The 144,179-nt window shown below is 35.5% G+C and overlaps 1 long non-coding RNA gene across 3 annotated transcripts; it reads right to left on the bottom strand.

Annotated features, from left to right (window-relative positions):
- Positions 1-30,615: 30,615 nt before the first annotated feature.
- LOC141577558 (uncharacterized) lies at positions 30,616-121,970 on the bottom strand. Of its 3 annotated transcripts, none has more exons than XR_012506811.1 (5): positions 109,591-121,970; positions 108,118-108,248; positions 64,193-64,373; positions 54,124-60,701; positions 30,616-38,974 (listed from the first exon to the last, which is right to left on the bottom strand). It is a non-coding gene; the product is annotated as an uncharacterized LOC141577558 (long non-coding RNA). The 3 variants fall into 3 exon arrangements; XR_012506812.1 differs by lacking the exon at positions 30,616-38,974 and adding an exon at positions 70,044-70,100 and having other exon boundaries at positions 51,250-60,701; positions 109,591-121,871; XR_012506810.1 differs by lacking the exon at positions 30,616-38,974 and having other exon boundaries at positions 51,251-60,701; positions 109,591-121,868.
- Between the last annotated feature and the right edge of the window lie 22,209 nt (positions 121,971-144,179).

Raw genomic sequence — 144,179 nt, 5'->3', positions numbered from 1 at the left:
TTAAATTTATGTTTACAGTTGGGTTTCTTAATGTTGCCTCCATTCTTCATGGCAGAGTGTTTCAATATATCACCTGAAGGAGGTAATTACCCAGCCATCTAAAGTGCTGAGCGCTTAATGGAAAAGGCTTATGGTTCATGCCAGCCAAGCTCCAGTAATCAAGAACACAGACCTCAGTCCCCAATGAGAGGTAGCATGGAGACTCAGGGGAGGGGAGGACGATGTCTTCCCTCTTGTGTGTGTTCAGCCTGCACGGATGGAAAATGGAGCTTAGGGCAGGAAGACAGAAACCATTTGTACCATCGCCATAGACAAAGCTTTTCTTTGGAAAAAAGAAAGAGGAATGGGTGAGGGTGTGGGTCAGAAGTGTTCATTCATGGACGACGTGGGAACAGCTGTGTGTTTGTATATTTACTCTCTCCTAGGACAAGAGAGGAAAGACAGGCTTTCAACCCCCTCTGCTACTCTGTGTTGGCTGCTTAAAAGAAAACTCAGAAGTGTGGCATCACCAAAAATGGTGCAGTAGGGCACCCCAAGGCCTGTCCCTTTGTGAAAGGAACTGGTGGCAAAAACCAAGAGTTAGCTTTTACTCTGCAATTGGCCAAAAACGGAAGCTCACCAGGGAAAGACTAGGTGAAAACAGAAGCTGCTGCTTTGTGATGCTGCCGTCCCCAGCCCTCCTCTTGGCCACAGCCACCAGCATGGCAGCCCACACTACTCCTGGTGCCTCTGGTGCCCGTGGCTGGTGCCGCAGCTAGCAACCCAGACTCTACTCCCAAGGTCATGTGCTTGTTCATGTTGACCTGTCTAGTGGCCACGCAAGGGACAGGAGCCAGGGCTGGCCTCTGTTCAGCCCATCTCACAGTGTTCTCAGAGCTGTGTGGCTTTCTGGAGGTTATTTCCCAAAATCACTGGAGGTGCAAGAACTGGCCACAGCAGACAAGGACAAAAGCAAGATGAGCGCTAGACAGAATATAAAAAGAATTCTGAAGCAAGTTCAGTAAAGGGATAAAACTGGGCAAAAAAAGAGCCTTAGTGGACGTACTTTGTGATCAGAATCTATAGATTAGTGTACCCTAATTAGTTGTAATTACAAATGGGACAGCCGCCCAGTAAGGCATTATCTGAATGACTAATGCACGGTTCCATGCAAGGCTGGCTGGGTAGATGGGTGGAATAAAAATGGTCAATACTCATTATTGCTTATAATTAGATTTTTATTTATCTTTTGTCCATATTTCTGTTTTTAATACATAGCTCCATAACAGAACCATAAGACCGTCTTCTACTACCTTTAGGATAGCCAAGCAGTCAATATGTTGTGTTTTATACATATCACTATGTAATACTTGTATAGAGATAGAAAACTTATTAAAATTATGATTTTGTACTGGTTTTTCTTTTTCTAAGTAATAGTTTTAAGTCATGAAAATATACAGTGGAATATTTACCATTATAAGATATGGGCTAGTAATCATAAATATGTCTTTATTAAATCTTCACAATGATCTATGATGTATATATTCCTGGCTACAGATGAGGAAGCTAAAGTTCAGAACGTACAAGAAGAAATCAAAAACAAAACAACCAGGATCATAAAGTAACTCTACCTCAATTTAAAAGTAGCTTTATCAGAATTTAAAACCAGGTCTATCTTTTTTTTTTTTTTTTTGGTCAGGATATTTTTATACACTATCTCCATACAGAAAATAATAATTAAGAAGCTGATGAGCTAATATAGTACCAGCATTAATTGGCGTTGCTTGAAGTTTATATCAAATGCTTTTTTTATTGTATTATGTTTTCATGCCAGTTTCACTCATGTCCAAAATTCATAAATTAAATAAAATTAGAGAAACACTTGGGACAAAAATACTACTACATCTAGGAAGTTTAAATCTCTCTGTAACAAAGTAAAGTGCTTGAAAGTGAAAAATAAAGATGAAACTCAATGCTATAGATATTCAAACGCATAAATGATAAATTATCAAAGTCCAGAAAATATAAACTGAGAGGCCAAGACGACACTCAAATTCAGAACTAACACTTCCAAGCCAGAGTTTTGTCTTTTAATGATAGATCCTAAATCTGCTCCAAGTGCCAAGTAAGGTGATTTTTTTTTACCATGTATTAATGGCAATTAATTTAAAGTGAATTCAGTGTTGCTCTTAAATATAAAGAAAAATTAACCAAAAGAGGAAGAGTGTTAAAAGATGATGTCCTATAATTTTTAAATAGAGTAAATTATATTTTCCAGTGGAAAGCAGGGCATTTCTTTTCACTTGGATTGTATCACTATCTGCTTGAGAGTGCAGATTTGGTTTTGCAAGTACGCCAGTTTATTCACATGTCATTGTTTACTCCCAAACAGCGAGCATGTGCTTGCACCCGAAGTATGGGATACAACCAAGGGGGGAAGGGCAGGCTAATGACATCCACCATGAACGAGTTGGGTCCTACACATGTTGTCTGATTTTATCCTCATTCTAACCCTATGAGGTAGATATTTTAAATTATATTTAACTGAGAAATATTTATAACTGAGAAATAGAGAAGTTATATATCTGGTGGTTTACATCACATTTTTAGTAGATGATGCACTACACACACACACACACACACACACACACACATGAAATGTACTGTAAAGCATCACAAGTTCTCTTTCCATCACCAGTCTCTGCCTAACCTATAGTCCCTAATGCCATCAGGGCCAGAAGGATTTGGGGGCTATGTTGCCTGATGGAGCTGTCGACATTGCATGTCAAGAGTTAGCAAGATGAAGGTAAGAATGTGAATTACACCGATCCCCATGCCCTGGGAAGAAACCATAGTAAACACTTCCACTGGCTTCTGTATTCATTTTGACAAGCAATCTTTGCAATAACAAAAACAAAATGACCATAACTCAATTAAAAAATGTTCAAAAATAAACAATTTTAATAAATAATATTTGTTAAAAATAACCATTTCAAAATAATCTGTACGATAATATTGGAAAATACATGTTGTCAGGGGCTCATCTGTAAAATTTTTGTGAATGATTTTAAGGAAAGCTTGAAGGCATCCTTATCTCTGTCCCTGAACAATTTCATGAGGAAGATAAAATCTCTCAAGTCGCTGCTACCTGGATTACTACTTGTCCTCATTATGTTACTCCAAGGCTCTACAGAGATTTGAGCAGAAAAATTTATTATATGGTAAAATGTTTTATCTTATGAATCATAAATCATCACATTGAACTCAATCTGCATGTTTCCATGTCTGACACTGACACCACTTTCTAGATTTTAAGTTCCTTAAAAGCAGGAGACCTTTCTTTTTCTTTGTTTCACAGCGTGTAATCCCGTTCTTGTTACACAGAACTTACTCAAGTAAGAGTTTATTGACCTAAACTACACAGAGCTCCTTAGCGAGAAAATAACTTTGTCATAGAAATAATGAACCAATTTTCTTTTAAACCACTTTGGTGCTTTAATATTCCCTCAGGAGGCTGATTTACAGATGAGGAATAATTCTGAATACACAGAGGACTAACACTGACACACTCCCTGTGATGGAGGTCAACCATTTGACTTTCCCTAAATAGAACTCAATTTCTTTCTTGCTGAGGGGAGCTAGTCTGCTTATCATTAGAACCATGGGAAATCCAGGAGGTGGTAATAATTTTACAAAGTGGCAAGTTTAAATTTAAGCATACATGGAAAGTAGCAGGGTCTTACTTGAGATGCTTATTTTGAATCACTAAGAAAATTTTACTGTGACCAGTAGATTCAGAGACACAAACAGAGCCTCTGCTTTCAGAGATTAGAAGTATTTTCTTTCAGCAAGGGCATTACCACATAGACATGTTGCCTTGTTAGAATGAATGTATTAGTATTTTAAAATAAGTTAATCAAATTAGGCAAGTAGGTAAGGTTTAGCAAGTTAATAAATGATTTATTAGATATAAGTATCCACAGCCAATCTAAATTCTAACATATTTTAAAAGGTGAATGATTTAAGTAGTATCACAAATTATAATTGATAGTTTCCTATAAAATAGGAAAAGAATGTCCATTTTGATGGAGAAAGGCATTCTGGGAAAGACCAACTCTATACTCAAATACTGTAATTCCATACTTGAAGAAATAATTATTAGAGACTGATGTTTATCAGTAATGCTTCTTTGCATTTGGTGACTTGCTGTAGATTTTTAAAAAATGTGTACCTGGTTTCTAGAATGAAAAGAATTAATAAACTCTGCTCTACGTACAGAAACATAGAAAACCAAGAAAAGTTGGGAGTTTTCACTTGCTGTTTTCAAAGGCTTCCTTCTCAACACTTACTCAACTCACCTTGGATCAGATAATTGGGTGAATTTAGGATAAGGATTTATTTAGTCATCAAATGTTTATTAAGCACTTTTTATGTATGTAGCTCTGTCCCAGAAGCTGGGAAAGAGACGTGAAAAAAATCAGGACCTACTATTATGGAATTTAAACTGCAAGTGGTGGGAGGAGGAAAGATAATTTAGAAATTAGATCAATGAATTGTTAATATAATTTCCTCTGGTGATACATTCTATGAGAAAATGAAGGCTAGTGGGACAGCGCAGAGTAACAAGTTTACACAAGGTGACTAGGAAACACCTATGTATGGAGGTGACATTTGAGGACACCAATGGCTACAGACCTGTGGGAACACTTGTGACAACAGAACCCACAACAGCAAAGACATTAAGACAAGAACTAGCTGGCAGGCTTCAGAATAGCAAGAAGGCCAACGTGGCTACAGCAGAATGAGCACAAAGGACGAGATTAGGGCATGACATCCGCACATAGCTAGGCATGGCTGTTCCCCCAGGTTGTGGTAAGGGTCTTCCAGCTTCAGCAAGGAAACAGGATCATCAGACTCACTTTGACATTCTCTGTCTAGATGGATGGGGGTAAAAGGCAGAATGAACGTAGAAGTGGAGGCTGGGAAATCAACCAGGAAGACATTGCAGTGTTACAGGAAATTGATGATGATGATGACGTGAAGTAGGCTTATAGCCACTGTCTTTGAGAAATTTCCTGTAGGTAGTGAAAGCATGACCTACTGATGAGGTAGATGTGAGTTGGGGAAAAAAGAAAAAGACTGAGGATGATTCTATGAGATGTACAAGTACAGGCGCTTAAAAGGCACTCACATGGATTTGGAGCTCATTTGAGAAGAAAGCACCCCAGGTCTAAATTTTGCAATTTTTCAAAATCCCATCCTTGATGAAATCATCTAATGAATGATGTAGATAGAGAAGAGGGCAGAGGAATGTTCCCACCAATATCCCAAATGTTTTGGACAAGAAAGTCCAGAAAAAGAGATTAAGAAGGAGTGGCCTTGAGGTAAGATAAAAACATAAAGAGTGTGGGAACCCGAAATCCAAAGGAAAAGATTTAAGAGGGAGATTCTGCTAAAAAAAAATAAGATTTAAAAAAAAATGAGATTGACTTTTGAAGTTGTCAAGTGGGAGGTTTTTGATAACTTTGGTCATATTAGTTTCAGTGACAAAAATGATAGCTTATTAGATTGAGCCAGAGAGACTGAAATGTGGGAAGCAGACACATTTAGTGTAGACACTATTTGGGGGGAACTGTCATGTGAAGTTGGCAGAGAATTAAGCAGTAGCTAGAGGAGAACGTGAAGGCAAGACAATTCTTAGCTTTATTGTGGGAGACAATGCATTTTTATTGTGATGGTAATTAACCACGAGAGAGTAAATATTTCTGATACAGGTCAAAAAGAAGGTAATTGCAGAGGCAAAGTACACATAGTAAAAAGAGAGAGGCTCTGCACAGATGGGAGACTTGGGCTGGGAACTGTTACTTCCCTGGAGAAAGATTTTCTACATCTGTTTACAACACCCTGAAGGAGGAGATAATGGTCAGGAAGTGAGATGTTTAAAAATCAAGGCTTCATATGTGGAGTTGGTGTTTGTGAGAAGTTGTTTAAAGCTATAAAAGCAGGGGATTAAATGGGAGGGAGGGTTCTTGGCTGTGAGGTGGTCAAGGTCAATAGACGAGGCATGCATAGTATATGGTGTTATGAGAGCCACCAGCAGGGGTATCAGGAAGAGGAAGACAGTACTTAAAGAGTTAAAGTATTCAAACGAGAGGGCATGTAACTGTGAGGTCAGTAACTATTGCAACAAAGATGGGCAGCAAATACAGAAATCTAATGTATCCATTAAAAATAGGGTTTCTGAAAGAGAAACCATGACCTATGACTTAGAAGCCAACACAAGGAGCAAAGCAGACATCTTCAAGCTCCATTGCATGAAGGCCGTGAGGGCAGAAACTCACACGCTTTGAGAAGACTGCAAGGAAATTCTCATTGGGAAAAAAAACTTTTCAAATCCTCTTTTCTGAAAAAGAAAAAGCTAAATAAAGTTCATATAAGAATGACTTCATCTTGAACTCTTCTATTCACAAGTGTCATAATGATATGCATGTAAAAATGTTTGCTAAATGAATGAGTCAATTTCCTGTCCCTCAGCCATGTGACAATAGCTGATCTGCTTCTTTTGAACATATTTGAAAGATGATGAATGGGTGACACCAATCTACAAAACACTGCAAGCTTTATTTCTCATTTTCATAAGGTTTCCTACTAGCCCCTCATCGGTAGTATATGTAGGAAATACAGTAGTTATGCTATTAATATCATGTTGACTTGTTGGAAGAATGGAAAGGCATTCTAAATTTCTAAGCCGAGATGAATGTTTCAATATGATGAATGTGGAGCTCAAGATGACAAACTTGATCTGCTCTCTGAAAATGCAAAAGCTGATAAGAAAAGGAAAATCCTTATAAGTTAAATCAATAACCAGTCTCAAATCTGTGGGCCTTAAGACAACTATTAATGCAGCCCCCAAAGGCCCTGATCTAACCATAAATCAAAAACAAGAAATATATATACATAATATATATTATTATATTTTATATATATGTATTGTGTGTGTGTGTGTGTGTTTCTTTTAGTCTCTCCACCAATCTTTTGATTTTGGTCAAGCATCCTGAATGCCTCTCCTTAGACTGAGAGTAAGGCTTGATCTTCTGAAGTATTAGATGTGTAGCTCAAGAAAAAATATGAATTACACCCTGGAGCTTGAAGATCAGCTTATATACAGCCAAGGAAGTTGAAAGAATTCAACATTAGTTCTAATTAGGCCCCCACAGGCTGTTGAATTCTGATTTCTGAACAACACCCAAAAAAATGTTGAGTATGTTCTAGCTCCTAGAATTAAGATAAAATAAAAAATGGCAATATGAGACTTATTTTACTCAAAATTCTCTCTGCTGAGTAGGGAATATAATAAATAGATAAATACAAATGGGTTTCAGGGAGTAAATTCTGCTTGACTCACTATTTCACTTTCTATTTTCTGTACAAAGTATTGATAAAAAGAACTACTAAATGGTTCACGATTCTGTTTTTTTTCTTACATTAAAATTTTAACATTAGATTGCAAATGAAGCAATGGGGAAAGGAGAGCTCCAAGTACCGGGGGTCAAGTTGGTCCCTCCAGAGCTGTTTAATTTCATGTGAGGAGATACATGACTTTGCAACTGGGTTTCCTATTAAATATTTGACTTTATTCAGAGTAATACAATGCAAGGAGGTTTGTTCCATGAATGTCAATGTTCAGCTGGAATCTACGGTGTTTTACAAACCCATGTAATATAAAAAACTGAAGTAATCTGAATTGAAGTCAAAGAACATGTGATGACTCAAAACATGAAAGAAAAGTTACGTCAGTCCACTATTAGAGTTCAGATTTGGCCAGATTCATCACAAGAGAGTTGAACACTTTTTCAGCCTAAAATATGTCAAAGGAAGTGCTCCAGTAGGCAACGTTTTCAACAACAAAGGAATTACTTTAATTTTGATTACCATAATTTCTTTATCTGATATTTGAAGAACTTACAAAATGCTTTCCTCTCCCAAACCTAAAATAATATTCTCCTTAGACAAAATATTTAGAATTTGGTAGGTCTTATCTGATGTACGTATTCATGCTTCTTATGGGAATTAGTGTTTGCTTCCAAAGTCTTAGTTTCTAGTGGTCTTGAATATTATAAACTGCTTCTTTTTATTGACATGGTTAACAAAAATTTAAAAAAAACACAGGCCAAGGTGTAAAGTCAAATAACTCACACCCACCTCTAGCCCCATCTAACCTATTCCCATCTCCTGTCCATGGGGAACTATTGTATGCATTTTGGAAGATTCCACAATTTATATATGCAAACACATATAGAAACAAATATAATTTCCATGGTACAAACCCTCCCCCCATGGCTCAGATCAAGCTACCAGCCTAGCATCATAAATGGAATTGAGAAGAGACAAGCAGTTGTAGACCATAATACAGAGTATTTCCACTTCACAAAAACAAGAGAATCAACATAAATAATTTAAGAGCATAGATTATAGTAAGCTGTAGGGGAGTAATTGGGAAATTGTGAATTTTGAGTGCTTGCTTTTGTTTTAAATATAATTTAAGTCTAAGTTTATGTTATTTATTTTTTAAAAAATGAGTTGGTTTATCAGCTGCCTCACAAAATTCCTGCAAATGCAAGACTTTGGCTTTTGTGAGCTGGTATTCCTGACTCCACTGGTCATAGCCTTACTCCTTAGGGTGAGGTAAAGAGGTTATTGTCATAACCTATGACCATTTCAGTTTGATAGATATTGACAAACTGTCTCAAAAAGTTTATTCAGGTAAAATTTCCCTCAGTGGAATCTGTTTATCACTGCCATCTATAAATTTAATAAACGGTAAGTACTCAAATTTCTTGGTCTTACATGAATGATAACTCATTGTTGAATTTTCTGTTGTGTTATTAATTGATACTAATTGTGAATGTTCGTTAGTCATTGAAGCTTCTTTGAGATATCAGGTTAGAATCTTTTAAATGTTTTTCTTAGGAACTGCTTTATTTTTACATGAAATGCATAAGTCATAAATATGTTCTGTTTTTTTAATTAATCTGTGGTGAAGCATTTGGTAATATGATAAAATTAACATTTATCTTTAAGGCTTCTTGGTTTCATGCCAAGTAGAGAGACAGCCTTACCTGTCCACTAGATTCTAGTCATTCTCTGCTGTATAATTTCATATTATTTTATTTTCAGTAATCTACCATATTGACATCAATATGTGTATACTATCAAAATGGATATAATTTTATTTCCTTCTAAAGTGATTGTTTTAGTATTTTTGTTCTTATTTTCTACTTCTTGACTATTTGTCAATATTTCTAATATTGACTAATCAATATTACTTTCTGTTAAGAAAGTGGGTACTTTCTAGAGTAATTTTGAACGTATTTATTTTGACCACAGTTAATGGTGTTCATGTCATAATTTAGAAAACACTAGATTATTCAATACATTGTGTTAAGGCTTTGACAGTTTACCCTAGAAAGGACAAAAAATGTAGGGATATTTACACTGATTTTTTTTCTGAGGGTGAGGAAATTAGTGATGAATAAAAGCTAAGACTTGCTTGGTCATGACAAGGGACAATTAAATACTAGAATCACCCACCAGGTGTTTGTGCATTTCATGGGGGTAACTAGGGGGGTGCCTGATACACAGGTAAGTGGGTAAATATAACAAAAGATAGTTTAAGCAAACGTGATTGTGGAAACTTTCACCCAATTCAAACTGATAATACAAAACTTATTTTGCACTGAAGGGTTTATTGTACTGATCATAATATTTTGATTTTCTAATGAAACATCTTCTTGATGATAAGATGATGAAAAGTTCTTCTAGAGAACTGAGGTACCCCTACTGTGGACAGAGGGTTTGAGATGACCCCACTCACATGCACAGGTCTGGATGGTGGCTGTTAGCTAGTGTCTCTCTCTGCAGGTAGTGTCTCCCTGTTGCAGTCACACCATGGGTCTTTACACTGTTACAGGAAGAGTTCAGGTGAAGAAATCCCAAAGCTCAGGAGCTTATTAAATTTTTCTTGTGTCATCTTTTCTGATGGCTCATTGGCCAAAGCAAAGATGCAGAGCGAAGAGCAGAGATGTGTAATGGGAACCCCCCTAGGAGCCTGGATACTGGATCCTGTGAGTCATTGGGGCCATTAAAGGAACCATTGACGGCACTGGTCTTCATAGGTCATGTCATGACAACAGTGAATACAGAGGAAGTAAAAATGATTTAGCTATTCTTCTGAGTGATTTTTTTTCCATTTTTGAAACTAATTTCATTACTAGTTATTAGTAAATGTTGTCAATTCATTGTATAAACACAGTCTTTTATGGAAGAGATAGTTTAAGTGTATCTTTTGCCTGATTTGAGGTAACTTCTGTTATCTAAGGCTGTAAGGAAGGCTGGGACTAAGCTCAAATATTTTACACCAAGTGGGTTTCCATGGATATTTATTACATTACCCATTTGAAGATCTCAGTGGTTATTAAGGCTCAAACCATTCTAACAGCATACAGTAGGTCAAAAAATCATTACCTGCAAAATTAATTCAAGTCTTTCAATCTAAAAGTGAATAGATAACAAATTTCACAGATTTTGTGATTTAAAAAAATAGCTCAAATACTTCTGCAGTGTTGCAGAGATACTGCTAGGAATAATTGATAAAGACAAAAAGAACTAAAACAAGCATGCAGTTTTTCATCTGTGCAGCCACATTTGGAATCATGAGAATGAACCTCACCCCTGCTGACTATGTAGTTAAGACACCCGCTCTACTACTCAACAGAAGTTAATGATATGTGATGTGTAATGGTCCAGAGAGTCACAGGGCTAAGATCAAGGTGGGCAGAACTGGTGCCTTCCGGAGGTTCCAGGGGAAAAGCTGTTTCTTTCTTCTTCCAGCTTCTAGTGACTGCCAGCTTCCTTTGGCTTGATCCACATCACTCCTGTCTCTGGTCCACACTGTCTTCTCTTCTAAAATCCAATCTTCCTCTGCCTCCCTCTTACGAGGACATTTGTGATTACAATCAGGAGCCACCCAGAGAGCCAGTATAATCCCCCTGCCTCAAGATGAACTTCATTACATTTGACAAGTTTCTTTTGTCACATGCACAGGGTGTGGACATTAGAATCTGGAGATATTTGGGAACCTTATTTCGACTACTGTCACTCCAGAGTCATATCAAAACACAGTCAAAATAATACAAACACTGTCCAGATCACAGATCCAACCAAACATCCCCCTAAGCTGAGTAATATGACTGCTGCTTCTCACCAATGGTATCTTTAGCCTCACTCATATTTTTCTACCCTCCTTCTAGATAAGGTTTATGGAGTTACCCAGTCACAGAGTTAACTGTACTTCCCAACCAAATCCATCCAAAGCAACACTCACTTCCTTAAACTCTCTCCAAATCACCTAACAAAAGCCCAAATCCTGGAGTAAGACTTTTCTATCACTCTCCTTCCAACATATCCCTGGTTCCTATGCTAGGGACTGTCCTTCACTTCAGCGAGCAATGATTAAGCAAAAGTTATTTAACTATTGTTGTCTTCCTGGTGGTCCCTCGCTGCAGGGTTTTGACAAATCAAAAGCCACAACATATCAGAATATATTTGAAATCCATATAATTGGAAAATAGTAGAATTAGAATACTGGATATATATATTTTTTAGTGCTACAATAGTAAGAAAGTGAAAAACAACCTAATATCAACATTGACAAAGAACCTACACTTCCCACAAGAAAAAAAAAAAGCTGTAATGGTGAAAATAATATAAAGAGATATTTGACTCCATTAGCAACTAAGAAAATATAAATTAAGACCATCAAAACAAGTTGCAGATTACCCCCCACTAGACTAGTGAAATTAATGAAATATGAGAGCATCAAAATTTGAAATTTATATAAATTAAAAGAAACTCGTATATTGTTAGGGGGAATGTAAATTGGTTAATCATATCACATCACAATAGAAACAGATGAAAATTATCTTGTAAAATTGAACAGCAATGTTCATGATAAAATGTTTTAAAAAGAATAAAACCTTGAATGCCTTTAGAGTAGAAAAAAGTGTTTTTTAATTTTCAGTCTTTCCATCTCATGCCATACTACTGTAGTGAAAATGAATTGACAATAGCCACAATGTGGATGAGTATGAATAAAGGAAATGCAATCATCAGAAAACTAGGTCGAATAATCCCATTTTTATAAAGCTCAAAACAGCATAATTAACAATACAGTGTTTTGAATGCCTAATAAGTGGGTTAAATATAGACAAAAGGTTTGGAAAACTACAGAGTATATGATTACTTTTTTCTAAACTCCCAACAGCAAAATTGGCATGTGTTATTTTAAATTATTCTTACATGTGATAAAGTACACATACAAAAAAAAAAAAAAAGGAAATGATAAGAAAAAGAAAGGAAATGATAAATAAAATTCACAGTGAGGAGGAACACATGAATATTTTCAGTGGGTTTCATTATATTCTGTTCTACAGTGGGAGTGGGGTTTGCTTACCTAATTATGTTTCACTGTATACATGCACATATATATGTACGTATATGCATATATGACAAATGCTCAATCGTATGGGTTATTATACAATCTTAAAAAATTACTCTAATTTGGAGCCAGACTCCTCCTTGGCTAATATTCTCAGTCATGTCAGTGTTGAGAAGCCTTTCTGTAACTCCCAATTCTATCCTCTTCAAAATTTCAAACCACTGACATCAGTTCAGTAATGCATTGTCCTGATCCGGGCGTTTCTACTGGCAGACGTCTCCCCGAATTTCCCCTTCAGGCTGATTCCCTGGTGCGAGTGCCACATCATTTGTCTAGCTGCTCTTATATTTGCTTTAAACCTCCTCTCCTCCTTGACCTACTTGACTGAGGAATTATGACCTCAAACACAAGCGATGTGATTAAGATAATTTGCCAGATATTCTAACCCACGGGCTTGTGAATTATTTTACTCTCATGGGAGCTGTCCTAGTTCCTGGCTCACATTTTCCTTTAGATGTTCTTTCTGTTCTTTCTTTCCCACATTACCAAGGGTCTGTGTTTTAGAATGAGTACTTTGATACTTAAAAAAAAAAAGCCTCCTGGCCTTACATAGTTTAATTTTGATGCTCTCATTCTGAATTACAGTCTTTTGCACTGACTGGTACCTTCTACTTGGATACCATCTCTTTGCTAACACGTGTACCCTTAAGGCATGGCCCTTGGGTTATCAATAAACAATTAACGTTGATGCATCTTATCAGCATGGAATAACAATACGGTTTATTCAGCCAAAATCATTTTAGTTTTGACATTAACATCTGTCTAAGTTAAGAAAATGACTGACCTGATTTTAAAGCTACTAAGATTTAAATGAAGTCACTATATAAGACCAGGATAATTCTGAACATAAATGAAGATGTTAAATATTTCTGAAATATATTGAATTCTGAAATATATTTCCACACAAGTTCTATTAGGCATTTAGATAAGTGGGGACACCAGGTGGGCAGGTGGAGGAGAGGGAGGGTGTTCGGGAAGGTGGTGTCATGCCCACCTCCAGCATAAAGGGGCTTTGCTTCTTCTAAATGAGTGCCAGAAAAAAAGAAAAAAGAAAAAAAAAAACAAAAACCTGGTTAAAACCTGACATCCACGACTGCATGGTAGCATAAGGGACTTAACCAGACATGGCCACTGCTCACTGTATTATAATTAACATTGCGGTTTAGCTCCCTGCCTCCCCATGGGTTTTTCTGTGGACGCCATGGGTAAGGACATGCGCAGAAGGGGCCAAACACGACTAAGCGTTCCAGGGACAAGAGCTGTGAATCAATAAAAACACCACCTTTAAGCGATCAGCCCACCTCCCATTCCTGGCGGTGTACTTTTCCTTTCCTTTTGAGCAAATCTGTTTAAATCTTTCATTACACAACGCCGTCTCCTGACTGCAAACTTGTCTTTTGGGTATGACAAGAACTGGGGTCTTTACCTTTTGGAGGAACAGCTTTATTTGAAAATATGAAACATACATTGTCCAAGGGAAGAGTAAATAAAAATAAAAAAACCCAAATAGCAGACTTCATTTACATTACCCTTCCAGCACATAACAGCTGATGTATGTGTATTAGAATAATGACTTTCAAACTTTCATAATAAAAAGACCTAGTAACCTTATCGTTATTTGTTTGACAATTGAATCATTTTAGTGAGAAGAAAATGAACAGACTTAATAAGCTTAATGGGATGCTATATTAATCCTCAGTAATTATAACACCCAATTCAGAAGTTCAGTTTCCAAAGGTCTAGGTAGATGCACAAAGGGAAAAACGAGCATAGAAAAACCTAAGAGCAAAGAAACTGAGGAGGAAATGGCCAAAAATACACACATAATTCAATTTTTGCAGTTTTACCTTTCCCCAAACTGCTTTAGAGATGACCGTATTTTGTTCTGACACGGCGCTATTTCAAAATGAAGAGATAAGCAAAAAAAAAAAAAAAAAAAAAGATAAAAATGCACCAAGTGTTTAAAAAAAATTTATACAGGGAACTCACCTACGATTCTAGGAATTTTCAGGTTAAGCAACAGAAATCAGGACCCCAAACACAGGAATCCAGTCTGAAAACAAGAAGCCGTGTGCCCCGATGTTCCTTCAGCGCCCACCAAAACCACCCTATGTCATCAGCCGCAGGTGCTCTCCCTTCCGGACGACTTGAGCTGTTTCATGGTTCTACTTTGTATTTTAATTTATCGACTATCTATTCTTTCTTAGATAATTAAATGATATTTCTGAGAAATGGTATTCCCTTTTTCTCCTATAATTGGTTATGAATAAAACATGTGACTGAAATAAGGACAAAACTTGAAATAACTCTGCAATTTAAAAGTAAATAACACCAAATGAAATTGTGCTCAGTTGGCATTTTGGGACACCCTTCTTCCCTCTCAACATTCTCCCTGGGTAGTTTTATTCATTCCACGTGGGCAATTACATCTGCATATGGATGAACCTCAAATCTTTATCATATCTCTCAGACCCATGTATGAGTGGCTACTGGAATTTTTCACGTGGGCTCCTAATAAGGATCATACTTTCAAATCTGTCCAAAATCAAGTTAGTCATTTTTCTCCACATACCTGATAATTTTTGATGATGCTCTCGGCGTTCACTAAGGCCAGTCAGTATGGTGCTGAATCCGTTAACCAGGGCACAACTCTAACACCTCCCTGTCCGCACCTCCCAGCCTTTGCAGGAGACTCTTCCATTCTGGATATTGAAACGCACCGTCCAGTTTGCTCTCTAGGACTGAAGGATCTAGCATCTAATAGAGCAGCCAGCTGACAGTCACTGACTGGCAATGCTGTTCCGGGATCGCTCCAGGCTGAAGCGCTCTCCCAAGCTCACCCTTTCCCGGAGCAGCCGGCGTCCAGCGGCTACTCCACGCAGAGATACAAAGTCCGGGCTCTCTCGCTCCAGCTCAGGACAGCTTTGAATGCCCAACTCGGTTACAGCTAAATCATTTCTTGATGCTGCCCTGCAGTCTAACTTCACCCTGTGCTCAATCTGGAGTCTTTCTCTTACCCCACAGGTGTTGTTTATTCTCAGAGCACTCCCTAATCACGTTCCTGAATGTTCCTTGCCGTCTCAGAGTCAGCCTCCCGAAAGAGCCAATCCGCAACACCTTCCAATTCAAGGTCTCAACCAAGTTTCAGGTGTGAGCAAATAACTCCAAAACCGCCTTCATCACCCAAGTACATCGCAGTCATCTCTCAAATGGGTCTCTTCCTTGCCATCACTTCCCACCTGCCTCCAATCAGTGCTCCTTTCTTCAGACAAAAAAGACCTTCAAAATGCTGGCTCTATTAAATATGCTTTTAGCTTCTCATTGCATTTTTTTATTCTTGCCCATTTTATTTATTTGATTTTTTAAATTGAAGTATAGTTGGTTTACAATGTGTTAATTTCAGCATAAAGATTGAGTTATATATATATATATATATATATATATATATATATATATATATATATATATATTCCTTTTCATATTCTTTTTCATTATAGGCTATTACAAGGTATTGAATATAGTTCCCTGCGCTATACAGTGGAAACTTGCTATTTATCTGTTTTTTATATAGTAGTATGTATTTGGAAATCCCAAACTCCCAATTTATCAAACCACACCCACCTTTCTCCACTGGTAACCACAAGTTTGTTTTCTATGTCTACCAGTCTGTTTCTGTTTTGTAAATAAGTTCATTTGCTTCATTATTTTATATTCCACGTATAAGTAATATCATATGGTATTTTTCTTTCTCTTTCTGGCTTACTTCACTAAAAATGATTTTCTCCTGGTCCACCCATATTGCTGAAAATGACATTATTTTACTCTTTTTTTATGGCTGAGTATAATCCCATTGTGTGGGGTAAATTCTTTATCCAACCATCTGTCAATAGACATTTAGGTTGTTTCCATGTCCTGGCTATTGTAAATAGTGCTGCTATGAACATTGGGATGCAGGTGTCTTTTCAAGTTAGAATCTTCTCTGGATATACGCCCAGGAGTGGAATTGCTGGATCTATCGCAGATAACATAAATACTACATATAGAAAAGCGTAAAGACTCGACTCCACACAAAAACTACTACAGCTGATCAACGAATTGCCATCATTAAAAAGTTACAAAGAATAAATGCTAGAGAGGGTGTGGAGAAAAGGGAGCTCTCCTGCACTGCTGGTGGGAGTGCAGTTTGGTGCAGCCACTGTGGAAAACAGTATGGAGATTCCACTGCATTGAACATAATGTCCAGTCTCTCTCAGGTGGCTTTTCATGATCTAGTCCCCATTACCTTTCAAGGCTATTCTGAGTCTTCTCCTTGTCCCATACACCCTCATCCCCTCCTTGCATCTCCTTCTTTGTTACAGACATTATAAACATTTTTTTTCTCTTTTATGAAGCAATATAAGATAGAAACATAATACACTGTAGTGCAATGTTTAAGAACCTTGACTCACGAGGCTGTCAGATCTGGGGTTCACACCTAACTTAAGCTGTGTGATTTCCAGCAAGTTATTGACCTCCCTATATTGCACTATCTGCATTTCTAAAATGACTGCATGATAAAAATTACTTCAAAGAGTTGTTGATGATTAGATCTAACTAGAAAGATTAATCAGAAAGCACAAAGGTTAGACCCAATGCCATTTAAGTGCTCGGCAAATGGCTCTGTATAAATTCCATAAAAATCTGTGTTCCCTTCATCATCGCCATCTCCCGACAGTGACTTGCCAACTCAGAGAGACTCACACCCTTTGAGTGCTCAGGCCCATGTGCTGATCTCTCGGAACACTTTCATGGCCCACTTAGGTTAATTGTAGGTAATAAGTCATCACAATTCACATTATTGTTTCCTTATGTTAATACTTAAAGTTGCTCATTAAATAATCTCAATTAGATAATAATCCATGTTTGTTTTTGCTTTGTATGTAAGGTCTAGCATAATACCAGCTAGATAGTTGACACTGGACAAATATTTCTTTTAGTGACTCCCTGAGACAATGTGTTATTCCAGACACATTTTCTTTTCAAAGGCCTTTCTGAATTAGATTCCAATAACATCTTGAATATTTTGCAATGAATATCATCTAATGATGTAATTCCCTAGCACAAAATAATAGAAAAACAATAATATTCAAAATACATAACAAATGGCATTTGTTATAAAATCACAAGGCTAATTTTTAAATTGAAAATAAAATGCAGATTAAAGAATCACAGGAACAAAGAACACCTATCTATTGCACAAGATAAGCAGATAAATGCTTGTAATCCAGACCACTAAGGGAGTGGTTCTCAGCTCAGGGGAGTGGGGGTTGCCCAGCCAGAGGACACTTACAAAGTCCGGAGGCAACTTTGATTGTCATAACTTGGGGGAGGGGGAAGGTGCTAATGGCATCTAGAGAGTAGAGACCAGGACAGCCCCTTATCTGGCCCAAAACACCAGTAGCACAAAGGCTGAGTAATTGCACTAGGGTAGAGACAACAGCATTCTAAGACAGGGTAAAAATTCAGAATGTCCAGAGTATGTTGTAAAGGGACAGAACTTTTAATGAGATATTTTTAAGAACAGAGATAGTGACTCTCCTTCAGAGTGGCTGAAGTAAAGACCTTGTACCTTGATTAAGGACATCACTTACTGACATTGAAAAAGGCCTCCCGACATCAAATTTTAAAATTAAACGTGAAAGTTAATGTGTTTGCATATATTTCAAAGAAAAAAAAAGAAAGAGATTGAATAAAATGTTTAAGTTATAATAGCTAATAAGGCAAACGAGTAAATGTGGTCATATTACATAGTAACACATTACTGCTTTCACAAGATGCCCCCCTATGAACCATGAATTATCCAGGCTTATACTTGAAGATTAAATCAAATTGTTGCCCCCCCCTCCATTTCAGAGAAGGTCCTGCAAATTGATACAATTGCAGGACACGTTTCCAAGTGGAGTGATTACAAAGGAAATTTTAAAATGTAAAGAGGTGAGCTAGTTTTAGCTTTTAGAAAGCTCATTAATAAAAATGGCTGTAGCCAGATTGAACAAATGCCTGTGGAGGTGGCCAGCTGACACGAAGTCCTGTCTGAGGTAGCAGAAGCCCTGTTTCTGGGGTGAACACTTCCCCACTCATCCCAATGAATAATTCACACAGAGCTCTGTTCTGATCCTCGACAGCTAACATGGCTTACCGATGTCCAAGTGCAATGCAGAGTTAATGAAAAGACTGAGACATGTACAAACTGAGCTAAGCCAGACTTTCACTATTGAACCTAAATAGTGAAGCTTCACTATTGAAGGAAATTTGAGGCAATTATGAGAAATATTTATATATAGATATACTATATATATATGTTCATATATACTGTTTATTTGGTACCAAATTATTACATACATTTTTTTCAGTTTCACATTACCTAAGGTCTTTGAATAATTTGTTCTCTCAAGTATGAAATATGGATATTAATATGTTTTATGACCACTGGTATTTTTTTCTTTTAACATGTGTAAAAACTCAGTGCTTCCTAATGCTGCAAATGTCCAATCAAAGTTGAAACTTAGTTATAGGACCTAGTGGAACATTCTCAAACGCATAAAATTAAAGGTTGGCACTTAAGTTAGCCTGTTTTATGTAACCAGGATGCTTTTATGAATTATAAACAATTCTCCCCAGTCAATCAGGAGAAAAATCTAAGCACTTAGTTTAGAGAACAGGAAATGGATCATTTTAAGTGAGACACATGGAGGATTGTTGCCACATCCGTTAGCAGAACTATCCTGTCTTATGCACTTATTTTTTACACTCCTGAAACATCTGAGGGCTTTTGTATGTTGTCTAAGTCCATGTGAGATGCTAAAACAACATATAACAGGTGGGGTGGTTTACAAACAAGCAGAAGTTTATTCCTCATAGTTCTGGGTTCGGGAAGTCCAAGCTCAGATACCAGCAGGCTCCATATCTGATGAGGGCTAACCTTCTGGTTCACAGACGGTGTCATCTCACTGTGGCCTTACAGGAGGAGAGGGGGCCAGAGATCTCTTGGGACTTCCTTTTTAAGGGCACTGATCCCATGACTGACGTCCCCACCCTCACGGCTCACGACAGCTCCACCTCCTAACACCATCATCTTTGCAGTCAGGATTTCAGCACACGATTTTGGAGGCAGGGGACACAAGCATTCACACCATAGCACATGTGCATAATCTAAATAGAATCCATAATACAAAAATAACAATAACAGGGTCATTGTATTCATTGTACTTTAGAGAGATTCGCCTGAGAAAGGGAACTGACTGTGAGAAAACAGTCAGAATCAATATATTGCGGAAACGACGACCCAGGAAATTTCGATAGTCTGATGACGCCTAGTCAAGGAGACCAGAGACTCTTCAGTGTGGCTGCTGTACGTTCTCCTCACTCTAATTTCCTGCTTCAGTTGACCTCTGCTTTTCAGGTTGTCACACAGCCCTGCACTCCCTAGGGACCACCACCACTGCTGCTGGAAACCTCTGTGCCTCTCCCTGGATCTGGCAGCCCTTGGAGGACAGCCTGAACTGAGGAGACACAGTAATGTACTTAGCAAATGTATTTGCATCCTTCAAGAACTGCCAGACTCAGTGAAAGACACGGTACTTTTACTGTGTCTGCTCAGTTCAGCTCATCCGTTTGTCTGCTGTTTATTCTCAGTAATGTTACTTCCTCAAGCAACACCATCACCCCCCCCAGTTCCCTCCACCAAACATCTTTTCTGCTGCCCTGCTGCTTGTCCTTGGCCTCTGTCTATGACCTCCTGCCAACCCTGCTGTCCTGTGGCTGTGCTGTGTGCGACAGCAAGGTGGTTGAATACCTTTGTCTCCCCATCCCACTGTTGTAAGTTTGTTTTACTTCCCATGAGGGAGAAACATAACAGAAATTCCCTGTAACCAACATTAGTGAGACTATATTTCCTCAGTTAACAAAGAAATCCTTCTAAACCTTGAGTTGCTTCTCAAGGCATAGAGACGGGTTTATTGGAAGGTAAGCAAGAGGCAGATCAGTGTTGGATGTTCAGAAGTGACCCAGTTCACGTAGTAACAAGCAGCAGGCATTGGAAGGCAAAGCGTGGCTCTGTTGCCTGCCCATCGGGGACTGTTGGTCAGGCAGGGCCTTTCACTGAATTGTTCTTCCCTATGTCTTCAGAAATGAAATCTATGAACCTTCTCATTTTAGGAAAATACCCTACTTGTCTTTTCAAACTTCGCAGAAGCTGGTACAAGACAGATAATAGAATGTTACCTTGAGTCTGAAATTTTCAATCTTCAAATCCCCAAACCACACTAAACTTACCTTCTGGGCTGGATCATGTGATTGAGTCCTGTTGTCCTATCAGCTCCCAGAAAAAGGAGGAACCAGAAAAAATCCTGCCTAGGTATTTTAATATTCATAATTCTGTCTCTCTACTAATATATTGACAGTGGGAGGAATGAAACAGACATCTAGGCTTTGGAGATTTCACAGCTCACCTTTTAGGGTTCCCAGGAATTAGGCAGGTTCCCAAAGTTAGATGTGCTTTATATTTTCAATTGCCCGAGTAAAAGTTCTTAGTTCTCTTTTAGAAGCACAGTTTAATTATTGGATCAGACTTATCAATTAACTCTTCCTTTGGGAAGCATTTTCTGCCAGTTTTTTCAGGGCATTTTTACTTCCAAGTTTGGTGTCAATCTCTGAGATCTACTGAAGCTGGAATCTTTTTTGACATTATGCCCATTAGACTAAAGATGACTATTTGCTCTAGTTCTGTTTTTGCTTCCCTACCTATATGATAGAAAAGAAATATAAATGAAAGCCATGAGTGAATTTGATTCAGAGCTTTTCAAATTGACCAAGAAGATGGAATTCGTAAGGGCGGCTTACCTCCTTAGCAAACCAACTTAGATCACAGAAGACCTGAAATGTCGGTTCAACTGGGATATGTGACAGAGAACTATAATTGTGGGGAGATTAGCTATATCTTCAGATAGAAGAACTAAGCTGCAAGATATTATATTACTGTTCTTATTTAAAATTGATAGCAACCTAGGGAAACTTATGCATTTTAAAACTGACCTTAATTGGGTTATTTCAACCCAGGAAGTCAATGTTTGTTAAACTATTTTAAAAAAAGACATCATATAATAATACAGGTCAAGTTCCTTCATAAAATGTCTTTACAATGAGAAGTTCACTGCAATATGTATAATTTGAAATGAATGAACTATAATGCTTTGTGGTCTTAAAATAATAAAATCAAGAAACTGGTAATTGAGTATAACAAATACTCTTCTTTTTTAACAGACTGCTAAAAATTCTCATCATATCTCATTTTCATCCTCTCTGTTATTAACCTTTGTTCAAATGTTAAAGCATGGTGTGGGAAACAGACCTTAAGTGGAACACCCTAACCTTTCTGAAAAATTACACTAATCACATTCTCTTATTGTTCAAGTAAGTAAATCATCTTTTCTGACAGCAGTATAATGACATTATCACCTCTTTAATATCCCAGAAACAAAACCCACAGCTGAAACACGTCCTTCCAACAAAAGAATATCAGTCTGATCCCCAATATGTCTATTCCAGCGCCTCTCTAATACTCTATAAACACGCTTTCAAAAGATTAAATAGGAATTGGAGATATTAAGTATACTAAAAGTTAAGTCACTTTAAATCAAACTAAGAATTTTTATTTGAAGTCTGTGTGTAACTTTGAAATGGCATATATTTTATGTGCTTGCGTGCATTTGAAATTTTTGATGGAGAGAATTCTTAGCTTTAATCAAATTATCAAAGCAGTCTAGTAAAACAAAATGCTTAAGAATAATTTTCTCAGTCATTTCAGGATCGAGGCATGGCAATGCTCACTTTGATCAAACATCAGCCGCGGTGTTGAACCTTATATTAAAAATCATGACGTAAGACGATTCAAGGAGCATCAGGTTTGCTCAACTCAGCATTGATGATACCTGCACAGTGATGATCTCAGGACTCCTGGGTGCAGTTTCTGGCATCCCAGCCCCTCCACACTCAGGACAATGGTCATGGGAGATGAGACTGAGTGAGCAAGGACCGCCTCAGCTCAGAAGAGCCCGGAGCTCAGGGGTTCGCAGGAAGACATGACTAGCACCCATTCTCTGCTGCCATGTCACAACCATCCTGGCTACTCTACACTGGATAAATGATCCCCACAATGAGGCAAGGCTGCCTGGCTCAGTACATGGTCCTCAGCCAGATTCTCATTTATCTTGAAGTCCATGTACTGTTGTAAACTTTGTGAGATATAACTGCGAGGAGAATTCACCTAATTACTGACCCACTGGTCAGGAGAGGAGATGGAAACAGATTTTGAAAGGTTTATTTATGTTGCAAAGCCAATATGATATTGCCTAAGAGAGATACTACAGAAAAAAGATATCAGAGAGAATTCAAATAGATATTTGTTTTGAATTTCTTGCCATTCCTTTTAAACAATTAAATTTTATTTTCTACAACAATTTTAGGTTAATAGGAAGATGGTGAAAGTAGTGAAGGGAACTCCCATATACCCAACATTCAGTTTCCCCCATTATTATCACTTTCTATTACTAGCCTAGCTTTGTTATAATAAATCAGCTGATATTGAGACATCATTATACTATTCTTCATATTGTCTTATTAGTTTTTCCCTGATGTCTTTTTATCTTCCAGGATTCCAAGTTCCGCATTCTATCTAGTTGTCATGTCTCTTTTAGGCTCCTCCTTACTATTTGTTCCTCTTGCTTTCCTTGTTTTTGATGATCTGGACGGTTTTGAGGAGTACTTGTGGGATATTTTGAAGAATGTCTTCCTTTTGGGATTTTTCCAGTGTTTTTCCTCACTATTAGAAGAGGATTGTAGGATTTGGAAAGGAAGACCACAGAGGAGAAGTACCATTCTCATCACATCATATCAAGATATATAAAACTATGACTTATCACTGTTGATATTAACCTTGACCACCTGACTGGGGCAGAGTCCGTCAGAGTCCGTCATTGTAAAGTAACGATACCCCCATCCCCTTTTCTACACTGCATTCTTTGGAAGTCACTAGGTACAATCCACACTTAAGGATTGGTGAGGGGGGCGATACTCCACCTCATCATGGGCGGAGTGTCTCCATAAATCATTTAAAGTTTTTCTGCATGGAAATTTTGTCTCTCCTCAGCATTTGCTTATTTATTCATTCATATATTTTTATCAGCACAGACTCACTGATATTCATTTTATACTTTTGACTACAGTCTAGCACCGCTTTATTTTGTGGTTTTTGTTGCTCGAATTGTCGCTGCTTGGCCGTTGGGCGCTCTTTCAGTTGGCTCCTGGGCCCACTGGCACATCCTCGCCGCTGCGTCTTCGCCTAGTTCTGAGGGCTTTCTTGCGTCCTAGGCTGTACAGTCATACACACTCATTTGTATATGTCCTGTCTCAGTCTTAGAATCAGCCATTTACCCAAGGAAACCCAATCCGTTTCACTGGAAAATGATATCAGAAACCAAGATCTGGGTGCTAAGTGTGCTCATAGCTACTGGGGTGTCCTTGTTAGGTCTTTCCAGCTGACGGGACAAAGAAATAGATGCATGTGTATGAACCTGTGTACATCTATAAATATAACCATCAGTATTATCTTAATCTAAACTTGAGTTTATATAGAAAACCAAAAAGCCTATGGAATACGAAAACTGGAGAGTTGTGTGTAAATCAATGAAGTTAGAACACTTCCTCATATCATACACAAAAATAAACTCAAAATGGCTTAAAGACATTAAACTTAAGAGAAGACATTATAAACCTCTAGAAGAAAACAGAGGCAAAATATTTTCTGACATAAATCTGTAATGTTCTCCTAGGGCAGTCTACGCAGACAATAAAAATAAAAGCAAAAATAAATAAATGGGGCCTAATTAAACTTAAAAGTAATCATGAGCAAAACAAAAAGACAACCTACGGAATGGAAGAAAATACTTGCAAATAATGTGACTGACAAGGGCTTAATTTCCAAAAATACATAAACAGCTCATACAACTTAACAACAACAACAAAACAACAATCCAATCCAAACATGGGCAGAAGACCTAAACAAGCAATTCTCCAGTGAAGACATACAAATGGCCAATAGGCACATGACAAGATACTCAGTACCGCTAATTATCAGAGAAATGCAAGTCAAAACTACAGTGAGGTATCACCTCACACCAGTTAGAAAGGCCATCATTTGAAAGTCCACAAACAATAAATCCTGGAGAGGATGTGGAGAAAAGGGAACCCTCCTACACTGCTGGTGGGAATGTAGTTTGGTATAGCCATTAACGGAAAACAGTATGGATATTACTTAAAAGAATAAAAATAGACTTACCATATGATCCAGCAATCCCACTCCTGGGCATATATCCAGAGGGAACTTTAATTCAAAAAGATACATGTACCTCAGTATTCATAGCAGCATTATTTATAATATCCAAGACATAGAAACCACCTAAACGCCCATCAACAGACAACTGGATAAAGAAGTTGTGGTATATTTACACAATGGAATACTACTCAGCCTTAAAAAATAATTAAAATAATGCCATTTGTAGCAACATGGATGGACCTGGAGATTATAATACTGAGTGAAGTAAGCCAGAAGGAAAAAGAAAAATACCATATGATATCACTTATATGTGGAATCTAAAAATATGAGACAAATGAACTTATTTACAAAACAAACAGACTCACAGACACAGAAAACAGAATTCTGGTTAGCAGTGGGGAAAAGGGATATGGAGGGATAAATTGAGAGTTTGTGATTTGCAAATATTAATTTTCATTTCCAAAATTTTAAGGTCAACACCTTTCCCTCCAGTCTGTTTCATATACTTGTAATACTGTTAGATTGTTTTGCCATGGCATGTGCTAAATTCTGTAGTTCCCACGAGCTTTTAAATTATTTTATAAATTTTGCATACGATAAGATTTACTCCTTGTGATGTAAAGTTCAATAGGTTCGAACAAATGACTAGTGCCTTGTACCTAAAATTATGCTATCATACAGAATAGTTTCATCACCCTAAAAATTTCCCATTGGTTTGCCTAGTCAACCCTTGATTTGCCCACCTGAACCCTTGGCAACCTCTGATACTTTTACTGCCTCCCTAATTTTATCTTTCCAGAATGTCATACATTGGTAAAATGCACTCTTCAGACTGCCCTGTTTCACTTAGCATTATGCATTTATGATTCATCTATGCATTTTCATCATTCAATAACTATTTTATTTCTGACTGAGGTTCAATTTTATTGACTTACCAAAATGTGTTTATTCCTTCACCTATTGAAACTTATTTGGTTGCTTCTTGTTTTTGAGTGATTATGAATAAAGCTATTAAAAACATTCATGGGTTTATTTTTGTGTAAATATAGTTTGCAAATGAATTGCATATATATTCAGAAACACGGTTGTCTTATTGTACTGAAAGACCACATTTAACTTTATAAGAAACTGCCATACCGTCTTCCAAAGTGGCTGTACCACTGTGCATTCCCACCAGCTTTGAATGAGAGTTCCTGTTGTTCCACATTCTCACAAAAAAATTTACATTGTTATACTTTTTAAAATTTTAGCCAATCTAACATTTATAGTGGTATCTATTTGTTTTAATTTTCTAATCTCTAATGAACAAAAATGCTTAATATATTTTCATACACTTATTTGTCATCTATGCATCTTCTTTGGTGACATGCCTGTTCAGATATTTTGCTATTTTTCTGATTGGGTTGCTTGTTTTCTTAATGCTTAGATTTTAAGATGTCTTTGAATATTTTGGATTTTGCCAAACTTTTTGTACAATCTTAACTCTGAATCCTATGGGAAGCATTTTCTTACAAATTTTAATTTCCAGCAAAATTAAGTTACTGAGAATTCCATTACACAGAAAGACTGTATGTAGTGTTTTCTCTTACCAGAAATGTCACAAGAAGAAAAATTAATAAACTTCTGAAACAGAATGATTTTAACTTAAAAGCATGTTATATGCACTACAGAAGCTGGTGAAACAAAGGAGCACCTTAATTTAATGACCCACATAGTTCCCACCAAGTGAATGGAAATGTAACTGATATTAGTGAAATTCAGTTCACACCATCTCTTCTTCTCCCTATATTTCCCCCTCAAAATCCCCTTCTCTTTCCACAGAATTAAGAAAAATTTCTGATAACTGCAATTGCAATATTTTAAAAACTCTTCCATATTCCCTCTTGTTGTGTTATATGCCTGATTTCCTACTGTCTGTTTCATTATTGCAGATTTTTCCACATACATATCAGTGGAAATAACAGAGTCTTAAATTCCACAGAGCTCTTCTGATTACCATAAATCCTCAGAAGCTTCCTTGGTTTGATTTTATGATTAAGTATTCAAGTCAGAAGTACCAATAAAAATCAACTGCTGCTTGGAATAGAGGTCAAGCAAGCAAGACACTGAAAAATGTAAAATATTTGTAATGGGTTTAAATATTATTTTTTGAGACAAGTAAAAGGAACTGAATTTATTATATGATTGGATTTCAAAACTAGTAGTTATTTCTACAAAATAGTTTGAACTATCAAAGACCTTTGTGATGGACGTAGAAATGATTGAAAATGTATACTTGGATCTAAGCCCAAATGAAAATAAAATCCACCAGTTATTATGCAAAGTTTTGCTTAGTAAGTTAAAGATCCTCATACCAAAAAACTAAGAGTATTAGCTTATTAAGAGGCATTGTATATAGTCCACAAATGTGTCAGTTTATTATCAAGTTAGAAATAACAATAATATTAAATAAGTAGATTTATGATGATACTGAAATAAATCATAATTTAATACCTGTGTTGAGGCTTATGTACAAAGTGAACTATGACTTTAAAAATAAATTTCAAAAATTGCTATAATGCTAAAAATTCAAAAATTGCTAAAACTGACATCACTGAATCAGTAAGTAGTTACATAAAGCTTATTATTCTCACAATGACAACCAAAGAACAAGTAAACATGTTTTACAAAAACATTTCATTGACTCAGAGATTTACACAGCATTAAAAATTCCTGCCATTGAGTATTGATTTAACTATGTTAAAAATAGAAAGTACTACTTTTAAGGAAGGTAAAATGATTGAATATCTTTTGTTATATTAGGTGTTGAAAATTAATTAAGAATACTTCTACTACTACTGAGTCCTTTTAAAATGTAAAGTAGACTTCTGCTTCTAAGAACACAGAGTAGATACACTTTTTCCTATTCTTCCTAATAAATAAAACTAAAAACCCTAGATAGTAAAAAGAAGACATTCATATGTAGACTCAAGCTTGGAGAGAAAAAGGCAGACTGGCTAGGGACCTTGGAACCCAAGAAACAACCCAGCACTGAGTTTTCTAGGTGTTCTTTTTTGCCTCACATATCTCAGACTTGGTGCAGAAAAACAGTAACCTGGAAACAACAAAAGGCACAGTCAAAAGAACCTTAACAAATTTTTCTCCTTCTAGCAAAAGGACTAGGAAAAAGACTGTGTAGTTTTAGGAGAGAAAAGTTTTAGACAATAACTGCTTGATTCTCACCAAGCTAAAGAAAAAACTATGGTTCCAACCCACCATGGTCAGCAAAGACTTAGTGGGACTTCCATGATTGGCAGGTTGTCTCTGGACATCGCAACCTCAACCTTCTCTACCAAGATGGTCAGAGAAGGCCAAGGAGGGAGTCAGACCTGAGGGTTGATCAGTTAGTAACAAGTCCTGTTCCATCTGTTGTGTCAATGGAGACAGCATGGGGAACCCAAACTTCCAGCCCCAGCTGGCAGTAAGGAGGTCACAGATTATGCATATTGATGTAAAATATAAAATGATAAAAATTTTACAAAAAGGGCCATCAGAGAAATTCATTGGGACCTCAGAGTAGGCAAAGGTTTTCTAGACTTGACACCAAAAGCATGATCGATAAAATAAGGAAGTATAAACTGTATTTCATGAAAATTAAAAACTTCTGCTCTGAGAGGTGCTCTGTTGAGGAGAAAAGACAAGCTAAACACTGGGAGAAAAATATTTGTAAACTACAGGTCTGAACAAAACTAACAAAAAACAATCCAATTAGAAAAATGGCAAAAGATATTTCACAGAAGTCAGCCAGGTGTCAAATATCCAACAGAGGACATGTCCAAAAGTATTTGTTGTTAAGGATATGTGAATTAAAATTAAAATAAAATATCAGTACACATCTACCAGAATGTCTAAAATTACAAAAACAGGGACAAAACTAAATGCTGGCAATGATACGGAGAAACTAGATCACTCATGCCTTCTGGGTGGAAATGTTAAATGGTGCAGTCACTCTGAATAAGAGCACAGAACCAAGGAAGTGAAAGACTTATATGTGGAGAACTACAAAACACTGACTAAGGAAATTAAAGATGATTTAAAGAAACGGAAAGATATCCCATGCTCTTGGATTAGAAGAATTAATATTATTAAAATAGCCATACTACCCAAAGCAATCTACAGGTTTAATGCAATCCCTATCAAATTATCCAGGACATTTTTCACAGAACTAGAACCAATAATCCTAAGATTTATATGGAATCACAAAAGACCAAGAATTGCCAAAGCAAAAACTGAAAAGAAAGAATGAACCTGGAGGATTAACTCTAATGTAAAAAGGCACATGCACCCAATGTTCATAGCAGCACTATTTACAATAGCCAAGACATGGAAACAACCTAAATATCCACTGACAGATGATTGGATAAAGAAGTTGTGGTATATATACACGATGGAATACTATTCAGCCAAGAAAATAATAAAATAATGCCAATGACAACTGTAGATCCCCAGGGAATAATGATTAATGGAAAAAGTGAATCTCAAAAGATTACATACAGTAGGATTCAATTTAAATAGCTATTTTGAGAAGACAAAATTACAGAGTGAATAATAAATTGGTGATTGACAGGGTTTAAGAATTTAGAAGGGGAGTTCCAGTTCCAGTTAGCAACCTAGGAGGATCCCAAACTCACCTCCTCCTGCAGTCACACTGAATCTGCAGCTACATATGGAACACCTTCTTCTGAAAACCTGACTGAGTGCCTCCAATGTATCAGGTGAAGGATAGAAGCCCACATCAAAGCAGGTAGGAGAGCTGGGACACAATCTGGTCATTAACTGCACTCCTTGTGTAGAGACCCACAATCGGGAGGAAACTCAAAACCCAGAGCTCTCCCCCAAGAGTGAAGGGTTTGATTCCCACATTGGGCACCCCAACTTTTAAGATCTGAATCATGAGCCCTGGAGATGAACCCTGAAAACATTTAGGTTTGAAAACCAACATGGCTGACACCCATGAGACCCATAAGATTATATGCAACTAAGAAACAGTTCTTAAAGGGCTCAAGCAGGGACTCGCCCATCCCAGGGCTCAGCACAGAGGCAGCAGACAGAGAGGTGACCATTCTTTATTTGAAGGGAGTTCATTTGCTGGTCTCGAAGTTTTGGACCCAGGGGCAGGCATCAGGTTTGGCTTGCATTTAGAAGCCACTGTCTCCATGCTTTCCCTCTGACTTGTTCCAGCCTGTGGGTACCATCTTTAAATTTTTTTTTAACTCTAGGCCTTTGGGGTTTTGTTTTGTTTTTCTCTTTCTTTTGGTAGGCACCATATCTGTATCTTCCCTCTGGCTCACTCACAAGAGCACCAGCATCCTTGGAGGGGCGCTGTTACACACACCTGTTGCCCCTGTTTTTTATGTCTGATGCCCTGTGTTTGAGGTTGCCATCCAGAATTCACTCCTTGACTACCTGGCTCTGGAGGCTTGAATGTTGTCCTGTAATTTTTAACTATTTAGCAATAGGTTAAATTAATTAAACTTGATTGTGTAGCTGGGAACAGATTATGCAGAGTTATTTACTTTTAAGCATCTATTTCTATGAATAGCGTTTCTCAACTATAAAATGCTAGGCAGACATGAACACATGGTTTTAATTCCATTTTCATCCTTTAATCAGCTGATGAAAAGCCTCCATGTGGAACAGAAAAGAAATATACGTGACACAAAAGTTAATTTCAAAAATGGTTGCATTTTTATTATACCTATGGCTTCATTTAGAAATATGGAACTCACACATGAGACTTTATGAATACATTATCAACTTAATTTTTTTCTTTTAATAAACACAGAGCTGTTCATGAAAAGAAAATACATTCATTATTTTATAGAAGCCAGAAGGAAGTGACTATTACAAAGGAGTAGAGAAAGCTATCTTTCATCAGCCCCATAAAACAGGGGCCCTTCATCTTCATCTCTTGTGATAGGTTTCCCAGAATGATGAATCAATAGGAAAGTGTTCATTATTCTCCCAATTCATTTGAACCAAGCCTGTGAGTTGACTATGAAGTCAAGAAACAATTGAGTGAAATCAAATGGTCCTGTGAGCAGTAGATTCCAGTACTATTCAAAGCAGAACCTGTGGACCTATCAATCCTAAATTGAACAAACAAAAACAAGCCCCATGATAATCTCAGAAATGCACATATTTAAATTATGGTCCTTTTTAATTGTGATGTAAAATATCACAGATGGAATGGATTCAAAATTCTAATGGAGAGCCCATGTAAATACATCAAAAATTAATCTGTTAATTCTTTTGCCTATTATAAATTTCACGGGAATTTATAAAACTTGGAAGAGTGACAATGAGGAGCTGAATTTAAAAACATCATTTGTAAGCATGTTGATAGATTGAAACATCATTTAAAGTGAGGAATTATATTTTTTTCTAAAAAAAATTTTACATCTGTGTATAATTTTTCTACTGTAGAAAAAATATCCTTCAAACAGGATGTTCTTTATTCTCTCCTTCATCTCCAATTGGCCTATTAATTACAACAGTCTACACTTTTGTATTTGGTTTCCCTAGAAATCCATGTATGAAGTCAATAGTTTCTAAGTCTGTCTGCCCATCAGTGTCCCAAACACCCAACTGTAATTTCTGAGTCAAAATCATAGAAATGTAACTTGGAAATCTGAATTCAAAATATATATATTGTATATATATGTATCCATCCATCCCCAGGTTACATAGCAAATGTGGAACTACAGAGCAAAGAGTAAATTTTCAAAAGGAGGCATTTCTGTTCATTGCTAGCCTCCCTGTGGAAAGAAGAAATGGGAGGGGAAGATGAGTATCACCAGGGCTCAACTTCCCAGTCTCCATGGAAACTCATTTTTATATCCCTTTATGTGGATTTATTAAGTGTGTGGTAATGGAGGTTTTCTTTTTCCTGAGAACTACTCTCTTTCACTGTTTTTTCCTCAAGAATTTCTTTTAGGAAATAAAAAAGGATCATAGAAAAAAAGAGCCTGCGTACATGCGGTGAGAGCTCTGGGCACTTTGAGATGGGAGTGCTCATGAAAGTTCGATCCCAGCATATGGATTAGAATTTGCTAAATAGTGAATTTTTTTATTTTCCCTTACTTAAGTTGGCTGGGTATTTAGCCCTAACTGTCACTTAGTTTCACGTCCACTCCAAAGGCACCAGTACATATTAACAAGTTTTTATAGACATGCATACAGGTCTCCTTCTCTAAGGACCTGTCTCCTCCTGGGCACAGAGTTTGAGCAGTTTCAGATATTAACCATCAATAGAAATGTCAGCTTTTGGTCTACCTTGTGTATCTCCAAAGAATCCATCCAATGCCCATTTACCTCCTGACAGAGAGGCACTCGTGCACACCTCTGTAATCCCCAAACACAGAAGATCCATGCTCTCCTGCATGTCAGGCAACCTAGTCCACTCCATTTGATGGACCTCAAACCTAAAATGTCCAAATATTTTCTCAGGCTGGTGTCCTTTGCCAACCTCTCCCACCCCCAACTCAGAAAATTCTCCTCAATCTTTTTGAAACCCACGGTCACACACCCAGACACACAGTACTTATTATATCTTGTGAGGCTGATGAGTGTGGAAAATGAAAACAATTAGGTGGAAAAGGATATGTGCTCAGTTTTCCCTTGTAAATCCACAGCAGAGGGATCACAAGTAGAAATGGATATGTGTACAGAGCAATAGTTTCTCAATAGCGTATTTCTGTATTCCATTAAACAAATATATGCTAGTTGAATATCTTTGTACTGATCAAGGACAAGAAACCTAAGACCTAATTATCATAACCCACAGAAATGAGAGGATAACATGACAGAGCTGTAGCAAGCTATGAACCGGGCTGTTTACTGTTCTGTCAGCATCAACTCCTACCCTCACACTCCCTCAAAGACAAGTGGCACGTTTGTGTTCCCTCCCCCCTCCACCTTGGTGCCTGTTTCTGCTGCTTCTCTGTCTGCTATTAGCTTACTTCCTTCTGGGAGGAGAGGGACCACCGTTACTGTTGCAGAACAAACACATTTTGAATGGCCACACTTGAAGAACATGTGCAGTATGGAAGGAAAACAAACCAGACAACTTTTTAGGCAATGCACTCGCCCCAGCCTCTCCTTACAGCAGTTTCCTCTTTGAGTGTGAGTGTGCTGTCCTGTGTATCTGCTCCATAACTAGCTTCATATCCCAACACAACATGTCCACCTTTCTTGCGCTCATGAAATTATAGGCACCCATCAAACTTTGCCATGATGTGGTACGTGCACAGGCCACTGTTAAAGCAACAGCTATCAGGTGTCCAATGAGCACAAATACTGGTACTGACATTGATGGTGATTGAACAGATGAGACATGTCAGTTACATCAAGATTTACAAGTGATGGAAGACTCAACCCAAAATGACCTACATCAAATTGAACTTATTTATTCAAATGACAGATTTATTTGGGTATCTACCTTCATGTTTAGTTTATTCCAATTTATGTAGTTAGGAATTAGTTTTGCTCCATTTTTCACTCCTCACCACTGGCTTTATTCGAGGATTCAGTGGATCATTTTCTACAATGATAAGCATTGAACTTGGCCAAAAAGACAAGAAGCCTCTCTTTTAAAAGACCCAGCCAAATGAGTCAGACAGAGAAAGACAATTATCACATGATATCACTTATATGTGGAACCTAAAGAAAAGTGATACAAATTCTACTTACAAACCAAAAACAGACTCATGGTCATAGAAAACAAACTATGGTTACAAAGGGGAAAGGCAGGGAGAATGGGGATTAACATAAGCACACTACTGCATATAAAGTAGATAAACAAGAACCTACTGTATAGCACAGGGAACTCAATCCAATTTTTTATAATAACATACCATGGAAAAGAATCTGAAAAGAAAATATAATATGTATGTATATGTACAACTGAATCACTTTGCTGTATACCTGAAACTAACATTATAAATCAACTATACTTCAATAAAAAATAAAAATAAAAATAAAAGACCTAGCCAAAATCTAAGTAGGTCTTACTGGCATCAGGTAAGGTCAAATGTTCATTCCTGAATCCAATTTTTAGGGCCAGAGGAAATCACTTTTTGTTTGTCTTATCAACTCCATGATCCTTATCTATTTCTGGAGTTTGGAAGTAGAGTCAGCTCTACTTAAAACTCAAGAATTAAATTTTAAGGATGAATTGGTAGCCACAAAATAATCTGCATACTGTTTACCAGGGCAAGAGTGTTTGAGTGTTGAACAGCCATGTGAAGAGATCTATTACATCTGCAGTGGCAAAAACTGGCATCCAGGCTACTACTAGCCCACATCCATCCATGGCAGACATTTTTATTAATCTTGGACCCATCTCCTGCACTCACAATCTATTTCAACTTACTCTCCAGGAAATAGCTTGCAGTTCATCAGAGAAAATTTATATTATACCCTTTGTTATGCCATACATGATAATATTCTTAATGACTGTGGATAAAGCCTGGAGGATGTGTTGATAACTCATTTTTAATCTTTCACCTTCAAATGTACCTAAAACCTTCTTGAGTCTACTTATATTTTTGACTTTTCCACCTCTCAGGATAATTAATTATCTTCATACCTCTATTTCTAGAGGCATAGCAAGCAGTCCGGTCTACTCTCTATTACACCTGCCTTAACATCTTCAATTTAAGATTGAATTTTCAGTTAAAGAATAGAAGCATTCAGATGTTAAAGACCCAAGTGTCAGAAAGACTCAGGAAAAATTGGAAACAATTTTTTATCTCCAATGATATGTGACTAAACAAAGAAACAGAGCTGCACATATAAAGGAAGAAAAAATTATCTCATGTGATAGAAAATTATTTATGGATAATATTTGAATTGCTGCACAACTTGTAAAACTGCATAAAGACTTGTATTACCATGCACATCCATACAGTTTAACTTTCTGATTTTAACATGTTAAAATGTCATTCACTGCTAGTGAATGTAACGAAAAAGAAGCAGACTCAAGGAAAGACAGAGCAAACTAGTGGTTACCAGAGGGCAGGTGGAAAAGCAATGTAGGAGTGGAGGAGTAGGAGGCGAAACTCCTGTGTGTGAGATAAGCTACAAGGATGTATTGTACAATCTGGGGAATACAGCCCATACCTTGTAATACCTGTACATGGAAAATAACCCTTAAAAATTGCATGAAAATAAAAGTATTTAGAATTTTTCAAAAGTTCACTAAAGACATTTTTAATAAGAAAGAATTAGACTTAGAAGAATATATTTGAAAATTGAAATGCTTCAGCTTCATTGCAACTTCAACACCTAAGAAGATAACAATGAAGAAGGAATGACGTTTCTCTCCTACCATTTAAAGTACCATTATTTCACTAAACATATTTGCCCTAAATCAACAAAACTTGAGTTGTTAGAATACATTCCAAATAAAATGCAAATCAAAGAAATTCTGATATGAATAACAAAAAAAAAATCATAGAATGACTCCCTTTACAAACTTCAGATTTTTTTTTCAAATACAGACACACAGATATAAGAAATCCAGGTATTAAGATTCTCTCTTGGGTGCTCTGTGTGTGTGTATTTATATACACCCTCTGCATATATATGCACACATAAGATAGATAGATAGATTGATCGATCAGTAGATAGATGCACTGGATATACACACATACAGAGCATGCAAGAGAGAAACCTAAGAGTTGGATTTTTTATTTCGTTCTGTAAACGACACATGAAGATGGTAACAGTGTTGTAAAGGTGACAAGAATTGTCTCATGGCAACGTTTGGCATTACAGTGCTACTAGGAACAGCTATAAATATAGTGTGAATCTCTAATAAAATGTTATGACAGTTAGTTTCTTTTCCATGTATCCTTAAACAGAAGCTTGTTAATATTATCTAATTAGTTGACTATGCTTAAGTACTTATAGGATCACGTACCTCCATAATATCACTTGTTTTTTAAAAGTACATCATTTCCAAGGTCATGACCCACTGCTATGACAGTTAGAATAGCTCGACATTCTGTGTTAGTAAATAAAGAAGACACTATTCTATTTCCGTGAGGCAACTGGCAATTATTCTTTTTAATCAATTTGGCAAAAGTGGTAAATATCCAAATGACTAATATATGAAGGATCTGAATTCTATGTACAGAGGCCAGTTCTTTTCTGATGCCCTCAGACAGAATCAATAACTCTAACATCTGCATTCCTTTAACAGTTTATACAGGGATTAAATATGACACTAACTAGGTTGTTTAGCAAATATACACATTAGCATATGTTTTCACCCAATATTGGGAGTATTTTAGGGTTTAGAGACACTTTTTTCCTTTTCTGTATTCTCAGCACATTCAGCACATACTTGGTGTTCAGATGACATTTTTTAGATTTAATATGAAACAAAAAAGAAGGATAGGTGTTTTGCATACATTTGATAATAAATAGGGTGATAAAAAATATTGCAAATTAAACTGACCATTTAAAGGCAGAGTTTATCCTCTAAAGTCTAAATTTTAGTACATGACATCATGATGTTAGTTCTCCAGGCACAAAATCTTAGCGTTAGTTTTCCTATGTCATCCTCTTCATCCATTCCCAACATGTCACTAAATTCCTTTGTACTTTGTTTTATGATATTTGTCCAATTTGGCTTTTCCAAGCTCCTGATTTTAGTTTTAGGCTCCCTGATTAAATATCAATGCTACCACATTAGCCAGGCTTCACCTAAATGTCACGTACAAATTTATGAACCCACAGCACTATTACTAAATGCTTAATTGATCAACCATTTTGTATACATATATTTATTTATAAAATACAAGTGTGTGCTAATTAAGTAATAGTTAACACATTCCAAATAAAGGTAATTACTAACAGTACGAGAATAAAATGTAGATAAAGTAAATTCTGAACCTAATGAATTGAAATATGCACCTGTGGGAATGTAATGTAGTGTAAAAGACAACAGATCTAAATGATTGATTTCTTATTTTTAACTTCCCCTGGTCTCCTACACATCCAGCACTAGGTACCTTCTGAAAATACTACTTCCTGCAGGCTAGTGTCCTGAACAGAAATCTACAATGTTTAAGCTTAGAGTCCTCAAGTGGCCATTTAAGTATTTCTACACGGAGGTCCTTTTTTGCTAATCCAAGCTTATTCCTTGCTCCATACTCCTCAGCAACACACACACGTGAACACCAATTCTTCTGTGTTATTCAAATAATGCCTGTTTTTGCTATTATATTTCTCGTGTAGTGTGCTCATTCTCTTCTCTCTCCTGTCACCTGCACCACTCCTCTTGCCTGCATCTTGATGCTCACAGCAGCCCTACCCCGAGCCTGCACCACGTACCCTTCTGATCCAATGTACCCATGCCCAAAGCCTAGTTTTAGAAGACCTGCTCAGTGAAGTTCTCCTCAAGTATGATGACACAATTCAATCATGCCTTTAAAACAACGGTAGCTTAGGGATCTATTTCATCACAGAGAGATTCTTTTTTTTAATTTTTTACTTAAGTATAGTTGATTTACAATGTTGTGTTAGTTTCAGCTGTACAGCAAAATGATTCAGTTATACAGACACACAAACACACACACACACACATATATATTCCTTTTCAGATTCTTTTCCATTATAGGTTATTAAAATATATTGAATATAGTTCCTCATGCCATACAGTAGGTCCTTATTGTTTACTTTATATATAGTAGTTTGTACCTGCAAATCCCAAACTCCTAATTAATCCCTCTCCTCCACCCTTTCCCCCTTCAATAACCACAATTTGTTTTCTATGTTTGTGCATCTATTTCTGGTTTTTAAATAAGTTTATTGTATCTTTTTTTGAGATTCCACATATAAATATCATATAATTGTCTTTCTCTGACAGAGCGATATAATCTTGATTCTTTTTCATGAATATATCTACCAGAGTCAAACACCTTTCTAGTATTACACACACACACACACACACACACACACACAATTATCTTATAAGCATCAGAGAGTAGTGGTGTCAGAGCAGGTGTATATTTGTTATAATTAGATCCTAAACCAATAAAACTACACACAGTGGATTTTCCATAAATGCTATTATTACTGATAATAATTAACTTCATTATAACTCTAGTAGGATCTTAAACAAGCACTCACAAACTAATATAGGTATTCTCAGTAATATTTAAGGCCAGTGAAATTTCCCACTGTAGAACAAAGAAAAATAAACTGTGTATATGACCATTTGTATGCAGCCAAACTTTGGGAACATTTCAGTGCTTTATAGGGACCCCAGCCTTTCTGAAATACTCCTCAATACATTTTTTATCTGAAGGAATCCCACTATTTATTTTTGTGGTGTTTTGTGGACACATAGACTTAACCAGAATCATCTTCTGAATACCAGTGACAATTATCAAAGGCCAAATCTCTCTGGTATTAAAACACAGTAATCCTATTCTGGAATTGAATGAATAATTTTATATCAAGTTGGAACAGATGGGTAAAAACAGCAAACAGATGCCTCTGGCTAACAAGTACATGTAAAAAGGTAAACTTTTCTCCATTTCTTCGATTTTTCTTTTTACTGAGACAATCATGCCCTTTGGCATGACATAATGGATTTTATTTTTAATAGGAGAGTTGTTGACAAATGTAATTATTAGGATGTCTGTTTTCAAAGATGTAAGAAGAAATAACTCTTTAGAAATTCCTAAAACATTTTTAAATAATTCTTTTGGAAAATCTCACCAATCTACCCAATTATGTGCCAACACATGAGAGCTTTTTCCTCCATTTGGCACTTTTGGAAGATTTTCCAGAATCATTGCCTCTTAGCAAAGCTCCTGCACACACCTGGTCAAAATCGACATCATTCTGGTCGCTGCTCTGACGTCCGACTCCTTGAGTCACACCCCGATTTGGCCTCTTTGACTGAAACGAGCACTGGCTTCCAGCTGGAATCACAGATTTGGCCTTGTCACTGGATGTGTCATTTCTGGATTTCTTGTGTAAATCAAGCTGCTTGCAAAGAAGATGCATGAGTCCTGGAGGATGAAGGGGACTATTATTTATTTAAAATTATGGGGGAAAAAAAACCCTGTCATTTTGTGTATATTGATTCTTATGTGAATAATGCACTAAACATTCTGTGAAAATTTGCCTGGGTCATTTATTTTTCAAAAAAAAATTCAGCAAGTAAGAATAGAAAATATTACTGTAAATTTTTTAAGTAAAAATGCATATATATACGACATTGCTACCATTAAATATGATTAATGTGGAAGGGAAAATGAAAGCAGTCACGGGAGTTGTGTAGAAAAACCAAGTAGATTCTGAAGCCTTGGCTAACATTGAACTTGGAACTATTTTAAAAGAAAGGCAATTCTGGAAGGATTTTCATCAAACCTAGAACTTAATGCTTTGGACTGAATATATACTTTGGAATTAGATGGTTTGAGGTGAAACTCTCAGCTCAGTTATGTTTAAAGATGGACAAAAAATCCATTACTTACTAGGGTTTTTTTTTCTTCTTTCCTTCCTTACTTCTTTTTTTCAACCCTCCTCTCTCTTTTATGCTACCCTGAGGTTGCAGCATTGAACTAATCATAATCTTTTCTGCATCAAATACGTGGCTCATGCATAGACCTGTTTTCTTTTTCTTCTTGCCTGCCTACCTTCCTTCCTTCTTCCCTCCCCCTGTATTTCCTCTAATTATGTAATGTTACACTCCTTAACCCTTCTTACCTTCATCTTCTTGATTGGTTAAAATCAAAATACTAGCATCTGCCTTACTGAACTGCTATGAACAGGGCACTGGCTGAGTGAAAGTTTGCCCCCTGCCTTGTTGTGAGCTGGCTGGTGTGACAGGAACAAGGGTCAGAGCTGGGGGGTTGGGTGCTGTGAAAGAGACCCCCATCCCCCTCAGCCAGCTTTGCTGTGGGTCACTGGGCACTCACCGAGCAAGCCTTAATAGCCTATTTAATTCTTGCCAACTCAGTTGCAAAACACTTACTTTGAAAAAGAGGAGACCTAAACAAAATCTGGACAAGGAATTTGTATTTTTTTGGCCAGCTAGACATCTGTTTCCTGTTAGGCAGTGACATCCATGATATAAAGCAGTTCCTTGATACAATTCTCTACACTATTATGAAATTCAACCTATCATGGCATGTGTTCCTCTTATTACAACTGTATACACTATCTATGTGTATAAAGGGGAAATCATCATAAAGCTACAAAGAATATTGCACACTTTGCAATGGGGATTTATCATAGACAGAAGAACCTTTTGATTACTTCTTTGTTCTTGAAAAATAACTAAATACAGATTTTCTTCAGCTTATTTAATGTTTTGAGAAGACAAATATATTAACCTCAGTGTTTATGAGCGTGTAGGTCACAATTGAATGTGACTAGTCATTTCCATCCCATGCCCTGGCCGCGGCTCTGCCTGCTGGTGTATGAGCATCATTACCAGGCTCTCAGAGTGCCAACAGTATGTCTCTTTCCTACTCACTGTGCCAGCAGCCGGATATGCAATCAGTGGAGCTGAGAACACAGACCCTCACCCTTAAACCCCATGGAGATCTGCACAGGATAGGATACCCTTGCTGAGCAGAGATGCCTTTATGCCTCCTCCTATTTAACTGGTTATTTTTCACTTACTTGTATATGATTAACAATGAAATTGGAAATGTAAAACACATAGACAAGGTTTACTTGTTTATATATTCATTTAGTAATTCTTTATCAACATCTATTAATTAAGAGCTCATTTAAAAGACTTCTTGTTTAAATCTATTTGGAGTTAAATGACAAAGTGATGATACCACCTATTGCAATTTTATTTCTTTTTTGCCACCATCCTTAAAGTATCCCTTGTGTTTTCCTAATTTAATTTTAAAAATGGACTCTAAGTCTGTCTGAACAACTTTTGTCAGGAATTAATTCTGTCACTCCTTTTCTAAGCATAAACCTTACTTTCTGTACTTTTGAAAAAAAATCCCAGACAGTAGATATGATATAAATGCCCTGTATTTCCTTATTGCTATTCATTTATATTTTGAATTCCCATTTCTAATTTCTAAAAAAGACCATGTGTTTTGGAGTGTCTGTCTATTCAGCATTGTAAATGAAAGTTCTATCCAGTAAAGAAATAAATGAACAAATAAAAAACTAAATGAGAAATTACAGGCATACCATTTGCAAAGGAAGATATAAGTCTATCTTTAAACACTTAAGACATGATCCTGTATTTAGAAAATCTGAAGAAGTTCACACACGTGAACACAGATGCACATGCACACACACGACTGCTAGAACAAACAAGCGAGAGTCTCAAGGTTGCAGGAAGAAATTCATGTACAAAAAATAAACTTTCATCCTAAATACAAGGAGCGAACATTTGAAAATTCAAAATCACATTTAAATAATCAATCACTTAAGAATAAATTTAACAAAAGGAGTACAAGCCTTCTATATTGAAAACTACAAAATATGCTGAGAGAAACTGAAGATGATTTAGTTCATAGAAGCACTATATACAATAGCCAAGACATGGAAACAACCTAAATGTCCATTGACAGATGACTGGATAAAGAAGCTGTGATATATGTACACTATGGAATACTACTCAGCCATAAAAAGTGATAAAATAATGTCATCTGCAGCAACATGGATGGACCTGGAGATCATCATTCTAAGTGAAGTAAGCCAGAAAGAGAAAGAAAAATATCATATGATATCACTTATACATGGAATATGAGACTGGACAAAACAAAAACAGACTCAGACATAGTGAACAAATCTATAGTTACCGGGGGAAAAGGGGGTGGGAAGGGATAAATCAGGAGTTCGAGAATTGATAATATTAACTACTATACATAAATTAGATTAAAATTTTTTTTCTGTATAGCACAGAGAACTATACTCAATATCTTGTAGTAACCTATAATGAAAAAGAATATGAAAACAAATGTATGTATATATATGTATGACTAAAACATGCTGTACACCAGAAATTGACTCATTATAACTGACTATACTTCAATTAAAAAAAAAAGAAATTGAATTTAAATTAATGGAGGGATTTCTTTTTTCATGCTCTCAGAACTTTATTAGCTGGAGTTTTGGCAAAAGAGAAAACCCCTGAAACAGTCACCCACCAGGTTCAGGACGACCAGAATAGAGGAGCCTTTGCTTGGAGATGTGCTCTCCTTGAGATGAAAACATATCTGTGATTTTTGAAAAGGGGGAGATGACTGGCTGAATATCTCTGAGCACAAATTCAGAGTATTTTAAAAATTGTCTGCCAGAAGAAAGGGTGGAAGACTCAGTGTTATTATGTCAACAACTCTCCTACGTTGGTCACTACGTTCAGCACAGTGTATCTCAAAACCACAGCAGGGCTTTTGTTGTCGTTGCTGTTACTGAGGTTGACAAGCTGGACCAAAGTTTATATGGTTTAAAACACCAACGTGATATTACTACTCGGCAGCTAATAATGACCAACATGTACAACATTAACAGTATCAAGTGCCGGTGAGGACATGGAGCAACAGGAACTCTCATTCATCGCTGGCGGAAATGCAAAATGATGACAGCTGCTTTGGTAGGCAGTTTGGTGGCTTCTTGCAAGACAAACCATACCCTCACTGTACACTGGCACAGTCATGCTTCTTGGTGTTTACTCAAAGGAGTTGAAAATGTATGTCTACACAAATCCCTGTACACAGATGACTATAGTAGCTTTATTAATTACTGCCAAAATTTGGAAGCAACCAAGATGTCTTTAGTTAGTTAATGCATAAACTGTGAGTACATCCAGACAACAGACCATTATTCAGCACTAAAAAGAAATGAGCTATCAGACCATGAAAAGACATGGTGGAACCTTAAACATATATTACCAAGTGGAAGAAGCTAGTCTGAAAAGACTACATAGCACATGATTCCAAATTGATGAGATTCTGGGAAAGGCAAAACTATGAAGACGATAAAAAGGTCAGAGGTTGCCAGGGCTTAACAGCACAGGGAGAGGTGAATAGGCAGAGCACACAGGATTTCCATGGCAAGGAAACTACTCTGTATGACACAGTAACACAGATACATGTCATTATCCATTTTTCCAACCCACCAGGATACATAACACCAAAACTGAACCTCACTATATACTCTGGACTCCAGGTCAGAATGATGTGTCAGTGTAAGTTCATCAGTTATAACATACGTTCCTCTCTGGCGGGGGACATTGATAATGGACAGGACTATAAATGTATTGGGGCAGGACTTACATGGGGAACCTCTGTACTATCTGGTCAGATTTATTGTGAACCTAAAACTGCTCTTAAAAAAAATCTAATAAAAACTTATATGAGAAGGCAAAGGACCTGGAATAACCAAAATACTTTTGGACCAAACAAACAAATACCACATATTTCCAACTTACTGGCATAAAAATAATCATATAAATCAATGGAACAAAATTGAGAGTTCAGAAGTAAGACTTTATATTTAAAGTCAGCTGAACTTTAACAAAGGTGGCAATGCAAATCAGTGAGAAAGGAAGGTCTTTTCAATAAATGGAACTGGGACAACTAAACATCTATATACAAAAAATGAACTCAGAGCATACGCAAAATATTAACTCATACTGGATCACACCACTTAATTGTAAGAGCTAAAACTATGATTTTTTAAGAAGAAAACGTAAGAGGAAATCTTTTGATGCTGGATAAGGCAGAGTCTTTAACATGATTCAAAAACATAAACCAAAAAGAAAAATAAATGACAGATCCATAAAAGTTTGGACCTCGTTTTGAAAACACTTTAAATTCCCTTCAAAGGAAACACTGATAAAAATGAAAAGATAAATCAAATACCAGCAGAATATTCTCAACGAACATATTGGATAAAGAACTATATATAGATTATATAAAGAACAGTTATTACTCAATAATAAACTGACAATTCAATATAAAATAGGCAAGTACATGAAAAAATATTTCATTGATATATTAATTGACAATAAAAACATGGACATATTCCCAACATCACTAATCATTAGAAAAAATAATAATTAAGCCACAATGAGATAACATGCCAAACCCAGTAGAATGGCTATAATCAAATGACAGGTGACACCAAGGGTCTACAAAAATGTGGTGAAACAGCAATCCTCTCACACTGCTTGGTAATGTAAATAGTACTTTCATTTGGGAAATAACTTGGGCAGTTTCTTTAAAAGCTAAACAGAAACTTACCCTAGGACATAGCAATTCCACTTAAGGAATCTACCTAAGAAAAACAGAAACCTATGTCCACACAAAGAAATTTTCATAGCAGCATTTTTTCAGTATAACTACAAGCTGAAAACAATCGAGTTGTTACTGGAGATGGGGGAAAATGTTTGTATACATAAAATGAAATGCTATTCAGTGCTATAAATGAATGAAATATTGTTACATGCTACTGAATGGGTATAAGTGAAGGATTCTACATCCAATGTAGATGAAATGTCCAGTAATGGCAAATCTGTGAGAGAGATCAGATCTGTAATTGCCTGTGACTGGGGGTGGAGAAAGAAACTGTCTGTAAATGGGTACAAGGGAACTTTGGGGGGCAAAGGAAGTGTTCTAAAACTTGCTGTGGTGATGACTGCATAGCTCAGTACATTTACTAAAAATAACTAAATCATGCACTTCCAATGGGTGAATTTAGAGGCTTATAAATTATATCTCAAAAAATTGGCTAAAAATGACTGAAGGACTCAAACAAAAACAAATACAAATGAATAAAACAAATGGTACCATAAACATGAATTTTAAAAAATAGCATCATAGGAAAATATTTAAAACATGTGAGAAAACAATGGTATCCCTAAAATGTAAAGTCAACAAAACTTGTCATAGCCAAAATATAAATCAAGTGCCGAGGTAATAGCAAAACAGAGTCATCCTTGAACTCCAAGGGGGTAGCAACCTTTCACACTGTTTTCTACTTTCACCTTCCCCACCTCTCCATTTCTCTGCCAGGAAACCCAATGGGACCTGAAGTTACCCAGCTATGTTTGTGAAATTCTCTTATGCATCAGACCTCATTCTAGATACTTAAGAGCAGAATATAAAGAGGCCATACCCTGAAGTGTTTATATTCATGTTTCATTTATTGTGAACAGAGACAATAAATAGATGAATAAAGAAAACAATGTGAAGCATTAACTAATGCTGTGGATGTGAAGTAGAATGATATTATGCAGAATCACTGGATGGGCAGTCATGAGAGACCTCGGTGGGGGTGCTGTTAGAAGTGAGGGACGGCTTTAAAAGAGGAGGGACAAGACTTCCAAACACAAGAAAAGCGAATGCACAGTTCCTTCAGAAAGGGCCGAGTTTGGTGTGTATCAAGTGTCTCAGGTTAGCGAGTAGGGGAGAGAATGAAAGGGAATGATTAGGGGCCAGCAAATCAAGGGCAGCACGTGCTTTGTAGATAATGAGACTGTGAAACAGCTTTTATTCTGTTCTCTCTTAGGAAGCTAAAGAAAATTATCAAAACATTGATGGACTTTTTCACTCCATAATTGCTTCCTTCCTTTCTTTATTAATGGAGATGCCATTATTTAAATTAATATCAGGAAAAAATTTTTAAGGTACTGTCTAGCTCCTTGTCATCAGTAAGTATTGAGTGGAAGAAATTTAGGGTTTTGGATGTTGGTTTTGTTGTGCAAGATATATAAATATAAATAAAATATAAATATGTAGGAAAATATATATTATATATATGTATTTAATATATATATTCATGATTTATATGCAAGATTAATACACACATGCACAAGATAGATAGACAGATAGATAGATAGATAACCTCACACATACAGAGGATAGTCCTTTTTATAGAAGGAAATACAGCTTCTGGATCAGATCTTATAAGACTCTTGACAAACCAATCTTCATTTACTTTTTAGCTCACAGATCCCCTGTCTGCTCCTGGCACTTCATATGAAAGTAATAATGGATTTAAATTAATTTCTATTATGCACACACTCCTCTATTAGGGACCTGTGTGGGCCTTTATCTTCCTATGCTGTCCTAAGCAGACTGGACCTCCCACCTCTGTGCTTCCAGCACACTTAGCCATCCTCTACAATTCAACTCAGACATTGCCTCCTACAAGGTGCTTCCCTCCACATCCTCACCAAGGCAAACACTCCTCTCGGAGCTCCTGAGATGCCGTGCAGAGTTCTCCATCACTATACTTTCCACATCAAACGCTTCTGGTTATCATTGGTTATCATTCCGTCTTAAAAAGGGCAACTGGCTTGCATTTCCAGTCCCAGCCCTGATTCCTGGCACAAAGGAGCTGCCTCCTTAATGTTCGAAAGAAGAGCAAGTGAATGAATGAAAAAGTGAATAAATGATTCCAGAGTATGGTTAGATCAATAGGCAGTGAGAAATCACATTTCTGTACGGTGGGAGGAAAGTGATTTGCAGTCTCAAGTAGAAACCAGAATGTATACTCTTAGTTGAGCTCAGTTCCCAAGACAGACATTTACATTTCCTGCTGTGAAGGTAAGAAATTTAGCAAACGGACCCTGATGGAGAATTTCGTGCTGTGACAACGCACCCTAACTTATTTACAGTTTTTTTTTTCTTTCTCACTTATTTGCTAGATTTATTTCCTATGAGTGTACCGACAATAAACACAAATATCTTTGGAGACTCAAGCATTTGCAGGTTTTTTCTCTCCTGTTAAGTCCAGCAAAACTAAATAATTCAAGTATCAGTCAAGAGGAAAAATGTATCTGTGATTACCAACTATTTTATTTAATATAGCCTCTTATACCCAAGACCACTAACACTCAATGATTAAGAGAAAAAAGAAACAAAATGAAATAATAAAAGAAAAAACAAACCCTGATATAATATTTCCTAATTGGAATCTCAAGCTATTAAATCAGATTTTCTGGGAATTCTTCAATAATACAATTAAAAATATCAGTAAAATTGTAAATAATAGAAAGAATAGTAATATAATGATCTACTTACTTTATTGTACAACTATTATAATTTTCACCTCAGCTATAGGGAAATCATTATTATACTGTTTTCTGAGGGGTATAAAGGCAACACCCCCTTTTTATTTAATCAATAAATGTTTCCATTATATTTAATATTTGAAGCAGTTATTCATAGACTATTAACCATGGAATGCAATCATTAAACATGTTTCTTAAAACTGAACATTTTCATCTTTTAGGCTTAATGCTGCATTCTGCATTAAATGCTAAAATTACAATCCCACTATTACTTAAAAAATAGATTATAAGTTTATGCATACATGTAACTACATTATTTTTATACAGTTTGTGATTTTTCTCTTTATCTCATTAAGCCCTTCAATTTTTTTTCCATACTCAAGACTTAATATGCCACATCAAATTCTTAATACGTTAAATGGAAATTAAAATGTTAATGGAAACTAAATGAATTTAGAGAACCTGCACTTCTCACACAAAGCATCTATTTCAAAACTCTTTTCTGGTTATGGGCTAAGTCCTTTTCTTAGCCTGCAATGCCAGACAAAAACAGTCCTGAAATATTTGAGATTCAAAACAGATCAAAACCAAATTTTTTGTATTCGGAACTAGTTACATTTCCTATTTTGATAAGACTTATGGCTTCTTATTTTTTGAATGTAAAAGGCTGAAAGAAATGTGATTTAAGTAAGAAATAGAAACATATCTGTTTCATATCCCTAAAATCCACATTATTCTTAAATCAATGTCATTGATTAAATAATCAATATTGGTGGTTTTAGAGGGACATATTGCAAAACTGCAGAAAAAAATATGACTTGATAAAAGAAAGCAACTATTTGAACAGATATTTGGGATTCAGTCTTGAATAATTTATTATTTTTTTCCCTCCACCTACCAGAAACACAAGGAGATTTTTCTGTAATATTCACTGTGAGAACTAAGTCCAGCTCTTAGAGGTAAAAACTCACAAAAATGAGAAGAACCACCCCCAAGACTAGGTTCCCTGGGGTTTTTAACTCTCAGAGACATCCATCATGAACCTCTGGCAATTTCTCAGTTACAGTCCAGACTTCCTCATCCCGGCACTGTTTCCCGCAGAGGGTTCTCCTCATGGGTCACCACCCCTGGAAGTTGGGGTGCTAAGTAGTTATTTGCCTGTAGTTCTCCCAAAGTTAGAGGCAGCCATTAGCCCTGTGACCTCACTTCTCGTATGAATCTAAGAAGCTGTCGATTGTTCAGTTCAGTTTGTCCCACTTTCTACTTTAATTAGGACAGTGGAACTTCCAAGGTTCTTTCAGGCCACACCAGAAAATGGAATTCCCTTTGTCCAGCTCTAAGTTTTAAAAATTTAATAAAAATGTTTCAGCCGGTTGCCCATTGTCACCTGTTTGCAAGAGTTTCTCCTGAGATGTTTTCATTCTGCTCTTTTGTGTATTTAACATTCTCCTCTTGCCCTGTTTTATTTCTCTCTCTTTGTTTCTCTCTCTAAATATCTGAGAAAACTATGTATGTATTGCATAACTTTCAGTCAAGTAGTCAATTGGAATGAAGATATGTTCCATTATGTTCGCAAAGATGGTACTTAGCACGTAACTTGTTTGAGATGCTATTGGAGAACATGGGCCATCAAAACGACAAAGTAAATCAGGAAAGAAGAGAAAGATTCCAGAAACAATAACACAACACATAATCCAGTCTGATTAAATGGCCATATCACCAAATGTCCAGCAACTATAGAGAGTCTGCAGTGCCAGGTGTAGCAGAAGGAAGCAGAAAACAAGGAATCAGCAGATTATCTAAGATATGTCTCCATGTGGAAAATTACACAGTGAAACATTTAACGAAGCTGTTAGGGAGTAGAAAACTGTAGGACTGAAAAAAAATTACGGAGAAAAATGGGAACTAATGGCATCCATAAAAATGATCATCAAAACCAAGCATACTCGAAACATTTTTTTTTCAGTAGTGATAAAAATTTGTCAAATTATTGTATCTACTTCCTCAATAGGCACAATATCACATCGGGAGGATAAAGGCAGAAAGAGAGAAGGGGGAAGCAATGTAAGAAAAATAGGTTTAAGGGATTTAAAATTCTTAACAATTATAAATTAAAAATATAACGTCTAAAACTGACACCAAAAATTTCAGTGTATGCACATTAAAATATGGAGAAAACTATGAAAAATAGTAGTTATCATTGTTACGAGGGTTGCCTCTGGGGAGCAGGGTGGAGCTGGCTGCTAGGAGCTTGCTGATCTCGTTGAGCCTTGCAGCAGTAGTGGCATATAATTTTTTTTTAGGTATATAAGTATATACTGATTAAAGTCATCATTAAGAATACCTCACAGATAGCCAGGTGAGGAATCTCACTGTAGCCTAAGTAAAACTTCGTCCTAGCAGAGACATTGGCATACTCTCCTGCTAATTCTTGAGCCTCATAACTTCTCCATTCCATCACCACTTTTCCCATTAACTAGATTTTTTTTCTATTTTTAGAACATTTCTATTTTTTATTTGTCTTTTTTATTGAGTTATAGTCATTTTACAATGTTGTGTCAATTTCTGGTATACAGGACAATTTTTCAGTCATACATCAATATACATATAATCGTTTTCACATTTTTTCACCGTAAGCTACTGCAAGATCTTGAATATATTTCCCTGTGCTATACAGTATAAACTTGTTAATCTATTCTATATATATACACCTGTCAGTATCTACCATCTCAAACTCCCAGTCTGCCCCTTCCACCCCTCTCCCCCTGGCAAACTCAAGTTTGTATTCTATGTCTGTGAGTCTGTTTGTTTTATATTTAAGTTCATTTGGCTTTTTTCTTTTTAAACTAGATTTCTGAAACTAGATTTGCCTTAGACTTTTACATCTGCTTCCTTGATTCTGGACTCTGTGTGTGTGTGTGTGTGTGTGTGCGCACACACGCGTGCAAATAAAAAGGAAACATATTTTCATGTATTTTGCCAAGTGATTTCATTCACATAATTGAACAGTGTGTAGATCGCTACAAATAAGTACAGATTCAATCTTTTTCTTTATAAAGAGTAACTAACATTGGATTGTCAATCTATCCTAATTCACTGTATATTGTTTCACCAAAAGATGTTCTTTTCCCAATAAAACCTTGTTAGAGAGCTGAAGTTAACAACTTCATTCACCTTTTTTGGTATGTATCACAAATACACATAAATATTAAAATTTCTAGAAGTGAAATTCTTGGTCAAAGACATAGGAATTTTAAAATCAGAACTATGTTTTATAAATGCCTTTTATAAATAATGATAAAAGTCTATTCCCAATCAACAGTATAATAACATTACCTACCTATTTCTTCATACCCTCTCTATTACTACAAAACACGCCCATATGAGAGTTGGAAATAGCTTCTGATTTATTCTGTATTTACTTAGTGGTGAGTGAAGCTGAGATCCTTTTCATATGTTGATCGGCTATTTTTATTCCTATGAACTACTGACTCACTTCATTCACTAGGTTGTATGAGTTCCATTGATTTCAATGCCAGCCTCACTAGATATCAAAGTATCTTGTGTAATGTGGTTTCTTTCTTGGAGTTCTGTATGATACTTTTTTGTCCATATTGATCTCTATGCTTATTTTTGCTCCACTTCTGCACAGATTTAATCTGCCTTTTTTATTATATTATAATGTTGAGGGGGGCAAATTTCCTTTCATTTTTCTTCTTTGCTGTCATTGCATGGAAGTCTTTCAGGAAATCATTAATATTGTGATTAACCTTATTATTTAAACTCAAGATATATGGCATCTTTGTATAAACAGTGGTTTTCCTCTATACATTTTTCACTCATCCACATTAGTCCCATTGTTATCTGGCTGTCTCAGTAAGAGCAAAAAGAAGCTGGGGAAAATCTAACAGTATCTGAATAACTGAACAAATAGAAATATCTCATTATCAGTCAGCAAACTAGCAGTTAGCACTCTGTTGTCTCATTTGAAGGAGACAAACCTGGGTTTGAATTCCAGTTGTACCATTCAGTAACTTAGCAACAAAGGGGAACTGATACCATTTCTTAGGATTCAAGTTTCCTTACTTGTAAAGGCTTTGGAGATAAAATATTTTGCTTGAAAAACAGGATATGTGTTTAATGACAATGTCAAAAACAGATTAAGAGCTGGAATCTTGGAGACAGATATCTTTTGGTCAAATTCTGGTTCCAGCTCTTATTACTCTGAGCTTGTACAAGTCACTAGATGAACATCTTGTCTCTGATGACTTCTAACTCTGTGATCACCATACAGATATGTTCTCTAGTACCTAATTTCCTCATTTATCAATTGGGGATAATAGTCACTGAATGAGTTAATAACTAAAAAGTACTTAAAGCAGGGCATGACACTAAGTACTCGAATAAATGTTAATTCTCTTCTTGCTTGGCACTTTCCAACATTTATGTGTGTTATTCTTTTTTTCTTTGTGTGTGTAATGAGTAAGAAAGGGGGAGAGAGAGAGAGAAAGAAAGAAAGAAAAAGAAAGAAAGAGGAAGAAAGAAAGAAAGAAAGAAAGAAAGAAAGAAAGAAAGAAAGAAAGAAAGAAAGAAAGAAAGAAAGAAAGAAAAACGAAAGAGAAGAAAGAAAGAAAAGAAAGAGAAGAAAGAAAAGAAAGAAAGAAAATATCAATCACTGACATCTGGCCAGATCTTCAGAGTTGGTATGCATAAACAGATAGAAAACAGTGACAATTTGGATTTGTTTGAAATTTGTTTTCACGCCGGCTTACTCGGGAAAGTGAATAATAAGAAGGGCAGTTATAAATAGCATGTAGGTGGCTGGGCCTGCCTACTGTTTCCTCCCTCATGTCTCATCAGGTTGTGCAAACGTGGTGCTGTCCACAGCTCAGCTGTAGAGGCCTCAACATGAAGTCAGCAAATCTGTGGACCCACACCAGCTGATAGAAATTACTTACACAATAATTGGAAATAAAGCTTTTACCAGGTCATGGACACCAGACTTAATATTAAGATTATAGGCCCTGAGTTTCTTCCCTTGCCTGCACAGGATCACTCCTCAACAACATTCAGGTCGCAGACTACAAGTTTCTCTTTTAACTCTGCCTGTCGGTTTTCTGTGGCCTGGCCTGACCACAGCTCACCACAGCCTCACGCTCAACATTTCTACCCCCGTACACAGGGAGTCAGTGCGCTGCTTCACGGCAAGGATCCAGAGCAAATAATGAACAAAGCCTGTTCTGTAGGAGACTCCCATCCCTGCTTCTGGACATTAACAGAACAAAGAGAAAAACATGGCTAAATGTGCCTCCTATGGTTTTTGATGGTACCGACCTCCAAATCTGACCCATCAGAAACAAAACATCAGCTCCCTTCGGTCTGAATGTTTCAGGACGCTCTGTGACAGGACAGGAGCTGGGTGGGCATTGATTCTGCCACAGGGCACACACCTGGCTACGGCCTGCTTGTTCTGAACTCACTTGAAGCTTGAATCATTCAGGAAATGGTTAACAGTCAGGGTAACTGAATAGTTGAACCAAGAACACGGTTAAGGCAAAACTATTCTTTTCTTACATTTGCTAATGATCTCTCTGTCAACAAAATTCTCACATTAAATCTGATAGTCATTTTATTTGAGATTTCAGAAGTTTCAAGGTTGAAAATCTGTTACACAGGAATATTACCAACAGTATCATACCAAAGTCCAAAAGAGAAACTCTCATCAGATGGACCCACCCTGAGTTTGGAAGAAATGACCCTAAGTGCCATCACATGATTAGCTTCTGATCAGCTGAGTAGATGTACAGGACAACATTAAGGGCTATTTAAAAAATAACAACCTATAATTTGAAGGAAAGCATTCCATAACGTGAATACAAAGTTTGAAATCTTAACAAAGACAGTCTAAAAGTAGAATAGGAAAAATCAGAAATTTTTATAAGGGTATCCAAAAGTCTTGCAGAAATCAAGGGCAAGGATGCAGACAGGTGGGCATGCAAACTGACTCCAAGTTGAGTCAGAACTTGCTTTCTATCACCTGCCTCGTTCCCTCTCTCTGTGTCGAATTATATTCTTCTCACCTTCTTTATTTTTCGAGACCACATGTCAAGAGAGATGGTCACTGACCATTTTAAATTACAAAAACAGAAACCAAAAGAAAAAAAAATAATTGGTTGAATCTGAATCAGGAATATGCCCCCTGCAAATTCGATCAACTGTGTAAATGGACTGGAGAGTGTGATGTACCATTAAAAAAGAAGAAAAAGAAGAGAAGTCAGGACAGGTAATGATTCCTGAGACAGAAAAAAACAGATACACCTCATTTTATTTTTATTGATTTCCTGGAGTCATGACCTCTTCCCTGACATGTCTCCATTCCTGCTATCCCACAGGCTATCCATGGCCCCCAACCCAAAACTGACTTGCGTATTTCAAAACAAAAAAAAAATTATGACTGATTCTGTTCATTTTGTTTCTTCTTCAGAAGTCCCCCTTTATCCAGGCAGAGTCCTGGAAGATATTATTATAACATCAACATGGTTTTTTAAACAAATCATGGTAGACGCTCTCTAGAATTCATGGCTTGAGTCCATACTTACCATGCTCATCATCCAAACATACTGGAAAGGGAGTCAAAACAGAGGTTTTGCCCTGTGCAAAGCCTTACGTACAGTGACTTCTGGTGGCTATGACCACTGCTGTAAATAATTTTCATCATTGAAGATCCAGAATTGTCCTTTCTTTGGCAAAACCCCCTCACATATGTATGTATTTTCAAAACAGGAAGGTGACTGCTTTCCCTGTTTGCAAACCTAAGTTATTCAGTATGACTGGGTTGTATAAGCAATGTTTAAGTGGAGGAACCAGAGAGGCATCAGGAGAGTTGGAAGGGAGTCTCTAAAGGACTGACGGATGGAGAATCAAAAGGCAATGCAATTGGGTATGTTGGTGTTTAGCGAGACCAAATCTATGCTCCATTAATCATGTTTACACAAGTAAAAGTATGTATTTGAGAGCTCCCATTAAGAATCCATGGGGAATTAATAGAATGTCCCGCCCCTAAACATTTCAGGGCTATTAAATCAGATACACATGCCAAAAAGCCTCTTTGAAGTGATCCATGCTGTCCATCTCTGTGAATTCAGTAAGACTACTTACCAGGTTTGTGCTGGCTCGTCACGTCCCCAGTACTTAGCCTGTACTCAGGGGAACAGGAGATATCTAATAAAATCTGTTGAATAAATAAATAAGCAAACAGAAGAAATGAGAGAGATGGTTAAAATAAATGTGGTGAGGGAAAGCAGTGACTTTGAAGAATCCACTCATTCTCTCTGGAGCTTTATTTATAATTATGGCTCCTGGACCAAGCCTGTTGAAAGGAAGTTTCCTGAGTGTGAAAGCAGAAGCAAGTATGATTTATTTGACAAAGCAAACGTATTTTTTTCTGTGCATTTCTGAGACACACAAGAATAACACACGGAATATTCTGGACTGGGATCTCAGCACCTATCTTACAGTTCCCCCTAGGGTATGAGCTGGAGATGTAAAACTGACAGGGGTTTTGAGTTCTGAAAAAAAAAAGTATGCTGAGGTGCAAAATCAAATGTATGAATGTAACAGCATAGTTGAGTCATACATGAGTTATTTAAAAAAGCCGGGGCTGCTATGATGATCAATGGTATACAGGGATCCTCTAAAGGCAATAGCACACATAATAGTCAGAAATTCTCCACAAATGAAGAGTTTTAAATGTGACTCAGCTGGGAATATTACTTGGTCTCTTCTGACACCACAATCGTGGATGAGGATGCGGATTCAGAGACAATAGAAGCGGCTTTGTAACAATCATAAAAAGCAAAGGTGCGGTAAGAGGGTAGGAAATCAATTAAATGCCACTCATTCTTTTTATTTCTAACAAAAATTAGTATTTAACAAAAGTAAGTAACTGAGTTACTTCCAGTTTTTGAGGACCTACTTATGTGTTAGGTTGTTTGCTAAGTTAATTCATTTATGTTTTATCAGTTGATCTTCCCAACAATTCTTCCGGCCAACTACTGATATCTATGGCAGCGTAATACAATGCTGTAACCCACGTATGTCTTTGCATTATCAAATAATGTTTGAGGGTTTTGAACCCAGATTTCTTATCTCAGAGCCAGGGCTTTCTTACAAACGTGTGGTTGCGATCTATAATTGCATCCCTGACAGCTCAGTGACCTCTGTAAGAATAACCATCTTTTCACAAAGAGCTCCCTAATGGGTCTTTGGGCACTTTCTAAGCTCATTTAAAGATTTTGTATTTTGCCTTGTTTATGTTAAATACATTTAATTTACAGTTCAAAGATCTTATACACAAGGAGACAAGGAAAGTAAACTAATTGCCAATTTAATTTGCATGGCCTCTAGGTAATCTTTTTTTTTTTTAATTTAGATATGGCAGCCACATAATATTTACAAATTGTTCTTACTAGGGTTACTTATTGTCACTTTAGCTTCCAGAGGGAGTTCATTTTAATTATAACTGATATGAAATACCATCTGGACTCTAAGGCAGAGAGTTTAATACTATATACAAACCCCATCTATAAGATTCAGAATGATTTATAGAGATAGTACACATCTGCTGGTTGAATTTTAAGCTGCCAAGTCCCCTCCTTTCTTGTCAAACTGTAGCTAATTGTCATTGGGACTTCTTTTGAAAGCTGACTCTACTCAATCTCCAAATTCTAGCCCACGGGAATTGATTAAATTTGTTAGCAAATTCCTGGCCAAAGTGATTTCTTTTGGGCTGTTAATGTGACTTCCACCAGGGCAGTAAGAGTGAACATGAGGGCTTTGTGTAGGAGTTATAAAATCCACCTGAGGCATGAGTTATGTGAGCCGTCCGTTGCTTGTGATCAAAAGCATCTGAACTGATTTCGAATTTGGTACAGGGAAATAAGGGCTGATAGGAACAGATTCTGAAAGTTGAACTAACTGAACTAACAAAACAGGGCAAAGGGTGGTAAGGACTCCTCCTCTCCTCCCTCAACAATGGAAGCTGGCGATCGTTGTGAGTAAAAGCGCTGTGAGTCTGTGATCACTGCCCACTGGGACTCAGAGTTTGTGTCTACTGACCCTGCAAAATTAAGAACTGAAGCAGGAAAATGTTGTCATGTCTGAATGTACTGGCTAATTCTGCAACTTTAACTAAGGTCCCAAAAGTTATAAAGCCTTTTCTGAAGTCAGTTCATCTGAAAGCAGGATTAAAAAAAAATAGAGCTTTGCTAAATGTAGCTCCTTTTGCCTGTGGGCTGAAATAAAGAAATGACCGAAATTCTGAACATCTGTAGCTTCGCTGAGTTGGAAAAGGCAAATCCTACACATCAAGCAAAAGTTAGGGCAAAGTGGTGTTAGGAAGCATTTGTTAGGTTGAAGATTCGGCAGACAAGTAAGATGAGAGCCTAGGGGAACCTAAGGAAAGCCTGGCGCTACCTCCTACCTACAAACCCACAGCCTTGTGTAGAAGCTTTGACCTGATTATAAACAAAAAAAAAAAAAAAGAGAGAGAGAGAGGAAAAGGAAGTAAGGAAGGAAGAAATAAGAAAAGAAAGGGAATTGTTTGAGGGGTGCGTATAGAAGGCGGGGACAATCTCAGCCGTGTCTCCTCACCTTAGCAGTGACACTGAGGGAAGAGAGACTGCGAGTGGCAGGGCCCCCGTGCAGGCGTGGGCGGGGCTTGGAGACTAAGGCAGCTCTTTTGCTTAACAAACTTCACAGGCCTGAATCCAGGCTCCAGTGTTCCAACTGAATGACCTCTTTCTGGCCCTGGCTTCTAGCACATCTGATTGTCTCAGGTCAAATAGCTGTGAAGCTTGTTCAGGTTTTAAGGGAGTGATTTGGAAAAGGGGACTCCAACTCTGGCCAGTAAGTACCTGAGATTATTCACCTCTCTGAAGGATGCTCACACTAGCATTCGCACTGGGAGGGTGAGAGTGGTCGGGGTGGGCTAGTCCCTGGAAGGTGTGGTCTCTATTCAGTGCACCTCCCAGATACAATCAGGGGGGTTGCTGTACATGGAGCCTTGCCTAGAACAAACTGAACCTGTGCAGCCAGGGAACTCCCTCCACCGCAGGCGAGAGAGATTCTGTTATTCCCAGTCAACAAGACTCGAGGGAGTTCAAGGATGAGAAACTGCAGTGTCATTTCCATGCCCCCTTTCAGATGGCAGTTTTCATCACTGTTACCATTTTGCTGTCATTGGCTACCAAATGTAACCTAACTGTTCTATAAACGTACCTAAATATAGAGTTCTAAAGGCTACATAACTTAAAATCAGTTTTCTGTTCTTACATCATGGCATCTTTTATTCTCTCTGTGTGAAAGCCATTATCAAAGTAATATATAAGATTTCTTTATCTGTGCTTTATAAAATGTAAAAAGGTGAAAATCTACACTTCTTTATTTGTCATATATTTCTTCAGGGAAGTATTACCCAAGGTATATTCTGAGGAACACTAGATATATAATCCATTACTTAAAGATGGGAGTCCCTTCAAAGAAATTTGAGTAATTTTCCATAACTTCATTTTTTTTTATGGAGGAACACCATACTAAATAACTTACAGAACATTATTAGAAGTCTGAATTTTTTCAAAAATGTCACATTTCAAGAAGCTATAAAATCTTTACATTTTTATAATTTCTTCTTTGACCTTTGAATTAGTTAGAAATATATATTTTTAAATTTCCAGATTATGGACTATAGTTTCAGAGGTGTAGATGTAGCTATGAGGTGAAAACAGACATCATAATTCCATGAACTCATGAAAGATTACCATTCTTAAAAAAATATAGGCATTATAAGAATACATATATAATGTGCAGCATCTAATTCAAAATAAAAGGTAATAATAAAACATTTTAAAAATTAAAGTATTTCACAAAGCAGAATTATGGAAACTGCAAATTAAATATATAAACCAATGTTATTTAATATAAATTCATCAGTTACAACTAATTGCTAATGTCAAGCAATGTGAATTTCACTTAGACTTCTGAAATATACTTACATAAAATACTTTCTTTAGAGTAAAAGACTTTTTTTTCTTCAAATGTAAATACTGAGACATTTTTCACTGCTTAATATTTTATAGTAACTTATACATAAAAAGAAAGTTAATGTATAAAATAATTAGGATCTTGGGGGAAGGCCCCTAGACAATGCTTGGCAATAAAATTATTCCTTTTCCATCTAAGCAACTGCAGTACAAAGAAAGGCATTTTCAAATAAGAATGTTGTAGCAGGTGTTTACTTTTGGAAAGTCTTACCTTTTATAATCCACAAATTCATGTGTTGGCATTAGTAAGTAGTAACAAAAAGATCTTTAACCATAGGAACCTAGATGGTTATCACTATAAATTCTGAACTGTAAACATACTTGGCTTCAATATCTGAGAGTGACCTTTTTAGAAACTCACATTTTGTTTGGCAAAATGATAAATGAACAAATTGATTATTGATTAATATTGAACCACAGTGGCCATGGGGGAAAATCTTCCATATCATGAACTTAAATGAGGTTTCAGTGCTAACCCAAGGCTCTCATAATTTATACCTGACTTTATATAAATATCAATCAATCAATATATATGTATAATATATAAAATGAGCATGAGCTAAGATCTTCATACAAGTTGTCATCTGAGCACCTCTCATTGCTTTTCTATTTATATCTAATATTTGTATCTGAGATTAAACAGTATTAAGATAAAATGTGAGCATAAATTATGTAACTTAGATTTAGCATGTATAACACTAAATGAGCATACAGACAGCTAGAAAAATAACAATGAATGTTCTGTACTGAAGAAATAAGAGATTTGTGGGACTATGTGAACTAAATGTGTATTATGTAGACAGAGATCCAATGCAAAAAAATGAAACTTGTCAGACACACATGGAGAGAAACAGGAAAATTCCAAGCTAGACAACCTCAGGATATATGTGAGAAAACTACTGACTCACTGATGAGTGCGAGAAGCAGTGCCAGCCTTGCACACGGCCAGGGGCTGATGGAATTCTGATTTGGAGAAACCAAGTACAGTAGACGTAACATTCTCCTCCAAAGCCAGCTTGCTGAGACCAATGTGGTTGACCCTACGTGCTCTCATGAGTGCTGTGAATCAATCGGATTCAGACCTGCTTCCATATTTCCATTTCTTCCCTTTGTAAAAACTTACTGCCTCAGAATTATTTTTTAAGTGCTAAGATTAATTTAAGAGATGCTCATTTTATTCCGTTGGCTGTTCCTGGATCAAATGTCCCCCAATCCTAATAGTTCCTGGCAGTTAGAAGGGTCTTGCCTCTCTCTGTAAGGCTGAGAAATATGGAAAGTGAATTGGAAGAGTCATTATCTCTCTTTGTCACGATTTCACTCCAACTAATCGACCTTTGCATTAGTTGTCCAGACTATTCCTCATCTTAACTTACTTGTATTAAAATCTCAAACATCACCGAACCAAAATGTCAGCACAAGTGTTAAGATTTGTCACTCAGAACAAGCCCTGAGCCATTGACACAAATGCTTGATATATTGTATAATATTTCTTATTACTTTAAATAAACAAGGCACATATATTGTGTGTTAGTCACTGCCAGTTAATCATAATACAGCCTTGGGTTAAAATAATACCTTCCAGTTTTACTGAGAAGAGGAGTCTAATTGAGCCCACCTCACAGACAATTTGAATTAGAACACTGCACACCTCCTGTGCCCTACCTCCCATTTCTCGTAGCCCACGTTCAACTGTGGCCGTCCCTGCAGCAACCAGCTTCGTACAGCTGTAACACGCCTGCGATTGTTTCAGCTGCTCCGTGTAGCCCTGGCTTTCTGCTTCTGTGTTTTTTCTGATCCAGCACAGAAGCAGAAAGCCAGGGGTTTTTTAGGGGGGGGTGTTTGGGGAGCTTTTTTGTATTTTTTTTAATTCCTTAGGGGATTTATTGATTTTCACACTTGGTTATGCTGAACTTCTCCAATCTCACAAACTCATCAAAAAGAGCATTCAGTGTATTAAAATGTCCACGTCTCCCAGGTGAAAATGGGAGCGCACCCTGAACTCGCTCATGCACAACGGAGTGGTACAAAGGAGAGGGCATCTCCTTGCATCAGCAACGGGAGGCAGGAGTTGCTAATGGGATGCTCCCCATTCCGGTCCTCACACAGATCGCTGGAAGCAGTCTCTCTGGAGGTCCTTAGAAGATCCAGGCCAGAAGGGGTACAGTTGCCCACAAAGGCAACCTTTGAAAATTCATTCTTCTACTGGCTTTTCCTCTTTTCTTTTTAATGATTCCCAGTCCTTCTCTTTCATTCCTTGAGATAACTTTCCAAAATAAGCTTACTTGCCTGTAAGTTTGTCTCATACTCAGCTTTCAAACGAGAAGCTGAGCTAAGACAGATAATATCCTGAGAGACGGGGTGGGGAAAATGGGTCAGCAGCTCCACCTACAAAGTGTTGGCTGGACAGGCTTCTTTTACTCCGAGCGTCCACCTGTTTCATACATAATGCAGGACGCTTCCACCAACATGCCAGAATTAAAAAGTCCAGTTGTTGCTTCCGGCTTTTAGTCACCCTAAACCCCCTGCTTAAGGGAAATGGGGGTGGGGGATGGGAGAGGTGGCTGCTCAGATAACTTACTGAGTCTTTGGATTCCTCACAGTCTTGTTAATGTATCCTTGATAGGACTTTGTCTTGCTCTTTGTATAACATTTTATGGAAAGACAAAAATAAAAGCACAAACAGTTATAAAGACATCTGTGGGGAGAGGGTGCTCCGTCTGTTCTGACTGAAAAAAAAAATCAAGCAGACGTGTTGCTTCATAACTTCTTGCCTGAGGAAAACCATGTTTGCAGGAAAACAAGCCCATTTGTGTTCCCACTGACCTAAAATTTCATGTGAAAAATATTTGCTAGACAGAACATTTGACTGCAAGATATGGACATCAACCTGCTCTCCAGCTTGAAGATCGGAAATAGATATATACTAGCTTCACAATGAACAGTAATCATCTGGTGGTAATTCTGTATTGTTCATTTGTGCAGCTAGACTTCTCTAGCTGCTCCCACTGGAGGGTAACTCATGGTCTAGAAATAACTTACCTAGTCAAGAATTAGAAACCCAAAAAGGTTCATCAAAAATAAAACACGAGACTTACAGAAGTTGTCAATGATATGACAAGACTTATGGCCCTCACGGTACCATGACATCACCGGCCTCCTCTGGGACAAGGTTTCTTGGTCTTGGCCTCTAAGTGCTGCTGGGTCCCACCATCAACTGCAGTGTCACTCACCCTTCTGGTCTTTGGGCATGACGCCCTGACTCCCACTGTCCATTGCTCTCTGTTCTAAACATTCCAAACACTCAACCCTACCACAGACTTCATATGGTTTGTTGGAATGGGATGAGAATCTGAATTTCCACAACATTTGGCTATTTTTCCCATAGCACTCTGAGTGTGTCATTACTCCACCCACATTAACACCACACCTTTCTGTTAATAATCTACCTCCTATTTGCCCCCCTTTTTGAGGGAACACCAGCAAATTTCTAATATTCTGTCCAGGAAAATACACACAAGCATCCTTCATTTTGCATTCAAATCATCCTTGTTTTTATCAGTAAAAAAAAGTGTCTTGGCTTTCAGAAAACTGCTTCTACTATGCACTAAAAGTCGTAATCGATTTTTCCTCTAGACCAAGACAAACTTTCCTGTGAGGCAATACCAGTCACAGCAAAGGTCTAATGTTGGCTATTTTTAGGGGAAAACAATGACAAAGTACAACCAATCCTGTAGACTCTTCTGATACAAGCACTAGGAATTATATTCCTGATGGGAACATGGCAGTCCGCAAGACAAGCACATCTTCTCAAAGATCCATATTCTCAGATGGAAGGAAGCCCCTTGCGTTGTACGTGGAAAATTCATGGATGCCACCCATGTTGTCTAAGTGGTGAGATACTGACCATAAGACATATGAAGGAAGGTGAATTTGTGCTTAACAGGAGAATACCATTAAAGGTATACTTTGTTTCCATAAGTTTTTATACTTGACAGAAAAGCACTTGATTTAAAAATATGTTCATGCATGTATTTACACATACATATTTGTATCCCATAATTGTATAGTAGTATAAAGAGTCAACGTGTTTGTTTTTGGATCCTGGTACCTGCCCTGATAATGTCTAAATACCATTTATTTCAAGGACAATAGGATAATGAATGATATAAAAAGCAATGACTTCAAATAGTGGGGTTCTTTTTCCCCTAAAAATATCAGCCAGTAGCGATGACCCTTGTTTGGTGATGTGATTCCAAGAAGTATGTTCATTTTTATTTCTACTGTTACTAAAAGCCTGGGCCACTTTAAGTGTTGAGAGATTTATCTCAACAAGTGTGTAGTCCCCAATTTCTCAGTGCATTATTACGTAATCATAGAAAATTGGACAGGTCATAAATGGGGCACATAAGTCATAGTACAATAGTCAATGGGATATTATGCAGCTGTTATAAGAATAAACCTGAATTATACCTTTAAGTCATTCAGGGCAAGATATTCAACAGCAAATGAAGAGAGAATTAGTAAGGTGACAGGAGACACATGGGACACACTGTAAATCTGATCACTACAAATCAGCGCAAAAAGTTTCATAAATCTAAACCCTTTTTTGAAATGTGAAAAACACCAAAATATCAATAGAACCCAGAAGCTGGTATCTTTAAGTTGTCCCCTTTTAGACCACGATCTACAGCCTTAGGTGTATAAATTATCATAATAACTATTATTATTCTTACTTTCAATTCTTCCCTTTGCTGCCTTCTTGAAAGAAACTGGAATCACGTACACCACCATTTTGTTTTGCTTATCAAGTTTTAAAATGAATTTATGGAAAAATTAAAATCACTTCCAGAATCAGGGTTCTTGGGAGCACTCAGCTCAAGCCACAGTCCCAACTGTCCAGGGTAATTTCCCATGTGACCCCCTGAGCGTCCTTATCTAAGGACAACTGTGGCCAACCCAGCCCACTTGCTGTTTTATTGAAACTTATCTGTTGCAAAGCCACTTTTTTTTTTTCTGATGAACAAAGTCTATCTAATTCTGGTCCTTTTGATTCGGGCAACTTAAAAACTGAGTACGATGTGATATAGAGAAAAACACTGCTGTAAGAAGGAAGTTGAGGTCTATGACCAAAAACCATTAAATTAAAGCCCCCCCCCAGGCTCACTGAGGATAAAGGCTACTTGGATGAGGAACTTATATGGCTACAGAGTCACTTACAGCAAAATGACGCTACTGGTTTTTCTCAAGGGACTGAGCGAGGAAAGCGAACATCAATGTGCACACACATACAATTGTATTTCTTTTTTCCCTGGTAAACCATGAGTTATACCCTTCTTGGGGCTTTTCTCAAGGGTATGAGTGATAACTGCACAGAGAGAACTCTTCTCTGACAATAAATATTCAAGAAGTACCTATAGGAAGGGCGTTCTGGAAGTGGTACATGATTTCATTACTGTAAGAGACGTCTCCTCTCCTTTTGGGATATGGGCATCCACGGGGGATCAAGTGAAATATTTTTAAAAATGTTTTCTTTAACATTTATATCTGTCAAGATAGATTTTTAAAACATTGTTTAACGGTGACTTTCTTATAAAAAGAGAGTCAAGTAAATATTGCTGGAAACAGGAGGCCTTGAGCTAGATTACCTAAGGTCAAGCTTTTTGAATTTCTTAGTTTGACTGAAAGTCTAAATCAAAAGCATCAGTCTCTTGGTGTGCCTGTGTCACACAATCAGAAGTTACTCTTTTTACAAATGGACCTAAACGAACTGTGAGGCTGGTTATCACATGAGCTCTCTCATCCACACAGGCCTTCAGCAAATCTCAGCAGGTCCCACCGCTTTCTAGCTTGGGCCAGATGCCCTGCAGATTCGTTGGTAAACTACAAGAAATCTATCTTGCGTCCCCAGTAACACTGATAATGAATGAACTCTTTACCAAAATAGCTCCTTTCTTACTTCAGTTTCAGCAAAGGACATGCAGGGTATAGAGTGATAGTCAAAAGTAATATATCCACATATAGAAAATTCTTATGGATCATCTACTGAAGTAAGTTTTAGTTTAAGTGTAAAAAGTTCAAGAGCTGAATGCAAAAACAATCAAAACAATCGCACTTAAAATAATGCTTACCGTGAATTAAAATGTTACCATCAACAGGATGTCCTAGATGTGTGTACGCCTGCAGGCTGGTGTTGTCTTTCCTTAGAAGAGTTACACTCAGTCAAATTCCTCATTCTTTTGTTTTCTTTGCAATCTTCTGACACTAAAATTATCTCTTTTTGCAATTACATTTGCAAATCATCTTTAGTTCCTGGAAATGTAATAAAAATACATAGTAATTTTAGACCTAGAAATAATAAGAAGTAGTTCAGATTAAAGAACTCACAATCATATATTGCACTGTTTCTTGTTTCTCTCCATTCAGCTTATTCAAATGATCTGCAAACTGATTTCACAGTACCTCGATAAAATGTTACGGCTGTTAATAGAGAATTTAAGTACCTGCAAATTTATTCATTTTCATACAAGAGACTGATACGAGTGCATTTTTGCAAAATATATGATGAAAATTATCCCATCTTTAACTTGTTGTATTAATCATTAAATAGTGGAATATAGCTTTGTTTTAGGTTTTTATTATTGTGGATTTCACAAACAAAATTAAAAGGGCATATTCTTTTTTATTTACTTTTTTTTTTTAACATTTTTACTGAAGTATAGTCAGTTTACAATGTTGTGTTAATTCCTGGTATTCAGCATAGTGATTCAGGTATATATATATATATATGTATATATATATATATATATATATATATATATTCCACTTCAGATCCTTTTTCACTATAGGCTATTACAAGGTAATGAATCTAGTTCCCTGTGCTATACAGTAGGACCTTGATGTTAATCTATTTTCTGCATAGCAGTTAGTATCTGGAAAAAGACACATTCCTGAAGTAAGTAGTAAGTAGCTAGAGCTTTCTAAGCACTGATTTGTGTTAAATGGCCAATTTTAATATGAAGAATGTTTAGGACATAGTATTATTTCCTAAAAGTAAAATAAAACCTGGTAAGAATTCTCAATAAACAACATCAAAATTCAGTTATCATTACTCGAATGTTTTTCACTTGTTGTTCATTTGCGTGTTTTTGCACTTTTACCCCATATTGAATATTATAATAGTTATCTTTATTTTATCTACTGTAATATCATAATGCTGAAATGGTAAATTAGTAAGATTAGTATCTCAGTTAATCAAATGACTTTCCTAATTCACAGGTCATGATCTTAAATCCATCATTTCATAATTACAGTCCATTATTATTTGGCTTTTGTGTTTTTGTCTTCACTGTAACTAAAATCAATAAATTCTAGATGGATGAAAGAATAAACCTGTCTTTGATTTAAAAAATTAAAGAATCTGAGGATAAATAAAATCCATCTGTACTAGTAGTTTGAGACTATGCTCAAATGTATCATTTTGGATTGCTGAAGGACAGGCAAATTTCAATTTTCTTATTTTTATGTATACCACTTTAGGATTAAGTAATTTATCTTGGTTTCTAAAAAGCAAAGCTAATGAATAAAAATTGTCTTGATTGATTGATTGATAGTCTTTAAAGTATTTAAGATTTGGCAATGGTTTGATTGATTGATTGATAGTCTTTTAAGTATTTAAGATTTGGCAATGGTTTTGTCATCAAAAACTAGTACAACCAAACATGGTCTACTTAATCTACATAAGAGGAACTTGCTAAAAATGTTAACTTGGGTTCAGTTACATTAAATATCTTTCCGTTATGTCAATTACCATGAGAGCTTCCCTAATTGGGGTTATTATAAACTTGTGGAAGTATTAGATTGTAAATGCAAATAATACATACTGGAGTGAACTGTGTATGAGTTCTTGAAATGTCATAATGAGGTTAAGGATATAAATCCATCAAAAATAGATAATATACTATTTAAATAAACAGTGGTTCTGGCATTAATCTTAAACCTCTTCTCACAAGGAAGATTTCAAAAGTAATGACTAGGAGAAATATTTTTGCTCTGATGAAATTTTTTTCTTCATCTCATTTACCATCACCTGTTGGCATGAGTCTGACGCATCTGCTGGTCTGTCCTGATGTGATCACTTTATTGATATACTGGTTGCAACTCTATGAAAATTGGCCAAATCCCAAATGTCATGTTTTTTCTTTCTTTATCAACTTTACTTTTTGTCATTGTTGTTACTGTTCTTTTTTTTTCTATCAAAGTTCACCTAAGTACTGTAGCCTCAAACAGCAGTTTTTCACACACAATCAAGGAATTTATGTTCTTTTAAAACATTAAACATTGCATTTATTTTGATACTTCTGTAAGGAACTATCTTATAAAATTCCTATGCTTCATAGCATGATCTTTAGGTGATGTGCAGTTCAGAAAAATTGTCTTCCAGCCTCCATTTGAATATAAACTATGTGTAAGCAGCTGTATTTGTTAGCTTCTTTGGTTTTCTGGTGTACATAAGGACATCAAAGTGTGACGGGCATGTATGTAGTGGGCACAGAATAAATATTTTTGAATAAATGAATTTAGACTTTATTCTATGTCTGTAAACTGAGTTTTTCTGCCCCACTGCCTAATAATAATAATATAATAATATAATAATAATAATGTTTTGGCTTATTTACTCAACCATTTGGATGTTAAAGTCCACCATCCTCACAACGTCTGGGTTGCTCACGCTATATAATGTGGATGATCTCTTTCTCAGTCCTTCACACTTGCTGTCTGTTGTTTAAATCATCAAAACTGTATATAATTTTGTAAAGTATATATATATATATATATATATATATAAGTAGAGCTATCATCTCTAAATTGAGTTTTAACCCAATTGGTTAAGTAAAACTTCAAATGAAATAATTAAGATCGATGTTTTTGTGAATGAGATGCAGTAGTATTTGACTAAAGAGACAGACCAGTGGCGTGGTATGAATGCGAACATCTTCAGATGTGGAGGAGATGATGGAAAAGAATGATTACTGACAGGGTGGCTGCACACAGGGCCCCAGTAATGCCATCTATGACTTAGTCCTTACACATCTGGTCTCAAATATTAGTAATTGTATGTTCCTATTTGAAAAGATTTTAAACACCAATTATGAAATATATTCTAACTCCGTTCTCTAATCCATTCCTCAGTAATATGACAAATGTGAAAGAACATTTTAGCATGGTGATTTTATTAACACATCCCTTCAAAAAAGAGTGAGATGGATCCCCAGCTTAGTCTGATAAATTAACTTTTCCTTAGTGAATATTGTCATATTAAATGTAACATATTAGTCTACATTATGTATCATAGATGTGTTAAAAAAATGAAAACTGTATATTAATAAGAGTATTATGACAATCATTACTTAAGTAATGTATGTTTCACTATTTAAAAATGGCATATCTGACTTGGTCATAAGGATGGAGAAATTTCATTTATTTGTGGGGCAACAAAGAAGAAATGCAATAAAATGACAACCTAGACAGAACTGACCAGATGCTGAAAGCAGATGGAAAACTTAGAGTCAAGTATTAAAAGAGCAGGTTTATAATGCTGCAGCTGGGGATTCAAATATCTCAGTATCTAATCAGGCAACAACATCTGGCCTACTGCTATTCAGAGGTTTTCCAACAGTAGGAACCACAATACAATTTAATAATCAAAACTGAATTTATAAAGCTAGCCAGAATGAGCAGAAACTCAGAAGACCTTCCCACAGTATCTCTCAACTTTTCAAAACAAGGACAACAAAATGTTATAACTTGCCTTTTGATAATTAAACTCCACATACTGCAAAATGAAGTTGGATAAAAGTTTAATCAAACTCAGTGAGTGCCATTAAAAAGGCAATAAACAAATGATTGCATAAATAACAAAAATCTTCCACGTTCCCTTCAGTTGTTGAAGGACAAAATAAACAAAGTGGCACTTGAGTAACTGGCAAAATACACAGCAGTAAAAAAATTCATATTTAATTGTAAAATGTTATGGGGGCCTCAGTTTCTCCTAACTCCATTTTCATTTGTTATCTCTTTTTTTTTTTTATTAATTTGAGTAAGAAATACAAAGAAATAGGGAGTCAATGACTCAGTAATTTATAACATGAGAGAGATCAACATGCAAAAGCATTTTCATTCTGGATCAAAATTAATTATTTTATTTAGTAGTGTTTTATCCTTAATTAAGAGGGAATAATATCCTATAAATTATACTACGTCTCTCCATAAATCTTGCTATAGTCCTCAGTGGATTCAAAGCTTAAATGTAAGAATTAATCATTATGTCAAACCTCTTTCTCTGTCTGGTTCCAGCTTAATTTCTCTGTCTTAATCCAGCTTAATCTAAACTCATCAACCAACAGGTCCTCCCATGAATGGTAAATGTGGTGTGCATTAAATTAGTCATGATTGTACAAGAAAAACATCATCTTCCACTTCTTCATACTATTCATAATGCCTAAGCCTTGTGTTTGTGTGTATTTATATACACACACACAAAAGATACATTACTACATCTGAGATACCCATTATCCGATCACATAGAAAATTAACTTCTAAAAAAATAATACTAGTGAAAGTTTGCAGTCATCTTACTTTTCAAAATATCTTTCAAAATGTAACACTAAACGCTCAGTTTTTCAGAAAGGTTTTTTAGAAGGGTGGTGGGGCTGAATTTCTTGCATACAGTTGAATGAAATGTAGCCAAGAATATAGTAAATTGCTCAGTTTGAAAAAGTGATAATCATCACCTTTCCTCCATCAAAAACTCTCCTCTCTGATTTAGTGATTGACTCATTTGATAGTCAGCTCTCTATCCCTATCAGATGAAGAAAAAGAAACACATCACTGACTTCCAAACATGATACTGGGATAAAAGTTCTTGCAATGTCTCTGACACTAGCAGTGATTTTCAAGTTTGTTTTTTTGTTTTTTCCCACAAATATTTAGTCCCTAGGTCTACATTAATCTAAGTAATGTTGGAGTACTTCCAGAGTACTGCTAGAGAGTTGTCACTTTGTCACAATCCAAGTATGTGTTATTTGGACTTCTGTGTCTTAGAAAATAACAAAAGAAAAATAAGGTTTACAGGTACGGATGGTGGAAATTAAAAGTGACAATGACAAGTTGTAAGGTGTACATAGAAAAACTATAAATAAAAAACATCAGAAAGACTGTAATATTGATGGTAAACTTCTCTGAGTGTTGAAATGGTTTTGGTCCAAGAGACTTCAAACTGGAGTCCCTAAGACATTATTGTACTTCAGAGAGATGTCTACTTTATAAAAGCCATGCTTAATTTTGACCAAATGATACAAAATTGAATAATCAACACATGATCCATTAGATATCTTATTTTCCTGGAAAACTGGAAAAATTAAAATTTCACCATATACCAATGGGAATAATATTGCTGTATTCTTCCTAAATGACTACTGGTGTGACACTATTAAGATTTTAGGAGCAGCTAGAGGACTGTTTGAACAGCAACCTTTTTTCCTAATGGTGATCTCTCTACCTATCCACCCCTACTTCCCCAGACAGTGATGCCCAACAAGGTCTTCCCAGCTACAGTTAAAGAAGTTCAGTGTGGAAAAGTAAATCAGGAGGGGCCAAATGTGTCTCCACAGAATGCATCAAAACATTTCCTTATTACATATAACAGATATAGAGATAAATTACAGGGTTCTCTGTGGCCAAATTGTCCACAGTGAGAAGACAAATGGCCCCCAATGAGAGAGAATGAGAAGCAGAAATTGGAAAAAGCGGAGATAACTGTTCACAGCTGAAGGGTTCCTGATGTCCAGGAGAACGTATGTCCTGACCTGACACTGTGTTCAATTCCTTTTTGGATTTCACAAACCAATTCAATCTCCTCATAAGCTAAATGTGTTAGAGTGAAATTTCACAAGCAAGGTAATTGATTACTATTACTGATACCTGTTCTCTGCCAAGAAGGAGAAATAGAAAACAGATTCACTTTCCCATTTGGAATGCCTAGGAAAAGAAAAAAAAAGTATCAAATAAAAATGACAAGACATCGGATATCAGTTTGATCCCAAAGATACAGAGCAAAAATGAGCTTGTAACTATGAACTGTCTAGAGAGAGTTTCCAGGTCAACATAAAAGGAAAGGGAATCAAAGCGAAGCCATGCAGACCCGGTGAAGCGAAGACACAGATCAGAGGCTGAGAACCTCAGGCACTTAGAGTTTACAGGGCAGAATTCTGGAGAAAACTCTGGAAACCTAGAGAAGTTTCTCCTTGTTTATTCAGCTGAGTACTGACCGATACATGAATATTATAAGGAAGCCATAAGAGGCCTGGGAAATGACCCCTGAAAGGGATTAACAAAATCATCAGAGTTCACAGAGGAAAGAGGTTAGCGCTTGGTCCCACAATCCAGGAAGGAAAACCTCATCTGTAAGGGTAGTCAGCAGTGGGGAAAAATAACATCTAGTCTAAACACAATGATAATCCCACATAACAACAGTTTAAAAGTCAACACCCCAAAGAGCAAACTGTTTTCAAGTAACTTAACCTCATCACAGAATAAACCTCAAGCACATTAAACACAATATGGAAACATCCAGCACTTATTAAGGAAATTTTCAGAAAGGCCGGTATTTGAAACAAATAAAATATGACATAAATGGCAACTCAAAGAAGCACGCAAAGACAAATTAACTGAAAAGGATACAAAAGGGAAAAGAGAGAAGGCACAAATTACAAGTAACAAAAATTAAAGAGGAGCCATCACTCCTGATCCTGTGAACGCAGAAAGGATAATAAAGGAATATGATGAGCTCCGTGCCCACAGGTTTAATAGCACAGATGAAATGGACCAATTTCTTTAAAGACACAGCTACCAAAACTCACACAGGCAGAATAAACTGCAGAGGCTCATGCTGACTAAATAAGTGGAATTAATAATAAATATGCTTTTAAAATAGCAAAGTATCAGGCGCAGATGTGCTCACTGGTGAGCAAACATTTAAAGAAGAAATTGTTCTAATTCTGTACAATCTCTTCTAGAACACAGAGGCAGAGGGAATACTTCCTAACTCACTTCAGGAGCCAGTATTACCCTAATACCAAAACTGGACAGAGATATCACAAAAAAGGAAAAGTGCAGATGAGTATCATTCATCAAAATAGATGTAAAAATCCTTAACAAAGTAAGAGCAAATAGAATCCAATGATGTATAATCAGTATAAATAACAAGCAGGTGGGATTTATTCTAGGTGTGCAAGATTGGTCTAACATTCAGAAATTACTCTCTGTTATCCATCATCAACAGCCCAAAGAAGAAAAATCACATGACCATATCCATAAATGCAAAAAATAGCACTTGAGAAAGCCCAACACCAAACATAATAAAAACTCTTAGCAAATCGGGAATAGAGGAAAGTCCCTCAGCTTCAGAAAGGACAGCTATAAAACACATGACAGCTGGCAGTTGCATTTAATGTGAGAAACTAGATGGTTCCCCAATAAGATCAGGAAAAAGGCAAGGATACGTGCTTTCACACATAATGTTTGACATTGTTCTAAACGTTTTAGATAATGCATCAGACATTAAAATAAAATAACAGACAGACTAGGAAAGAAGAAATAAAATGGCCTTTGTTCACAGATGACACTACTGTCTATGTAGAAAATTCTAAAGAATCACCACCAACAAAAAACATTCCTGGCAACTAATAAGCAATTAGAGCAAGGTTGCAGGATATGAGTTTAATACACAAAAGTTAATTGCTTTTTTATATACCAGCAATAAAAAATCATCATTTAAAGTTAAAGGCAAAATATCATTTACATTATTACCAAAATATGAAATACTTTGGCATAAAACTAACAAAATATGTATGAGATCAATATGAGGAAAATCATAAAACTCTGATGTAAGAAATCAAAGAAGGTCTAAACGAAAGGAGAGATGCTCTAAGTTCTATGCACAGAAAGACACATTATTGCCAAGATTTCAGTTTTCCCCAACCTGATACATAGATGTAACACAAAGCAATCAAAACCCCAGGAAGTCACCTTGTGGATGTCAATAAACTGAATCTGAAGTTTATAAAATACAACGGATCCCACGCAGCCAACACTAGAGCGAAGGAGGAAAACAGTCAGAGGACTGACTCTGACTTTAAGACTTATGATAAAGCTGTAGGAATCAAGGCAGCTTGGTATTGGCGAGAAGGTAGATAATACAGATCAGTGGGACAGAACACAGAATACAGGAATGGATCCAGAGATGGGTATTTTCTGCTGATTAGCCACAAATGTGTAAAGGCAATTCAGGGGAGAAAGTAGAGAACGGCTTGTCGACAAATGGTTCTGGAAGAATTGGACATCTATGCAACCCCACAATATATGGGGGAAAAAACTAAAAATGACATTTAGCATTATAAGCTAAATGTAAAACTTAAATCATAAAGTTTCTATAAGAAAACATAGAATGAAATATTTACGATCTTGAATTAAGCAAATATTCCTTAGGTAAGGCACCAGAACAATATTAATGGTATTTAATTAATATTAAAAAAAAGTATATTGGACTTCTCAAAATTAGGAATCTGTGCTCATTGTAAAGACACTCAAAGAAAAGTAAAAAGACAAACCTCAGGGTGGCCGAATATTTGCAAATTATGTAACTGATAACACACTAGTATCCAGAATAAAAACTCTCAAAACTCAATTAAAAGAGAATATGAAAATGAATATATGTATGTACATGCAGGACTGGGACATTGCTGTACACATTTGACATATTATAACTGATGGTACTTCAATTAAAAAAAAAAACCCTCAATTAAAAGAAAGCCAACAGCTCAGTAGTAGTGGTCAAACTATCTAAACAGATACTGCACCAAAGAAGATATGCAAATGTTAAAGAAGCTCATAAAATTATGCCCAAAACAATTAGTCACAGAGAAATACAATGATTTCATTTATGCATTCATCAAATCCATGCAATGGCTCACCTATTATGCTCCAGGAATTACGTGACATACAGATGACCAGATGTGAGAGAGGTTAAGGTGATGCCCTCAGGTCTACAGTGCAGTGGGAGCACTGACGCAAATCCAGAGTGTGATGAGTGGTAGAAAAGCAATGTGCAAAAAGCTCATAGTGATGCACGTAGACAAATGAACCGATAAACAAAAAATATTCACGGAGGTCCTAATTTAATCTTGGAGGGTGGGGAAGACATGTCAAGGAAGTGTGTTCGTGCTAAGAACTGAAAGATAGTAAAGCAGGTGAGTCGTGTGATGTGGGATGGATGGGTCTAATATTACGGCAGTCACTTCTCAGAAGAAAGTGCAATATGTTCAAGTAGCCTACATTATTTTCTTTGTGTTTTCTCACTCTATTATTTTTAAAGGCTGTCTGTATAAAGGCTTTTTGATTTGGGAAGATCATAGCATGCAATATATTATTTTGAATAAGCTAACCAGAAAATCTTTGCTGGACTTTTAACAGTGAATTTTACTTTATTCAAATACTAAAAATAGCTAAAAAGTCTCGACATTTCTTGTTCCTTTGCTACCTGGAATTAATTATTGGTACTTAACCATCTAAACTTAATCTTAAAATCTATTCCCTCACATCTATCTGTTTATGTATCTATTCTTATTTTAAAAAATCCTAATTTCTTAATTGATTTAACTTTATATATCTTCTTTAGTCTTTTATAATATGATGTTTATGGTAATTTCCACAAATGACAATGCACTCAGTTTACAGCACATGCAGGTAATTCCAGGCCAGTCTGAGAATTATCTCAAAGATTATTCCTAGATCTTTCCTCCACACTTCCATTTCCTTTTGTTTCTCATTCATTTGCTAGGTTTTTCTTCAGATTATATTGTGTTTAAGTAAAATAAATACATTTCAACTTTAACAATGCCACGTTACTCGTTAGAGGAAGTTTGAACAATGTAGACAAGTTTGTAGAAAGTTAATCATATTTATCTACATTTAATGAAAAACGCTGTTGTATTTTAGTGTTTTCCATGCAATATTCAAATGTGAGTTGTATTAGTTTTGGAATTTACTCTGCCCTGTTTTAATCATTTTCTATTTTATGTTTTATCATTCATTTTTTTTAAAATTAAATTGAAATAATGTAATAGAGGAGACAAATCTGACTCTATGTTGGATCTGTTCCTTTAGTTTTAACCACTGCGCCCTGTTTTCTAGGCTTAGTCTTGCCAGCTCTGCACCTTTTGTAAAACAATGTCGCCTTGAGCCTGAAACATACAGGAGAGCCTGTCCTCGGGGCTCTGACCTTTAAGGATGCTAGCAATTCTGCACTTATGTAGAGATGGCTAGTTGCAAAATAGAGAACAACCTTTGTTTTGTTGGAAGCTTATAGGGACACCATGACCTGGCCCACCAGGAGGGCTGCAAGAACAAAGAATGCCTGCAGCAAGGAGTTTGCAAAAACCAACCAGACCCCCTCCCTTGTTTTCTGTATTCTGACTAGAGCAGGATGATTCTCTAAGACATTGGTCTACCATCCTCCTGGTCGGCGGCTTTCTGAATAAAGTCACTATTCCTTGTCCCAACACCTTGTCTCCCGGTTTACTGGCCTGTCGTGTGGCGAGCAGAACGAGTTTTGACTCGGAAACAGTAAAATCTAAAAGAACTAATATTTTTGATCACTTAATATGATCCTTATAAATAGCCAAAATTTATGTTTAATTTTTGAATAACTATGAAATAGGTATTATTGGCTTCATATTAGAAAAGATGAAACAGAACATAGTACCTTTTGTTGCAGTTTGGAAACCATGATTGTGATCCTAACAACTCTAAATTACAATTCTACATTCTACATTTTTTATATTATTTTATAATTTTAGTGTTTTAAAATTTTTTGAATGTGAATATTTAAAAACTGTAAATGTAAATAATATAAAAAATATAAATATATTTGAGGATAAAAATAGTAGTTCTGTCTAATGCAACGGAATCTGAGAATGAAAACTATAAACAAACTGGTAAAATCTCATCTATTCTTACACATTTTTTCATATATAGCAAGTCATAATTTATAAGTGTATATATACATATATATGTTGGCAGCCAAATAATACTTTGTAAATAAATATGCACTGAATAAAGTAAATAAAGTTCAAGTTTAAAACAAAATAGCACTACAAAATAGGCTTACACATACAAAATAAATATCCCTTTGACCAAAATTTTCCACATGTTTTTTTTGGTCATTATCTCATAAGCAAATCATGAGTTTGACAATTTTCATTATTTGAGTCTCCATATTGAATTGGTTAATTCTGCCAAGAATTGTTGCCATTTGTCATTCTTTAGTTTTTCAGTTAAATTTGGATAAATGATGGAGAGTATAAAAATAATTTAATAAAGAACACAACATGCACTCACATTTTGATATTATATTGAATTCTGCTATGGTATATGCTACTTTAAATATTGTATCACCATTTTAAATTTTTCATCAGTGATTTTTCACTTATTTTAATATTTTAAAAGGAGTGATTACAATTTTATATATTAGCATATAACAATATTTTATATATTCTGTGAAGTTTATATATTTTCATAAATTCTAAATAATTGAGTTAGACCTAAAAATGCAAATAATGTCAACAAAAATGGTTGGTCCTTCCAAACTTTTGTTTGTATTAAAATAGCTAGTAACTGATGGCAAATAATAAACTGTGATCTCATTGGTAGAAAATTTATTAAAGTTTTGAGAACAGTTATCTCTTAGCCATAAATAAGTCTAATTAGAGTATGTATATTTTAATTGAATCTTGATGAGATTTTAGACAAGGGTGTCTTGTTTTGCATTGTTCTCGGTGCTTGAAATATAATTTTCAATCAGTTTTAGCCTACCTTTAAAAATAATAGCATAGTCCTTATACTATATACTACAGTTTATATATGGATCTGTGTGTGTATATATGTGTACGTATATACATTTACACATATATTAAAGTTTTATTGTAGTTTAAAATTGCATATATAATTCTTGCAATGTTTACTCCATAATTTGGCTAAAATTTGCTTCTTAATGTTGTTGTGATAGAGTCATGCCTTAACTCTATCAATAAATTTTTTTTAAAATCAAAGTATAGTCAGTTTACAATGTTGTGTCAATTTCTGGTGTACAGCATAATAGTTCAGTCACACATATACATACACATATTTGTTTTCCTATTCTTTTTCATTATAGGTTACTACAAGATATTGAATACATTTCCCTGTGCTATATAGTATAAACTTGTTGTTTACCTATTTTATATATAGTAGTTAGTATCTGCAAATCTCATACTCCCAGTTTACCCCTTCCAAACTCCTTCCCCTCACCCCCCACCAGTAATTGTAAGTTTAGAAAAAAGCTCGATACGTTCATATCAGATGGACTCCAATACATTGTATAGGATTTACCAACTTAGTTCTGCAACAGAAAGAAAAATATATAAATAGTGGAAGGTAGGACAGGGAAATTCCTCTAATATGAATCTTAGAATAGTCACATATCAATGTTAACATAGTTCATAATTTTTAAATGATTCCTGTTCGAGGTCTTACATTTTAGAAACGTGATTTAACTGAAGAAAGACACCAGAGGAATTTTGTTTTACTACATACTTTGTTTGGAGCTAAGTGGCAATGGGTGAATGATGGTACATCTTCTAGCGTCATTTCAGTTTTGCTTATTGCATGCTATTTTCAAACGGTTCCCTAGTCAGGGAATACTTCTGGAGTCACTGCTTATTTGAGATCATTAGAAAAGATTTATTGATTTTCATTTCTACACCAACCATGTAGATGTAAGCTAGTCTGCATGTAAAATAATTCATCCCTGTTGAAGTTAAGCCCAGGAGGTGAATGTACTACAGTAGCTATAAAATACATCATTAGATCTTTCATTTATACTTGTATATAATTATGTCAAATGTCTTATTACTGGCTAATGGCTTTCTCTTTTCCCTAAAGTGGCTTATGTTATAGCTTTCATGAGAATGTGTATACCGTGTGTCATAAATTCTGATTTATAATAAAGTTCTAAATCTTTCTAATCAGAAATACATGGTAATAAATAAAAGGACATTCAAATGACTTCAACATTATTTCCTGTGTTTCTATTCTTCTAAATCTGTTGTTACTTCTCAACTCTCCTGGCTGGGTGTCTATTTCAAACTCTACCACATGGACATAGATGGACATCCCTTTCAAATTAAAGTTCTGGAACATCAAGTTGGGGGTATTTTGTAGGTACCATGGACAAAGCTGACCATTGTCGAATTTTCCATGATAGTTAATTCTAACAACTTTCACATACGGTGTGAAAATTAATGTTACAATTATTGCCTTCTTATGTAACTTTTAGAATAATATTTAATAATTTATAAAAATATTGTGGGTTTATGAATCCAATTTTGTCAAAATCTTTTCATGACTTCCAGGTAAATTGACATTTTTCCTATATTATGTCTTTAATACATGAATGTTATATCTCTCCTTTTGTTTCAATCTTCCTTGATTTCTTTTTTTATGATTTGACATCATAATATGCAATGTTTCAGGTAACAGTATTTATTACTACTGCTGTTAGGTAAGTAAGGGTCTTAGTGTGAACCGGATGCTTTAGGAGGGTTCTGTGGCTTTTGAAATGCTCATGTAACATAATGGAATGGGATTCAGAAGAAAATGCAAACACTATCTCGGTCTTTGTAACATTGAGAATGGACCCAGAGATGGCAATTCATTCAACTGGTCTCCAGATTTACTAAGATGAGTTCTAGAATCCCAACATCCTAACTCCCATGGGATTTTCTTCCTACTGGGTCACCAAAGGGACCAACCAAGCAGAGAGTTGCTCTGCCATCTCGTGGCTGTCAGTGCCTCCACTCTGCCTGTCAGGGTGCAGCGTGAAATATACTGATACACAGCAGCCCACTGCTACCCCCTGACAGTGTTGAGTAGTAGACTATAAAACTTAGTCAAAAATTCCATCTGGAGGAACATCTAAACTATTACATGTGCAAGTCTTCACTTTGTGATTTTATCTAACATATGCAGTGAGTTAAAAAAAATCAGATAGCAAATAAACTTCATCCCTTCATGTACATGTACATGTACTAGAGGTTATAGCAGTGATATTTTGGCTTTGGGCCACATGTTCATTCCTTGAATTCTTTGCTCTGTGTTTTGTAGTTTTCAGCATTCAAGATTTGCACATTCTTTGTTAGATTTATACCTAGTAATTTCATTTTTTGAGTGACTGTAAATGGTAATATATTTTAGAATTCAGTGTCCATGTGTCCCTCATTATTATATAAAAATAAAATGATTTTACATGTTAATCTTGTACCCTAAAAACTTTGTCAACTCATTATTTTTAAGAATATTTAAAAAATCTTTTGATTTCTTGAGATTTTGTATACACATAATTATATCATCTGCAAATAGTGACAATTTTATTATTTTAAATTTGTATGCCATTTATTTCCTTTTCTTGAGTTTTTGCACTGGCTAGAACTCCCAGCAGGTTGGTGAGTAAGAGAACAGTCATCCTTGGCCTGTTCCCAGTTACAGGAGGCAACATTCAGTCTTTCCCTGTTAAGTATAACACTAGCTGGAGGCCTTTTCTTTATTTTTCTTGGGAACTGCACTGACTAGAATTTCCAGTACAATGTTAAATAGAAAAGGTGAGAACTGACATTCTTGCCCTGTTCCTGATCTTAGGGGGAAAGTATCCAGTATTTTATCATCAAGTATAATGTTAGCTCTGGGTTATTCATAGGTTCTCTCTATTAAATTGAGGAATTTTCCATCTAGTTTTTGAAAGCTTTTATCATAAATGATTGCTGGATTTTGTCAAATGCTCTTTCTGCATCTACTGTACGATCATGTAATTTTTGTTTATTCTATTGACATGACACAGTACATTAATTGATTTCTGGATATTCAACCAACCTCACATCTTTGGAATAAATCTTACTTGTATCTAATTTTTTTAGCATGCTGCCAGATTTAGTTTTTAAATATTTTGTTGAGGATATTTGCACCATATTCATAAAATATATTTGTCTGTAGTTTTTTATTCCCCCTCTTGGGATGTCTTTAATAGCTTTGGTATCAGAGTAAAATTCACTTTATACAACAATTTGGAAAACATTCTCTCTTATGTTTTGAAAAAGTTTGTGAAATTGGAATTCATGTTTATTTATAAGTTTCATAGAATTTAGCAAGTCTGGGCCTAGGCTTTGCTTTGTGGGTAATATTTAAATTATTGTTTTACTATTACTAATAGTAAATAAATATATGAATAAATACAATTTTATTACTATTTTAATCTCTTCACATGTTACAGATCCATTCCCTTTGTCTATTTCTTTAAGCGTTTTTGGTAGTTTGTATCTTTCAAGGAATAGGTCCATTTTACCTGAGAAATTTACTGGCATACAATTTTTCATATATTCTTGTATAATCCTTGTTATTTCTGTAAGGACCATAATAATGTTTCCTCTTTTATGTCTGACCTACTTTTAGAGACTTCTTTCATTTTTCTTGGGAAATCTACATAAAATTGTATCAAGCTTACTGATTTTTTTCAAAGAAACAATTTTCAGTTTCACTTATTTTTTATATTGTTCTGTTATTTTTTTTTATTTTTATTATTTAGTACTGATGTATACTATTTCATCTCACCTTCTTGCTTTAGGTTGAGTTTGCTTTTCATTTTTCCAGTCTCTTAAGGTGGAAGGTTAAGTTTTTATTAGAAATCTATTTTCCTTTTTAATATAGGCATTCACAGCATAAATTTTACTCTATGTGCTGCATTAGCTTTACCTCATATGCTTTATGTTGTGCTTTGATTTTCAAAGTTTCAAAATTTATTTCAAATTATTTTATGATTTCCCCCTTTATATCATCTTTGATTCATTTGTTAACTAGGAGCATATTCAATTTCCACATATTTGTCAGTTCCCACTTTTTCCCTTGTTATTGCTTTCCAACTTCACACCGCTGCGGTCAGAGAATATACTGCATATTATTTCCATCATTTAAATTTTCTTGAAGTTTGTTTTGTGGCTTCTTATGTCCTCTGGAGAATGTTCTAGGCTCACTTTAGTAGACTATATATACCCTGTCATTACTGGATGGTATGTGCTATAAATGTCTGCTGGTTATAGCTGGTTTATAGTATTGTGCAAGTCTCCTATCTTCATGTTGAATCCTCTGTTTAGCATATATACATTGTTGAATGTGGGTTATTAACATCTCATATAATTATTGTTGAATTTTGTATTTCTCCATTCATTTCTTTCATGTATGTTGGTATTATTGTTAGGAGCATATATGTATATAATTGTTATAGCTTTCTAATGTTTTACCATTTTATCTTTATAAAATAAGTCTCTTTATCTTTTTTTTGTCTTAAAGCTTTTTGTCTGATATCAGTATAGCCACTCCAGCTTTATTGTGATTGCTGCTTGCATAAAAAAAGTTTTCATCCTATTAATTTTAAACTATTTGTATCTTTGAATATAAAGCATGACTCCTCTAGACAGTATATTCTTGGATCTTGTTTTCCTCCATTTTAAACATTTCAGCCTTTTGTTGGACTGTTTAATCCATTCACATATAATGATACAATTAACATAGTTGAATTTATATATGCCATTTAAAATTTTGTTTTTTATGTGTCTAGTATATTTTTTACCCTCTCCTCTCTCTAGCTCTCTTCAGTAAACTAACCAACTTAACAATGTAACATGTATTTAACGTGTACAGTTTAGCAGTTCACTGAACCTACAAATGTCCTAATTGCTATCCATTACCACAGTCTTCACAGTTTTTGAGAGCACCCTCAGACATTAGTTTCTTCATGCTCTTTTGTTAATGAACTCAATTCCTTTGCAAAGAGATTAGGAGCTACATAGTATTTTATTGCTTGCTTCTCTCTCAGTGCAAATTTGCAGGCCAAGGTTCTGGGGGTGGGCACAATGGGATGCTTCTCTTGGAGTAACACCCTTGATCTAGGAACTGAACACTTGATGGAGAGAAGCAGAAGCCATAATTCATGCTGGACAGATTGCTTTGCTTAGTGTAGGAACACTAGTTTACAAGTCAGAGCAAAAGTGGAGTCTCAGTGATTTCATGTCAAAGACAGAGCCTCTGTTCAACAAAGGGTCCTACATAGAAGTAGCCCCTGACTCTCAATTTTACTCACTCAGAATAGAGCCTATGCAGCAGGTAGCTGGGTTGAGGATGATAAATTCTGAACCAGAAATTTCTTTCTGGGAAGATAACCCTCTGACAGGGACCTAGGGAGAGAGGGAGAGACCTGTGTTCTTAGCTATCCCAGTCTGGAGTGGAATTTCTGCTTTGAGAAGCTTAGTACAAACACTATAATCTCTTGCTTTTCTTACTGAATTTTTTTACGTATTTTCTTGAGTAAATATTCATTCACTTGATGTAAGCTATTTGGAGCATTTTCAGAGGTTATAAATAGTTGTTATGTATATACATATAACATTTACATATTTATATATATATAAACTTGTTATTTATATAATTGTTACATATAATTTGTATATGTAAATATAAATTCTATAAATATAAACATTGTTATTTATAATTATCTACTACATATTATATAAGCAATTAAAATACTATTATATATAAATACATATTATCATAAACATATAAATATATAAAGTATTCATTTTGTATATGTACACATTTTTATATTGATTGAATATTTATTTTTCTTACATAATTATTTATATGTATAAAACATATATATGTAAGTAATTTTCACCAGTCACATTAGGGCATGGTCTGGAGAGCCCTTCATTCTCTCATGCTGGGAGCGAATCTCTGTCCACGTTTTTGTGCATTTTGCTTTGTTTTTAACTTAGTGGGAGGAATAGGGGAAAGTATATCTATTTCCCAGAATCAAAGTTCTCAGATTTGTTTTTATATTTATGGAGTAAAACATACCAATCTGTCTGTTTAGAGCTTCTGGTGTTCTTAGAAACTGCTTAGTCATCTCAATATTAATAAGTATTTATTCCAATTTAATTTATGTACTTCAGTACTTTAATACAAATAATTGATTTTTTTGAAAATATTTTTATATCAGTATTGATCCAACCTAGTTGGTTTTCTTCTGAATTTCTCTCAAGAAACTTTATTAAATAATCCATATTTCCTTCTCTAAATTGAAATGCTAGATCAATTACATGTTAAAATTCAGTATGTTTGTCCAATTAGGCATTCTATTCTCTTTCATTAACTGTCCTCTTTCACCATGCATGTATACCAATATATATTTTTTCTTAATTATATTATACATATAACAGGCTGCTCTCCTCTCTCATCTATGATTATTTTTCTCTAAATACTCCTCTTTTTTCAGAACCATTCTGGACTTTATAATAAGGTTATCCACCAAATGGAACCACAATAAGTGTAAATTTACTTCTTAGGGTAGTGAAATATTTTAATACTGAATCTGCCCACATAAAATTTAGGTATGACAGTCCATATTTCCATGATTCACAAGTAGGAGAATTGAAAGATTTCATAATATGGATATTTAACAAATTTCTACTGTAAATACAACCTTTCTATTTTTATATAAGAAATTTATCAAATTTACAATTATACTGACAATTTTTCACATCACTTCTCATAATGTTTTGATAGTTCACATGACTGCTATAATCATTCTATCACTGACAAATATTGATTTATTTTTATTAATTTCAAATTTTGTATCATTCATTTCCCTGATATAACTGTGTTGGTTACAGCACCCAGACCAACTTTACACAATATCAGTGATAATTGTTTTGACTGCTGCTCAAGGGAAGTGCGAGACATTGGCATGTGTATCAAGCACCATTAGTTTCAAGTAATCAAATGATAAGCATATAAGATGTAGCAGCAAGATAAATATTGCATAAATCACCACATATATTTTTATTTAAAAAACATTTTTATCGAAAGAAATATTTAATTGTATTAAATCTATGTTTGGCATCTGTTGAAATGATTTTTTTTAATTTAACTTTTGACCAAATAATAAACTGAAAAATAGATACAGATTCTAAACACTTAACAATTATTGAATCACAGGTGTAAATTCTACTTGGCCATGGTATACTATTATTTTCATGCTGCTACAATGCTTTTGCTAATATATCCTATGGGAAACATATTTGAAAAACAAAAGTAACCAACCAAAAAAATAGACATTATCTCCAGATTTATGAACGAAAAATATTTTGTTTATAATATTGTCCACCATGTGTTGAAAGCTCTGTGTCAAGATGTAAGTACACAAGTTAATAAGTTTTAATCTTACAATTACTTGTTTAAGATATTATATCATCATTTTTGTTAATTTAAAAAACACCTGGTAGTAAACGTGACATTTTCATTAAAGTTTTCTGGCCAGTGACAATGGCATTCACATTTGCTATGTATCCAATATATCATACCAGGCCCTTTTCTAAGCAGTTTTTGTGTTTTTTATCATTTAATCCTTACAACAAATCTGTGAGGGAAGCATTTTACAAGTAGTTTATTAGGAATCAGTTTGATTCAGTTTATAAAATTTCAAAATTATAAGGCTATAGTACTGAGATTTTATCCTGTGTCCATGTGACTCTAACATTCATGCTTTAAACCATTAATCTCACTGCTCTTTGTTCCCTTTTTATAAAAAATAAAATATTTTTCTCTAGTATAAATGAAATACGGTCCTTAGTGATGAATAATATATTGTTAATTTTGTGCTTTCCTCCGCATTGATGATATGAAAATTTTGCTATTAACCATGCTGTTGTTGTTGTTGTTGTTGTTGTTGTTGTTATTATTATTATTATTATTATTATTATTATAACATTCAATAGATTATGGAAAGCCTAATGAAGATTAATAAGTAGAACTAATTTGTTACTGATGCACCATTATCCCAACTGTCAAGGCTGCAAGTTTGACTTCTCTTGCAAAAGCAAATGCTTTCAGAATATGGAATGATAAGTATCAAAAGATTATTGTCACTATTCAAAGCTTAAACTGCAGCCCGTAAAGTATTACCTGGGTTTTTATGATCGCTCCTTTGTTATCCTTCCTGTCTTCTTCATAGCCTTTCATTAGATCAGCACCAGAGGTGATCCACACTGATTAAAATCTATGACACTTCATTTTCATAATAGAGACTCATTTCAATTCTACAACCAAAAGACTTGGAATGAAAAGAAAAAAATCTCAATAAAAAGCCTGTCATCAAAGAAGAATGCTTTACACATCTGAGCTGACAGTCAAACCACAAACAAAAAAATTTCTAAGAGGCTCATATTCTGACCACAGATTTATATGTTTTGAAATTCAATTATCTATTATGTAGAAATACTCTTTTCAGCTTTCTTCATGTCCTGAAGACCTTGGCTTCTACACTCTTTCATTTACAAATGAGATGAAATTATCTCTCATTGCCTCTTAAACGACTGGGACAAACATGAGAATGATTAATAATTTGTGCAAATTGGTTTTACTCAGCTACAGATCCTAAAGTCTTGAAGCCAGACTCAGATTCAGGTCTGCCTCTTTGCTGGCCAATGAAAACCAAGTTTCTGTGAGTATTATAAAAGCATCCTCCTTAATTAAATTATGGATGATCTTGAACTGTCTAGATTTTATAACCAGTGCACGGAGTCATCCTTTGTGACTGCAAGCAAGGGAGCGATAGCCTGGCTCTCTCTGACCTCTCACATCCCACCGTCTGCAGCAATCCATGTACACAGACAGGCTTAACAGTTTTCTTGCCTGAGAAGGCAAACTTGGTGATGTTACCTTTGAGATGCTGAATAGTATCATGGTTACTCATCAGTTCACGTGCCAGATTGCCTGGGGTAACAATGTTGATGTTACTGTGTGACTTTCGAAATTAATGTATATTCTCAAAGGATTAGTTCCCCATTGGAAAAATTAAAGTAGTTTTAACATCTAGTTATAGGATTTTTTCTGCAGAGTAAATAAGTTACTATAAAGTGCCTAGAAATATGCCTGGCTCATAGAAGGTGCATAATACAGGAGTGGTGGTTTAAAAATATGTACTCAAATTATTTGATAATCCCTTGACCATTGGGTGGAACCTAATTCCCCAACCCTTGAGTGTGGCCAGACTCAGTGACCAGCTTCTAGTGAGTAAGGCTGTAGGAATAACAATTTCTATTTTCTTAGGCTAGGTCATGAGGCACTATAATTTTCATCTCATTCTTTTTTGGGTCACTTTCTATGGGAGAAGCCAGCTGCTGTGTTAAGAGGACAATCAGGCAACCCTGTAGCAGGACCAAACGGCTATGATGTAAAGCCTCCTGTCAGCATCCAATAAGGAACTGAAGCATCCTCCGAATATTCTGATTGGAGAAAGCCATACATACTCCCAGCTAACATGTTTTTGAATATCTGCTTGATAGAAAATGTGAGACAATGAAAGTTTATTGTTTTAAGAAACTAAGTTTAGGGCATAATTGGTTATGTAGCAATAGAGAATTATATTCAATGTCTCAGCTATTGTTGGTATTATTTTCCTGCTAACATTTCTCAACTAGGAGCAGAGAACTATTTTTCAGCACGTGGTTCATGCTGATCTGCACAAAGAAAACCCAGATGGTTTAATTGGTGAATTCTATCAAACTTTAAAATAATTTAAAAATTCTTCACGAACTATTCAAAAAAAAAAAGTGGAAATACTTCCTAACTCTGTGTGAGGCCATTATTACTCTGATACCAAAACAAGATATCACAAGAGTAAAACAAAACAAAACAAAACAAAACTGCATACCAATATTCCTTATGAAAAGGCTAGAAATTAAAAAACAAAAAGAAACTAGAAAACTAAACCCAGTAAAATATAAAAAGGATTATACAACCTTACCAAGTAGGATTTATCTCAGGTATAAAAGATTGGTTTAACATTTCAAAATCATCAATGTAACATAACAAATTATATTAGAATTATAATAGAATATTCTGTTATAATCACATAAAGCACATAAAAACACATGATTGTCTCAAGGGATGAAAGAGAACTCTAGAGTAAAGTAACATATTTTCAAGATAAACATGCTGAAAAAATTAGGAACTTCCTCAAACTGATCATGAGCACCTACTAAAGCAAACAAAACAGCCCACAGCTAATATGATGCTTAATGGTGAAATGCTTTTCCCATAAGACCAGGGAGACTAGGATGAAGGTTTTTTTGCCATCTCTATTCAATATTGTATTTTTGAGATGTGTCAGATAATGTTTTGCCTAAATTTTCTTCTAGGAGGTTTACTGTATCTTGTCTTATGTTTAAGTCTTTTACATCTTAAAAATATCCTCCTAGAAGAGTCTACTCAAGCAATAGAAATAAAAGCAAGAATAAACAAATGGGACCTAATGAAACTTACAAGCTTCTGCACAGCAAAGGAAACCAGAAGTAAAACAAGAAGACAACTTACGGAATGGGAAAAAATTTTTGCAGATGAAATTGACAAAGGCTTGATCTCAAGAATATATAAGCAGCTCATACGACTTAATAAACAACCAAACAACCCAATCCAAAAATGGGCAAAAGGTCTACACAAGCAATTCTCCAAGGAAGACATACAAATGATCAATAAGCACATGAAAAAAATGCTCCATATCACTAATTATCAGAGTAATGCAAATCAAAACTACAGTGAGGTATCACCTCACACCAGTCAGATTGGCCATCATACAAAAATCCACAAATGACAAATGCTGGAGAGGCTGTGGAGAAAGGGGAACCCTCCTACACTGCTGGTGGGAATGCAGTTTGGTGCAGCCACTGTGGAAAACAGTATGGAGATTCCTCAAAAGACTAGGAATAGACTTACCCTTTGACCCAGGAATCCCACTCCTGGGCTTGTATCCAGAAGGAACCCTACTTCAGAATGACACCTGCACCCCAGTGTTCATAGCAGCACTATTTACAACAGCCAAGACATGGAAACAGCCTAAATGTCCATCAACAGATGATTGGATAAATAAGAAGTTGTATATTTATACAATGGAATACTACTCGGCCATAAAAACCGACAACATAACGCCATTTGCAGCAACATGGATGCACCTGGAAAATGTCATTCTAAATGAAGTAAGCCAGAAAGAGAAAGAAATATACCATATGACATCACTCATATGTGGAATCTAAAGAAAAACAAAAAACAAAAACAACAACAACAACAAAAATAAATACAAAACAGAAATAGACTCATAGACATAGAATACAAACTTGTGGTTACCAAGGGGGCGGAGGGTGGGAAGGGTTAGACGGGATTTCAAAATTGTAGAGTAGATAAGCAAGATTATACTGTATAGCACAGGGAAATATACACAAGATCTTATGGTAGCTCACAGAGAAAAAAATGTTTCAATGAATATATATATATATTCATTCATGACTGAAAAATTATGCCCTACACTGGAATTTGACAGAACATTGTAAAATGATTATAAATCAATAAAAAATTTTAAAAAATATTGTATTGAAGGTTGTAAGGAAGGAATTAGACAAAAACAATAAATAAAAAGCATCCAGATAAGATTATAACTATCTCTTTCCATTAAGGATATCATCATGTATAGAGGTGACAAAAATAAAGGGGTCCACTAAAAACAGCCTACTAACTCTAATAAACACATTCTACAAGGCTACAACATACAAGATCATTATTCAGAAATCAACGGTATTTATAATGGTATTTATAAACATTACATGTTTATAACATGAAAATCAAGGTAGAACAATGCAATTTAAAACAGCATCTAAAATAAAATAATCATAAATAAATTTAACAAAAAGGTCAAATTTTTACTCTGAAAGCCACAGGACACTGTAGCAAGATATCAATGGACACCCAAATGAATTGTCAAACTTTCCACATTTATGGATGAGAGGATTTCATTTGTTAAGGTGGCAATCCTCTCAAAGTTGATCTACAGAACCCATGTGATCTCGATCAAAAACCCAATTTATTTTGCAGTAACTGACAAGCTGATCCTGAAACTGATCTAGAAATGTAGGTGAGCCAGAATAGCCAATAAATAAAAAATAAATAAATAAGAAAAAATTTGGATGACTCACATATTACTATTTCAAAATTTACTTAGATATAAAACTTAGTTACAATTTATAGTGATCAAGACCATGGGAACTCAGCAGAGAGACAGACATGTACAATTTAGAGTCCTAGCTGAACCACCATATGTTTATCAACTTATTTTCCATAAAGAGGGCAAGACAATTCCATGATGGAATGAGTAGTCTTTTCAAAAACAGTACTTGAGGGGATTGGAAAAATGTGGTCAAAAGGTACAAACTTTCAGTTATAAAATAAGTACTAGAGATATAATGTACAACATGATTAATGTAATTAACACTGTTGTCTGTTATATATGAAAACTGTTCAGAGGGTACATCCTAAGCATTCTCATCCCAGGGAATTTTTTTTCTTTCATTTTGTAACTATATGAAATAATGGATGTTCACTAAACTTACTGTGGTCATCACTGCATGATGTACGTAAGCCAAATCATTATGCTGTATACCTTAAACTTGTACAGTGCTGTATGTCAATTACATCTCAATAAAACTCAGAGAAAAAATGGTGTTTGATAATTGGATATATGCATAAACAAGAATCAATTGGTCCCTGACCTCATAGCATACACAAAATTAAAATTACTCACTAAAATGTATTAAAGGCCTTAACGTAAGTGTTAAAACTGTAAAACTCTTAGAGGAAAACATGAGTTAATATTTGTGATCTTTCACTGGGAAATGTCTTATATAGGACACCAAAAGCTCAAATGATAAAAGAAAATAAATAGATAAAATTTTACTTCATAAACATTGAGAATTTTTACACCTGAAAAGATATTAAGAAAGTGCAAATTCAACACAGGAGTAAGGTAAAATATTTACAAATATTATATCTGGGAAGAAATCCGTGTCTAGGATTTTAAAGAATATTTAGAACTCAACAGTACAAAAAATAACCTAATTTTTTAACTCTCAGACATAGTTCTTAAGACTGTAAAATGGTACAACCACTTTGGAAAATAGTTTGGCACTTCCTCTAAATGTTAAATGTAGAGTTTCTATATAACTCAGCAATAACACTCCTGGGTATCTACCCAAGAGAAATGAAAGAAAAAACACCTACACAAAACTTGTACACAAATGTTCATAGAATGCTATTCATAACAGATAAAACTGGAAACAACAGAAATGCCCACCAACTGATGGATGTATAAACAATATGTGCATGTTCCTATAAAGAAATATTATTTGGCAACAAAAAGGAATGACATACTGATACAAACCACAGCATGGCTAAACCTTGAAGACTTAATGCCACATGAAAGTCGGTCACAAATGGCTACATATTATATTATTCGATTTGAATTAAATATCCAGAATGGGTAAATACATAGAAACAGAAAGTAGATGAGTCATTATCTGGGGCTGGAGGAAAGGACAATTCGGGGTGACTGCTCATGGGCATGAGGTTTCTTTTTGGAGTGATGATGTGGTTCTGTAATTAAATAGCAGTGATAATTTTATAAATTTGTAAATATACTAAAAACTACTGAAAATGTTCCAATTTTATGGCAAGTGAATTACATCTTAATAAAGCTGTTACTTTAAGAAAAAAATGAAGGAACCCATTGTGTTATGCCCTCAAAGCTGTATACATGTATATATATATGTCTCACAGTTCCTGTGCTAAAATTTCCACTTAATTGTCTAATTGAAAGACAAACAGGTTGTATAAGTATTCATACAGTTGCACAGTGTGGATAAGGTGCATAGGGCACAACCAATGCCAGAGTGGGAGAGAGGCTGAAGAGGTGGTTTGTGGACTGGGTATTGAAGGATGGTTTGTCACTAGCAAAATGGCAAAAGGGAACAGTGATAACATGCAGCATAGAATGGGAGAGAGAAATGAACCAACTGGGAGAGAGGTAGAGAAAATTATAAAGGACACAGAATTTCATCTTGAGAATAAGAAAATGCAATGAGGAATTCGGATGGGACAGGGTAACCCAAACAGATGTTCATTAAGAAAAAAAAATCGCTTGAAATATGGTAACTGGTAAAAACAAAAGCAAAAAAGCAAACAACAACATAACTATAAGAACTAACATTAGGGATAGAAGAAGAGCTAAAACTGAGACCTACTGTTTTGAAATTCTGCCTTTACATGAATGCCTTCTTCCAAAGACTTATAGTTAGTGTTGACTTTTCTTAATGATGCTTTGTTGATTCTTCTCCTGCTTCCCTCAACTCCAAACAAAAATGCAGAATGAGTAATTCAAATGAAAGACATAAAATATATTTAGAAAATAATATTACTATCTAGTGCCTACTGAAAATATCTGAGAAAACCCTGGTTGTACACTTTACATTATGCCCCCTTTTTGGGCAAAAGATTTCTGTGTGAGTGAGTGTAACAATTCAACTCCATTAAACAATAATTGCTTCTCCGATTAAAATGACATTTTGTTAAACCTCCCTTTCTTTACCATAAATTTCTGTAGCACTATCTGACATCATTTCCACAGTTATAGAGGAAAGTTTAACCAGAGAATATAAATACAGTCAGTAGAGATGAAAATAAAGCATTACAACATCTGAATACGTCTGAAAGGATATTTATGTCTGCTCCTTAATAGTTACTTACTTCAAATTTTGTTCACTCATAATTTTCAGATAATGTGTTTCAGTTATTTTTATGGTGACATGTTATAATTTACAAAATTATTAAATTATATATTTAGAGAGGAAATGAATGAGGCTCTTTCAAGTTTCTTTAGGCTAATTGTAGAGTGTATTTCATAATGATTGTGATTGCCTGTTTATTCTACCGCTTGCTTATGATACCATCCTAATTGCCCCAAAGGGAATTCTTTTCGACAAAGATTGCTAACAAATATTTTTACCAATTTATGTTAAGAAATGTTTCATTACTTTAATGTATGTTTTATGTATTGAGCAAGCAAGCCTTTCCCTTGGTCTTTCAGTTTTATCTCTCTTCAGATTACTGCCAATGCAATTTTAATTAAATTTAGAAGTTAAACTACATATATAAAAGTAAATGTATTTAAAATATACAGGAATAAAATTTTCAAAAAGCAAATAATTTCTTCAGTACTATATATACACCAATATAACACATTTAAAATACTAAAATTCAGGGAATTCCAAATTGGGAATTTGAAATTTGCACCTCTTGGGGAGTGATGGAAATGTTAGCTATCTTGACAGTGGTGGCAGTTTCACTGGCGTATACACCTATCAAAATTCATCAGATTGTATGTCTGAAATACGTGTAGTTTACTGTATAGGAATCACACCTTAATAAAGGTGTTAAAAAAATTCAGGGAAATAACTTGGCATCCAGTGAAAATAGTTTCATCAAACATGAAGCTGAACAAAGGTCTTCTCAAGAAAACAAAGCTAAGAGAACTTGTGAGCAAATAAAACTACAAGAAATACTGAACTTCATTAGGTTGCGGAAAATTAATTCTGGATTGGAGTCTAGAGTGCAAGAAGAAAGGAACACCTCAAGAAAGGGCAACGAAGTGAATAAATATAAAAGACGATTGAATGCATGAAGCAATCATCACAGTAATATCTGAGACATTTCTACCACATTCAGAAATAAAATACATAACAAGAGTTGGGAGAAAAGAACTAAATGTAAATGGATTTAAATTGTTGCACGTTTCTTGTATTATTTGGGATGAGATAAAAGTAGCAGTTTAAGATAAGTCAACAATAATTTAACAAAGCTTGAAATAATGAGAGAAACTATTAAAGAGTAATAGAAAAATATGTTACCAAAAGGGTAAGAGAGATAACTCAAATAGAAACCAAAAACTACTTGACTAGTACAAAAGACCACAGGATGGAATCAAGGAATGAAGAGCAGATGTGACAAATAGAAAACAAATAGCAAGACGGTAGACTTAAACCCAACAACATCAATAATAACATTAAATATGAATGGATTAAATGTTCCAATTAAAAGACAAACATAGGACAGGGAGAAAGGGAGAGAGAAAAAATCTAATACCCTTTTTGTAAGAAACAACTTCAAAAAGATGGGTTGAAAGTAAAATAAGGTGAAAAAAAAAATACCGTGCAAAAACTAACCCAAGGGAAGGTGGTGTGATAATGTTAACAGTGAATTAAGGAAATTTTAAGACAGGGCAAAAATATGACCAGGCCTTCAAAACACATTTTAAATTCAGATCCAAAAATGACAAAGGAAAGTACAATAATGATAAAATATAAACCAAAAAGGAAGTAGAGTGTCTCAAAGTCAGGTAAGGTAAGACAAGATGTGTTATGAATGATAAAGTGGAATATTTTACAATAATAAAATAGTCAATAGACTAATGTGACAATCCTAAATTCGGGAGCACATAACATATAACTTTAAATTACATAAAGTCAAATTAACTAAAATAAAGAGAGAAAGACACAAAATAAAAATTATCATTAGAGATTTTCAATATGCTTCTTTTGATAGTAAAAAAAAAAAATAAGAAATTAAAAGGTTTTAACAACATTGTTAAGCAAATTGTCTTATTTGATACATGCCACACACATAACTGTAAAATATACATTCTTTTCAAAAGGTCACATCACATTTAACAAAATAAAGTGTATTCTGGGCCATAAAACAAATTTAAATAAATTTTTGTTAGGAAAAATAAAGTATATATTCTCTAACCATTACAGAAATAAATTAACACTCAATAATGATTTATTAACAAATGATAAGTGTTTGTTAATAAAATAACAAACTACTAAATAATCTATAGGACAAAGTAAAGTTACAATGAATATTAGAAAACATGCTAAGATGAAAATAATGAAATTATGGTGTAACAAAATTTGTGGGATATAGATAAAGTAATTCTGCGGGATAAATTTAATACTTTAAAATGCACATATCAGACAAAAAGAGTTTAAATACCATGACTCAAGCTCCCAACACAAGAACCAAGAAAAATTGTTCATATGACCTACAATGGCAAGGTAACTGCAACCACCACAGGAGTGATGCTACCCATCCATGATGTAGGTCAATGGAACAGAATTTAAAGTCTGGAGTAGCTCCATGTGTTTATAGATACTTGATTTATGATAAAGTTGCCACCAAAATTTATTATGAAAAAGTTTTAATCTTTTTCTATGAATCATGTTGGAGCAATTAGATATCCATATGGGAAAAAGAATGAACCCTAATCCTACTTTATACGATACAGGTAAGTTAACTTGAGGTTGATTATAGATTTTATCAGGTTAACCAGATTCATATTAAAACAAAATCAACATTCTAGGGTTAAAAAATAAAACTTTGAGGGGAAAGTCTTCATGACCTTGGAGTAGCAATTTTTAAAATATTAATAATCATGAATACTAATCATAAAGGAATGTAATTCATATAGCAACTTTATTAACATAAAGAACTTCTGCTCACCAAAAGAAATTAAAGTAAATAAGTGATTTGCAGAAAGGTAGAAGATATTCTGGGTATATGCATCTGAAAATGATTTGTAACCAGAATATATGAAGGATGATGTGAATCAATAAAAAAAGCCAAAGAATAAAAATTTTTAAATGGAGCACAGTTTTATAGAAGCATGTTACTAATGAGTTTACTAATGAGTGTATTTAAATGATCGATAAGCATATGAAAAATATTCAACTTCAATAATCATCAGGGAAGGGAAGATTAAAACTACAGTGAGATTACAGAACACACCCATCAGAAAGGCGAAGATTCAGAAAAGACTGACAATATGACGTACTGATCAGAAAGTAGTACTAGATCCCTCATACACTGTTGAAGAGATTATTAATTAGACCAATTTTGAAAAAAATGCTTAGCAATATCTAGTAAAACTAAATGTACATATTTCCTAAGCCCATACCACTCCCATGAACAATTCATTCAAATTCCAACAAAAGATATTTGCACAAATATTTATAGCAAATGTAGTCATATAGGAAAAAAAAAAAACTGGAAAGAACACAGATGCACCAAGAAAAGGACAGACAATTTATAATATTATTTATAATGACATTCTACTATAAAACAAAAAAATAAAAGGTCAGTCTCTCAATACATGTTATACTATAGATGAATTCACAATGTATCATGTTGCACAAGAGGAAAACAGAAAAGATTACATAGACTATTCACAATTTTATTTGAATTTCAACTACAGCAAAACCAATATATGATGATAAAAGTTAGGTTGGTAATTATAGTCGTTACTTCTGCAGTTTACTGATAGTATAAAGGAAACTCCTGGGGTGGTAAAATTATCATATTTTATTTTTAATCAAAAATAAAAAATAATGTATAACAAAACATATTACTTAAGCATGGATCAACACTGAAAAGTCTATTAACATTAAAATATAAAAGCGATCAAACATACAATTTTATAAATCAGTGGAAACATTTTCTTATACTAGGAAAAATAAAGGACATGTTTCCAATGTCAACAATAACTCTAAGTTAACTGGAAATTTTTTTTTAATATATCTATAGATTTCCTGGGAAAAAAGGATAAAACATTATTAAAAAACAAAACAAAATATAAAGAACGCTAATAAATAAGTAGATGTTACATATCTGTTGGTGGTCAATACAACTTCAGTTCAAATCTAGGCAGGGTTTTCTGTGAAACCTAAGAGGGATGGGGGGATTCTTAACCAGATATCAAGATTTATAATAAAATTTTAGAAATGAACACTGTGCAATATTTTACTTAGACTAATAGGCAAATGAGCTCAAAAGAAACACACATAGATGCTATAATATGTAATAATTTGATATACGATAAAATCTGTGTCAGTAAACAGGTAGTAAATGATAGACTATTAAATACCAAAATGGGAAAAGCAAACATTACATTTGAGACATTACAAGGAAATAATCTAATGATGTTAAATTTATTTACTTCTTAAAAGATAATAAAGACACAAATATAAACAAAAAATAATGCCACAATGCAAATGAATAAGAAGGATTGAGTATCCAAAACATACATTGAGCAATCAGCCCAAAACATGAATAGTTATTACAAAAAAGAAAGCCAAGTATTCAATAAATATAAGAAAATCTTCTCTTTTTTCATAGTCCTATGTGGGAACAACTTGAAAGAACAGTGAAATAATATTCCACACATAAGATCAACAAATGATACGTTTGGAATATACAATGTTGATAAAGATGTGAAAAAAAAGAAATGTTTTATTCACTTAGATAATGATTTTGATAATTAGTAAAGTTGGAAATGATCTGTTTCAAGTAGAAGAAACCCTGGGAACTTAACCCTCGGAAGTGCCATTTGTGTTGGTCCTGGATATTAGACATTGAAGAATCAGGGGAATAACAGGAGAGAGTTTTACAAAGAGATTTAAAAAAAAAGGCCATAGAAACACTGTAGGAATGATTGCTCCTCTACCAGATATGCTGAGCATTGACCTCATCTACTATGTGGAACCTTTCAAGTGGACACAAGAATATATATCAAAATTATTTTTATAGCCCTGGTTATATGACTTCCACTCAATACAAAACAGAGGTACAACAGTGGTATCTGAGGTCGCTTCTAGCGACAGCAGGTGGTATCCAAATCTCATGACCATCCAATACTGCTTTGAACAGAGATGTCTGGCTTTTATTTCTTAATATATTAGATTCCAACAAGCTATTTTATTTTAATATAGGACTATAATGCAAACAAACAACTTTGATAACCACCTATTCATATTTATATAATGCCAAAAAGAAGACACTAGGCTCAAGGTCTCCAAGTCAGGTAACTGAATGGCTGGAATTAGAGATATGATCTCCGGATTTTCAGCCCTGTGTTCACTACAGAAAAAGATCCACAGAAAAATCAGTGAGCACTACTGAGTGAAATGAGCCAATGTATCCTATTTTGTGCATCTCTGTGCTGTATATATTTGATCAGAAATTGTAGGTATAGGTAGAAGGTGTTGCAGAAAAAGCATCATGGGCACACAGACCTGGTAAAGGCTTGCAGACTGATCCTGTCTATTAGGTGGGACTAAGAGTTTCAGTTAATATAGAAAGTTTGCAAAACATTAAGCTGAAATGAAGCTGAACAAAATATTTTCTAGTATTTTTACTTCATAGATTTCAACTTGCAACTTTCACACTGCTACCGGGTTACAGCGAATTTTCTCTCCTCATTCTCCCCACCATACTCTGGCCAGAGTGCTGTACTGTAGTTTTCAAACATGTCCTTCTGTTTGAGGCTTCCTTTCTTCCACAAGCTATATGCTGCCTGTGATTTTTTCATTTGTTTGACTTCCCTATAAAGATACCTCCTATCCATTCTTCAAGATAAAACTTAAGTCACTTATTCAACATAGTTTGCAAGTCCTAATCAGAGGCATTACGTGAGAAAAACAAACAAAAAGGCATCCAAATTGTAAAGGAAGAAATAAAACTGTCACTATCTATGGACAACTTGATTTTATATAGAAGAAATTCAAAAGACTGCACAAAAACTGTTAGTATCAATAAATAAATTCAGTAAAGTTGCAGGGTACAAAATCAATATACAAAATATACTGCATTTTTATACACTAACAACAAACTATCAAAAAATAAATTAAGAAACAATTCCATTTAAAAATGCATGAAAAATAATAAAATACTTAGGGATTAATTTAACCGAAAAGAATGAAAACTCTAAGACAGTGATGAAAAAATTGAAGACACAAATAAATGTAAAGATATCCAATGCTCATGGGGTGAAAGAATTAGTATTGTTAAAAGTTATTTTACCCAAAGCAATATACAGATTCAGGTCAATCACTATCAAATTTCCAATGATATTTTTCACAGAAACCGAACAAACGATCCTAAATTTTGTATGGGATCACAAAGGACCCCCAATAGCCAAAGCAATCTTGAGACAGAAGAACAATGCTGGAGGCATCGTGTTCCTTGATTTCAAACTGTATTACCAAGCTATAGTAATCAAAATAGTATGATATTTGTGTAAAAACAGATGCATGAAACAATGAAACAGAATAGAGAGCCCTAAAATAAACCCACTCATATATGACCAATTGAATCACAACAAGGAGGCAAGAATATACAATGAGGAAAATACAGAGTCTCCAATATATTTTGTTGAGAAACCTGGACAGCTTCATGCAAAGACAATGAAATTAGACTACTACCTTACATGATGCACAAAAATTAACTCAAAATGGATTAAATGTTTGTAAGACCTGAAACCATAAAACTCCTAGAAGAACATATACACAGTAAGATCCTGGACAAAGGTCTTTGTGATTTTTTGGATCTGACGCCAAAGGCAAGGGCAACAAAGGAGAAAACAAAAAAGTAGGACATCAAACTGAAAAGCTTCTGCACAGGGAAGAAAAGCATCAACAAAGTGAAAAGGCTACCTACAGGATGGATAAGATATTTGCAAATCATGTATCCATTAGGAGGTTAACATCCAAATATATGAAGAACTTATACAACATAATAATTTTTTTTTGATTTTAAAAATGGGCAGAAGATTGAATAGACATTTTTCCAAAGAAGATGTATAGATGGCCAAGCGGCACATAAAAAATGACCCACGTCACTCATGATCAGAAAAATGCAAATCAAACCACCATGAGATACAATCTGACATCTGCTAGAAAGGCTATTATCAAAAAGAAATTAAATAACAGGTGTTGACAAGGATATGGAGAAAAGTAAACATTTGTGCATTGTTTGTCAGTACGTAAATTGTTGCAGCCACTACGGAAAGCAGTGTGGAGGTTCCTCAAAAAGTTAAAAAGAGAACTACCATTTGACCAAGCATTTTCACTTTTGGATATTCAACCCAAAATACTAAAACACTAACCCCAAAAGATACATGTACCCCATGTTCATTGCAGCATTACTTACAGTAGCCAAGATATGAAAATAATCTAAGTGCCCACTGACAGATGAATGGATAAAGAGGATTTGATACACACACAGACACACAGAAATACTATTCAGCCATATATAAGATTGCCATTTGCAATAATATGGATGGATTCTGAGGGTATTATATGCTAAATGAAATAAACCAGACAGAAAATACAAATAATGTAAGATCTCACTTATACATGGAATCTAAGAAAACAAAACAAATGAACAAGCAAAACAAACAAAACAACTAATGGATGCAGAAAACAAGTGGGTGGTTGACAGAAGAGAGTGGGCTGAGGAGGGGGTGAAATGATGAAGGGGGTCAACAGGTACAAACTTCCATTTATAAAATAAGTAAGGATGTAATGGAAAAAAAGAAAAAAAAAGAAAGAAAAGATACAGCTAACGTTTTCTTCCTAGAAAAGTTCACCTTATCTTAGTTAGACATTCAACTATTTTGCTAAAACTATGTGTGTTACCTTTTCATGATATTTCATGTCACCCAGGATGTACCACATCAGACTATTAATATCACACAAGTAAATTATATACATATATATTTGAAATTAATATATGTGAGTTATATCTATAAATTGAGTGTGTGTGTGTGTGTATATATACATATAATGAAGACATAGTAAATCAAAATACAGGGAGATGAGCCCAGAAATTCATCTCCCCCAGCTCAAATCAATCACTGACCACATTGTTCTTATCTCTGGATGATATATGATTAACAACAGAATATTCAGTACAGATTAAGAATTACAGATGTTTTTATTATAAAAATGCTAAGACGTGGTGGGGTCTATAATAGTGTCATGGACACTCTCTACCTTTAGTGTTTCTTCACTCCAGACCCTTGGTGATGTTAACTACTGGATTAAACACATTTGGCAGAGAGCAGTCATAGAACCACTTCAACCCAACAAGGTAACTTTTTCTTCTTTCCCTTAGAATCAGCGTATTTCTCTTTGACCATCATTTCCAAAGATGACTTACTTAAAAACATTACTGTCTAAACACGTCTTGTCTTGAGCCTTTCTGTAGGCTGGGTAAATTCAATTCTCTTCCTAAATTAAATTATTCATATTTCTCTCCCAAACACTTTGAGAAAAGACCTCATGTGTATTTTTATTCATCTTTCTAAACTCCACTGTAGTTAAGGTTGGCTCTTAAGCTATGTTTGATAGGACGGTCAGGTCACCGCATATTCAGGTATATATAATTATCTTTTATGGGTGACTGGTCACAAATTCAATAAAATTTAAATGAGTGCTTTGCTTAGTTCCCCACAGAGAATGATCACTCCCTACCAGTTGCCCAGAAGAAGTACATCCAGCTGGTCATGCACTGCTGCACAGACTCTTTTTTTTTCATGGAAATCAGTAATTCACTATGTGGGACCTTGAATTTGAGTTTGCATTTATTTTGACAATAATTGTTTGGGTAGTAGAATTATGCAAAGAGGTAAATAGTTTGATTCAATCAACACCTAGATTGCAGGTCTCATTGTTTATGGATTTTCAAGTCCTTTTTTCCAATTGTCAAAAGAAAAATATAAAAAGGTGATAATTATTCTGATCATGCTCCCAGGACAGATTCACTCTTGTGTCAATGATTTACAAAAATCAATTACATTTGAGAAATGTAACTGCCTTTTCCTCCTTTTATAATTTTTCATGTTTCATATGTGGCAACCTAAGTGGATTATAACATTTCAAAATGACACGCAATTTGATACCCTTTTATAAAACACACATGATTAAGACAGAATCTTCTAAAAGATAAATAAAAATCATTATGCCTTGCATTCTTGGAGCATCAGATAACTGGGAAAGTGACTTGGAAACCATATGTGACTTCTAAAAGTACAGATTTAACTGGGTGTATAGGATTTGAGTGCAGAGACATGTGAGGAATGTTAAATGTTTAATTTCCCAAGGTTACATAGGAACTTTCTGTAAGTCATAGTCTCCTCTAACCCACGTAACAAAGTTAGCTTGGTCAACCCTGAGCATATTTCAAGGGAATTCCAGGAAGGAGAGCAGAGATCGAAGTCTAGGAAACATTTTTTTTTCCCCAAAATGAACATTTTTCTAATGGTCAAAGATTTCTTTTTTTAAGATGGGTAAAGTATTCATTGTTTTGCTGCACGATGTCTAAGACAATTTCATGTGCTGATGTGTATTGGAAGTAATCTAATATGAAGAAAGGTATAAAACGGCAGAATTTTCTCAACTTATTTGACTTTGGCATCCCATTTTCAAGAAACACTTCATTTGACCAGCATTCTATGAAACACATTTTGGGGTAAATGTATTTAATGGCATTCGTAGATCTATGACCAAGCATACCTAAAGATGTGCAAGGAGTTAAAGCAGCAATTTCATAATCTACAATGAAAAGCACACCCAGTGCCATAGTGGGCATGGTTAGAAAGTCAACAACAAGACTGGATAGGATAGCGAGAAAAGGCAAAAGAGTTAAAGACGCAAGCTTGATGAAAAATAAAGTGGAACAAAAGAATGGTGTAATCCAAAATCTACGTTAAAGGCAGGATGAACAGCGTCATGAAAGCAGACAGACCTAGATTCAAATCTAGACTATAAATAGTTTACCTTGACAAGTAAAATAAACTCTGACTTCTATTTTCTTGTTGCTCAATGAGACTACTATGTCACAGAGATTTTAAAAAGGAGCATCTAAGCCACAGTTTAGGACATAGCCATTGGCCAATAGAAAGCTGTTGTAAGTATTGTTTAATGTGCAAGAGTAAGAGGCAATGATCGTAAAATGATTATAAATCAATAAAAAATGTTAAAAAATAAAATAAAAATAAAAAAGAGGCAACAATCGTTTTGTGACTTCTTAAGAACATACATTCTCAAAATTGTAACTGCATACCCAGCATTGTTTCATACTTTTGCAAGCATGTGTTCATAACAGAAAGAGTACTGTTGGAGAAACCGCGAGTGGTCTGTAGAATCCACCCCTATCACTGGCAAGGAGTCTGGCAGTGGAGCAGAACATCACGAGAAGGGGAGATTGAGAGCAAACAGTGGAAGACAGGTGAGAAACTCACCAAGTTCTGTGTGAACACGGCATTCCTTTCTAGCCATTCACATCGGTATCTATGTAACAGGAGGGGAAGACGGCGGCAAGGCACAGGGAGAGTTAAATGTGAGAGGTTTTGTTAAAGCTAAGAGATTTCAATTTTGCCTGCTATCACAACTGCCCCTAATAACAAAATTGTCACTTCGTTAGCAATGGTCTTGAAGTAGAACTGGACAAACAAACTTTCTATGATTGCAATATATGGCATGGAAACTTCAAAGAAAGAAAATAATCTAAGTGATGGTATCATTTGAACACAAATTAAAACTCTCAAGAATGTTAATTTTATCTGGGTGATTAATGTCTCAGGACAGTCACTCCTGTAGATCTGCTATGTCCTCTCAATGGCTGTAAGGTTATTTCCTGAGATGATTTGCCATCTTTAACTCTACCTTTCTTTTACTGTTCCTTATAGAGGTTTGAATTTAATAGGCAGAGTTGGGCATATGCAGAAGTCAAAACTTTTTTTTAATTAGAGGTAATTAACATACATCCAGGAGATTATTCATTTTGCTTAAAGCTTCATTTTCCTTTGTGAAGTTCCTGAGCTTCAAGGGAGACTGTTACCCCATTAGTCTCCATTCTTTAAATGCATAAAGATGTCACTAAATCATGGTCAAAAGTCAATGCACTGCTTAAAACCCTTCATGACTTCCTATAAGATAAAAGGTAAAATCCTCCTCATGGTCGACAAGTCTGTGCCAAGCCAGCCCCCAACACATTTTCTTCCCCTCTTCCCTTCTTGATGGCACTGAAGCGACACTACCCTTTTTTGTTGAGGTCCATTTTCTTAAAACTAATTTCCCTGAAGCCTGTAACACAACAGCTCCCACTAAATTATTCTTAATACCATGTATTTAGCTTTCATAACATGTATCACAGGGCATAATTGTTGTTGAGATTCTTAGAATGCTTGCTGCATATTGATAAAATCTAAGCCTGATCATGGTCGACAGTAACACGAATTAGTCAATAACATAGTTTAAAATGAATAAATATGCCCTAATAAAGTTATATTACCTGTCAAACCTATTATGCCTTTAAAAACTATAGAAATTTTGCATTGAAAATAGGTAATAAAAATAAAGACAAAGATATTTAACTTGTCATTTTACATAAACCATTATTTGAGCCTAACTCTTCAGTTTCATATTTCTTGGTCTTTTTGCCTCCTTCTGCTTGAGGTTCTGATTCCATTAAAACTGAGAGAAAATTCAAGACTTATCCAATTTCATTTTGACATCAAGAAATGAAAAGAGACCATCAAAGAGGGCTTCTTAAAAGTACCAAGGACCTGACTTTTGTGTTATAAACAAGCATCTCACTTTCATCTCAAGGTCTCCCAGGCTTGGCAGAAATTTTCTCTACCTGTCACTTATCTTTCTCTCTCCTAAGTAAATTAAGTTATTGCCATGACTGCTGAGGACTGCCATCCTCTTCTATATAAGCATATATCAGATCAAGGTTTTTAAAAACTTGTTCAGTTTGACCTTCCAGGCAGATGACACATCTGAAGGTTTCCTTATGGAGAGGGGCACAGGGCTCTCCTCACTCGTGGGTTCATATGAAATACTGACACTGGTTCTCTTGCTCTATGTAAAAGTGTATTTCATTCATCAATTTTTCAATTTTATGAAATATTTTAAAGAGTGTGAAGATAGGTAAACTTACATATTATCACATCAAAATATTATTACTGTCTGTTATTTGATCATCTATAATGAATTTTGAAGCTTTCTTTCAACACCATAGAAATATTTCTGAACATCAAACAATTAAGCTCGTAGGAAAGTGAAATCTAAGAAAATCTTTTTGCATTTATGTCTTTCTTCAAATGCACGCACACATGAACACACATGCAAACACACGAACCAAGTGAGTTGTACAGATACACATAATCTCATATATATTCTACGTTAATGTGTATGTAAGAAATAACAAAATATGTAATGCATATATAACTATACATACTTCTCAGTAATCGAATTCATATGTATATATGTACCTATGTTCAATATATAGTCATATATATGCACACTATCAACTTTCTGTCCAAGGTATTCAGTAGTATACCAAAGAAATAATGTCAATTGCTTGTCTGAGATTAGATATGATGGAAATATTAGGAAAAAGGAGGGTGGGAGGTCAGCACACATCTGAGAAGCAAAGGGGCCACCGGTGACAGAGAAGGTAATTAAAAGCATACTCTGGAACACAAAAGATGTGTTTCCTGCCTTCATAATTCTGCTTCAGGCTACATGATTCTGTAGACGCCATGAGGACCTGCTAACTACATCAAAATGAATTCACTGATCTCCAAATTTGGGTCTAAACATTAGAAGCTCCAATGCATTTTCAACTGGTGATTTTATTATTTTATTTATCACTGATTCATCTTTTTTGTTCCTTTCCTATTGCTAAACTATCTCAAAAGCATAAGATGGCCCCCTCTTTGTGATTAATAAAAAAAGGGAAAAAATCACAAGGAATCCAAGAGTTGAAGGAGACAATATCCTTTCAACATAACCACTCATCTAGAGTTTCTAGCTCAACATTTTATCTGCAGAGTCTGACCTTCATCCTTCAGGGGTGAAATCTTCAAAGAAGAAACTGTTTAGGGTTTCACAAAACTGTCTATACACTATTGGTCACCAAGAAATCCCCTAATTGCTAAAGCAACCTTTGCTCTGGGTGATTCAGTCACTCAGTCAATGAACATCTGCTTAACGGTGTGCAAAACATTACTGTAGACAGTCTTGGGGATAAAAAGGTGAATGAGCTTCAAGCCCTTTCCTTATGCATCAAAACAGAATTTTTGTTGCAAAGCGTGTTAACGTAATTCTCAGTCTCCAAAGACTTAGGTATGTGACTTGACATTTCTTGATTTGTCAAGAGGTATCAAATACCTTAAAAATATGTATTTTTTAAAACTATAGTCTTACCTCTATGAATTTTTCTTGAGGGAAAAAATTAGGACTATGTGCAGATTTAACTATAAAAATATTCATGGAAGCATCATAAACATCCCAGCTGACTGGCAATATATAATTGGTTAATAACCTCTAACACTTTTTTCACTTTGCCAGAAAATGCACATTATTTTAGTCTGTGTAATAATGCTTATCATTCCCTCTTCAGAGGCACATAATATGCTAGGGACCTTTCCCAGGATCACATAGCTGACAGATACAAGGGAAGGATTATGCCCCAGAATCTGTGGTTAGTCAGTAAGCTATCAGTCTGGTTCCACATAAGGCTTTCCTTCTGAACCAGAGCTCAGCCTCAGCTTAAAGGCCACCTCCGCAGTAAGGGAGCCTTTCCTGAGAGCTGTGTCTGACTCTCCTCTTGACCTTTGCCCTTGTTCTTTATCACAATAATGAACTTATTTCCTTCATTGCATTTACCTGAGTATTTTTTCTTTCTTAAATGAGTTTCAACAGCTTTATTGACATATACCAGAAACTTCACCCATTGTAAGGGTACAATTCAGTGTTTTTTTAAGTCAAGTTGTAGAGTTGGACAGCCATAACCATCAATTAATTTGAAAACATGTTATTAACCCCATAAATTTCCATTGAGCCCATTTGCAAGCAATCCCAGCTTACATCCCTGGCCCCAGGAAAGCAAATTTCTACTTCTGTAACTTTTTTTTCCTGAAGAGTTTATGTAAACGTCTCAGTTTTTCTTTTTGGTTTGGATTTGGGTTTTTCTGTTTTGTTTTGTTTTGCTTTGTTTTTGTTTGTTTTTTCTTGCATTTAGCTTCTAAACTTATGTTATAGCTTCTAGCAGTGGTCTGTGTCTTTTTATTGCTGAATAGTCTTTCAAAATATGGCTACACCACATTGTATCTATTCAGTATTTTGGGGCTCTAATGAATAATATTATGAACACTGGCATACAAGTCTTTGTATAGATATATTTTTTCAGTTCTCCTGTGCAGCTTTCTAGGAGTGGGATGGTTAGTTTGTATGATAAGCTTATGTTCGACTAAGAAAATGCCAAGATGTTTTGCAAAGTGTCTGGGCCATTTTACAGTTGCACCAGCATGGAGGTTTCCTTTTCTCTACAGTTTTGCCCACTCTTGGTAGTTCAGATTATAGCCACTTGAATGGGTATGCACCGCTATCTCATTTTGGTTTTATTTTCATTAACTTGATAGCAAATAAATAATATTTTAAATTTATAGTATAGTCAGTCTTCCACAATAGAATATAAGCTTTTTTGAAAGCAGGGTCCATGCCTGTGTTATTCTACAGGGTGGTTGTAAGAGAAGGAACTAAATAGTCATTCAGGGATGAAATGCATCCATATAATATGAAGGAATTAAAATGATTCACATAATGTTAATTTCCCTTAATACTGTCCCTTACACTCAGTGAATTAGAAGTAGATCATAAAAATATGCACAGGCTGATTATATAATTTGCAAAATATATGTCTAAATTAAAATGTTAATGATCTCTGGATGGTGTACCTAGTTGTCAGCGTGTCCTGACATTACATTTGTTATATGTCATTTATAAAGTAAAAGGCTTAGAAATCAATTTCTAACACTTACTCAGTTCAGAGATATCCATGAACCTCTATTGACAGGGAGTTATCATCTGATACTTACCCACATCACAAATTCCTCACAGGGTACTAAATTTTGACTCCTTGCCAATTCTTCTGTCTCTATCTACCATCCAGAAATACAGAATTCTGTGTTTACACAAAGAGGCTTTCTGACTTTAGTCTCCATTTTTCAAGTCCATCATTACCAGATTCTTCAGTTAGGTTTCACCTGACACAACTCCCAGAGAGCTCACCATCCCCTTTTGCCACTCAAAATTCATATTATAAAAGAAAACTGTGACATATAATCACCATTTTCAGAAAACAAATCTCAGAAAAGTGCATTAGGGTTGATAATAAAGCAGTAACTCCCATTTTGGAAATGCACTATATGCAGTTCATGGCACCATGGGTTTCAGGTACATATGGATACATTTTGTAACAGTTGCTTGTATCTATCATCATTCCCAAGTTACAAATGAAAACACTGAGGTCTGGAGAAGCAAGACAATCACACAAGATCTAATAATTAGTAAGCAAAAACATTTGAATTTGAATTCTTATTCAAGTGTGTTTGATTCCAAAGCTTTTGTTTCCTCTTGACCTGGACACTGGGCCATGGCTCTGCCCTTCTGAACCTTTATGATTTCAAGATAGACCTCAGTTGGGCTGAGGTAAGAGAGCAGCTTATAGGTTAGATATTTTGTTGCATGATAAAATTCCCATTCTCATCCCTGTCTCCAAAATCTGCAAAGATAAAACATGTTACTAAGAAAACACATTTTAGAGGAAGTTGGTTAACTCTAACAAAATTGGCATAACTCTAACAAATTTTATCCTTTCTCAATCTATAACTGGTTACTCTGGCATCACTAACATTTAAAATAATTGGGTCACAGCAATCCTACTCCTGGGCATATATCAGGAGGAAACTCTAATTTGAAAAGACACATGCACCCCATTGTTCATAGAAGCACTGTTTACAATAGCCAAGATATGGAGACAATCTCAATGTCCATCAACAGATGACTGGATATAGAAATTGTGGTATATTTATACACTGGAATACTACTTAGCCATCAAAAAGAATAAAATAATGCCATTTATAGCAACATGGACGGACCTAGACATTACCATACTAAGTGAAGTAAGAAAGAGAAAGAAAAATACCATATATCATTTATATGTGGAATTTTAAAAAAATGACACAAATGAATTTATTTACAAAACAGAAACAGACCCACAGACAGAAAACAAACTTATGATTACCAGAGAGGAAAGAGGGGCAGTGTGGAGAGACAAACTGCGAGTTAAGTATTTGCAGATACCAACTACTATATATAAGATAAATAACAGGGTCCTACTATATAGCACAGGGAACTATAGCCACTATCTTGTAATGGACTGTAATGAAAAAGAATATAAAAAGGAATATAAATGTATAGCTGAATCACTACACTGTACACCAGAAATTAACACAATGTAAACTGACTGTACTTCAATAAAAAAAATAAAAAATAGAACAAAATAATTGGTTCCTGCAGAAGCCAATAACAGAAAATTTTTGTTGTTAGATTTGGATGAGTTTTCCCTTATTCCAACTGCACATTTGCTTATCTCAGAGATGTCCTGTTCACAAGCTCCAATTCTGGACCTCACCATGCTCAGGGATACCCTGTGGCCTCCTGACCCTGAGAGAGCTTGGCCTCACTCCTCCCATTTGGAGAGATTACGGCTTCCTTCTCAAGGAAGGCAGTATGTCTTTCTTCCTGGTTCCAGGCAACCGTAGACACTGCTTGGAAATATCAAATCCAAGCCCTGTCTGCTTTTTGCTCCGCCAAGGGCTCTCTCCTGAGGACTACTGCAGTGGGGCTCCACGAGTCAGGATCCTTCAAGCCCTTGCAAGCCTGAGGGCTCAGGCATCTGTGACTCAAGGCTGCCTTTCCCACCCTTTTGGGTTCCAGCTACATTCTGGTCTCTACACCTCCATCACTCTGAGGATCTAGATATGGACACAGTGCATAAAGTGGAAAACCTCCAAGTGATCAATCTCCAGGAATCCTCAAAGACTCCCTGCAACTGGCCAAAGATAAGTGAGAGGGGTTTTTTTGGTTTTTGTTTTGTTTTGTTTTGTTTTGTTTTTTTCCTTTCAAGAGGGGTTCAAGATTGCCTGGGATGGCCATTCTTATTAGCAGCAGGAGCTGTGGTCTGGGCTGAAATCACATTTCTAGGGGGCTTAGATTTCCCACTTAGGACTCACAAATTGTCCGGCAAATATGGACGTCTCCTCCGCTGCTGGCTTAGCTCTCAGCTTCTCTCAGCTTGTCTACAACTTTCTCTTCCAGGCTTAGTGTTCATTCACTACCATTTAATTTCCTGTGCATGTATCATCTGAAGACAGAGAGAGAACACGTCTTTTACTTTCATTTTCTCATTCCCAGGAATGTCACTGGACAGAAGTAGTCTTTCTTTTCTTCCACCAACATCTGCTCACAGGGCAGTCCCCCAGGTCTGTTCTGCACACTAGACCCAGTACTTCCATCAGGAGGTTGTGACCCACTGCCCTTTACCCCCGTCTGTGTTATGGCTCTGCTCCGCCCTGAGACAAGAACCTGTTTCTCCTCCAGAGGTGTCTGTGCCCCTTCTCTCTCCTAGAACTGCCGCCTCCCATCCTTTCCCTTCCCTCAGCTTGGTCCTCTCAATGGTCTTTCTGCTCTGATCACGAGCCATCTTAGTGGCCTCTACTATTCCCACCGCTCCTTTAGAAAGACAGTGATTCTTGGGCATTTGCATATAAACATCACTATTTTGGTTCCCTATTAAACTGATGCCTCTTCCCTTATTATTTCTTTATGCACCTGGTGCTCCTGGAGTAATGAGGGTAGGAACCACTATCTCAAGCCAGGACCCAGAGAACAAATGGGGGAAAACCTCAGCTGACACACACCTAAAAGAAGTGCTTTGGTTCAGTTTCAGATGAATGATCCTCAGCTCCGAGTACTGCAACTGCAAAAGCGGGTAAGAGCACGGATCACACCCCTTAAGTAGAAGTTTTCCTGTTTCACTTGACCTTTTAAGTTTGACCTTCTGCTACCTGCTCTTTCTTGGGAAAAAAAATTATTCAGCATTTAACCTAACCAGCAACTAGAGTGACTTGCCCCAAACCTCATAGCCATTCTATGGATCAGGAGTGGTTCTGCAGAAAAACTGTTTTGACGGCAAGGTGATGGGGGCATGGAAAAGCTCACTTAATTCCTGAGTGACATTTTCACCCTGTGTTTCTTCCAGCATCTCTTATGACACCAGATTTCTCTGAAGAATTTACCTACCCAATGTCTCACTTGTAAATCACAGCCACACCCCCCGGCCGCCATATAAGCCATGGATTTATTTATTCCCTTTGTCCAATATTCCAGAGTCCTCCTCTCCATAGCTCATTTTTAAAATATATTCTGCTTATTGGCACCTTTATACTCATGGGACTCATGCCTAAAAAAGGAAGTAATAGAATTCAGCTTCAAGATGACCGTGGTAAGTTTTGGAAATGTTTCTTCTATAAGTAAGACAATATTAACCTTACTAATTCACACAAAAACTCCAATATCCCTGGAAACCAGAGAAAAGCAAGCTGAGACCTTTGCTTGGCCCCTTAAGCTGTGGTAGCATCCTTGTTGGAGTTTTCAAGTTGGCCGAGCCCAGTTCAAAATTATCCCCTTAATCCTCAAGTCCTTACCTTGTTTCAGAAAGAGAGTCATGCTTTTCTCCTTCTGTACACTCTTCTGTGCATCTGAGGCAGGGCTGGGGACTGCAGTGCCAGCCATCTGAAGCAAGTCTTCCTGCTCTCAAACTTGGGAGCTAAGAGCAGCCGGCGATGTGCTGTAGGGAGAGGGACTTCCCACACCTATGCTCTTTGCTCGATGTCATCCTTTTCCACATGGGTCTCCCTCAGAGGGCTGAAGGTGTGCAGGCACACAGCAGGCAGGGGGCTGGGCACTGCCCCTCAGGACACCGGGATCTCTCTTCTTGTGTATTAGATCCCACCCCTAATTCCTCTATGCACTCTTCACCATTTGGACCTGCATATAATACATCTGGAGGCAGCCACTCCCTTTAATGGTCGGGCAGGGGAAAGGCATAGGTTTCACAGAAGATAAAAAGAAGAATCATTTCTGCAATTACAGTGTTTTTGACCAGGCTACCTCCAGCAGAGGACAGCATGGGAGTCCTGTAGTCAGGTTAGGTGAGAAGGAAAAAATGGGGGACAAATTAAAGTTTATATTTACTTACACACACACACACACACACACACACACACACACAGATACTGAATATTTACAAACTATTAGACAGCACGCTAAAGACTCCCACATGCAGACTCCAGCTTTGGTGCAAGCCTGCTATTGGCAGGGAGAAAAATGTTTCCTTGCTTTGTTCTAACCTTCTTTACTCCCAGACATCACTGCTAGGACACTCACCAGAAGCACAGAGCCTTGCTGGCCAGACACTGCTTCAGACTAAGTTGGTAATAGCAGGGTTTCCTCATAAGAGCAGCCATTGCCCCTGGAACTCTTATTCGGGCTCCATTCTACCCCCTCCCAACACTTTCAACTCCCACCTGGCAGTTATTTTTGCCTCTTGACAGTTAACCTCTCAGTCTTTCCTGCTTCCAGCAAGCACCCCTGGCTCCCACAGCTTCACTCACTCCTCAGGACACTGTCTGTCTTCTCCTGTTCTTCTTACTCTAGTACAACCCAACCCCCAGTAGAGTGACCCCCTCACTCAAGACATTTTTTTCCCTTTGAAAAAAACAGCCTCACAATCTTGATATGATCTAAAAGCAGAACAAAATCAAATCTACCTACCTACTTATCTATAATTTATTTCCCATGATGCATAATTTTGGCTTCCATCCTAATGGCTCCCACTAAGGAGAATTTCTATTGATACATGTGTTTGCGTCAGTCCAGTCTTTTATAAGTTGAAGGGAAATTCGAGTCTCACTTCAGGTAGTAGCTTGCTGGGCTGCATTTCCCCCTTCCTAAGCGTTAGATGACATCTCATTCTATCCTCCACTTTACAGATCATCCCCGGTGAGAAAGGAACTAACATAAAAGGCAGTAGCCATCGCTCAGGTAGACGGCCAATGCATGGCACAGCTACTGCATGAAAATTGTGGTGTACTTGAGGCTCTGACAGAGCAGCCATTTGGTTATTTGTGGGTTCTGTTTCCTTAGGCATAGTCGATCCCCCCGGAAGGAAAATGATAACCTCAGCCTTTCTCCAATAAGTGACTTGGGTCTTCTGTACACTCTTCCTTCTCATAGAAAGCTTGTCTCATTCAGCCTAATCTCTGTCCAAGAGATGATATGCAAAAGCTCACCTCCACGCCAGCAGGCAGCTTCTCTAATAACCTCAGCTTGCAGATGCTTCTCCTTTCAAACGTGTTTCACTGAAGCTGGCTTTTGAAGGCAGGGATCCTCTAGATTATTTGTTCATGGTGCTCAAGCATTTGGCCAAACACAGTCCTCTTGTAAATCTCTAAGACACCATGGATGTACAACCTCTAATATTTCTTTACTCTGGATGACTGTTGGTGTTGGAAGATTGCCCAGGTTTCTGGAGCTTTCTTTACCTCATCAGTTACTCCCTAGGATTCTGCAATCCCAGGTTAAGTTTACACAGACCAACTGTCACTCAACAATAATTTAGTTTTCTCAAAGGAAATGCTCTCACTCACCTACTTTATATCACATGCTTAACTCCATCTCTATTCAGACACGCATGAATATTTGGCTAACGGAAAAAATTATCCCCCTCAGAAACACCCTACACCATTGTGTCCTCCTGATGGGCCCTTCAGGGAACACCTTTTCAATCACTAAGACAGCTTCCTCAGTTACCAGATTTAGATGAGTGGTGTAATTTTCACATGTAACTACAGTAATGTAAGAACTTCTTTTAAATTATGCAAATATTATACAGAAAACTTAAAAGACTATCATCTTCACAATTCTATTATGTATATATTTCTTCCTGTCTTTATCTTTAAAAGGAGATATTTATGCAGTTTTTAAGTAGCATATGTGAAATTTTTAAGCCTTCATTTCTTTATTGTTATGTTTTCATGTATCATAATGTTCTAAATTTCAACTAATTTGAATAAAAATATTTTCATATGAAAAATGTAACATTCATGTTACATGCTTTTTTCTCTCTCACTATATTCTTTAGCTCAATTCTTAGAAGTTGGATCATGCAATGATAGTTTGAACATTTTACTAACACTTAAAGATACATTATTATTTTTTCTACAATCAGAATATAGGTACGACAATGTCCTTTGTGTAGTACAGTGAAGAGAAAAGTTAATGAGGATTCCAAAGCAAGACTGATAAAAATTATTCCTTATATTCCCAGTCTAAGGTTCAAAAACCCTCTGAAGCATGGCAGGTGGCTATTTAACCAAATTCTTCCTTGAACTGTCTACAGGCCAATTCCCTTTCTTCCTTTATTTTCCAAAGTCAACAGTTCTCAGACTTGCATCTAAATGCTGGCTTAGAAATAAATCATTTTCTCTCCTCTTTTCCTACCTTTGATCTAAAGAAGAAAGCAAAACTTGAAAAATAATTTTTCAAAATTAAAGCTACCTTGTCTTATGGAAACCACTGGGCAACTTTACAACTTTATTGTATAAAATACTTGAAAATAATCAAACATAATTTTAAAGTAAGTATATAGTATTTTCAGCATATACATATACATATACATATATATGTATACTCATATATAGATTTATTTTTTGCCATGTATGAAGATTCAGACATACGTAGGCAGCGTCCGACGTGACATCACAGCAAGCCAACTTTCTTGATGTTTTAGAACAAGGGACTCTGATCTCCAGAGGGAATCAGTCAAATCAAGCTCGGCTCAATAGCAAAGTCTCTGCCACAAGATAAAGTTAATTTTAATAAAGCCATCTTTCTCACATTTATCTCTTCCTCCAACTTCTCCTCAACCTCTTAGCCTCCTAAACCTATCAGACAATCCCGTTTGCATTTTAGGAACGACAGTCTTCAAGAAAACCCTGAACAAAGCTTTCACAAGGGCTGTTTCACTTAAGCTTTATGAGTCACAAGTACATCGGAAGCAATGCTTTGGTTTCTTAGAAACTAACAAACTGAAGATTTAGAAGGAGAAATAGGAAAAAAGATGGAGAAGGAGAAAAATAGACTTTCTTGTTTCCCAAGTAAAAACTGAGCAATGTAAAATAGTGGCACAGGAAGGGGGGATGGTTCTAGGATGGGGTTCAGCATTTTGAACTTGTCACTGATGCCACAGGAGGGAACACTCCAGGAACTGGGAGAGGTGGGCCTTGAAAGCTGTCTGCAGTCACACGTCCAAACTGGAATCAGACTCTTTATTACAAGTAATAAGAAAAATACGAAGGAGACTTCTGGAACGGAATAAACTACAGGAACTTCTGAACAAACAAAATACATTAGCTTTGAGTTCAACAGTTACATATGATTGATTACACTTTACCTCTTTAAAATGTTTCTTAATTGTCTTATTTTTAATATATTTAAGATATGGATGTAAAGGCAATTAAATGGCTCTGAAGTCTCTATTAACTGTCAGGGATCATGAACTCATCTGGCTGGTGGGAGACTCATCCTTTCACTATCACTCTATGATCACTGAGGATATAATATGCAGAGGAAAGGAGTTTAGCTGAAATAAAATGAAAATGAATATATATATGTATGGTGTACAGCACAAGATCCCAGATAGAGATACATTGTCATCGACTGAACTTCAAGTAGAAAAAAAAAAAGAAAGTATGATAATGTAGATAAAAATACACTTATGACAATATGAGAGAATCTGTGATCCTGCTATACAACAGGAAATTTTTTCAAATTTTTAAAAGAATTTTTATTGAGATAAAGTTGATTTGTAATATTATAAAATTTCGGTGTACAGCACAGTGATATGCAATTTCTAAAGGTTATATTCCATTTATAGTTGTTATAAAATATTGGCTATATTCCCTGTGTTGTACAATATATCCTTGTATCTTTTTTTTTAATTGAAATATAGCTGATTTACAGTGTTGTGTTTGATTTTGGTGTACAGCATACTGATTCAGTTATACATACATTATATATATATTCCTTTTCATATTCTTTTTCATTAGAGGTTATTACAAGGTATTGAATATAGTTCCCTGTGCTAAGAGTAGGGCTTTTTTTATCTATTTTGTATACAGTAGTTTATGTCTCCTAATCCCAAACTCCTAATTTACCTACATCCCCCTTTCCCTGTTGGTAACCATAAGCTTCTTTTCTATGTCTGTGAGTCTATTTCTGTTTTGTAAGTTCATTTGTATTATTTTTTTAGATTCCACATATAAGTGATATCATATGATATTTGTCTTCCTATGTCTGATTTACTTCACTTGGTATGATAATCTCTAGGTCCATCCATGTTGGTACAAATAACATTACTGAATTCTTTTTTATGGCTGAGTAATATTCCATTGTATATATACAGTAGGGAATTTTGATCATACTATTCCAATAATCCCAACTGCATACAACTATGAATACCATCTCTACAAGTAAGAAAGGACAATTTTAAAAAGTCTCTTATAAGGGGAAGGGATGAAATATTCAGCTTGTAGCTGGATAAAGAACAGAAAGACTAGCTATCAGGCCTCATTAGTGAGAGGACATAATCAATTTTCCTTAAGCAGGCCTTCCTGCATGCCTGGGCTTAGATTATATGCAAAGATACATATCAGGCTTTCTTTTTTAATGCTTGGACTAGATAGGCTTCTAACTTTTCAGAAGTGCTGACACAGATTTGAATTGTCTCTAACTCTAAATGGTAAGAGTTCAAACTTCTAAGAGTGAACTATCTGGAAGTCCAGGATTTTTAAGGGTATTCTGAACTGTTATCAGAGAGGATAAATTTCCTCCTTTCTGAATGCTCAAGAAGGGACTGTATAAATTTGTAGTGGAAATACATAAGGAATTCATCTATGAAAGATGTGGTTAGATGTAGATCAATCAGTGACTCTGTGAGTATTAGTGGCTATTCATGTCCTATTTGGCTTTCTTTAGTTTGAATTCAAACTATCAAACTGAACATTTTTAAAGAGTATCTCAGCTTTAGCACTAAAATATCAGGTGCAACTTAGATCTGATGAGAATGATACATATATGCCACATTATGAAAAATATATATGTGTTTATGTATGTGTGCATATATACATAGTAGAACAGAGGGGAAATACTATTGGTCATTTTAATTAAAGCTCATTTTATTTTAGATGGCTTTAAGTGTTGAAATCAAATATCCCTGTTACTACACTATCTGATCCTTTGGCGTACATAATTATTCTTTTTGTCTGATTCCACAATACTTAGCAAAGTGACAGATAGATAACTAGATATACTATATATAATATATATAAAATCTCTAAATAGACAAATAAATAAAACATACTACCATACGTATTGAAAATTTGTCTGCTTAATTTCATATGTTAGGTTATCTTTAGTTATGCATGATTTCTTACTGTTGAAGAATAATTTAAAAACTTTTCCCTGCTTTTGGATAGCTCCACTGTCTTGGTTTTCTCTCAAAAAAAAATTAAGAATTAATTGTGTCAATACTTATTAAATAGCCATAATTTGTAATTGATACAGATTATTCTTTTGCTCAATATTATTCAATACTATTTCATTTAACAAGCTGCAAAGTGAGGCTCAGAAAATCCAAGACTAAGACAGAATCCTCTTTTTCCCTTTTCAGAATATTAAAATTAATATGTATGTTAACAATTATACTGAAAACAGCAATGCATGGTATTATTTAACACAGATATGATATAAAAAGTGTTATATGCCTTGAAACAGAAGAGAAATAATTCTTCTTCTTGGAGAATGGACAGTATGTAACTATATACTAGAAAATGAAGAGATTCTTGAAAAGATACTTAAAGAATCTATAATTTACTTGCTAAGTGATGAGCAGGCTATGAAAATTTTAGAAGAGGGTGGGAAGGGATAAACAGGGAGTCCAAGATTTACAAGTATTAACTACTACATGTAAAACAGATAAACAACAAGTTTCTTCTGTATAGCACAAGGAACTACATTCAATATCTTGTAGTAACCTATAATGAAAAATATGAAAATGAATATATGTATGTATATGTATGACTGAAGCATTATGCTGTACACTGAAAATTGATGCATTATAAACTGGCTATACTTCAATAAAAATAATAATAATAAAGGACAATTTTAGAGCACAAGAGAAATGTGGAACCTAAAACAGGTTGATGTAAAGGTACTTGACAATTGAGGTAAAAATAAAAAGCTTGGTGGAAAGGGATCAGATGAAAATCCTCTGCAGCAATAATTCCTGTACAAGTTGATTAGTGCCTGAACTCGGATCATGAGTTAGGGTAGTGAAAGAAAGTGGCATGATGAAGAAATCAGTAAGACTTGGGAGCTATTTGATTTCTTAAGAAAGGAGTGAATATACCATTTGGTTTTAGAGGCAGAAATTTCATTTTAGACCTATTAATTTTCAACCAGATGGAAATTCTTTTCAGAATTAGGAACTGTATCAATTCCCTATTGCTGCATAACAAATTACCACAGACTTAGTGTTTTAAAATACCACATTTATTACCTTGTATTTCTGAAAGTGGGAAATCCAAAATCATCCTCACTGAGCAAAGTCAAGGTCTTGGCAATGCTTGGGTCCTTTGGGAGACTCTGAGAAGAGAATCTGTTTCTGTAACTTTTTCAGCTTCTAGAAGTCATCTTGAGCATCCCCTGGCTCATGGTCCCTGCTTTGTGTCACTCTACCTATTGCTTCTGTTCCATCTACTACTCCCAATCACTCTGATCCTTCTGCGTCCCTCTTACTAAGAACCCTTGTGATGACAATGGGCCCAACTGAATAACCCAGGATACTCTCCTCATCTCAAGATCCTTAATTTAATCACACCTGCAAAGTCCCTTATGCCCTAACAGTTAACATATCTTAAGGTTCTGATTAGAACATGGACATCCCTGATGTCATCCTGTAATACCTCATGAGTGTGGTATTTGGGAGAGGGGGAGGGTTTGAGACAAAGATTCAACAGTCATTAACTTGGTCTGAGAGTTGATACTCTACATGCAAATAAAATCTCTAGAATAAAAGGCTAAAGAAAAAAGAACAGGGGAAAGGGGCTTTGGAATGTTGACATAGTAGGAAGTAAGAAACCACCCAGTGAACTGGAAAACCGCATCTGAAAGCTTAGAACCATGTCGAAGACTACTTCCAATGGAGAGCAGTACAGTGAGTACCGAGCTAAGAGAGGATGTGTCTCAGTTTCTGCGAGTTATCAAAAACGTTGTCCAGTTAGCTGGACTCCTGATGGGATGTGAGGTAGTCAAGGAGTATCGTCTTCCTTAATCTTTGCATATTCTTTCAGCAAAACACCAGTCATGATTTCATGCCAAAACCAATTTTAAAGTCTTATTTAGTATTTCTTTCTTTACTTATCAACATGGCAATTCATCAGCAAATGTGTAAATCTGCTCCGATAGTGCTATGAGCCATGAGGGTTATTAGCTTGGGGAAACCAGATGGAGGAAAGCATTTCTCTCCCAGAGCTGCAGGGAACGCTGGAATCAAGAAACCATGTAGGCAGGAGGCAAAAGGAAGCTAGGTCCATGCCGGAGGAGATCTAAGAAGGCCATCAATACCAATGAAACACCTCCAAGGAGAGAGAAAAAATTGGATTTGGAAAAGGTGGTCAGAGAGCACAGGAAGTAAGTAGGGAGCACCAAGTCTAGAGTAACGTCTCTCAAACCTGGTCTCACATTAGAATAACCTGGAGAGCTTTCAGAAGCAGCCAATGCTTAGGCTCCACCCAGAAATAATTAAATTAGAATATCTGTAGGTGAGGCACAGAGGGCACATTTTAAAAACCTCCCCAGGTGATTTTAAGTTGCGGCTAGGGTGGCGAATCACTGAGCTAGAACAAGCACAGAATTTTCACTGGCAATTATCTGGAAAAGGGGGGGGCACCATTTTATGCCTGATGACTTCTTGGCTGATGTGCCAGCAGTAAAAATCTGAGACCACTGGACACATTTCAGAGTATCAGGCAAGGTGCTAGCTTCAACTTTAATGCTCATGTTCACAAAGCTACAGATATTTTCTGCTCTCAAAGTTAATTGACCTTTATTATTTATGAGAAGAAAATTGCTCTACTTAATGAATTAAAAAGAACATAATTTTACATATAACCCTGAATATAATTGATCCTAATTCTTACCATTAAGTCTTCTGTCCTCTTGTATCACTTTTTTTCAATTATAAATTATCTAATATAAGAGCCATAAAAGAAATGCAATGAAATCCTCTATAGCCACAATAATTTTAAGAATTAAAAACATTTCTAACACAGGTGAAGATTCCTGTGTACCATGCCTCAATCTCTTTCTTGAAATACTAAAATTGTAATCACTAGCCTGTATTTAGTGTTTATCACTCCCATATGTTTTATTTTTTTTTACCCACTCAACATGTTTATTTTAAAATCCATTGCTTTTAGTATACACAACTCAAGCTTATTCACTGTTTAAACAGTCCACTGTGTAGTTATATCATGATCGTTATTAATTCTCCCACTGATGTGTTTAGGTTGTTTCCAGTTGTATTTTTTTAAAACCGGCTTAATAAAATATAATACACATATCATAACATCTATCTCTCAAAAGTTTACAACTCAGAGCTTTTTAGTTTATTCATAGAGTTACAAAAACCACACAACTATATAATTTTAGAGCATTTCATCACCCAAACCACATTCACTACAAGTCACTTCAGTTGCTTTCACGCCTAGCTGTCCGGCAACCACTAATCTAGATTCTGTTTCTTTGAACTTGCCCATTCTGCACATTTCATATAAATGAAATCCTACAAACGTGGTCTTTACTGACTGGCTTCTTTCAATTAGCATAATGTTTTCAAGATTCACCCATGTTTTAGCATGTGCCAGGAACTTTATTCTTTTTTATTGCCAAGTAAAATTCCACTGTGCAGCTATGCCACATTCAGTTTATAGACATTTGACTTGTTTCCACCTTTTGACCATTATGAATAATGTTGCTGTGAGCATTCATGAATTTTTGTGGGGCATATGCTCTCAGTCATCTTAGGTTTATACCTAGGAGTGGAACTGCTGAATCATTTGGTAGCTCTATGCTTAATATTGTGAGGAGCAGTAAAATTGTTTTCCAAAGGATTTCACTTATAAACACCACCAGCAATGTATGTGTGGTTACTCAATTTTCTCAGCATCCTCAACATTGGTCATGATCTTTTTCTTAGCCATCCAACAGGGTTTAAAGTGGTACCTCATGTTTGCTTTGACTTCCATTTCCCTAATGATTACTGATCTTGAGTAATTTTTCATGTGCCGAGTGGCCATTTGTGAGCCATCTTTAGAGAAATGCCTATTGAAATATTGTGCCTACTTTTTAATGGCTTGTCATTTTAGATAAAAGAAGCCACACAGTGGAACCAGAATATACAGGTGACCCTTGAACAACTGTATAGGTCCACTTATACACAGAGTTTTTTCAGTCAAAATACTACTACAATAATACACGATCAGCTGTTGGTTGAGTCTGTGGATGCAGAAACCCAGATTCAGAGAGCTGAATATGAAGTCATACTCTGACTTCATCGTTTAAGGGTCAACCGTACATCCTGCAAAGGACTCATATTCATAATGTGTAAAAACTTCTTCCCAACCAATACAAATGCAAATGCTTCAATAGAGAAACAGAGCTAACTAGAACTATTTAGCTGATAGCTGAATAGAGAAAAAAATGCTAACTACTATGACAGATACTTCATAAATGTGAAAACCCAAATGGTTAATGAAAGTAAGAAAAAATAATCAAAAGACTTTACTCATAAGGGAAATAAAAATTAATTCACAATGAGATACCAAAACACGTTGAGCTATTGATACACATCCGCCAGAGTGGCTAACTTAAAAAGATACAAAATACCTCCTGTTTCTGATAATGAAATTTGAACTTTCACGTGCTGCTGAAACTTGTTGGACATATTTTCAAAATTGAAAAGTGACTTTTGATCTAAGCATTCCACTCCAAGTAAATAAATGCCCAATAGAAATGAGTGTATTTCCTAAGAAAGTATTCATAGTCAGAATATTACTGTTACCAAGTCCAAACTTGTTCTGCTTGCCACATGACAGGCCAATAAATCAGGAGATGATGCGTTGGGGCAAGGAATAATGACCTTATTCAGAAAGCGGGCAGACTGAGAAGATGGCAGACTAATGTCCAAGAGAACCATCTTCCCCAAGTAAGAATTCAGGCTCCTTTTATACGAAAAAGGGGAGGGGTTGTGGTTGGTTGTTGCAAACCTCTTGAAGTCAGAATCCTTTGTTCTTACAGATGTCCACCTGGGTCAGGTCGTGATGTTTCTGTAAACCTCTAACAAGACAAGTGTTATTCTCTATTTTGCAACTTTTCATCTTTATATGAATGGGAAAGTGTTATACCCTTAAAGGTCAGCGCCTTGAGAACGGGCTACCCTGTACTTCAGGCAGGAGGCAACATTGCTTTACAAAAGGCGCAGAACCAGCGTGACTAAGCACGGGAGCCAGCACAGCGTTAGAGCTAATGGAACAGATCTAATATGGAGTCAGATGTGTTCTTCCCTATTACATTACTAATATCTAAAAACTGCAGATAATCCAAAAATGCCCATCACCAATAGAATAGATAAATAAAATGTGGTGTATCTGTCCAGTGAAATACTATTCAGAAACTTTAAAAAATGGACTATAACTTCATCCAGTAATATTAACAAATCTCACAAAGGTTCAGAAGAGCCAGACATAAAACAATACATTCTTCATAAACATTATAGTTTAACACAGTTTCAAAAGTCACACCAGTAATTATCTCAAGATCCAGGTGTTGGAGAGGTGGCTGTGTTTATAAAACTCCATTGAGCTGGACTTTTATGATTTGTGTACTGTATGTGTGTGTGCATATGCTCATTATATACACATTTATTTTCCTCTGCAAAATATTTGCCCCTCTCTCTTAGTTTTTTTTTAATCTTCCCTCTTCAAACACCTTCTTCTATCCTATTTTAAAATGTAAATTTTCTAAAGACATGATCCTTTCCCTTCTGCTTTTCAGTATTAAAACTGGAGTAACAAATGCCTACTAGGAAATTAATTTGGTAGGGAAGGCATGACCAGATGTGGTCCTAAACAAAGGGCGGTAGCAGGGGATTTTTAAAAGAAAACGATCCTGAGAGAGGAGAAAATCCACTAAAACATGATGAAATCAGTAAGAGATAAAGGAGAAAACTGGATTAAAACAAAGTGTCTTCACTCCAAGATCCCTAATGGGCTCACACAAATTGCACTGAACAAACAATAAATCCGTGCATGGGTGGGTGCCCGTAACTACCCACATTATTCAGCAGTTCTGTCTAGATGTTCAGCATGGAAGGACTTCTCATCATGAGTTCACTCAAGATTCCTGTGCCTGTTTCATAAAATGCACCTGCTGTTAAATGATTACCGACTGGAAAGAATCCTAATGGAGTCGGGGACAGAAAAATCAGCGACCATCAGAAAGTTTCTTTGAGAATATATGTGACTGACTCCAAGCACCAAAATAACATCTGTGTCTGGTAAAGCTCAGTATGCTATATATAAAGCTCTCGCTAAGTAGATGTGATCACAGAGATTATATATTTAGATACCGGCTATCACAAAACAAGGAGAATGCGCCACTCAGGTGGCTCTCAACAATGGTCTGCATTTAGTCATGCACTTATATATCCATTCTAAAGGACAGGAGGGTAGAATTAAGGCTAACAGATAGTGGAAGACTGCACTGGGGACACATCCCAATCATCTTTTATTGCTAAGCTCTGCTCTGTCTCTGATTTGATTTTCAGGAAAGCCTGCTGGGTAGTCTCAGCGATGCACTTACACGTTTGAAGCAGATGACATTAGTCACACTGTTTAAACCCGCGACGGAAGCTCAGAACAGTATTATTTCAAGAGACAACTTCCTTCATAAACAAACACAGGCAGGTTCACTGGATGACTTCACCTATCTCCTCATTTTGCTTTTGTTTTGTTAAAGAAGCCATCATCACCAGAATGGCCATGGAGGTTTCACATCCTGCAGAGAATGAAGCAATTATGAAATTCATTTAGGGCTTCTGAAAAGAGTAAACAAGAATATATTTACAACACACCAGATGGCAAATGGATATCGTATTTATTTTATATTTTCATGCTAAAACCTGTGTAATGTTCATTCCGCTCATCGAGGTGGTTTTAGGAAAAAAAAGGATGTGCTTGTTTTCAAAGGTTCCTCTGCAATTTCTGAAAAAGTAAGCAGTCCTATTGTTAAGAGTCAGATATATTGAAACAAATGTATGTAAGTTGCCTTACTTGGCAGTAACATACTCAGTAGATATTTTAGCAAAGGCTTCTTTCCTATGCACTTACTGTCCCTTTTAATCTCCGGCTGTGGGTACTGTTTTTTAATAAAAAGGATCGAGAATAAATATGCTTGTAAGGTCATTCTGTGCTCACTCAGTAAAGGGCTCAGTTCGGATCCACTAGAGACATTTTGATATGTCTCTTAGGCTGTCTTCTTAGGCTAAGTGAGCTTTTTAAAAACTGTTAAAAAACAGTCTTTCTGGGATAATAGAAAAGCCACATGCAAGAGAATGAAGTTGGACCGCAGCTTCACCCAATGCAAGAAAATTAACTCCAAGTGGATAACAGAGATAAATATACTAGCTAAAGCAATAAAACTATCAAGAAAATAAAAAGGTAACTCATAGAATGAAAGAAAGAATTTTCAAATAAACTGTCTAACAAGGGAATTGTATGCAGAATATATAATCTTACAATCCAATAATAAAAAGACAAATAACTCACTTTAAAAATGATCAACAGATCTGAATAAACATTTCTCCAAAGAATAAATGCCAACGGCCAACAGGCACATGAGCTGATGTTCAGCATCATTAAATGTTAGCTGAATTTAAGTTAAAACCACACTGAGGAACCGCTCCACACTCACTAGGATGGTTATAATCAAAAAGGTAAACGAGTGTTAGTGAGGAGGAAGAGAAAGTGAAACCGTATGCCCTGTAAAAGGGTACAGCCACTTTAGAAAAAGTTTAGCATTTTCTCAAAATGTTAAACATAGAGATACAATATGATCCAGCAATTCTACCCCTAGGTATATACTCAAAACATTGAAAATACACATCACACATAGATGGGCACATCATCTTCACAGCAGCATTGTTCAGAATAACTGAAAACTGAAGACACCATAAATACCTAGCAAGTGATGGATCGATAAAATATGGTACAGGCATCAAATAAAATATTACTTGGAAGTTAAAAGAAGAAGGTACTGATCTGTACTACAATATAGATGAACCTCAAAAATAGTGCGCTGAATTAGAGAAGCCAGTCACAACAGAACATCATTCAATTTCTGTTACATGCTCAAATCCAGCAAATTCAGAGAGACATGAAGTGACTTAGTGGTTGCCAGGGGCTGGAGCAATGGGGGAATAGGGAGTCACTGCTCATGGATATGGGGTTGCTTTTTGGGGTTGATGAAAATATTCTGAGATTAGACCGTGGTGTGGTAATGGTGGCACAACTATGTTAATATACTAAAGGCCACCAAAGTGTACATTATAAAAGAATTTTGTGTAATGTGAAATATATCTCAGTAAGGCTATTATTTTTAAAAAAGCAAGTAATCTCTCTGTATAAATAACATGCAGCTGTCAATCTAAAAGAGATAAAAAGAAATGAATATGTATTTGCTTATTCTTAGTGTAGGAATAAACCAAAATTTTAATTTAAAAATAATGGCGACCTATAGCAGAGAAAACCAGGCTTAGGAGTGTACAGATAGAAACCGACACTCTCTAAATATACTTTGTTTGGTAGACTTAATTTCAGAATTTTGTAAATGTTTTACACAGTTATACAACAAAATTGAATTTAAAAGATCAGTCCCTAAATATAGAAAGTAAAATTAAACAAATGAACCTGTGCATTAAATTAGTGGCATAAACACATAGAGAGAGACCATTTCACATCAGCTTAAGAGTTTAAGATACAATAATTTGATAATGCCTCCCTAATGGGGGTATGCTCTAAAGATAAAAAATAATTTAAAGAAAAATCTTCAACACTTTTCAGCAGTTTTTTGTTGGTTGTAGTGTTGGTATTTTTATACTGACGCTGCTATGTGTACTGTCAGGTAAAGTAAACGATTAATTATACTGGGATCACTGAGAACTAGAATTTTTTTTGGTGTGGGGAAAAAAAAAAAGCCAGATATAAAATTATTGAGATGAAATAAAATCTCTTTAATCCTGAGTGGAAGTACCAATGTGAATAAATCATGGTCTATTTTATCATAAAATAAAATTCTATCACTATTCACCAATTAGGAAATTGTCAAACTTCCATTGTCAAACTATTTTGAGTCAGTCTCAAACTGTCTGAATTATCTGGGTGAGGAAATAGTTGCCTCGAAACCACATGAGAATTGACACAAACAAAAGGTGATTCATGGTGGCTGCTTCCCCTCTGCAGGTGTCTTCAATTTGAAACATCTTTGAGAATTTTGAGTCCTTAGAATCTACCAGAGAGCTTCTTACTAAGAAATAAGAATGCTTATTTCTATTCACACAGGTTCGGAGCCACATGAAACAGATGCACACTATGACTTTGATATATTTCAATATCATCGGGGAAAAGAGTTTTGAAGGAAACAATACCTAGGCAGCAGAAGAAATGAGCTCTAACTAGAATCTGGATTTTTCTAGACATTTGACTCTGGCAAGTCCTATCATCTCACTGGACCTTCATTTCACCATTAATAAAATGTAAAATCTGAAATAATAGTACCCAAAACATTCTTTGTCTCTGAACTCCATGGTTTTACATAGTTATCCTGATATGTAAAAAGATATCAGCTACTCCTCACCAGAAATCCCTTCTTAAAAATGTATAGCAGTGTCAAGTCAATGAGAATGAAATAAAGTTTCACAAATAATGACTAATACATCATCAACATTCCTAATGCGTGGTAGGTCCCATGATAGTGGTGATAATCAAAACATTGGCTGATATTTCTGCACTTAAGAAAAAATAATAAATGCATCTGTAACTGCAGTTTCTTGTCTATCATATTTATTGGTGAAGCAATTTGTTACATGCAAGAGATATACAGGGCTTTCTCTCGTTGCTAGATTTATAAGATTGTTCACACTTGATAAATTGCTTGTTAAATGGTGCTTACAATTTCCCCGAGAGGACAATAAAAATATATTCAGGTTTATTGGTCAATCATCGGCTTCTCTGACTTATCAGTAGAATGTAATGAAATCTTATGTTCTATCTTACTTTTTGTTCTTGGAAATATTTAATGAGATTTGATCCGTAAATAATCAATTCATAATTATTCACAAATCAGCTTGAATTTGCTACTCTTTCATAAAGCAACAAAATTTATAATTTGCATAAAAATGTTCTTAAAGTGAGTAGACCTTCGGAAGGCTCTCTGTAAGAGATGACATTTCTATAAGAAATGTCAAAGAATTCTACTCTATTGTTATGTTTAGTTTGACCTAGAATGTATTTGTTTTAAATTTAGAGATAATGTAAACTTTGATTTTTAAATAGAACAATCCTAAGGAAGAAAATACTATATAGCTAGCAACATTATGGCAAAAATGGAACTTGACATTGTATATAAAATTATTCTTTATGCAGAAAAAATAAGCATTCAAAAATTGATCAAGGATATAGCTTATTTACTGAAGACTCCTCTTAAAATTAGCAGAATTTATTCATATGCAAGTGTTAACTTAGATTCAGTATTTTTTAAGGCTCGAAGTCTGGTTAATTTCTAGCATATGGTATAAACCATTTTATAGTTACTTAATTAAATTTAAGTATAAAAAATCACATGTAAGTGACAGAAATACGTTCCTTAACTATAAAACAGTGGGAAATTATGAAAAATCTGTACAGAGTTTCATTAATATTTACTTTATTGGGAAGTAATTAGTTTGAAAATACTGAAAATATGTACCTTTTAAATATTAGTAAAGAAAGTACACTAGTGATTTAGTTTAGCACAAGGTTTGAAGAAATTAAATTACTTTGTGTTTCAGTCTCTAAAATGGAGGCTATGAAAATTTCTTGCTTTATTATTATAAAAATGGTTATACTTTTAATATCTAAAGTGTAAGTTTACAGAAAATGAGCCATTATCACTATTTCAGTTTAATCCTATGTAAAGGGGGCCTGGCTTCATGGTATCATACATTGTATCTTATTGTAGATAAAGTAATTATTTGCAATTCTCTATTTTGTCGATGTAATTCCTATCTCTTATAGTTTAATACCTGCAAATGTAAATTTTACTGACATTAACATCAAATGTGCTAGCATTTTATTTTTCAAGGCAGACACACCTTGTCTTGTGACGGGGTGGGGAGTGAAATTTTTCTGGCAATATCATCTCTTTTTCCCTCTGTATCCTTGTATATTCTCAGCCAAAATTATTTTTGATAAGAAGAAAAAGAAGCCAAGGAAGGGGAAGGAGAATAAATAAAAAAGCAGCAGAGATGGAAGAGGAGAAAAGACAACTCTAATCTAATTATTAATGGCAAGAGCAGCCTGCTGTTTACATGTGAAAAACTATGTGTGATAAAGATTATGTGTGTTGCCTCCAATTCAAGATGTAATGTCACTTAATCTTAATGGCAATCCTGTAATATGGGTGTTGATATCCCCATTTTATAGAGAGAAAGATACAGATGAGAGGGTTTTAAATATTTCCCTGCATTGAAGGAGACATTCGTCCATTTTCACAGTATTTTATAAATATTTTGAGGCATCCTATTCCACTGTCACCTTCTACTAGACTGATTATCTGGGGTGGGTATGGGAGGGTATTTAGAATTCAAAAATTATTATGTATAAAAATTACACACACCAAAAAGGACAGCAATAATTTAATAACCTAACACTTTAAATCAGATCATCTTGACAGATACAACCATTTCTATCAGATCAACAGCATTCAAATAGGGACGTTGCCTTTTATGACATGTGCTACTTACTATAAAGATGTGATGCTGACAAAAAACTGGTGTGCCAGCTCATTCTAACATGTTTTCATGACTACATCAAACTAAAAGAAATTTGAGAATTTACTTAAATAATCTGAATAAAGTAGGATCACATTTTATTGATGATTAATATGGTGGCTGTTATGTCATGTTGGATTTCCTTACACTTCATTTGAAAAAAGAAGGTTCAGAATGCAAACCTCTTGGGAATTTAGTGTCCATCAATACACCAAATGATGTATTTGAACAATGAATTTATCGTTAAAGCTGTGTGTGTAATCTTCGGATGCCTCCCATAAATATATAGCATAAATATGTTACAGCAGGCAGACAGCAAGATATGAGGTGAGAAAGTGGGGCACAGGCCAAATGGCAGGAAACTATACATCATGTGAACAATGGGGGTCCTTGAGCAGAGAGAGAAAAGCAGGAACCTTTTGACTGATAAGAGATCACTCATTTTGGGGGTGACAAGTATCCTGGAGGCAGGCAAAGAAAAGTGGGAAAAGGCAGGAACCTCCAGTATCCAAATGTAACCTTTGGCTCATTATGCCCTCATTTCAACAAAATAGCCTTGCAGATTAGAAGTACCCATCACGGACCAACACCATGACCCTTCAGATCCAGACTAAATAAGGACAAAAATCCCTTCTCCCCTCAGGAAGGTGGAGCTGGGATGGAAATCAGAGAATACAACTCCAAACCCCTCCCTCCCCAATGAACATTCTGCCCATTCATTTTTACACCCTATGGAACCTGCCTGCCAAAGAAACTCAGCCCAACCATTGACCTGAGTCTGCCTGCTCTTCCCTTGAGAGCATCCAATCACTTAATAAATCCTCACTTTACTTTCTTGACCTCCATGTCTCATCTCTGAATTCTTTCTGCAACAAGACCAGAACCTAATCACCGTCAACAATTATTTGCTAAAAATATATAGTTTTGGCTCTTCCGCTAAGGAATTTAGGTTGCTAATCTAGTATATACTCTTCCCCAAATAAAATAAATTTATAGGCACTGTCAGGAAATCACCATTTCCCACATTATTTATCTTTAAGCAATACTGCGTATGAATGTTTTAACAAACAGACCTGTGACTCCTTCTATTTTTCCAGCTAAAGCAGGAAACCAGGTCATCAGGGATTTGACAATTAAATAAGCAAATTCACCCTGTGCGCTGTTTCCTTTCAGGAGAGGAATGTTTTCCCCCGACGTTTAAAAAGTGTGAGGGTGACATTTTGTAGCCAATGAATCACAGGTGACGATTTGCCCGAGTTCCCCCACAGGCTGTAGCCTGGGTTCTGTTGACCTATGAACAGCCTTAGTCTAAGCCCACAGAAGTGACCAGCAGCGGGGCCCGACACTGTCAGGGGTCTCCAGGGAGGCTTCTGCTTTACAACTTAAACTCCTTGGCATTCAAGTAGCAGTAACATCCCCGACACCGCACCCTTGATTAAAAATATATATATATTCCCTGGGGCTCACGGTCAAGATTTTAGATCCTCCTCCAACTTGCCCTCAGGCTTTGCGATCAACTTGAGAGAACAGTTCCTTTTTTCCAGTGATTTCAAAGAAATCAGGCCAGAGGTGCTGTTTAAAGGAAAACAGTGAAGAAGCATTTCGACACATTCCTATCAGGTCTTTCCGCGTTTCACCAGGTAGAGGCTTTCCTCCAGGTTTCTCTTCCCAGAGTCTTCCCCCCACTTCAGCGCACCCCATCCCTCAGCGCTGTCCTCACCAGTGTCCACATGATTGTAGGAGTGCACTGTAGGCGGCTTCATGCTCTTTCCACAGGATTTATTTTATATTATCCATGTTGGATTTGGGGTTTGATCTCATAGAATGTTATAATCAAGAGAAATATTTTAGAGCTTTAAGGAAAGATACCCATTTTCAGATGAAAAACTGAGGCTAAAAAAGTTGGGTTTTATCTGCAAGACTCACAGAAAACCTGTCAGCTCCTTATTCCCAACGAGGCCACGGAGGTCAAAGACTCCACTTCTGCTGCGTTTCCTAATTTTGGCCGATGAACTAAGTCACCCGGGTCCTCACAATCAGGCTGCAAAGTGTATTTTCTTCTGTGTAAAGTTTCCACGAGCCCGATTTCCCCACCAACCATGAATTGAGAAGCCTAGTCTTAACTTCTCTTAGACCATAGACAGAAAGGTTCTGGAATTTCTTTGAATCTATGAAGGGTGGAAATGGAACTCATCCAAGCTACCTAGGGCCTGTGCTCCTTAACTCTGGATATGCTCAGGGAATTCAGACAAAGCAGACATCACAGCCATGCTCCGAAGCCAAAGCAGTTTTGGTTCAATGCCAGTTCTGTGCCTGCTCATGGGCTGTGATCTGAGAGGTTCCTCAAGGTCTTGCCTTTCTCACCAATCCTACATCTGTCAAATCATTGGCTTCATAAATGGTTTAGAAATTGGGACAAAAAAAGGTGCCTAAGGGCTGATTTGACTATACAGAGGGGGTGGATGGAACCACTATCAATAATAAATATTTAGATATGCTACAATGTGCCACTCACTGTTCCCTATGCTTCTCACATACTATTTACTTTAATAATGAAGATACCTGTGTATTTTGCCCATTATCTTTTCTATTTATCAAGACAACTCAATGAATTTTGCTCATTTTAGGAAGAGAGAAGTTAAATTTTAAGAGCACACAGCAAATATGTAACAAGCTGATTTTCAACCCCTGGTCTATCTGACCCCAGGCCCTTTACTGTCATCATTTGCCTTCATTCGTAAAATTCATCGAACATGTGTTTGTCAAGCAGCTGTTCTGCTAGTGAGGGAATGAGGTATCTGGGGCAAGGACTGCAGGCGTTTCTTGATATGCTCAAATTATTCTTCTGAGGGTCCATGGGTTGAGTCAAATATTTCAGTTACCCTGATAAACTCAGGAGAGATCAGCAGGTACTGGGCATGAGGCAAATGCCCCCAGAGACCTGGCAACCACACAGTGAAATGACTCAGTTACACTGAGAGACACACATACTTAAATATATGTGGAATATTGCAATTTAACCTATTGTATCACAAAATTCAGAGTCAAAAATATTTTATCAATGTATTTTGCTGGACTTCTACTCTGAAGTAGGTTAAAATGAATAGCAAAATCTTAGCATCTAATAAAGAAATGGTGACTTTTCCTGGAAGGAAAAGGGAATTTGCACAAAGTAAAGTGAATTTCCTATGACTAAAAATAATTTAACGTAGAAGGAACCATTAGAACACTTCGTGGCCTTGGAATGATATGTAATTGTAAAATACAATTGTGTATCAAATATTTAGCATGGTTTTCACCCATCAATGCACATGTAGTATTATATTTTCATGCTCAGAATATCAAATGCACTCTCTTCATTGTGATTTTTAATCACCTGTTTGACAAGATAAAATAAAAGCTTTAAGACTGATTCAAATAACAAGTGTACTGACTTTAGCATTTTATGTATTTTTAATGTTTACAGTTTGCCCCTGAGAAATGTGTATAAAATCAACTTGACTGAGAAGAGGAAAATTCATATTAAGGTGGGCGTTTCAGCACACAGTCAGGATTCTGGTAACATAATCTAAGTTAAAACCAGAATTATATACTGAGCAAGAATTTTGGGCATTAAATTTATATATTCAGTGATTTAACAAATTTTTACCGAGGACCTTCTGTGATCAGGCATTTTACTAAGGTGAGCAAATAAAGACAGGTCCCTATCCACACAGCATCCAGCCTATACAAATATAAAGTGTTTGCCTACTTTTAAAAATAATATATATGTTTGTCTGTGTGTGTATGTAGGTACTGGTGCATTTAGTTTGCATTTGGTTTATAATGGATATTCCAGCTGAGTCTAAACTGCAGCTTATCTGGTTGAATAGAGAACTATTCTCTCTAAGCCCCCACTGCAGTGTCTGTTTGCATGACTTAATGTGTAGAGGAGTTTTAGTTTTCTAACTAAAGCAGATAGAAGGGCAGTTCCAGATGCCCTGAGCTACAGTGTGAGATATAAGATGAGCATGGACAGACAGAATTGGGGAATATCTTTAATAACCATATAATAACAAGTAAACCATGGTGAGGAGTTGGGACTTGATCTGGGAGCAGTAGGGAACCTTCCTGAATTTCTCCATCAGATTTTATTTTTTAGAAAGGCTATATGCAGATTAAGCATATAGTAGGAATAAACAGTCATTGAGACCTGGAAAGATGGGTTTAGAAAATACTTTTGAAGCAATGTGGTAATTGAATAAGCCCCAATACTTATAAAACCTACTAACAGATGTTTTTAGATGCATAATCTGATAGTTATAAAATGCTAACTTAATACATAACCACTTTTTAATGGTTTATAACAACATAGTTAATGCATTTATTTTTGTAATTATAGAAAAAAGATGTATGTTTATATATACACATTATATTTCCATGGTTCTGTAGGTTCTATAATGGCTGGATTCCTTTTACAGTTAGATAGAGGCATTGATTTAGAGATCTGCATATTTACCATACCATCATTGAGTGGGTACTTTCAAATGATTATTTCAAACTATGATTTTGTTTTGCTTAACTGCAACTTCTTAGGGTAGATTCATATTTGAGGCATTCCTGATTACCACTCAAGTAGGAGTGATACTGAAATCACCTTTTGCAACCAGAGACAGGAAAAAATAGTTCCATTTGGGGATAGTGCTTTCAGAACCTGATACGAAAGCAAAAAAATAATAATAATAACAGTATCAAATTATAGCAAACTTGTGCTTTAGATTACAGTTCAGACAAAGACATCAAACTATCTAAAGAATCTGCTTCCACCATGGTCCAGAAACTCTCTCACTATTTTGGGTAACCTCTACAGAACTGTTAAAATTAGTTTTAGGAAAATAATGTCTATAGCCTTTCATGATATTCATTATTAGGGCTACCAATAGCTAACATTTATTTGAGTTTCTGCATCTTGTACACAATTGCCTGCTGCAAACTATCCATCAGCCCCAAGAAGCTATGAAAGTGCCTAGAAAACCCTGCTGTCACCTGCATTTCTCCAGAAGGCAGGATGCCAACATAAAGAACTTCTCTGGCCTTTCACCTGCAATAATACATACTTGCTTTCTCTTTCTTAGATCCAATTACCTCCTAGTTGGCAGATAATGAGTGGAAAATTCATTTAAGCTATTGTGATAATGGGGACAGCAGGGAAGCCTTTATTATACCAAGGCCTGAAAAATAGGGTCAAATTATTTTCTTCCTTGTAGATTATATCTCATATTAGGTACAGCATAAAGCTGTATGTACCCACTGAACTCCATAAATGACTTCTAGTTGAGAAAGTTTAGCCTGAAAAAATTGTGTTTCAATGTCTCTTTTTAACACCACATTTTATCCCTTGTTCTCACTCCTGCTTGTAGAACTGTCTAAAATACACACAAATACCCAGGTATGTCTGCCAGGTTAGTGCAATCTTTGAGCTTTCTAGTTAGGAGCCTATTCAGATTTTTCTCTCACTTTTCTCTTCTTCCCTTATCTACTCTTTTCTCTCTCTTTCTATTTCTCCATCCAGATAGTTGACATAATCAAAGTGCCAGTATTCTTCCAGTTCCTAAGGTTTTCCTATTTTTTTGCATTTTTTTCAAGCCATAATTGACTTTCATCATTTTAGCAAAGCATCAGGAGACAGTATTATAGGAAGTGCAGTTGGCATTGATACAACCCCATTTCTGGATGAAAGAAACAGTGTTTTTAAGGATATATGGCTTACAGCTGGTACACAGAAAAAGACTACAGATTCTGACAGAGAAAAATAAACAGCAATAAAAAATATATACATTAAAACCCAAATACCGCTTTTTATGTTATCCTTGGATTATTTTAATGGGGTATACAATGCACACTAAGTATATATTACACAGACACACACACACACACACACACACACACAGAGTATAAATCTTGCCATGAACAGAACATGGCTATGACAATAGAAACACAGATCATAGATTGAAGATGCTATCCAGAGTTTTTCATTTAAAGAGTACATAAAACTAAGCATACATTAGGGAAAATTATACCTAAAACAACTTTACACTTAAATAGTTAAAGGTTTTAATTAAAACTTATAGAAATACAGTTTTTAAAATCAAGCAAGAAAAGGTTATTATTCATATTTTACCCCTTAAATGATTTGTTAAACATATTGACTCTGAATCTTTAATGAAGGAATTCTCTTATAACTTTCTAGAGCCATTATTGCCATTACTTCCTTTTCTCCCATATCCAATCCATGATCAATCCCTGAAACTCACTCTTCAAGCTTTAGCCAACCAGCTCCTCCACGGCCAGCCCATAATCCAAATCGCTGGGACCGCTTACCTGTACCACCACGCTGGGCTTCTAAGTGGGCTCCCTTGCCTACCGTCTTCACAGCAGCCAGAGGAATCTGCAAAAACATAAATCTGGTCATCTGCTCCAAAGTGTAACACTTCTCAGTAACTTCTCATTATACCTGAGGTAATAGCCCAACAGTTTAATCCCGTCTATGCAAGTGAACCTGTTCATTTTCTCTGACATCATCTTCTCACATCTGTCTTATGTTGACTTCTCCTTTCCCCCCCACCCCTCACTGTGCTTCAGTTGAATATTCTCAACAGATCTGTCTTCCAGGCTACCCATCTTATTTTCTCATGGGTCTAATATTTGATTTGAGATACTACATGTCATTCAAAAAGTCTTACATACTTTAATAAACTTAATTCACTGGTGAAATTACCTGTCTGTTCATCTCTGCCATTTATTTACTCTATTTTCTTGAATACATTAATAATAATGCCTTTCAAGTCCTGGTTTGATATTTCAGTATCTAGATTTCTTAATGGTCCATTCCTCTTTACCTTCTTTTTCTCCTGTTTTTAGCAATATATTTCTGTTTTTTGACATGTCTAGAAATTATTTTAATGAATGTTACATCCTATTTTCATTTTTTAAGAATCTGGGTTATGTTACTTTTCTTGAAGAAAGTTTTGCCCTTTTCCCTGCTAGAGAATGACTACTTTACTTCCATCATGTCTGCGCTAAACCAAACTCAGGTTAAGTTTTTGTTAAGGCTTCACTGTGCCTCTCTCTCACCTTTGTTCCTAGAGTGTAGCTAAACACATTCCTCTTTCTGTCATTAAACTATTATTTTATTTGCACTGCTTCATTTTCTTTATTAAATAAGAAGTAAGTCAGACACATAAAGAAGGGATGTTGGCATGTCCAGTGCACGCTATTGGAACCTGTTTTAAAGAGTCCTGCCTTCCTGTGTTCTTTTTATTTCCAGATTTACTGAGATACAATTGACATATAAAACTGGTATATTTTTTATAAGTTTAAGGTATACAAAATGATGATTTGATTCACAAAAATACTGTGAAATGATGACCCCGATGAACTTAGTTAACACATCACCTCACATAATTACATTTGTCTGCATGTGGGATGAGAACGTTTAAGATCTACTGTCTTAGCAAATTTCAAGAATGTAATATGGTGTAGGTCACACTGAATAGTAGATCTTCAGAACTTATTCATTTTATAACTGGAATTTTTTACCCTTTGACCAACATCTACTCATTTCCCCCACCTGTCAGGACCTGTCAACCACCATTTTACTCTCTGTTTCTTTAGACAAGGAAACAACATAAGTGTCTATCAATGGATGAGTGGATAAAGAAAATTGTACATACACGCATATATGTATGGAATATTATTCAGCCATGAGAAAGTCAGAAATCCTGCCATTTGTGACAACATGGGTGAAATTGAGGGCATTATAATGCTAAGTGAATTAAATCAGAAAAAGACAACTACTGTATGATCTCAATTATATATGGAATTGAAAAGCAAAAACAAAAACAAAAAAAAGCACATTCTTTAAAAGGGAAGCTTGATATGTTTAACGGGAATTCTTCCTCTTCCTCCAGTGGGTCCTGAACTACAATCTCAGGGTCCTTGGCAGTGCAAGCATATTAAAAAAAAAAAAATGCTGTTGTTCTTTCCATATATTCTGCTTCCGCTTCTTAGTTGCCTTCTGATACAAGTTCATACTTAAACAAATAACTTATAAGAAAATTATCAGCGCATTAGCAGCCCTGCAAATCTTTAGTATATTTACTTTGGTCTGTCTGACCTTTGGGAATCTCCGTCCTGCAACCATGACTTCTGCCCAGACAAAGCTGACAACTCCTGATCAATTGCCAGTATTGAGAGGATTGGTAACTTCCTTTAGAAAGAGAAGGTGCCGGTCACCAAAAATCTCTATGTGCTTCTGCTCTCTCCAGAATCTTACCCTACCCTTCATAGGTACATTTAAGGCCAACATTAAATGTTTTTAATCCATACACATGAAATGCACAATAAATGTGGGCTTTTCTTTTTACTACTACAACTGTTACTACAATACTATCAACATCATTATTACCCTGCTTGTTCAAACCACACTACTTTCTGGAACAGATAAAATAGAACTCCAAGTACTATTGTGAGTAGCTCACTTTTTCATATCAAATATATTATTATAAACAACTGAATCCCCAGACTTTGGAAGGTTCACTCTTTATTAACTGACATTAAGATAATCGGGTCACTTACACTGTAAGTATCATGAGTTATATCTTACAATGAATTAATAATAAAGTTTTCACTTTCCTTGTCTGAGCATCCTAAGAGCTCTCTGGATACTTCTATCTGACTATACAAAAGAACACAATGACCTACATTTAAAGAACTTCCTCTGTTCTAAGGATTGTGGCCTTCAATGATACAATTCAGCAAGTTCTACATGACGCTTTGTGAGACCTGTCACAGCCAATATATCACAGTGCAGATTTTTCATGGTTATTATTGAATCCCCTAAAACCATTGACTCATGCTGTCCTTGATGTAATAAACTTGTTCCTTAAAAATTCGCTACACATGTGCAGTAAACAAGAATTATGCTTGCAACTTACATTTCAATCTTTAACATGGAAAAAAACTTTCCCTTCAAGTTCAGCAAATCTATTATTCAACTCCTTTTTTCAAGAGCTCAAAAAATACGAGTTGGTAGAAACATAATATTTGTCCTCTTCTGTTGCTTTTCTTCACAAATTTTTAGCCATAGTATAAAATGTGTATCATTTTCACAGGAAATAAACTGGAAGGAAATAAACCTTTGGATAATTGAACAAACCTCAGGTTAACTCAATACCTCCAGAACTAAAAATCCTACCTGTCCTAAATATTTAATTACCACCCATGAGAAATACTAATGATTTATTTTTATGGAGATAGCATGAGATAAAGGTATTTGTTTTGCTACTGGCATTGAAAAGATACTGCCCCTACAGATTTTAGTATCAGGAAAGAGAGAGCTTATTTTTCAAGTGGTAGCAGTCACATGACCTCAACCTCTGAATTACATTTGAGCACAGATGTTTTATGTTCTTCCATATGTAAAATATTGACCATCTATCAGTTTGTCCAAATGCGTTGTTTTCTCCTTAGTGCTTCTCCGTGCAACCCAGACTTTTAAATACTCCTTTCCATGGATCCTGGCACATATAGAAATGACATAACTATAACGTAGGCTCCAGGTCTACCTCCAAATTCTGGCTCTGACATTATGTAGTCTAGACCTACTTGATCTCTGTGCCTTAGATTTCCCAGATACGTGGGTTTTACTGAATAATATCAGACAGCATCAGGGAAAGAGTGTATCAGGATAATCAATATGGATATAATATAATTACACTACCAACAATTCACCTTCCCATGGATTTCCACCACATTACAATATACAAAATGAATCACTGCTTAGTTTTACAACTCTGGAGCACCACTGATTCTTCTCAATGACTTTTTAAAGATATTTAACAAGTTGATCAATGGTATGAATGGATATTACAAGGGAGTGATTTTATGCACTTAAAAATAAAAAATTTTCAGCCATTGCAAATGCAGACCAAAGAAAAATGGAAATAAACCATTCCTGCAATTGTGATCTACCCATGTAAAATTATTATCTGATTTACAAAATAGCTTGACTCATCACAATACAAAGATACCATCAGCACCATCTTTGCCAGCCAATCTATCAGGCATTATCACAGGCATTACCTCATTTAATCTTAAGAATCATCTGAACTATCAATTATTACTTCTAGTTGTAAAATGACACAGAAGCTTAGGAAGTTTCCATAATTTGAAGAACATACAAATTCATGTAATTAACATAAATTGAACTTTGACCACAGTATCTGAAAGCCCATATACTCTCACAGTAAAACTTCACGCTCCTATTCATTAAAAAATAACAGCTAAATCTGAAAACATACACTGTAACAAATTACAAATTACACTAGATTAGAGATATAAACACTTTTGAGTTTATTTGAGGAATGTCAAATAAATATCAATGTCATCACTATAGCCCAAAACATAGTAGTCTTAAAAAATTAATTGGACATATTCATCTCACATCCTCTTTTGTTTCATGATCCAGATATCAATGTTGTTAGTTTTTAACACTGTCGTGAAATGTTGGTATGCTCCTTGTTTGAAAAAAACAGAGATATATGCATATATGTATGTGCGTATGCATGTGTGTATATATCTGTAAAAATGTGTGTGTGTAGAGGTTTAAAAATCTTAGTTCTGTGTTAAATTTTAATGACTTTGAACATAAATGCTATTACCTTAACAGAGTGTCACTGGGGTATTTTATTATGTCAATTGATTTTAAACTTATTTAGTTTTGTGAATATTGTACAGTCAATAGTCATTTTATTGTTTTACTCAAAAATTTCCATTTTCAATTAGAAACTATGTGAAATCTTCACCTCTAAAATTTTCACATGAGATAGTTTATTTCTAGCATAACTGGTTCCAAACTAACCCTCCAATGACAAAGTAAGGAAGGCATCCTTGGGTTTTCAGTTATTATTCAAAAGGCTGCTTAAGACAATGACTCATGGAGAAGGGTAACACACTAGGTGAGTTTCATGTTCATTCTGGCTTCCTGCATGGAGCTATGTTTTGGATCACAGATGAGGACCATAAAGCACCAGCAGGACACAGTGGATGCACCGAGTTGAGGTGGTAGAGGATGGAGTTATATATTGCTGCTGAAGCAACTAACATGTGCAATGCAGGCTATGAGACATAAGGAAAATGGCCCCGCACCAGAAGTCTGTGTGGAGTCACCAATCGGTATTTGACAGAGAGCTTCTCATTCATAAGAAGAGTCTTTACTTATGAGACTGCTGGCCCTCAGAAGCTGTGAAGTAAATGAAGGTGGATACTGCTAAAGGCTGGGAGAACTGATTCTCATCTATCTAGAGAGTAAACATTTTTGTGAACTAATTACTTGTGAATTAAATGTAGATTCCAGAATAGTCTTACCTCATGAGTAAAGACCATAAACTAGAGTAATGATTAACTTTCAGGACTAAGAATAAAATTAGACTAGCCCTAATAAGAAATAAGACCAAGCATAACAAATCCAAAGGATATTGCCAGTAATTGAAAGTAATTAAATGACTGCTGATGACAAAACTCAATGCCTTTTAAAGGAAGACAACATAATTCAGACTCAATCATTAAAAAAGTCTAGGATGCAATTAAAAATCCCCAGTGTATTTCCCAAGTTGGGAAATATCAAAAGAAAAATCAGTCAATGAAAACAGACATCATGATGAAACAGAGAGTAGGATTAGCACACAAGAACCTGTTTTACAGATACTAGAAATCTATTTAAAAACCTAAAGGAAAACATTGACAAAAGGAACAAACAGATGAGAAGTAGCAGAGAAATGGAAACTGTAACAAAGAATGAAAGAGAAATTCTATAACTTAAAATTACAAAATCAGAAATGAAAAATTCACTGAACGAGCTTATAGAAGTTTGGAAGCTACAGAAGTAAGTGAATGTGAAATTTAAGAGATATCAATAAATAGATTCTTTGCAAAAGAGAGAAAGAAAAGGTGAGAACAAGTGAAATAATTACTTACCATCTTGTAGGGCAATATCAAGTGGTCAAAGAGGGACAATATCAGGTGAGCATAGAAAGAAAAAGATTAAATAGGACAGGAAACAATTGAGGACGTAACTGCCAAATGTTTATTAATTTAGAACTACAGAAGCTCAGTGAATAGTAAGCAAGATTGATACACAGATATCTATACCCTGTAAAACTTCAAAAAGTAAAAAAAGAATAGAGAGAGACAGGAAAGAAGGAATGAAGGAAATGAAGGAATGAAGGGAAGGGAAGGGAGGGAAGGAAAGGAAAGGAAATGAAGAAAGAATCCAGAGGAAAAGGCTAACTGCACATAGAGGGACAATGATAGAACTAATTCATGGACTCGTGGACAAGAAAAGATAAAGGCCTGATGACAACGGTGCATCTTTAAAGTACTGAATGAAGAAGAGTTCATTCTAAAGAAGTTTCTGGGTGTGGCTTTTGCCTAAAGGATTGTATTAGAACTGAATAGTATAAACCCACGAAGTTTTTAATCAAGTTATATCAGCCTGTACTAAAAGGACAAGGACATTAAAAATAAAGGCAGTAACAGCAAACAGAGGCAGTTCTCAACTAACATAGGCAGGAAATAGGCTGAAACACTACTTAGTTGCAAACATAAATACTTTTTCATGGGAAAGGGAGGATGATTCATGAGGTGAAAACAAAAGCTTATAGTGCAAAGACCCACGGAGTGTCCGAGCTGTGATCAGGAAAGCAAGGGACTCGCAACCAGTGCTCAGTTGGATTTCAGAATTGCTAGGACCAGTGATTACCAAGCGCCTCACTTTCCTCCTTTTTTGAAAGAATGGCTATCACAGTTACCTCATGCCTGTCTCTCTACTATACGTTCACTACAGGGACATATCACTTGCCTTTTTAGTTCACAGATTTTCAGACTGAGAAAGAGTAAACAGCACTGCAACAGATGTACCACACCCAACAAAGTTCATCCACAGCTGGTCCAGATTTAGATCATACGATGCCGAACCTCCGCCTGAGTGTGATAACCTGATGGGATGAGGTTTTGGGGTGCGGGGTCAGGACACAAGGTGATTGTATTGAGCATGTGGGATGGATAAAAAGATATTTAGATGAGAAGGAAGACTGCCTCAGATTATCTTTTTCATCATGTCTACAGTAATATTTCAATCCAGTCTTCTCTTCCAGAACCTTGGTACTCTCTATCTAGGGTGAACAGCTCTGGAGACTCAAATTAATAAAAAGAATACAGCAGGAGTGATGTTGAGTGAAGTCTTAGAACAAGTTAGAAAGACAATTCAGCTTCCACTTGGCTTTCTCTCTTTGGAGATGCATGGTTTTTTGTTTTATGGGGATTTTGGGGTTTTTTTGAGGAGGAGATAATTAAGTTTATGTATTTATGTATTTATTTATTTATAATGGAGTTACTGGGGATTGAACCCAGGACCTTTGTGCATGCTAAGCAAATGCTCTATCACTGAGCTCTATCCTCCCCAATTGGGGATGTACATCTTTTGGAACCTAGACATTATGTTCTGAGGAAGCAGAGGCCACATGGAGAGGTCACGTTGAGGACCCCTACTAAGGTCCCATTGACAAACAGCCGCAATTACTATACACGTTAGTCAGAAAACCTGGGGGTGATTTAAACTCTGGCCTTTGTTTACACTAGGTAAGGCCGACTAAAGCAAGAACAAGCTGTTCCTGCTAAGCCCTGCTCAAATAGCAAATTGATGAGGACAAATTTATTATTCTTTTAAATGACTAATTGTACTTTATTTTACTAATAGCATATTTTGTACTAACATTCACTTTACTAATTTACATAATTTACATATTTTACAATTACTAGTACTAAGTTACATAATTTCCCCAAATATGATATGAAATAGAAGTAACCTATATTTGGGGAAATTAAGAATACAATTTATGCAAAATATAAAATAGAATGTTATATATTAAAATATGTTTACCCATGTGGATAGGCTTTCAACAGATAATCATAAAAATAAATGTTAATCTGCTGGAAAAATATACACAAATATACCTATACATTTTTAAAGTATTAATAGGTAATATAATGAATTAATTATGAAAAAGCGAATTAGTAAAATAAATAAATTCTAACTGGAAGAATTTTTATCAAATTAGACGAAAAATTGCCTTTAAGGAAACTGAGGGAAATGAAAAAGGAACTTTAAATTTATTAACATGCTATTTAACGTATATAGAAATTATGAGAAGAAAAATAAAGATATATGATTGGGAGTTATGTTTTCAAGATAGTTTCTGGTTTTTTACAGATAAATATTCATGAAAAAAATTTCAAAACCTGGAAAAGAACGGAACTCACATGGCCAATCAGCTGTGGGACCACCTCAGACAGCACAGCAAAGACACAAGTAGATAGAGAACTAGGCGTTCCAAAAGGTGACAATAGAGGGGTGACAATGAAGAAATAAAGACATAATATCACAAAATCTTCTGAAGCTAAAGCATCCTAAGGTACAAGCCAATGAAATTTGAGGACTTCAAACAGGAAAGAAATTCAATAAATTTACAGGAGTATAAGAACAAAACAACAAGATTTACCTACAAACACATGGAATCAGATTTCCGTCAGCTTCTCATCAATAAGCGAATGCTAGACCACTGGGAAGTCAAATCATAAAAACTTTTGCAAACAAGTGACGTTCTCTGTCCAGACAGTATGTTAACCAAGTCCAAGGGAGCAAAACATTGTCATTTATTTACAGGCCAGACTCAACAATGGTATTACCGAATAACCATTTCTGAAATAATTTATTGAAAATATAATAAATAGGCAAGTAGACAGATTTGTGATTCAAAAGGGTGGTAAACAAAAGTAAATGAATAAAACTTGAAGCCTAAATAATGACTGATTAAAACGTTTTAAAAAATCAATCTGTTATGAAAACCCCCCAAAAAAAAGAATCAGTTTTTTTTTTTTTTTATCAACTGGTTTGGGATAGTAGGAGAGATTAAAGCAGAAACCAATCTCAGATAAAATGATTCTATTCTTTATTGGCAAATGCACTTATTAATTACTATTAATTATTTGTCAAAAGCATGTATAAATGTAGGTTAAATACTTAAGACTGTTAAAGATAGATATAGGATGTTTAATAAGACACCCTTAAAGATAGGGTATTGAAGGAAACACAGAATAAATAAAATGGGTCAATGTACTCAAATTCAGAAAACACAAGTCAGCAAATAATTACAAGAAGAATGAATAATGATTTAAAAAATGAGGTTACTCATATACATGCATAAGTATATTACACATATAGCAAACACGTAAAGGTTGAGAAGTTAAACACAATTTTGAAAACAAAGACTCACAAGTTGGGTTAACATTTTTTTTTAGCTTAGTTATACATGTTAAAAAAACAACCCTCAAAAAAAAAAAAAAGAAAAAGAAAAGGACGTAAGCACAGCAATAGAAGCAGATCCATCAAGCATTTACTAAGAAAACAAGAGAAAAATTGTGGCAATAAATATAAAAAAGAATTAAGTATAAAAGGAGTACAACGGGAGACAAGGAGATGGAAAATTAATTCAAGGATAAATATTAGCTTCTGTGCACCTGTGATATGTTTGAGATTTATAAGCAAATGCTGTTATAACTATGAAAATAAATGATGAAAATGTATATACTGGGCCATGTAGTTCAAAAAGTAATGTTTCTGGAGTATGTACTATAGTAAATCAGGTTGAGATATCTTGAGTTACTTTTCACTCAGAAAGTTATTCTCTGTGTGTATTTCTGGTCACCTCTTCTCTGCTAATACCATTTTCACAAGTGAACCATTAGATTCCAAATTCTCCACTCATACTGTCAGAATAGTTTTGATGATGAATTACTGAATTTATAAACATTTGTTTCACAGTCGTGGACTACTGGTCTTCAATATAGAAAGACTTGAGACATCAATTATAAATGAAATTATGCAAATATAAATAAATGTTAATTTTAAATATAATATTTATAATCAACATGGTATAATCTACCTGAATGTATTAGAACACACATGTGAAAAATATGAAAATGAATAGAGGGTGACATTAAATAGATTTAGATGTTCCCAAATTTATTGACTGAAATCTGGTAAGAACAGACAGTCAATTTAATCTTCCCTATGTATATTTAATCCCTTTGTTTTGTTTTTTGGTTTTTTGGTTTTTGGGTTTTTGGGTTTTTTTTTTTTTTACTTTCTTTGTAAAGATAGTGAGACATTTCTGAACTCCAGGAAGACAAGCGGATAAAGTGAATTAATATGCGTGATGATTCACTATATTTAACTTCAAAAAATAAACATTTCTCAGATGAAATTGATTTTAGTTACATCCTTAGAGTATCATTTTCCAACTGCAGCCCTCTTCAATCCTATTTGGAAAAGGAAATCCATTAGAGAAAGCAGGAATTTTATACAGAACAGAAATTACAGAATCCGTTAAACTGTACATAGCCGCATAATCTCAATACTCTTCTGTATAATGCCACAAAAAAAAAGATAATTTGATGATAAAATTTAAATTGAAAAAAGATAAAGACAAAGTCTGCGTTCTACCTGCGGAATTCTGCTGCGTTACATGCACACTGGGTAACGTCTAAGAAGAGTTTTAAGGGGGCGTCATTACACACGCACACCCGCGTTGCTAAAATCGCTTCAGCACCGCTCCTGGTGGCAATCTGGCTGCAACATCAGGTAGTTTATCTTTAATTGCCTTCGGTGTCCCAAATTCTCTCAGTGACACAGAATCTGGTGTGAAAACCACCGTAGGCAGAAACTATGCAATGCGAATATTTAAAACCTTCAACTCCTTTTGGCAGTCACTGGATCTTATACATAAACTCATTGCTTTGTTAAGGTAAGTGCAGATGTTTGTAAACTCCTATGTTAAATAAATGACTCTCTTTCTATGTTTTCAATTTAACATTTACTGAGCACAGCTGGTATAATGATGAAAACAGTGAAAATCAAGGGAAAATTGAACA

This window comes from Camelus bactrianus, chromosome 4 (genome assembly GCF_048773025.1).
Source record: "Camelus bactrianus isolate YW-2024 breed Bactrian camel chromosome 4, ASM4877302v1, whole genome shotgun sequence".
NCBI classification, from domain to species: domain Eukaryota; kingdom Metazoa; phylum Chordata; class Mammalia; order Artiodactyla; family Camelidae; genus Camelus; species Camelus bactrianus.
Note: the sequence above shows the minus strand (reverse complement) of the source record. Positions and strands in the feature narration are given on the sequence as shown.